Source organism: Ranitomeya imitator, chromosome 2, assembly GCF_032444005.1.
Source record: "Ranitomeya imitator isolate aRanImi1 chromosome 2, aRanImi1.pri, whole genome shotgun sequence".
Taxonomy (NCBI): domain Eukaryota; kingdom Metazoa; phylum Chordata; class Amphibia; order Anura; family Dendrobatidae; genus Ranitomeya; species Ranitomeya imitator.
In genome coordinates, this window is record NC_091283.1 from 534,123,706 (window position 1) to 534,267,884 (window position 144,179).

Sequence of the window (144,179 nt, forward strand, 5' to 3'; positions counted from 1 at the left end):
GCCTCACTTGAAGGAGCTGAAGCAGAGCTGCCTTGAGGAATAGCCAAAAATACCAGTGACCAAATGTGGAAAGCTCATAGATACTTATCCAAAGCAACTTGCATCTGTAATTGCCACAAAAGGAAGCTCTACAGAGTACTTTAGGGAGGTGAATAGTTATGCATAGGGTTGAGCGAAACGGGTCGAACATTTTCAAAAGTCGCCGACTTTTGACAAAGTCGGGTTTCATGAAACCCGATCCGACCCCCGACCCGCTTCAATGACGCGAAAAGCGCCATTTCTCAGCCAATGAAGGTAAACGCAGAGTGTGGGCAGCGTGATGACATAGGTCCTGGTCCCCACCATCTTAGAGAAGGGCATTGCAGTGATTGGCTTGCTGTCCGCGGCGTCACAGGGGCTATAAAGGGGCGTTCCCGCCGACCGCCATGTTACTGCTGCTGATCTGAGCCTAGGGAGAGGTTGCTGCCGCTTCGTCAGAAGCAGGGATAGCGTTAGGCAGGGTCCATTAACCACCAAACCGCTTGTGCTGTAGCGATTTCCACTGCCCAACACCACCTTCGGTGTGCAGGGACAGTGGAAGCTACATTTTTTTTTTTTTCCCCTCAGCGCTGTAGCTCATTGGGCTGCCCTAGAAGGCTCCCTGATAGCTGCATTGCTGTGTGTACGCCGCTGTGCAAACCAACTGCTTTTTTCAAAGCACAAATCCTCTTGTTCCTTCCTTTCTGCACAGCTATCTTGTTTGTTTGTCCACACTTTTTATTTAATTTGTGCATCAGTCCACTCCTTATTGCTGCCTGCCATACCTGGCTGAGATTACTGCAGGGAGATAGTAATTGAAGGACAGTTCCTTTTTTTTTTTTTTTTGTGGGAGATTAAGATTGGCATTTCTGCTAGAGTGCCATCCGTGTCTGTGTCATCTCTCACTCAGTGGGCCATAGAAAGCTTATTTATTATTTTGCTTGATTTGGGTTCTAAAATCTACCTGAAAAAATCACTACATCAATCAGTGGGAGAAAAATATTGGCCTCAGGGCTTGTGTGCCACTCCTTACTCCTGTGTGTGCCATCTCTCAGTGGGCCATAGAAAGCCTATTTATTTTTTTGCTTGATTTGGGTTCCAAAATCTACCTGAAAAAATCAATAAATCAATCAGTGGGAGATTAATATTGGCCTTTGGGCTTGTGTGCCAGTCCTAAGCGTGCCATCTCTCTCACAAATAGTGGGCCATAGAAAGCCTATTTATTATTTTTTTTATTGGGTTTATAAATTTTCCCTGGAAAAAAAAAAAAAAGTGGGAGATTAATATTGGCCTCTGGGCTTGTGTGCCAGTCCTGAGCGTGCCATCTCTCTCACAAATAGTGGGCCATAGAAAGCCTATTTATTTTTTTGGTTGATTTGGGTTCTAAATTCTACCTGAAAAAATCAATAAATCAATCAGTGGGAGATAAATATTGGCCTCTGGGCTTGTGTGCCACTCCTGACTCCTGTGTGCGTCCTCTCTCACTCAGTGGGCCCTAGAAAGCCTATTTTTTGTTTTATTTGTTTTCTAAATTCTCCCTGAAAAAATCATTTTATTTTCTTTGGTTTCTAAATTATTCCTGAAAAACATCATTTTTTTTGTATTTTTTTTTTCTAAAGTCTCCCTGAAAAAAAAAAACAAAAAACAAATCAGTGGGAGATTAATATTGCCCTTTCTGCTTGTGTGCCAGTCTTGACTCCTGGGTGTGCCATCTCTCTCTCTCTCCAATTGTGGGCCATAGAAAGCCTATTAATTTTTTTGCTTGCTTTGGGTTCCAAAATCTACCTGAAAAAATCACTAAATCAATCAGTGGGAGATAAATATTGGCCTCTGGGCTTGTGTGCCACTCCTGACTCCTGTGTGCGTCCTCTCTCACTCAGTGGGCCCTAGAAAGCCTATTTTTTGTTTTATTTGTATTCTAAATTCTCCCTGAAAAAATCATTTAATTTTATTTGGTTTCTAAATTATTCCTGAAAAACATCATTTTTTTTGTATTTTTTTTTCTAAAGTCTCCCTGAAAAAAAAAAAAAAAAACAAATCAGTGGGAGATTAATATTGCCCTTTCTGCTTGTGTGCCAGTCTTGACTCCTGGGTGTGCCATCTCTCTCTCTCCAATTGTGGGCCATAGAAAGCCTATTAATTTTTTTGCTTGATTTGGGTTCCAAAATCTACCTGAAAAAATCACTAAATCAATCAGTGGGAGATAAATATTGGCCTCTGGGCTTGTGTGCCACTCCTGACTCCTGTGTGCGTCCTCTCTCACTCAGTGGGCCCTACAAAGCCTATTTTTTTTTTTTTTTGTTTTCTAAATTCTCCCTGAAACAATCATTTTATTTTATTTTGTTTCTAAATTCTTCCTGAAAAATTCATTTTTTTGTATTTTTTTTTCTAAAGTCTCCCTGAAAAAAAAAAAAAAAAATCAAATCAGTGGGAGATTAATATTGCCCTTTCTGCTTGTGTGCCAGTCTTGACTCCTGGGTGTGCCATCTCTCTCTCTCCAATTGTGGGCCATAGAAAGCCTATTAATTTTTTTGCTTGATTTGGGTTCCAAAATCTACCGGAAAAAATCACTAAATCAATCAGTGGGAGATAAATATTGGCCTCTGGGCTTGTGTGCCACTCCTGACTCCTGTGTGCGTCCTCTCTCACTCACTGGGCCCTAGAAAGGCTATTTTATGTTTTATTTGTTTTCTAAATTCTCCCTGAAAAAATAATTTCATTTTATTTGGTTTATAAATTCTTCTGTAAAAAATAATTTTTTTATTTTTTTTTCTAAAGTCTCCTTTTTTAAAAAAAAAAACACAAATCAGTGGGAGATTAATATTTACATTTGCGCTTCAGTGACAGTCCTGCGTGTGTGGCATCTCTCTCATTTGTTGCCACCAACAACAGAGTGTGTAACATTGTGCCTGATTTTCGTTGTGGTCTCACCCACCTGTAAAGGGGTAGCTAAATCATACTGAAGTTATAGCTCACCGTGTAAGTTGTGTGACTGCAACAAATACCGTTAGTTTGGTAACGTTTTTAAAACAATGAGGAAGTCTGGTGGAAGAGGTCGTGGCCGGGGGCGTTCATTGTCAGCTGGTAATGAGGATAGTGGTAGTGGTGGAGCATCAGGTGGTCGTGGGAAAAAAAATATTGCACCTAAGTCTGGAGCTGTGGAGCCAGGTTCGTCGTCTGGCTACACAAGGCCTCGAACGCTCCCTTTTCTGGGAGTAGGAAAACCGCTTTTAAAGCCGGAGCAGCAAGAGCAAGTTTTGGCTTATCTTGCTGACTCAGCCTCTAGCTCTTTTGCCTCCTCTCGTGAAACTGGTAAAAGTAAAAGCAGCGCGTCGTTAGTGAATGTTCACGGTCAGGGACAAGTCGCTTCCTTGTCCTCTTCAGCAAAAACAACAACAGAGAAGAATGCAGCAGGCGACACAACGGGTTACTCCATGGAGCTCTTTACACATACCGTCCCTGGCTTAGAAAGTGAAGCAGTTAACAGTAGTGTTGAGCATTCCGATACCGCAAGTATCGGGTATCGGCCGATACTTGCGGTATCGGAATTCCGATACCGAGATCCGATACTTTTGTGGTATCGGGTATCGGTATCGGATACATAGAGATGTGTAAAATAAAGAATTAAAATAAAAAATATTGATATATTTACCTCTCCGGCGGCCCCTGGACTCAGCGCGGGTAACCGGCAGGCTTCGTTGTTCAAAATCAGCGCTTTTAGGACCTGAGAATCACGTCCCGGCTTCTGATTGGTCGCGGGCCGCCCATGTGACCGCCACGCGACCAATCACAAGCCGCGACGTCACCGCAAGCTATTAACGCGCTCATTTTTAAAAATGAGCGCGTTAATGACTTTCAAAGATGTAGCGGCTTGTGATTGGTCGCGTGGCCGCGACCAATCACAAGCCGCGACGTCACCGCAAGCTATTAACGCGCTCATTTTTAAAAATGAGCGCGTTAATGACTTTCAAAGATGTAGCGGCTTGTGATTGGTCGCGTGGCCGCGACCAATCACAAGCCGCGACGTCACCGCAAGCTATTAACGCGCTCATTTTTAAAAATGAGCGCGTTAATGACTTTCAAAGACGTAGCGGCTTGTGATTGGTCGCGTGGCCGCGACCAATCACAAGCCGCGACGTCACCGCAAGCTATTAACGCGCTCATTTTTAAAAATGAGCGCGTTAATGACTTTCAAAGACGTAGCGGCTTGTGATTGGTCGCGTGGCCGCGACCAATCACAAGCCGCGACGTCACCGCAAGCTATTAACGCGCTCATTTTTAAAAATGAGCGCGTTAATGACTTTCAAAGACGTAGCGGCTTGTGATTGGTCGCGTGGCCGCGACCAATCACAAGCCGCGACGTCACCGCAAGCTATTAACGCGCTCATTTTTAAAAATGAGCGCGTTAATGGCTTTCAAAGACGTCGCGGCTTGTGATTGGTCGCGTGGCGGTCACATGGGCGGCCCGCGACCAATCAGAAGCCGGGACGTGATTCTCAGGTCCTAAAAGCGCTGATTTTGAACAAAGAAGCCTGCCGGTTACCCGCGCTGAGTTCAGGGGCAGCCGGAGAGGTAAATATATCAATATTTTTTATTTTAATTCTTTATTTTACACATCCCTATGGATCCCAGGGCCTGAAGGAGAGCTTCCTCTCCTTCAGACCCTGGGAACCATGAGAATACCTTCCGATACTTGATGTCCCATTGACTTATATTGGTATCGGATATCGGTATCGGCGATATCCGATATTTTTCGGGTATCGGCCGATACTATCCGATACCGATACTTTCAAGTATCGGACGGTATCGCTCAACACTAGTTAACAGTCCATGCCCATTACAAGTTGAATCTGACCTGGAGTGCACTGATGCACAGCCACAGCCAGACTACTATGCTGGTCCTTTGACTCAGACCACAACATTGCCCTCGCAGGGTGCTGATCAAGAATCAGACCCTGATGAGACTATGTTGCCCCATCACGAACGCTATACCACCGACCGACAAGGTGACACAGACGAAGTTGCACATGAGCTACAAGAAGAGGTAATAGATGACTCAGTTCTTGACCCCGATTGGCAGCCATTGGGGGAACAGGGTGCAGGCGGCAGCAGTTCTGAAGCGGAGGAGGAGGGGCCGCAGCAGGCATCAACATCGCAACAGGTTCCATCTGCCGGGCCCGTATCTTGCCCAAAACGCGTGGCAAAGTCAAAACCTGTTGGAGGACAGCGTGGCCATCCGGTTAAAGCTCAGTCTGCAATGCCTGAAAAGGTATCCGATGCTAGAAAGAGTGCAGTCTGGCATTTTTTTAAACAACATCCAATTGATCAGCGCAACGTCATCTGTCAAAAATGTTCAACTACCTTAAGCAGAGGGCAGAATCTGAAAAGTCTCAATACAAGTTGCATGCATAGACATTTAACCACCATGCATTTGCAAGCTTGGACTAACTACCAAACGTCCCTTAAGGTTGTAGCACCCTCGGCCAATGAAGCTAGTCATCAACGCAACATCCCTTCCGGCAGTGTAGGGCCACCATTTTCTGCACCACCTGCAGTATCTGTGCAGGTTTCTTTGCCAGGCCAAAGAAGTCAGGGTCAGGGAATCACCAGTTTCGTAGTAGGAAACACTGCATCTAGGGCACCGGCGGCAACAATACCATCTCCCACCGTCTCTCAGTCTGCCATGTCCACCGGCACCCCCGCTAGTTCCACGATCTCCAGCTCTCCAGTCCAGCTCACCCTACATGAGACTATGGTTAGAAAAAGGAAGTACTTAGCCTCGCATCCGCGTACACAGGGTTTGAACGCCCACATAGCTAGACTAATCTCGTTAGAGATGATGCCCTACCGGTTAGTTGAAAGCGAAGCTTTCAAAGCCCTGATGGACTACGCTGTACCACGCTACGAGCTACCCAGTCGACACTTTTTTTCCAGAAAAGCCATCCCAGCCCTCCACCAGCATGTTAAAGAGCGCATCGTCCATGCACTCAGGCAATCTGTGAGCACAAAGGTGCACCTGACAACAGATGCATGGACCAGTAGGCATGGCCAGGGACGTTACGTGTCCATCACGGCACACTGGGTAAATGTGGTGGATGCAGGGTCCACAGGGGACAGCAAGTTTGGGACAGTTCTGCCTAGCCCACGGTCTAGGAAACAGTTGGCTGTAGCCATTCGCACCCCCTCCTCCTCGTCCTCCTGCAGAAGCGAGACCTCGTCCACAGACCGCAGTCGCACAACCACTCCATCCGCAGCTGCCACTGTTGCACACCAGGTCTCCCATTATGGGACAGCTACTGGCAAACGTCAGCAGGCTGTATTGGCTATGAAGTGTTTGGGCGACAACAGACACACCGCTGAAGTTCTGTCCGAGTTCTTGCAGAAAGAAACGCAGTCGTGGCTGGGCACTGTAGATCTTGAGGCAGGCAAGGTAGTGAGTGATAACGGAAGGAATTTCATGGCTGCCATCTCCATTTCCCAACTGAAACACATTCCTTGCCTGGCTCACACCTTAAACCTGGTGGTGCAGTGCTTCCTGAAAAGTTATCCGGGGTTATCCGACCTGCTCCTCAAAGTGCGTGGACTTTGCTCACATATCCGCCGTTCGCCCGTACACTCCAGCCGTATGCAGACCTATCAGCATTCTTTGAACCTTCCCCAGCATCGCCTAATCATAGACGTTGCAACAAGGTGGAACTCAACACTGCACATGCTTCAGAGACTGTGTGAACAGAGGCGGGCTGTTATGTTTTTGTGGGAGGATACACATACACGGGCAGGCAGTAGGATGGCAGACATGGAGTTGTCAGGTGTGCAGTGGTCGAAGATTTAAGACATGTGTCAAGTCCTTCAGTGTTTTGAGGAATGCACACGGCTGGTTAGTGCAGACAACGCCATAATAAGCATGAGCATCCCCCTAATGCGTCTGCTGATGCAAAGTTTGACGCACATAAAGGATCAGGCGTCTGCAGCTGAGGAAGAGGAAAGCCTTGATGACAGTCAGCCATTGTCTGGCCAGGGCAGTGTACAGGACGAGGTAGCGGGCGAAGAGGAGGAGGAGGACGAGGAGGATGATGGGGATGAGTATATTTTTAATGAGGAAGCTTTTCCGGGGCCAGTGGAAATTGTTGGCGCGGCAAGGCCGGGTTCTGGTTTTTGGAGGGACACAAGTGACGTGGATTTGCCTGAAACTGCCCCTCAACCAAGCACAACCACAGATTTGAGAACTGGAACTTTGGCCCACATGGCGGATTATGCCTTACGTATCCTCAAAAGGGACACACGCATAACAAAAATGATGAACGATGACGATTACTGGTTGGCCTGCCTCCTTGATCCTCGCTATAAAGGCAAATTGCAAAATATAATGCCACATGAGAACTTGGAACTAATATTAGCAACCAAACAATCAACTCTTGTTGACCGTTTGCTTCTGGCATTCCCTGCACACAGCGCCCGTGATCGTTCTAACACGAGCTGCAGGGGCCAGCAGACCAGAGGTGTTAGAGGGGCAGAAATCAGAAGTGTCGTTGGCCAGAGGGGTTTTCTGACCAGGTTGTGGAGTGATTTTGCTATGACCGCAGACAGGACAGGTACTGCAGCATCAATTCAAAGTGACAGGAGACAACATTTGTCCAGTATGGTTACTAACTATTTTTCATCCCTTATCGACGTTCTCCCTCAACCGTCATTCCCATTTGATTACTGGGCATCAAAATTAGACACCTGGCCAGAATTGGCAGAATATGCATTGCAGGAGCTTGCTTGCCCGGCAGCTAGTGTCCTATCAGAAAGAGTATTCAGTGCTGCAGGTTCAATACTAACAGAAAAAAGGACTCGTCTGGCTACCCAAAATGTAGATGATCTAACCTTCATTAAAATGAACCACAACTGGATTTCGAAATCTTTTGCCCCACCTTGCCCGGCCGACACCTAGCTTTCCTATGTAAAGGTCTTGCCTGTGGACTATTCTGAACGACTTTTCCAATCTCGTAATTTGCAGCACCTGATTGTCCAGCATCCGACATGTTAACACCTCTCTAAATGGCCAAAGTCCCCACACGGGGCCGTGGTATCGCCACTTGGCGCCAGCACCCGTGAGAGTACTGTTTGTCTGAAGAGGTGGGTGTGCCTGCTTTTGGTCGACGGCACTGCCACTAGGTCCCTCATAGTACAATAAAGTGTCTGGCGGTGGTGGTGCGCACCCAACGTCAGACACACCGTTGTAATATGAGGGGCCCTGGGCCTGTACCGCCGGCCACAAGACAGTCCCCCCCCCAGGTCAAACAGTGCTCTACCACTTGCAAAATTTTCTCTCACAGCTCCACCAATGTTTAGTCAATGCGCTGACATCCTTCAATGCCTGGCACTGTCAATACCATTGTATTGACATTTTTCTTATGTTAGGCCTTCGAAGCCTGTCTGCGGTCACTCCTTCCACTAGGCCTCCACTGACCTGTCTACTGCTGCCCGGGTTCCCCTGGAACCAATTTTAAATTGCCTACAGCCAGCCCAATTTATTATGTTAGGGCTTCGAAGCCTGTCTGCGGTCCCTCCTTCCACTAGGCCTCCACTGACCTGTCTACTGCTGCCCGGGTTCCCCTGGAACCAATTTTAAATTGCCTACAGCCCGCCCAATTTATTATGTTAGGGCTTCGAAGCCTGTCTGCGGTCCCTCCTTCCACTAGGCCTCCACTGACCTGTCTACTGCTGCCCGGGTTCCCCTGGAACCAATTTTAAATTGCCTACAGCCAGCCCAATTTATTATGTTAGGGCTTCGAAGCCTGTCTGCGGTCCCTCCTTCCACTAGGCCTCCACTGACCTGTCTACTGCTGCCCGGGTTCCCCTGGAACCAATTTTAAATTGCCTACAGCCAGCCCAATTTATTATGTTAGGGCTTCGAAGCCTGTCTGCGGTCCCTCCTTCCACTAGGCCTCCACTGACCTGTCTACTGCCGCCCGTGTTCCCCTGGAACCAATTGTAAATTGCCTACAGCCAGGCCAATTTATTATGTTAGGGCTTCGAAGCCTGTCTGCGGTCCCTCCTTCCACTAGGCCTCCACTGACCTGTCTACTGCTGCCCGTGTTCCCCTGGAACCAATTGTAAATTGCCTACATCCCAATTTTTGTTATGTTAGGCCTTCGAAGCCTGTCTGCGGCCCGTTTTTCCACTACTACTACACTGACCAGGCCACTGCTGCCCGTGTTCCCCTGGAACCAATTGTAAATTGCCTACAGCCAGGCCAATTTATTATGTTAGGGCTTCGAAGCCTGTCTGCGGTCCCTCCTTCCACTAGGCCTCCACTGACCTGTCTACTGCTGCCCGGGTTCCCCTGGAACCAATTTTAAATTGCCTACAGCCAGCCCAATTTATTATGTTAGGGCTTCGAAGCCTGTCTGCGGTCCCTCCTTCCACTAGGCCTCCACTGACCTGTCTACTGCTGCTCGGGTTCCCCTGGAACCAATTTTAAATTGCCTACAGCCAGCCCAATTTATTATGTTAGGGCTTCGAAGCCTGTCTGCGGTCCCTCCTTCCACTAGGCCTCCACTGACCTGTCTACTGCTGCCCGGGTTCCCCTGGAACCAATTTTAAATTGCCTACAGCCAGCCCAATTTATTATGTTAGGGCTTCGAAGCCTGTCTGCGGTCCCTCCTTCCACTAGGCCTCCACTGACCTGTCTACTGCTGCCCGTGTACCCCTTGAACCAACATCAGAAAATATATAAATAAGTATTTTACTTATAAAAAAGAAAATACTGGAGAGATATCAAATGCAGACATTTTAACATTAAAAACAAACACATACAACAAAAATGTGGTACAGTACTAAAAATGGCCACCAGCTACAATAACTTTCTCCTGCAAGTAGTTAACTGAAAGTTTTTTTCAATTTAAAACACAGATATGGCATCCACCGAGTGTTGTCCTGTCGCGTCTTCCTTATATTATTGCCAAGAAGATGCAAAACAATGAAAATAATAAAATCATTATTTACCAAAAAAATAGAGTAAGTCAAAACCACATTGCAAATAAACATTCATTACAAATAAAGAAGCAGGGCGCGTCCGAGGGTGAGTATATACCTAATAAGAATATAATCACCCTCGGACGCGCCCTGCTTCTTTCCGACAGCCTTCCTTCCTAAGAATCAGCCCTTCCGTGGTGTAGAGAGAGGGTGTGTTACACTCCAAGGTGTTCCCCAGGTTGCCTTTCCTGAGCTTCGATCTTCATGCTCTCGTTTAGTAGTTGTCGGAAAGTAGGCTGCATTAGGCCTACAAAATGGGTATGGGGTGGAGAGAGATGGTGTGTTACACTCCAAGGTGTTCTCCAGGTTTCCTCGCCATTGCTTCGATCTTCCGACTCTCGTTTAGTAGTTGTAGAAAACTACACTGCATTAGGCCTACAAAATGGGTATCGGGTGGAGAGAGATGGTGTGTTACACTCCAAGGTGTTCCCCAGGTTGCCTTGCCATTGCTTCGGTCTTCCGACTCTCGTTTAGTAGTTGTAAAAAACTACACTGCATTAGGCCTACAAAATGGGTATGGGGTGTAGAGAGATGGTGTGTTCCACTGTAGAGAGATGGTGTGTTACACTCCAAGGTGTTCTCCAGGTTTCCTCGCCAATGCTTCGATCTTCCGACTCTCGTTTAGTAGTTGTAGAAAACTACACTGCATTAGGCCTACAAAATGGGTATCAGGTGGAGAGAGATGGTGTGTTACACTCCAAGGTGTTCCCCAGGTTGCCTTGCCTGAGCTTCGATCTTCATGCTCTCGTTTAGTAGTTGTCGGAAAGTAGGCTGCATTAGGCCTACAAAATGGGTATGGGGTGGAGAGAGATGGTGTGTTACACTCCAAGGTGTTCTCCAGGTTTCCTCGCCATTGCTTCGATCTTCCGACTCTCGTTTAGTAGTTGTAGAAAACTACACTGCATTAGGCCTACAAAATGGGTATCGGGTGGAGAGAGATGGTGTGTTACACTCCAAGGTGTTCCCCAGGTTGCCTGGCCATTGCTTCGGTCTTCCGACTCTCGTTTAGTAGTTGTAGAAAACTACACTGCATTAGGCCTACAAAATGGGTATGGGGTGTAGAGAGATGGTGTGTTCCACTGTAGAGAGATGGTGTGTTACACTCCAAGGTGTTCTCCAGGTTTCCTCGCCAATGCTTCGATCTTCCGACTCTCGTTTAGTAGTTGTAGAAAACTACACTGCATTAGGCCTACAAAATGGGTATCAGGTGGAGAGAGATGGTGTGTTACACTCCAAGGTGTTCCCCAGGTTGCCTTGCCATTGCTTCGGTCTTCCAACTCTCGTTTAGTAGTTGTAGAAAACTACACAGCATTAGGCCTACAAAATGGGTATGGGGTGGAGAGAGATGGTGTGTTCCACTCCAAGGTGTTCTCCAGGTTGCCTTTCCTGAGCTTCTATCTTCAGGCTCTCGTTAAATTGTGGTTAAATGGAACAACTGCATTTGGCGTACTAGTTGGTTTGGGGCCTACTAACAGTGTCTGCCGCTCCTTGCTGTTCTCCTGGTTTCCTGTCCTGAAATTCCGTTTTCAGGCGCTCGTTAAGTAGTTGTTAATGTTAGACTGCATTTGGCCTACTAGTTGGGTTGGGGCCTACTATCGGTGTCTGCCACTCCTTGCTGTTCTCCTCCACTGAACAAAGCTGTGCCGCCTGTTTACTACGGTTGCCAATTTTGAACTGCATTTCGACTACTTACTGATTTGGGCCTACTCTCTGTGTCAGCCTCTCATTCCAGTTGTCCTCCACTGCAATGCCCCCTGGTTATTCCTATGTTACCAATTTTGAACTGCATTTAGCCCACTTTATTATTTGGGCCTATATCTGTGTTTCCTCCTCATCCTGCCCATTGCCCAGCCAGTGATAGATGAGTCTGCTGGTACATTGACCCATAACGCAACATTCCCCGTGCACGCTACACAACAACATTGTGACCCTGCTGAAAGTCAGGTTGCTCTTCCCGCATACCATACCACCTTACACGGGGACAAAGAGGAAGGTGCAGATGAAAGTGCAGGTTCCTTCATCAGGTGGGGGGAGGAATACTAGTTGGCGACGTCACTGGCACAGGGCCTCTCATAGTACGCAAAAGTGTTGCTGCCGGTGGGAGGCGCCCCCGCCGTGCAAACACACCGCTGTACTTTGAGGGGCCCTGTGCCAGTGCCAATGCCAACGAGTGGGCCCCCCCTGCTTGCTCAGGTTCACAGCACTTGCAAAGTTGAAATACTTACCTCTCCCTGCTCCACTGCCGTGACGTGGTCCAGATTTCCTGGGCCCACTAATTACTTGAACCAGCCCTACCCACCACAACTTTAGCCAAATGACCCCCAATTTCAAATGCCTTCCAATTATTATAAGGTAAATTACGCTTGACAAGCTTCATTAAGAAGAATGGATGGTTTTGACATTAAAATGGGCACTCTAGGTGTTTTCCTGGCCCCCACTCACTGCCGACTATGCTGGCCCATTGACTTGCATTGGGTTTCGTGTTTCGGTCGATCCCGACTTTACATCATAATCGGCCGATTTCACTCGACCCGACTTTTGAGATAGTCGGGTTTCGCGAAACCCGGCTCGACTCTAAAAAGGTCAAGGTCGCTCAACTCTAGTTATGCACATTGACATTTTCTATTATTTTGGCCTATTTGTTGTTTGCTGCACAATAAAAAGAAAACTAAAATGTTCACAGTTGTAGGTATGTTCTCTACATGAACTGATGCAAACCTTCAAAAAAAATAGTGAAATTCCGGTTTGTGAGGTAGCAAAAGAAGAAAAATCCCAAGGGGGTGAATACTTTCTCATGCCGCTGTATACGCTACAAATTGGTATGAATTAAAATGTCACCTCTGTGTATAGAAAATAAGCTCATATGCAGTCTTAGAAAATAGCTGCGCAAACCAATTTTGTTTTACAGTGTTTTGAATTTTGTTTTTATGTTTTTAGTATAAAGGAAAGATATTAGATATTTGGCTAGGAAAACTACTAATAGAGGCTTTTTTCTCTTAGTTTTTACAGTAGTTTTACAGTTGGTTTTTACAGTTAGTTTTTACAGTTGGTGCAGAATCCAACCAGAGGAGCAGCACTTTTAGACCTAATACTATCTAATAGACCTGACAGAATAACAAATCTGCAGGTGGTCGGGCATCTAGGAAATAGCAACCACAATATTGTACAGTTTCACCTGTCTTTCACTAGGGGGACTTGTCAGGGAGTCACAAAAACACTGAACTTTAGGAAGGCAAAGTTTGACCAGCTTAGAGATGCCCTTAATCTGGTAGACTGGGACAATACCCTCAGAAATAAGAATACAGATAATAAATGGAAAATGTTTAAGAACATCCTAAATAGGCACTGTAAGTGGTTTATACCTTGTGGGAATAAAAGGACTAGTAATAGGAAAAACCCAATGTGGCTAAACAAAGAAGTAAGACAGGCAATTAACAGTAAAAAGAAAGCATTTGCACTACTAAAGCAGGATGGCACCATTGAAGCTCTAAAAAACTATAGGGAGAAAAATACTTTATCTAAAAAACTAATTAAAGCTGCCAAAAAGGAAACAGAGAAGCACATTGCTAAGGAGAGTAAAACTAATCCCAAACTGTTCTTCAACTATATCAATAGTAAAAGAATAAAAACTGAAAATGTAGGCCCCTTAAAAAATAGTGAGGAAAGAATGGTTGTAGATGACGAGGAAAAAGCTAACATATTAAACACCTTCTTCTCCACGTTATTCACAGTGGAAAATGAAATGCTAGGTGAAATCCCAAGAAACAATGAAAACCCTATATTAAGGGTCACCAATCTAACCCAAGAAGAGGTGCGAAACCGGCTAAATAAGATTAAAATAGATAAATCTCCGGGTCCGGATGGCATACACCCACGAGTACTAAGAGAACTAAGTAATGTAATAGATAAACCATTATTTCTTATTTTTAGGGACTCTATAGCGACAGGGTCTGTTCCGCAGGATTGGCGCATAGCAAATGTGGTGCCAATATTCAAAAAGGGCTCTAAAAGTGAACCTGGAAATTATAGGCCAGTAAGTCTAACCTCTATTGTTGGTAAAATATTTGAAGGGTTTCTGAGGAATGTTATTCTGGATTATCTCAATGAGAATAACTGTTTAACTCCATATCAGCATGGGTTTATGAGAAATCGCTCCTGTCAAACCAATCTAATCAGTTTTTATGAAGAGGTAAGCTATAGGCTGGACCACGGTGAGTCATTGGACGTGGTATATCTCGATTTTTCCAAAGCGTTTGATACCATGCCGCACAAGAGGTTGGTACACAAAATGAGAATGCTTGGTCTGGGGGAAAATGTGTGTAAATGGGTTAGTAACTGGCTTAGTGATAGAAAGCAGAGGGTGGTTATAAATGGTATAGTCTCTAACTGGGTCGCTGTGACCAGTGGGGTACCGCAGGGGTCAGTATTGGGACCTGTTCTCTTCAACATATTCATTAATGATCTGGTAGAAGGTTTACACAGTAAAATATCGATATTTGCAGATGATACAAAACTATGTAAAGCAGTTAATACAAGAGAAGATAGTATTCTGCTACAGATGGATCTGGATAAGTTGGAAACTTGGGCTGAAAGGTGGCAGATGAGGTTTAACAATGATAAATGTAAGGTTATACACATGGGAAGAAGGAATCAATGTCACCATTACACACTGAATGGGAAACCACTGGGTAAATCTGACAGGGAGAAGGACTTGGGGATCCTAGTTAATGATAAACTTACCTGGAGCAGCCAGTGCCAGGCAGCAGCTGCCAAGGCAAACAGGATCATGGGGTGCATTAAAAGAGGTCTGGATACACATGATGAGAGCATTATACTGCCTCTGTACAAATCCCTAGTTAGACCGCACATGGAGTACTGTGTCCAGTTTTGGGCACCGGTGCTCAGGAAGGATATAATGGAACTAGAGAGAGTACAAAGGAGGGCAACAAAATTAATAAAGGGGATGGGAGAACTACAATACCCAGATAGATTAGCGAAATTAGGATTATTTAGTCTAGAAAAAAGACGACTGAGGGGCGATCTAATAACCATGTATAAGTATATAAGGGGACAATACAAATATCTCGCTGAGGATCTGTTTATACCAAGGAAGGTGACGGGCACAAGGGGGCATTCTTTGCGTCTGGAGGAGAGAAGGTTTTTCCACCAACATAGAAGAGGATTCTTTACTGTTAGGGCAGTGAGAATCTGGAATTGCTTGCCTGAGGAGGTGGTGATGGCGAACTCAGTCGAGGGGTTCAAGAGAGGCCTGGATGTCTTCCTGGAGCAGAACAATATTGTATCATACAATTAGGTTCTGTAGAAGGACGTAGATCTGGGGATTTATTATGATGGAATATAGGCTGAACTGGATGGACAAATGTCTTTTTTCGGCCTTACTAACTATGTTACTATGTTACTATGTTACAGTAGTAATATTGGACACATTAACAATTAGCTTAGTATTATGTAATCTTTGCAAATCTACGTTAAAAACGGAGATGTTTTTCAATTAATACCAATAGAATATATAACATTAATGCTTTTATTAACTGTAATACCACGAATGGACAGCATAGTGGATCAGGGGTTAACACTGCAGCCTTGCAGCGCTGGGGTCCTGGGTTCAAATCCCGTCAAGGACAACATCTGCAAGGAGTTTGTATGTTCTCCTCGTGTTTGCGTGGGTTTTCTCTGGGTACCTTGGTTTTATCCCATGCTCCAAAGACATACTGATAGGGAATTTAGATTGTGAGCCCCATCGGGGACAGTGATGATGTCTGTAAAGGGCTGTAGAATTAAGGGCACTGTAGAAGGGAGTAAAATAAACAAATGTGTGTTAAGCTGCCTTTATTACATGCCAAAAATATTAAAAACAGTGCACAACACGTGTGCTCAAACAAAGAATAGCAGAACATGTTGCTGCATCTGCTCCTGACTCCACAGAGTTTAACCCCTTCACCCCAGGCCATTTTTCATTTTTCTGCTCCTGTTTTCTACTCCCCTTCTTCCCAGAGCCATAACTTTCTATTTTGCGGGACGATTTGTACTTTTGAACGACACCATTGATTTTTCCATATAGTGTACTGAAAAACGGGAAAAAAATTCCAAGTACAGTGAAATTGCAAAAAAAAATGCAATTCCACAATTGTTTATTGGGATTTTTTTTAACGTGTTCACCAAATGCTATATCTGACCTGCCATTATGATTCTGCAGGTCATTACAAGTTCGTAGATACCAAACATGTATAGGTTTTTTTTTTATTCAATTAGTGAACAAAAAACAGTGTGTTAAAAGAAAAATAAATTGAGTCATTTTCCCAGACCCCTAGCGCCTCCATTTTTGGATCTGGGGCTGGCTAGAGGCTTATTTTTTGTGCAACGAGCTGATGTTTATATTGATACCATTTTGGTGTAGATAAAATGTTTTGGTTGCCCTTTAATGCATTTTAATGCAATGTTGCATCTACCAAAAAACCCCTAATTCTGGAGTTTTTACTTTTTTTTGTTACAACGTTTACCGATCGAATTAATTCTTTTTATATATTGATAGATTCGGCGATTCTGAACACGACAATACCAAATATGTGTATTTTTTAATTACTTAAAATTGTTTTATTTTGAATGGGGGATGACTTAGTTTTAAATTTTTTAAATATTTTTAAAATCATTTTTTGTTACTTTACACTTGCTTCAATAGTCTCCATGGGAAACTAGAAGCTGCGATCTGATCGCTTGTGCCACACAAAGCTGGGCTTTAGCCCTGTTCTGTGTAGCAGAAATGCTCATAGCAATTTGGCAATGACAACTACAGAGGTCTGCTGCAGACCCCGGGTTGTCATGCCAACCCATCAAGGGATTGTTAAGAAAAGACCATTCAAAAATTTGTGGGAGATTCACAAGGAGTGGACTGCTGCTGGAGTCATTGCTTCAAGAGCCACCATACACAGATGTATCCAGGATATGGGCTACAAGTGTCGCATTCCATGTGTCAAGCCACTTATGACCAATAGACAACAGCGTCTTACCTGGGCCAAGGAGAAAAAGAACTGGACTGTTGCTCAGTGGTCCAAGGTGTTGTTTTCAGATTAAAGAAAATTTGGCATTTTATTTGGAAATTAAGCTCCCAGAGTCTGGAGGAAGAGTGGAGAGGCACACAATCCAAGCTGCTTGAGGTCTAGTGTTTTGGGGAGCCATGTCATCTGCTGATGTAGGTCCACTGTGGTTTTTCAAGACCAAAGTCAGCGCAGCCATCTACCAAGAAATTTTACGGCACTTCATGCTTACCTCTGCCGACAAGCGTTTTAGAGATGGAAATTTCATTCTCCAGCAGGACTTGGCACCTGTCCACACTGCCATAAGTACCAATACCTGGTTTGAAAACAACAGTATCACTGTACTTCATTGGCCAGAAAACTCGCCTGACCTTAACCCCATAGAGAATCTATGGGGTATTGTCAAGAGGAAGATGAGAGACACCAGACCCAACAATGCAGACGAGCTGAAGGCAGCTATCAAAGCAACCTGGGCTTCCATAACACCTCAGCAGTGCCACAGGCTGATCACCACCATGCCATGCCGCATTGATGCAGCAATTGATGCAAAAGAAGCCCCGACCAAGTATTGAGTGCATTTACTGAACATACATTTCAGTAGGCCAACATTTCGGATTTTAAAATCATTTTTTCCAGCTGATGTTATAAAGTATTCTAATTTACTGAGATAATGACTTTTGGGTTTTCATTGGCTGTAAGCCATAATCATCAACATTAACAGAAATAAACACTTGAAATAGATTACTCTGTTTGTAACGACTGTATATAATATATGAGCTTCACTTTTTGTATTGAAGAACTGAAATAAATTAACTTTCTGATGTTAATCTAATTTTGTGAGAGGCACCTGTATGTGAAGAAATATTAAAAAAAAAAAAAAGAAAAAAGAAAAGTTCTCTAGTAACATAAAACACCTTGGATTTGTCCTGCACACAATACAAAATTGTAACACACAATAAAAACAACAACAACAACAGTGCATATAAATGAATCATATACATTTGGGGCATACCACAAGGAAATGTTGGGAAATCTTATATGAAAATAATCCTTATGTTCCCATGTATTTGATTGCATTGAGGGCATCACATAATCAATTATAATTGACATGTGGTGTCCCTATATACTTGAAAAAAATAAAAATGCACTGATATCATTAAACACCTTGAATTATCATACAAAAATACACTAAATACAAATTTTGTATTTAATGTTGTATTTTACAACTTGTCACTTTATTTTTTCTCGTCTTATATGCTAGGTGCGCATGTGCTGGGTCTCAGGTTCCCGCTCGCCACGTCCCTTCTGTCGTCCCGGTAAAGAAGCTGCGGAGACACCATCACATGTTTCTCGACGCAAGCAGTGAATAGCCAAGCCTTTCCCCGGGAAGGAAAGCATCCTATGAAGGAAAGCCACCTATGCCAAGCATGGTATCCATCCACAGACAGCTGTTTCGGGGTGTTTGCCCCTCATCAGTGTGGAGTAGGAATCTGGCTATTAGGAGCAGTGCCTAGTAAAAAGGCTATAAAGGCACAGATGATTGGCCTCGGGGAGACCAAAACATCCAACACTGCGGAGACACCATCACGTGTTTCTCAACGCAGTGATTCCAGAACACTGCCCCCATCCCTTATGGGAAATATGCAGATGCAGGTAAAGAAGCTGCGGAGACACCATCACGTGTTTCTCGATGCAAGCAGTGAATAGCCAGGCCTTTCCCCGGGAAGGAACAACCACGGGAAGGGCAGCATCCTATGAAGGAAAGCCACCTATGCCAAGCATGGTATCCATCCACAGACAGCTGTTTCTGGGTGTTTGCCCCTCATCAGTGTGGAGTAGGAATCTGGCTATTAGGAGCAGTGCCTAGTAAAAAGGCTATAAAGGCACAGATGATTGGCCTCGGGGAGACCAAAACATCCAACACTGCGGAGACACCATCACGTGTTTCTCAACGCAGTGATTCCAGAACACTGCCCCCATCCCTTATGGGAAATATGCAGATGCAGGTAAAGAAGCTGCGGAGACACCATAACGTGTTTCTCGACGCAAGCAGTGAATAGCCAGGCCTTTCCCCGGGAAGGAACAACCACGGGAAGGGCAGCATCCTATGAAGGAAAGCCACCTATGCCAAGCATGCCAACTTGTCAACTGCGTTGAAAAACACGTGATGGTGTCTCCGCAGTGTTGGATGTTTTGGTCTCCCCGAGCAGACCTGCACTGTTGTTTAACATTGATTAGAAAACCAGGGTCAAGATAGTACAGAGGGCAGAATTCAGGCCACTGAATAAAGCTGCAAAATACTGTAACTGTCCATTGATTGCTCAGTTTAGCTGACATCTATTCATTGCTTTTATTCCTAATCCACATACACACAAACCTCAGCTGAGTATGTATGTTTCATTAAATCAGACGTGTTTGTCATATCTGTAAGTGGTTAATACGAAACAAATTCAAGAATGGGGGCACAGTTTGAAATATTTTAGGAGGGAGATAAGAAGAAATGTGACAAAAATTATTTCACTGATTATCAGATGCTTGGAAAAAACATTAAGTTTATAAGGTTGTTAAGTCCGTAGTAAATGACATATGTTCAGGATAAACGTACTGAGTACAGAGTGCATGAACCAAATGCCTTTTTGGACAAAATAGTTTCCAAGAATGCTTTCAATTAAAAGTATCCATGTTATCCTCATGAAACTTGGAGCTAAGCCATCTGCATATGGTTTTCTGCTGTTTTCACAATTCTCCTCCCTCAGAGTCATAACTTATACCACAGTTTTGTATTTCAGAAACTCTACTCTATGTGTTTGAAGGACTTCTTGCCTGCTTCTTACTATATATTCTGACTATCATGAACGTGAAGGCTGTGCTCATACTCTTGGCTGTGGCATTGGTAACTATCTTGGCACTTGTCTCTGTTTTGCTATCGGGAGCTGGGAAGTCTACAGAAAGTTGTTCTTCTAAACCTCAACATGGAAATTATAAATCCAATGTGGCCCATCAGAAAAGTGACAAAGGCTCAGTGTTTTCGGACCTGACGCCAGAAGAGTACTCTGCGACTGTTGACTACCTGAAAAAAAATCTTGGCAAGAAATTTGTGAATGCTGCTGATGCAAAACCTACTGAAAATTGTATTTACTATATTGATATTAAATACCCCCCAAAACAACAGGTTTTAGATTATTTAGATCGAGGGGGAGAAAAACCTACACGTGAGGCTCTTGCTGTTGTTTTCTTTGGAGATCAAGAAGAACCTACCATTACAGAATATGTGGTAGGTCCTCTTCCCAAACCATCATACCACAATGATATCACACTGGAAAAATACAAAGAAAAAATCCCTTACTACAGCAGACCTGTGATTGGTAAAGAGTACTCTGATGCTTACGCTTTAGTATATGAAAAGGAATTTTCTACTGCACCTCAGTTTTTAAAAGCACTTGGATATGATGGATCCAATTTTGCGGCTCTTACCACAGCTCCAAGAGGTGTCAAATCTGGAGATAGAAGCTCCTGGTTTGTTTTATTTGTCAAAGTTAAAGAAAGTTGTTTCACTGTCCATCCAGTTGGACTGGAAATACTTTTGGACCACAAAAGTCTAGATTTTACGAAATGGAAAGTAACAAAAGTCTTCTACAATGGAGCTTACTTCTTGAATATGGCTGATTTGGAGAAACAGTTCAATGCAGGGAAAGTTGAAGTGATAAAAATTCAAAAAGTTAAACCAGAAAATGATATTGGCTCTATGGAACCAAAGGTCAGTCCACAGCCTGGAGCACCATTGCAGTTCAACCCAGCTGGTAATAGGTACACAGTTAATAAGAACCAGGTTTCTTTCCAGTCATGGAGCTTCACATATGGACTAAATGTCAACTCTGGCCCACGTCTGTTTGATATCCGATTTAAGAATGAACGTATTGCCTACGAAATCAGTACTCAAGAAGCACTTGCAATTTATGGATCTAATGCACCTGGAGGGATGATCACCAGATACATGGATGCCAACTTTGGCATTGGAAGATTCTCATTTGAATTAGTGAGAGGTGTTGATTGCCCTCATCTTGCCACTTATATTGATGCTCATTATCTAATGGAATCTGAAAGCCCCGAGAAGACTAAGAATGCCATGTGCATTTTTGAGCAAAACTTGGGTGTACCTCTTCGTCGACACTATTCCAATATGCACTCCATGTATTACGGAGGGCTTGCCAGTACTGTTTTGATTGTCCGTGCTGTTTCTACTCTTATTAATTATGATTATGTTTGGGATTTTGTCTTCTATCAAAATGGAGTCATCGAAGCCAAGATGCATGCTACTGGATATATCAGTTCATCATTCTACTTTGCTGATGGAAAAGAGTATGGGTCAAGAGTGGGTGAACACACGCTGGGAACTCTTCACACACATTTTATTAATTACAAAGTGGATCTGGATGTTGGAGGTAAGACACATATATCTACAGCTAAAATTATATTCAGCGCATTATCAATAAAAAAGTGGAAATGATCTTCAAAGCTATTGTAAGTAGTGCGTATTCATGTAATTTTGGTGTGCATATAGCAATTAAAGTTATATGCTTGATTAAAAATGTTCTCCTCAATGAACAATTCATCTTTGTTGGAATTGTTCGTTGATGAGGAACAGCTAACAAAGTATCTCTCTGCGGGACCCCCAGTAATCGAATTTTATGCCTGGGGGGGATGTCTGGCAGTAAGTGTACAATTTCACCTGAAACACCACAAAAGGGTAAACTAAACAATACAATGCCTTTCAAATCAGTGGGATCTCTTTATAATGCTGGACAGGACAGGACCAAGCAAACTCAAATTTATGTCACCACTCTCGGCTCTGGATATGGGATGAGTATTCTGAAACCCCTTTTTCCACACCACACATACACTCCATTACCTCAGGATAGGGTGTATAAAAATGGGCTTACTGAACTGGAAGCCTCTTTAATAAATGACTGGATAAATGCACTATGTAGTGATAATGTAAATTAAAGGATATCTAACACCAGCAATTTGTATATTAATCTGACCCTGTGATCCTTCAGACAATTGAATGTTAATAATAATGTTTTTTTCAGCTAGACTGTACAATAGATGTCATGGCACAGTTATAAAATAAAAATGTGCCTAGTTGTGTGATAAAACATTGCCACAACAACTAATCATACAACTGCAACACCCCGACCTACTATCTCCTTCCCCATCATTATGTAGAATGTAAGCTCGCAAGGGAAGGGTCCTCTGTACCAGTCTATCATTGTTAGTTTGTCTACTGTAAGTGATATCTGTATTTTGTATGTAACCCCTTCTCATGTAATCAATGGTGCTCTATAAATAATAATAAGTACAGGTTAGCTAGAAACAACATTATTATTATCATTTACCCGTATATACTCGAGTATAAGCCGACCCGAGTATAAGCCGACCCCCTAATTTTGCCACAAAAAACTGGGAAAACTTATTGACTCGAGTATAAGCCTAGGGTAGGAAATGCAGCAGCTACCGGTGAATTTCAAAAATAAAAATAGATGCTCCATACCGTTCATTATTGCCCCATAAGATGCTCCATATAAAGCTGTGCCATATATAATGCTCTGCACCATTCATTATGGCCCCATAGATGCTCCATAGAAAGCTGTGCCATATATAATGCTCTGCACCATTCATTATGGTCCCATAGATGCTCCTTAGAAAGCTGTGCCATATATAATGCTCTGCACCATTCATTATGGTCCCATAGATGCTCCATAGAAAGCTGTGCCCTATATAGAATGCTCTGCACCGTTCATTATGGCCCCATAGATGCTCCTTATAAAGCTGTGCCATATATAATGTTCTGCACCGTTCATTATGGCCCCATAGATGCTCCCTATAAAGCTGTGCCATATATAATGTTCTGCACTGTTCATTATTGCCCAATGGATGCTCCTTATAATGCTGTGCCATATATAATGTTCTGCACCATTCATTATTGCCCCATGGATGCTCCATATAAAGCTGTGCCATATAGAATGCTGCTGCTGCTGCAATAAAAAAAAAATCACATACTCACCTCTCTTCGCTCAGGACGCCGGCACTGGCAATATTTACCTGCTCCTCGTGCGGCTCCGTCTCCAGCACTGACACTCAGCAGAGGGCGCGCACTGACTACGTCACCGCGCTCTCTGAACTGAGCGTCACTGCCAGAGGACGCTAGAGATAGAGCAGCACTGGAGCGAGGAGCAGGTAAATATCGCGCAGCGCTGCGCTCCCCGTATACTTACCTGCTCCCGGCGCGGTCCCTGGCTTCCCCAGCGCTGCATCTTCTTCCTGTATTGAGCGGTCACAGTTACCGCTCATTTACAGCAATGAATATGCGGCTCCACCCCTATGGGAGGTGGAGCCGCATATTCATTTCTGTAATGAGCGGTACCATGTGACCACTCAGTACAGGAAGAATCTGCAGCGCTGGGGAAGCCAGGGACTGCAGGGACCGCGCCGGGAGCAGGTAAGTATGATTACACAGCCCCCGCTCCCCCTCCCCTGCTAACCTCCCGGTATATGACTCGAGTATAAGCCGAGAGGGGGACTTTCAGCCCCAAAAAATGGGCTGAAAATCTCAGCTTATACTCGAGTATATACGGTAATGGCCAGTAAAATAATGGGGTCAGTAATATGTAACATGCAATTTTGTAATGTCAGGTTCCCTTTAAGTAATTAAATTTAGACAATTTCAGAGACTTGCTACTTAAAAAGTTTGTGCACATTTAATAATTCCTTTTGGTTAGAGGTGTAACTCAAAAGTAAGCTGGTCAAAAAAGTCTTCTGCTGGGACCCTCAGCCATCAGCTGTACTCTGAGGGGAACCTTTACATCTGCAAACGTATTTACATCTGCAATCCTGCTCCACTTCTAACCTCCCTCACTCTTTTACTCCCTGTCCACTTCTTCTCCCTGTGTAACCATCTAGTTGTTGTTGTTATCATCATGGGTATCTTCAAGTTCCCCATTGAGGCATACCATTGAACTTAAGCCAGAGTCACACTACCGTAGAATACGGGCGAGTGCTATATGAGAAAACATCGCATAGCACTCGGACCAGTGTAAATCTATGGGGCAGCTCATATCACCGTATTTTTTCTCAGGTGTAATCGACGTGCGACTGAAATCGCAGCATGCTGTGATTGTACGTGTACATCGTCCGAGACTCGCCAATGCTATGAGTGCGAGAAAAACTCGGACGCCACATGCACCTTCCATCTAGCTTCTGACAAAAAAGCACACATTTTCCTCATTTCAGCCCATTGAGCCATTAAATGCAATGGGGAAAATCAGAGAGAAATGTAAAGCCATACGCATGTCATACGGATGCCATACGGATACATAGTTGCGAGAAAATCGCATCATCGCATTGCAAACGCATTACACACGGATAACCATACAGGACCGATTTTCCAGAAATTTAGTGTGACGCCAGACTCTCAAACTCACCTCTCCTCTAATCAACCTACAGTCTACTAACATTGTCTTATTTTTTCTCTTTGACTACTTCCAGTTCAGAGAGTGAACACATCTTTGTTGGAACCTTACCAGTCTTGACATTGCCATGTTCTCTAACTATCTTCCAATATCGCAATTTCAACCATACCATGTCACCTCATAACACTGAACCAACCAGCGCATTCTATAACACAAATTGCATCTCATTCTCATTGCTTCATTTACATACAGTACATTAGAACTCAACAAAGTTCTGTCATATTAACCTGATGAGAAAACTGAAATAATATTCCAGGTTCACAGAACAGCATAGAAAGGTTGTAAGTAAGTCTACTTCAAAGAAGACCTTACTACAAGAGATGAGCAATCCTGAACAATAAAGGTTGGGGTTCATACTGAACACCTTGTGTCTGGTACCGAACTCCAAACACGGGCTATTTACTGGAAGTCCGGTTTACTGTTCGGGTTCGAGACAAATAAAGTTTGTTGAATGGCTGTAGCCCAGCCAATCAACAAGCTTTTAGGCTGTGGGCACTTTCGGAGCCATCACAACCATGCAAAGTATTGGCAAAGCTGTGACTGGCCGGCGCATCACGTGACCCTGCCTGCTTAAATGCCAGATCACTGGTGTCACCACCATTCTGATCTGATTAGCGTTGGGACAGGATGCTGTTCGAGTGATGAACAGTGTTTGGTTCTGTGTGTGTACTGTGTGAAAAAGCCTCTGTGTGTACTCTGCACCCGTGTCTGTGGGAATACTGTGCCAAAAAGCCTGTGTGTGTACTCTGCATGTGTCTCTGCGTGAATACTGTGCCTAAAATCACCTTTTTTTCCTCTGTGTATTTATCTGTGGGAATATTGTACCTAAACATTTTTTTTTACTCTGCAACTGTGTCTGTGGGGGAACTGTTAATAAAAACACTTTTTTACTCTGCATGTCTGTCTGTGGGAAAAATATACTTACAAAACACTTCTTTTTACTTTGCATCTGTGTCTGTGGAAGTGCTGTGCCTAAAAACCACTTTTTAAACTTTAAACCTGTGTCTGTGGGCTTACTGTCCCTAAAAGCCTGTGTGTGTATTCTACACAAATCTTTATGGGAGTATTCTGAAAAAAACAGTGTTTCTGGGTACTCTGCAAAAAATCCTGTGTGGGTGTACTCTGCAAAAGTGCCTTGTTGGGGGTACTCTGAAAACAGCCTCTGAACAAACTGTGTTGGAGTGTAACAATGGCTGGGTGTGGCTGGTATACTTCCCTATTCAGACAATGGTACGAACAAGCCCTGTGGCATCCACGCCTGATTCATTTTAATTATTGTGTGCCTGCCCACGTTGGCTCTGGACAGGCAAATGTGTCTGTCTGTGATCACACCCCCTGATGTTCTAAATACACATTCTGACAGTATACTTGATGAATGGCAGGCCAGCACCTCCAAGGCGTAAAGGGCAAGTTCAGGCTATATGTCCAATTTGAAGGCTCAGAATCAAATTAGGCAGACCCATCACTCAGTGCATGGAGACCTGTGGACACATACTCTTCTACCATGTTGTTGAAACTGTCATGCTCCTTGATTTCATCCCTTCAGCTTGTGTTCTCTGACAAACTTCTCTTTCTGCTGAGCCACAGGAGAAACAACCTTTCTCTGGATGTTTGGGCTCTGTTTTCTGGTTGCTGTCTGTCAGCAGGTGTTTTCTTTTGTCTGCCTATCACCTTTTGAGTGCAGATTTTACATTCTGTCCCCCAGCGGGCGTTGCCTGCTGGTGATAGTCATTTAGATGTTGTGACATTCCTTAGATGTTTGGAGCCACTCTGTGAGTTTTCAGCTAAGGATTTTCGCCTGTTTCTTTGCTATACTTTACACCTATCTTCTGTTTATCTTTAGTAAGTAGGTTGTTGATTTGTTGAGTAATACAGTAATTGCTTTATTCTTTGTTTGTATTCTGACTCCAAGTAAGCTGAAAGTGAAGGGCGCTGTGAGACTCCATTTCTAGGCTGCCTTTTTTACCGTGCTCACACATAGTGATGTCCTAAGCTTGAACTCAACTGTAGGAGGCACATCTGAAGATTTCAGAAGAAGGTTTTTTTCCCAGCTGTTTTCTGTGCTCTGCCTCTTCCTCCTCAACCTCCTCATTGTTAGGCTAGGTTCATATTGCGTTAGTGCAATCCGTTTAGCGCCTAGCGCTAGCAGATTGCGCTAACGCAATGTTGTTTTATGGGGTCGCGTTAAACGTCCCCGCTCTCGCAGATCTCCGATCTGCGAGAGCGGGGAACGGACCTCGGGCGCGCCGCGGACGCTGCAAGCTGCTCACAAAGGCTTGCCAGTAGGTGCAGAATGGAGTTCCAGTGCGTGGTCACGTCGCAAACCAGTTGGTGATCTGCTACTTGCATGCACTGCTGCAGCATTGTGAGAGCAGTGGCAGCTGTAGCTGACTTGTGGAAATTGGTGCTGAAGCGGCGCATCTTGACCTGAAGCTCTTTCAAATCTGCTGTCCGAGTATCCCTGAACACATTCACTCATCACTATTGAAAATCCATCTCTTCAGAACAGCTAACAGCCTGCAATAACTCTGCTGCCATCACTATAGAGCTGTCAGCTGACCAATGCCAGAGCTTCTGCAATCCCTGAACCTACTGTCTCCTTCCTCATTATCCTATAGAATATAAGGCTGCAAGGTTAGGGTTCCTATTAGTTTGTTAATTGTAATTTCTATTTGTGTATTGTATGAAACCCCTCCTCATGTGCAACACCATAGAATCAATGTTGCTCTAAACATAAAAAATAATCATAATCCCCTGTATGATGTTCCACCCAGTGGTCACCCCTGCTCTCCTTGCCACTCTACACACAGCAGAAAGCCACAGCAGTTGGCACCTGTGTTTCTGGATCGCCCCCACGTAAGGGCAATGGGGTACTCGGTACCGGGTCCTTCAGTTCCCTCAGCGAGGATGTCACGGTGGCCCGACCCGGACCGTGGCCCTATGAGGGGCGCCCACTTAAAAGGCAGAGTTCGTGACGCCACCTGTGGTATTCGGTCAGGGTGACCGACGCTGCTTAGGGGTCCACTGGGGTGATGTGATGGCAGCTAGATGGAAAAACCTTCCCACAGGTGAAGTGTTTCCCCAGGGCTTCCCAGAGGTGTGGATGGTGATGGTGGGTGATGTAAGGTGCGGTGAATAACGAGGACACAATGGGTGCAGTCTCTTTAACTTTACTGAAGGCTTCAACATCCTCAGTCCAGAGCACCGGATAACAGGGTATGCAGAGTCCAACCGGTCTGATGACAATTCCAGAGTCCCCCTATCCAGGTGGAAATCAGTAGCCTTCCTACTAGCGCTCGTGCGTTGTAGTACCCCCCTGCTGAGCAACTCGGTAAGGTCCTCACAATTTTTGTAGATGTTATGTCTTTCTCTCTCTGTCCTCCAGATGGTATGGATAGGGCAAACCCATATGACGAGTGTCCTGAGGCTTTTTACAGGAACTCTAGAGACGCCCCGGCCCCCACAATTTGCCACCCATGTCTTCTTAGGTTTTAAGGTCGGGCAGCCAAATTGGAATTGATTGTCCTGCCGGTCTCTGAAGTAAAGCGTAGAGACTATTACTCCCTCAGTGTTCCAGCCACCGGTCCGCGCTCCAGAAGGAGGTAGCCTCTCTCAGGACAGGACTCCTTCTGGTTTTTGTTCTCCTTTTGCTGTGACTTCGTGTCTCACTCCCTACAACGCAAGTCTCTTCGTGTACTTTCTTAGGATGCTGCCACACGTGGGGCAGGCACAGCTCCATGTCTTTCTGTCTTGCTAGGCCTCTGCCAGGATCCCACCCCTGACAGGGACCTCTGTCTGCAGCTCTGATGTTCCTCCTTTTCCCTCTGTCTGCCTGACAGGAACTGACTAACTTCCTATCCAACCCACTAGTTTTACCCTAATGTGAGGAGTGCCCTAGTAGATAGGAGCAAGGCTCCCCCTGGTGGACTGGAGTTTGAAGTGTGTTGTGTGTTTTGTGATACCTGGTAGGGTGAACTCCTTTGGTGCCATCAGACGTAACATCACTCCCCCTGGTGGAAGAATGACATTACTGCAACAACCAGGACTCTGGGGCGCTGCATTTCCTCTTCATCAGCAGAGATGTGCTACGATGGTTCGCTGACCGTTTGCACTACCCCTCTCACGTACTCATCCTAAAACAGAACAAATGGTTGGGCATCAGTTCACTCAATCTCCTCCACTTGTGGGGCAGGGCCAGGTGGATGGCCCAAAGAACCACAGTCAGCAGAGACATAAAAAAGCAAAAGTGACTGCTGCATGTCTTGGGGCTCAGACTGCTTGCCTGATTTGCAAGGGGGTGATGCAGAAGACAAAGCAAAGGAACTGAAGTCACTCTCAGACATCCAATCCAAAGCTACCCCTACTTGTTCTGGTCTCACCATTCGTTCAGCAGTACTCTTGCCTATGAAGCTATGCAGAACGTACAATTGCTTGCGTCCACCAGAGGAAGATGTTTCATTTATGCACATAGCAGGCACAGAACGGCCACGTCCTCTCTCTTCTAGCAGCAGCTACACCACCGCCAGCAGCAACATGGCCACATCCTCTATTTGATGCTCTCCTCATTCTTTGCACCACAAAAAAAGTGCAGAGTATTACACAGCCTGCATGAAGAGTGCCCCCACAGAAGCTGTTTTTAGAGTACCCCCAAAAATAAATAAAAAAAAACAGTGTTAACTACCTCCTCCACCTCTTCTGCCTCTTCAACCTCCTCCACTTGGCCTCCTGGTTCAAAATTATTATTTTTTTTATTATTTTATGTTATTTTAAGTTATTTCCTAATCCACCTGTTTGCAGGGCATTTGTCCTGCTCTTACCCCCATTTAGCTTCCATTTCACTCACCTAGCCCTTACTATGAACAATTTACAGCCATTTTAAAGCACCATTGACTTCTTTTGAGTTCGGGTTCAGGGTCAATTTCACGATCAAGTTCAGATGCCGAACTGAACTTTGAACTACAGTTTGACCGAACCTGAACATCCACGGGTCCGCTCATACCTACTTATTACATACAACTTCAAGTTTGCACTCACGTATGCTAAAAAAGACTACTTGTTACTCTCATATCTACATCCAAAGACCACAATTATTTCAATGTTAAACTTCCATCTGCTCCTGTCTCCCACATCTCTGATTTCAGTTGAGGATCATTTTTAAATTCAGAGAAAAGCTTCGCCCTAGAAAGCCCTCGGTCCCTCAGCACAGTTGTTCAGTCTTCCTCTCCTCCCATAACATGCTTTTTCACAATTCATTATGAAAACCTATGCATTCTATTCTCCAAATCATACCTAAATAATATCTGCTGCAGTGTTGCGCAGTTTAAGAATGTCCAAGATCAGGGCCGCCATCAGGGCATTACAGCCATGACTGGCGTATGGGGCCCGGTGAGCAGAGGGGGCCCGCATTGGGCCCCCTCTTACCTGCTCACCGGGCCCCTACCGGCAGCCGCAGGCTGAACCGGGCCCTTAGCGGCGGCCGGCGCTACAGCTGTTTAACGCTATTGACGTGCGGGCCCGCGCCCACACGTCAATAATTAACAGCCGCCAGCCGCAGCGTGCAGGTCACCGGCGTCTGACGTCATTGTCAGTCGCCGGCGAGTGCACGGTGCAGCTGCGTGGAGAGATCAGGAGCGCGGCAGGTAAGCAGAACTTTTTTTTTTTCTTTTTAATTGAGAGCGGTGATCCGGGGGGGGGGGGGGGGTCAGGGCAGTAAAGCTGGACACAGAGGGGGCAGTAAAGCTGGACACAGAGGGGGCAGTAAAGCTGGACACAGAGGGGGCAGAAAGCTGGACACAGAGGGGGCAGTAAAGCTGGACACAGAGGGGGCAGTAAAGCTGGACACAGAGGGGGCAGTAAAGCTGGACACAGAGGGGGCAGTAAAGCTGGACACAGAGGGGGCAGTAAAGCTGGACACAGGGGGGGCAGAAAGCTGGACACAGAGGGGGCAGTAAAGCTGGACACAGAGGGGGCAGTAAAGCTGGACACAGAGGGGGCAGTAAAGCTGGACACAGAGGGGGCAGTAAAGCTGGACACAGGGGGGGCAGAAAGCTGGACACAGGGGGGCAGAAAGCTGGACACAGAGGGGGCAGTAAAGCTGGACACAGAGGGGGCAGTAAAGCTGGACACAGAGGGGGCAGTAAAGCTGGACACAGAGGGGGCAGTAAAGCTGGACACAGAGGGGGCAGTAAAGCTGGACACAGGGGGGGGCAGAAAGCTGGACACAGGGGGGTGCAGAAAGCTGGACACGGGGGGGGCAGAAAGCTGGACACATGGGGGCAGAAAGCTGGACACATGGGGGGCAGAGTGCTGGACAGAGATGGGGCAGAGTGCTGGACAAAGATGGGGCAGAGTGCTGGACAAAGATGGGGCAGGATTGGACACAGATGGTGCAGAGTGCTGGACACAGATGGGGCAGAGTGCTGGACACAGATGGGGCAGAGTACTGGACACTGATGGGGCAGAGTGCTGGACACTGATGGGGCAGAGTGCTGGACACTGATGGGGCAGAGTGCTGGACAGAGATGGGCAGAGTGCTGGACAGAGATGGGGCAGAGTGCTGGACAGAGATGGGGCAGAGTGCTGGACAGAGATGGGGCAGAGTGCTGGACAGAGATGGGGCAGAGTGCTGGACAGAGATGGGGCAGGATTGGACACAGATGGGGCAGAGTGCTGGACAGAGATGGGGCAGAGTGTTGGACAGAGATGGGGCAGAGTGCTGGACAGAGATGGGGCAGAGTGTTGGACAGAGATGGGGCAGAGTGCTGGACAGAGATGGGGCAGAGTGCTGGACAGAGATGGGGCAGAGTGCTGGACAGAGATGGGGCAGGATTGGACACAGATGGGGCAGAGTGCTGGACACAGATGGGGCAGAGTGCTGAACACAGATGGGGCAGAGTGCTGGACACAGATGGGGCAGAGTACTGGACACAGATGGGGCAGAGTGCTGGGCACAGATGGGGCAGAGTGCTGGACACAGATGGGGCAGAGTGCTGGACACAGATGGGGCAGAGTGCTGGACACAAATGGGGCAGGATTGGAAACAGATGGGGCAGAATGGAGACAGATGGGGCAAGATTGGAGACAGATGGGGCAGGATGGATATGATGGAGACAGATGGGGCAGGATGGGGAGATCATATGGGGCAGAATGGATACTCATGAGGGCAGGATGGGAGAACATATGGCTGGAGCCTGGAATGAGACACACGGGGGCTAGGATGGCAAATATTACCATAGGGGCTAATTAAGGGATATTATTATTGCAGTGATGTATTTATTTTATTTTTTGAGTATACTGTTTTAAATGGAGGGGCGGTCCTGTTACTTTGTAGAGTGATACTATGTTGCCTTCTTCATGTGGTGTAATGTAGAAGCTGGAAAAAATTAAGTAATGTGTTCTACAAGCGGAACTCGAGATAACTGTTTTATTTCCTGCAGAGACGAGTCCTGGCTGGATGAAGTGATGGCTGTCTGTGCTGGATGAAAGATGAAGGACTTCACCTAGAGACGTCACTGGTGAGTCAATGTTACCTATACACTGACACTATACACTGTATACTAAGGTCCTGTGTACAATGTCACCAGTGATCACTGTATTACCTATACATTATATACAGAGCTCCTGTGTGTAATGTCACCGGTGATCACTGTATTACCTGTAGACACTGCTTACTAATTACAGATCTCCTGTGCATAATGGCACTGATGGTGATAGTATTGTGTTTTTTTTTTTTATTACTGATCAGTATTTTAGTATTCAGTCATTGGTGGTAATATGCGGTCTGGTCATGGTGTAGCGGTATTTGTTCCTTGTATTTTATATTATTCGATCACTGTGGTGGTAATATGTCATCTGGTCATAGTGCTGTGGTATTTGTTCCTTGTATGTAGTATTATAGGTCATATTAAAAATTGAAAAATAAATAAAAATATACCTAAATTGTATTGCATATTTTAACAAATATTTAGTAGGTTACAGTAGAGTAGGGCCCGGCCAAAAGTGTCTACCGTGTTATGGTGGCGGCTTAAAAAATCTTTTGGCCAAAACAAAAGTTGCCGGCTATATGTGTGATCTGGTGATGGGAACTGTTAATGTGTGATAGGTGAGAAGTGGAGATTTTCCAAGAGAGAGCGGTGGGACTGTGGACAGTTCGTGGGGTGGAGCCTGGAGGCGGGGCTGGGGTGGAGCCTGGGGAGAGTTTCAAGGGGGCCCCGAAAATTTTGCCAGTATGGGGCCCCGAAATTTCTAGTGGCAGCCCTGTCCAAGATTAACTTTTGCACTAGTATTCATAAACTTTTACATAAACCCCTGCTACAAACTATTAGGTAAATTCCTGTTATTCCTGTTATTTATTTTTTACATGCTGTACTACCTAGATATTCCAAGAAATATGTAATATGAAATATTCATAAAAACTGCAGACATACAGATGAATTTTTGTTTATTATTTTGCAACTTTGGAGCCTTAATGGAAAATATCATTTGTTTTTCTAGGAACTCACAATTCAATTATGACTCAGGATATGAAATTTAATCCTGTACCTTTACCATGGGAACCCGAGGTTACAATACAGCGACCAAAGGTGGTACGAAGCGTATTGGAAAACGAGAACCAAGCAGCTTTTGAGCTTCATGCCAAGGCACCTCGTTATATCCACTTCTCAAGCAACTTAACTAACAAATGGGGCCATCCTCGTTCCTACAGGGTTCAGGTGGTCAGCTTTGCAGGAGACTTTTTACCAGAAGAAAGTCCAGTTGAGAAAGCAATGGGGTGGGCCAGGTGAGAAAAATCAAGGTTTATTTTCTTGTTATAATAATTTTATAATAATAATTTTATTTATAAAGCATCAACAAATTAATCAGCACTTTACCATTAAGCAGGGACATGTACAAACAACAAAAAACAATACACAGTAACACATAGTTCAACAGTTACAGGAGGAGAGAGGGTCCTGCTCCTACAGCTCACAATCTATAAGGAAATAGAGGGGGCATAATAGGCAAATAGTGCTTGTCAGGTATGGTCCAGCCATCATTACAATAAATAGGGCATTTCAATAATGAGCCAGTATCTGTCTAAGCACAGTTACCAAGTGCTATTGTGTACATGAAGGATTTGGAAACAGAACAGATTCTATGAAAAAAAATAGACAATGGAACAGGAAAGAGTTAGATTAGTGAAATAAGAGATGTGTTTTTAAAGAACACTTAAAAATGGTGGGCTTACTATTAATCGTATCGTCTGAGTAGTGCATTCCAGAAAACTGGCACAGCACAAGAGAAGTCTTGGAGATGGAGGTTCAAGTTTGGATCATTGAGAATGTTAGACAGTTGCAGAATGGAGAGCATGGGTAGGGTAATAGACAGAGATAAGGGAGAGACGGGTGATGCAGAACTTTGTGGTGAGCAAGATCATGTTGAATTTTATTCTGTAGAGAATGGGCAACCAGTGGCACAAGGTGGAGGTATCGGTGAAGTGGCTGGACAGAAATATGACCCTCGCTGGCGCATTCAGGATGGATTGGAAAGGAGAGACTTTGGTAAGAGGGAGACTAATCAGTAGGTAGTTTCAGTAGTCCAGACAAGAATGAATAAGAGGAACAGTCAGAGTTTTTGCAGTTTCAATGTTGTGGAATATCATAGTACATAGTAATTTATACAATGTGTTAGTAGTTTTAACTCCAGCGTACAGCTATTTTGTTGTTGACTAAATTCCCTAATAATAGGTCGTTATCAAAATCTCTTCTTTAAATTAGAAACTCTATAAACATGTGTAATGTGAGTTTTTCCAGCCGACCTATACGTTAGATCCCAAATATTTGTTACTCTGCTTTGTGAAGAAGTATTGTCCAGAATGTTTAGAGAACAGCATAATAGCATGAATTTATATACGATAATAAACATTCTGCATATATTCAGTCTATCTTTCAAAAACCATATGTTAGGGGTCAAGTTCCCGCCTCTGCACAGGGGGAATCTCGGGCCATCTCCGCTGCGGTCTCCCATTCTTCTCCTGCCGCAGTGGAGCCTGCTCAGCGGAGACGTCGGTCCCAGCGTCTTGCTCAGTCCCACTCTGTACAAAGAGTTACTGCTGCTTTTCCGGCTTCTGCCATTGAAGTCAGTGCTGGGCAGCGGCGAGCAGACGCTTCTGGGACTAAGTCCTGCTTTTCTCGTTCTGAGCAAGCCCAGAGTAAGATCTCTCACTGGAGATCGAGGGTCACATGGTCAGATACTGCAGCTAAGTCCATTGGTCCTTTCAGGAAGGTCTTTTAAGTGCTAGGACTAAGTCCTGCTTTGCACACACTGAGCATGCCTCAGGCACGATCTCTCAGTGGAGATTTAGGGTCACACGCTCAGGTATGGCAATCTCTCATTGGTCCTTCTAGGAAGGTCTTTTACTTGCTGCAGCTATATAAGGCTCGCATGGCTGCACGGCCATGCGCTAGTGTCAATTCATATATGTGCTTTGTGCCAGTGTGGTTATGCATGAGTGTGTTCAGGGACCCGGCTGAAATAAGCCCCTAGAATACCGGCTTCTCCGGTGAGGAGATTGCATGTTGCATAACCACTGACTGCTATCAGCTTGGCAGTAAGCTTGTGCTCCTGTGAGGCTAACAGGGTGCAGTGCTTCCCTTTCACGGCTACTCTATGGAGTAACAGAGCTAGTCTATACCACCAAACAGTGCCGCCATTCGCTAGTAGCAGGTACCTCCTGCACGGTGGACCCCGGGCTGCGAACGCACCATTTATAATAAACATCTCTATCTTCTCGGTGCGTTTCGCTAGCCCTAACACCATGGTCAATGTCTTTATCTGCATTCACAGATATGCTTCCCCGCGCATACACCAGGAGTGGGGAACCTCTGGCCCCAGGGCCATTTACGGCTCTCGATGACATTTTATCCGGCCCACAAGCACATTCTCAGGGACCGCATTCTTGGGCAGGGAAGTGTATTTTGATTACAACCAGCTCATTAATTTACTCTTGCTCTGTTAGCACACACATGCAGTGTTCAATACTGAACATTGAAGGGCATGCAATGAATGATTACTGTTATGACCTGGTGGTTAGGAGCACCCGGCACGACCTGATAGTTAAACTCACACAGGACAAGCTCTGGGATGTGGGAGCTCTGCTGACCGCAACCCCTAATCTTATCACACACACTAGAAATAGCCGTGGAGCGTTCCTGACTCTCCCTAGACGCCTCTTCACAGCCTAAGAGCTAGCTAGCCCTAGAGATAGAAAATAAAGCCTACCGTGCCTCAGAGAAATTCCCCAAAGGAAAAGGCAGCCCCCCACATATATTGACTGTGAGTAAAGATGAAAGTCACAAACGCAGAAATGAAACAGGTTTCAGCAAAGGGAGGCCAGGCTTACTAAACAGACAGAGGATAGGAAAGGTATCTTTGCGGTCAGCACAAAAAACTACAAAAGACCACACAGAGTGTGCAAAAAGACCTCCGCACCGACTAACGGTGCGGAGATGCCACTCTGCATCCCAGAGCTTCCAGCTAGCAAGACAAAATCATGATAACCAGCTGGACAAGGAAACAATGAACAAATAATAACTATCAGGAACTTAGCTTCTGCTGGAGAAGACAGGTCACCAGAAAGATCCAAGAGCGAACTGAACCAGTGCAGGAACATTGACAGCTGGCATGGAGTAACGATCTGAGTGGAGTTAAATAGAGCAGCCAACCAAAGGATAAACCACGTCACCTGTGTAAGGAACCTCAGAAGCAGCAGCTTCACTCACAGCCACCAGAGGGAATCCATGGACCGAACTCGCCGAAGTACCATTCACGACCACAGTAGGGAGTTCGACAACAGAGTTCACAACAGATTACATCCTGAAACCAGTGCCAGAGATAGGAGGTAGTTTGTGGGTCGAGTTTGTACGGACCCCGAAGGATGGTATTAATATCCAAATGGCCCTTGGCAGAAAAAAGATTCCATACCCCTGACATACACCATAGTAAACAGAAGTCTGCAAGTGACTGATTGACTTCAAGAATGGAATAGAGAGTCCATTAAGACAACCACTACAATAGCTGCAATGATTGCTTCAAGACTGTTTCTTGGGTACTCAGGAGAGGTTGCAGTGATGAGCAGCTCAGGCAATGGCACTCAGTAAGCAGTGCACACCATGGCGGGATGTCCAATGAAAGGAGGCATACTAGCAGCATAATACAGTGACTTGCAAAAGTATTAACCCCACCCCCAATGCCCTTTGATTTCTATTTTGTGTTTTGCTACCTCACAACCTGGAAATTCACTGTTTTTTTTTGAGGGTTTGCATCAGTTCATGTAAAAAACATGCCTACAACTGTGAACATTTGGTTTTCTTTTTACTGTGAAGCAACAAATATAAAAAAAATAACTGAAAACTTCAGTGTGCATAATTATTCACCCCCCTAAATTCAGTACTTTATAGAGCCTCTTTTTGTGCAAATTACAACTGCAAGTCACTTTGGATAAGTCTCTATGAGCATTCCACATCTTGCCACTGAGACTTTTGCCCATTCCTCAAGGCACAACTGCTCCAGTTAGATGATTTCCTTGGATTAAGGTCTGGGCTTTGACTGGTCCACTCTTAAACATTTACATGTTTCTCCTTAAACTACTCGAGTGTTGCTTTAGGGATATGCTTTCGGTCATCTGGTTGGCAGGTGAACTTCCATTTCAGCCTCAAACCACTGACAGACTGAAACAGATTTTGGTAAAGAATATCACTGTATTTTGCACCATTCATCTTTCTCTTGATTCGGACTTCCCTGTCCCTGCAGCCGAAAAACATTCTCACAGCCAGACGCTGCCACCACCATGTTTCACTGTGGGGATGGTGTTCTTGGGCTGATGAGCTGTGTTGGTTTGGTGCATGACCAGCTTATCACCGTTTATCTTGGTGGCCAAAAATATAAATTTTGGTCTCATCTGACCACAGTGCCTTCCTTCATATATTTGAGGAGTCTCCCACATGTCTTTTGGCAAATTCAAAACGAGCCTTACAATCATTGTGTGTAAGTAAAGGCTTTTTTTCTGCCCAATCTTCCATAAAATGCACCTCTATGGAGTGTATGACTTATTGTGATCGTATGAGCATATACTCCTGTCTCAGTTTGGTAACTCTGCAGCTACTTCAGGGTTACCTTTGGTCTCTGTGCTGCCTCCTTGATTAATGCTCTCCTTGCCCAGGCTGAGAGTTTTGATGGGTGGCTCTCTCTTGGCAGGTTTGTTGTGGTATCTTGTTCTTTCCATTTGATGATAATGGATTTGATGGTGCTCCGGAGGACCATTAGAGATTGGGGTATTTTTTATAACCCAACCCTGACTTGAACTTTTCATCAACTTTGTCCCTGACTTCTTTGGAGATCTCCTTGGTTTTCATGGTGTTGTTTGGTTAGTGGTGCATCTTGCTTAATGGTGTTGCAGCCTCTGTGGTCTTTCAAAAAAGTTGTGTATATCTCAACAGACCATGTGACACTTAGACTGCACACAGGTGGACTTCCTTTCACTAAGCATGTGACTTATGAAAGTAATTGTTTGCACCAAAAATGTTTAGGGGCTTCATGGAAAAAGGGGTGAATGCATATGCACATGCCAATTTTTAGTTATTTGATCCTGACACAGTTTTATTCAGACAACCCCTGTCCACACGGGCCCAGGAAGGCACAGGGAGTGAGAGGATGTGGCTCATGCAGTCAGTGACGTGGGCCACACTCACCTACAACCGTAAGTCCCTTTTCACTAGCCTAGTGAAACAGAATCTTACCAGCCACCAGTTCTTCATCCGATAAGACTGGTCCGTTAACAGGGTTATATCGGGCCAGAAACCAACCCAGTAGCATGGAACAATAAACTGAGAAACGGATGTGTGGATTCGTGGATCAAGATAAAAGGGCAGCCCAAGATTAAATGATATATTTAATCACCTTAAAGGGACTTTGTCACCCCAAAAATTGTATCTGAGCTAAGCCCACCGGCATCAGGGGCTTATCTACAGCATTTTGTAATGCTGTAGATAAGCTCCCAATGTAACCTGAAAGATGAGAAATTAAGGTTATATTATACTCACCCACGGGTGGTCCCGCTGCGGTTCGGTCGCATGGGCGTTGCGATCCGGGTACAGCGCCTCCTATCTTCATTCGATGACGTCCTCTTTTTGTCTTCTTGCCGTGGCTCCGGTGCAGGCGTACTTTGTCTGCCCTGATGAGGGCAGAGCAAAGTACTGCAGGGCTCAGGCACCGGGGCTCTCTGACCTTTCCCGGCACCTGCGGACCCGGATCACGACGCCCATGGGACCGGACCGCCCCTGGGTGAGCATAATTTAACCTTTGTTTCTCATCTTTCAGGTTACATCGGGGGCTTAACTACAGCATTACAGAATGCTGTAGATAAGCCCCTGATGTCAGAAGGGATGTAGGGTTGCCCACATCTGGGACCGTAGGTCCGACATGAGCTGGTTGCAAACCTCCACATTCTCAATGGTCCCACCTTGCCTGGGCAAGCATATCTGGGAGGGTCTCCCTCCTCTGGCAGGTTGCATATGGGGAGGGCGCAGGCCTCTTGTTCATGATGTGCCTTCATCATGTTAACGTGGAAGACCTTCCATCTTTCCTGGACCTGGTCCATGGTAGCCAGGTACGTTACAGTGTTGAACTACTGGTGCATGAGATACGGGCCCTCCCAGGTCACCTGAAGCTTGTACTAGGGTACGGGGGCCAGTACCCACACCTTTTGACCCATCTGGCAGGTCCTCTCATAAGCAATCTGGTTGTACCATCAATTCTTATCGGCCTGGGCTCATATTATCGTGCACTGACTGCGCCAAGACCTGCATTTTGTCACGGAAGTGCGCGACTGTTGTGAATTCTGTTGTCGGGCTTCCTCCTGTGGTCATGAATGGTACTTCGGCTGGTTCTGTCCATGGACTTCCTCTGGTGGGTGTTTCTGAGTTTCCTTCCACAGGTGACAAGGTTAATTCGTTAGCTGGCTGCTCTATTTAACTCCACTTAGATCTTTGCTCCATGCCACCTGTCAATGTTCCAGTATTGGTCTAGTTCACTCCTGGATCGTTCTTGTGACCTGTCTTCCCAGCAGAAGCTAAGTTCCAGCTTGTATTTCTTTGGTTTGCTATTTTTCTGTCCAGCTTGCTATTTTTATTGTTGTCTTGCTTGCTGGAAGCTCTGGGACGCAGAGGGAGCGCCTCCGCACTGTGAGTCGGTGCGGAGGGTCTTTTTGCGCCCTCTGCGTGGTCTTTTTGTAGGTTTTTGTGCTGACCGCAAAGTAATCTTTCCTATCCTCGGTCTGTTCAGTAAGTCGGGCCTCACTTTGCTAAATCTATTTCATCTCTGTGTTTCTATTTTCATCTTTACTCACAGTCATTATATGTGGGGGGCTGCCTTTTCCTTTGGGGAATTTCTCTGAGGCAAGGTAGGCTTTATTTTTCTATCTTCAGGGCTAGCTAGTTCCTTAGGCTGTGCCGAGTTGCATAGGGAGCGTTAGGCGCAATCCACGGCTATTTCTAGTAACATAGTAACATAGTAACATAGTTAGTAAGGCCGAAAAAAGACATTTGTCCATCCAGTTCAGCCTATATTCCATCATAATAAATACCCAGATCTACGTCCTTCTACAGAACCTAATAATTGTATGATACAATATTGTTCTGCTCCAGGAAGACATCCAGGCCTCTCTTGAACCCCTCGACTGAGTTCGCCATCACCACCTCCTCAGGCAAGCAATTCCAGATTCTCACTGCCCTAACAGTAAAGAATCCTCTTCTATGTTGGTGGAAAAACCTTCTCTCCTCCAGACGCAAAGAATGCCCCCTTGTGCCCGTCACCTTCCTTGGTATAAACAGATCCTCAGCGAGATATTTGTATTGTCCCCTTATATACTTATACATGGTTATTAGATCGCCCCTCAGTCGTCTTTTTTCTAGACTAAATAATCCTAATTTCGCTAATCTATCTGGGTATTGTAGTTCTCCCATCCCCTTTATTAATTTTGTTGCCCTCCTTTGTACTCTCTCTAGTTCCATTATATCCTTCCTGAGCACCGGTGCCCAAAACTGGACACAGTACTCCATGTGCGGTCTAACTAGGGATTTGTACAGAGGCAGTATAATGCTCTCATCATGTGTATCCAGACCTCTTTTAATGCACCCCATGATCCTGTTTGCCTTGGCAGCTGCTGCCTGGCACTGGCTGCTCCAGGTAAGTTTATCATTAACTAGGATCCCCAAGTCCTTCTCCCTGTCAGATTTACCCAGTGGTTTCCCGTTCAGTGTGTAATGGTGATATTGATTCCCTCTTCCCATGTGTATAACCTTACATTTATCATTGTTAAACCTCATCTGCCACCTTTCAGCCCAAGTTTCCAACTTATCCAGATCCATCTGTAGCAGAATACTATCTTCTCTTGTATTAACTGCTTTACATAGTTTTGTATCATCTGCAAATATCGATATTTTACTGTGTAAACCTTCTACCAGATCATTAATGAATATGTTGAAGAGAACAGGTCCCAATACTGACCCCTGCGGTACCCCACTGGTCACAGCGACCCAGTTAGAGACTATACCATTTATAACCACCCTCTGCTTTCTATCACTAAGCCAGTTACTAACCCATTTACACACATTTTCCCCCAGACCAAGCATTCTCATTTTGTGTACCAACCTCTTGTGCGGCACGGTATCAAACGCTTTGGAAAAATCGAGATATACCACGTCCAATGACTCACCGTGGTCCAGTCTATAGCTTACCTCTTCATAAAAACTGATTAGATTGGTTTGACAGGAGCGATTTCTCATAAACCCATGCTGATATGGAGTTAAACAGTTATTCTCATTGAGATAATCCAGAATAACATCCCTCAGAAACCCTTCAAATATTTTACCAACAATAGAGGTTAGACTTACTGGCCTATAATTTCCAGGTTCACTTTTAGAGCCCTTTTTGAATATTGGCACCACATTTGCTATGCGCCAGTCCTGCGGAACAGACCCTGTCGCTATAGAGTCACTAAAAATAAGAAATAATGGTTTATCTATTACATTACTTAGTTCTCTTAGTACTCGTGGGTGTATGCCATCCGGACCCGGAGATTTATCTATTTTAATCTTATTTAGCCGGTTTCGCACCTCTTCTTGGGTTAGATTGGTGACCCTTAATATAGGGTTTTCATTGTTTCTTGGGATTTCACCTAGCATTTCATTTTCCACCGTGAATACCGTGGAGAAGAAGGTGTTTAATATGTTAGCTTTTTCCTCGTCATCTACAACCATTCTTTCCTCACTATTTTTTAAGGGGCCTACATTTTCAGTTTTTATTCTTTTACTATTGATATAGTTGAAGAACAGTTTGGGATTAGTTTTACTCTCCTTAGCAATGTGCTTCTCTGTTTCCTTTTTGGCAGCTTTAATTAGTTTTTTAGATAAAGTATTTTTCTCTCTATAGTTTTTTAGCGCTTCAATGGTGCCATCCTGCTTTAGTAGTGCAAATGCTTTCTTTTTACTGTTAATTGCCTGTCTTACTTCTTAGTTTAGCCACATTGGGTTTTTCCTATTTCTAGTCCTTTTATTCCCACAAGGTATAAACCGCTTACACTGCCTATTTAGGATGTTCTTAAACATTTCCCATTTATTATCTGTATTCTCATTTCTGAGGATATTGTCCCAGTCTACCAGATTAAGGGCATCTCTAAGCTGTTCAAACTTTGCCTTCCTAAAGTTCAATGTTTTTGTGACTCCCTGACAAGTCCCCCTAGTGAAAGACAGGTGAAACTGCACAATATTGTGGTCGCTATTTCCTAAATGCCCAACCACCTGCAGATTTGTTATTCTGTCAGGTCTATTAGATAGTATTAGGTCTAAAAGTGCTGCTCCTCTGGTTGGATTCTGCACCAATTGTGAAAGATAATTTTTCTTGGTTATTAGCAGAAACCTGTTGCCTTTATGGGTTTCACAGGTTTCTGTTTCCCAGTTAATATCCGGGTAGTTAAAGTCCCCCATAACGAGGACCTCATTATGGGTTGCAGCTTCATCTATCTGCTTTAGAAGTAGACTTTCCATGCTTTCTGTTATATTTGGGGGTTTGTAACAGACCCCAATGAGAATTTTGTTACCATTTTTCCCTCCATGAATTTCAACCCATATGGACTCGACATCCTCATTCCCTTCGCTAATATCCTCCCTTAAAGTGGACTTTAGACAAGACTTTACATAGAGACAAACCCCTCCTCCTCTCCGATTTTTACGATCCTTTCTAAACAGACTGTAACCCTGTAAGTTAACTGCCCAGTCATAGCTTTCATCTAACCATGTCTCGGTTATTCCCACTATGTCAAAGTTACCTGTAGATATTTCTGCTTCTAGTTCTTCCATCTTGTTTGTCAGGCTTCTGGCGTTTGCGAGCATGCAGTTTAGAGGATTTTGTTTTGTTCCAATCTCCTCACTGTGGATTGTTTTAGAAATGTTCTTACCTCCCTTCTGAGTATGTTTTCCTGGGTCGTCTTTGTTCGAGTCTAATGTTTTTCTTCCCGTCCCCTCTTCTTCTAGTTTAACGCCCTCCTGATGAGTGTAGCGAGTCTTCTGGCGAATGTGTGTTTCCCAGGTTTGTTGAGGTGTAGTCCGTCTCTGGCGAGGAGTCCATCATACCAGTAATTCACACCGTGGTCCAGGAATCCAAATCCTTGTTGTCTGCACCATCGTCTTAGCCAGTTGTTTGCATCAAGGATCCTGTTCCATCTCCTGGTGCCATGCCCGTCTACTGGAAGGATAGAAGAAAAAACTACCTGTGCATCCAGTTCCTTTACTTTCTTCCCCAACTCTTCAAAGTCTTTGCAGATTGTCGGTAGGTCCTTCCTTGCCGTGTCATTGGGGCCAACATGTATCAGAAGAAATGGGTGGACGTCCTTGGAGCTGAAGAGCTTTGGTATCCTATCGGTCACATCCTTGATCATCGCACCTGGAAGGCAGCATACTTCTCTTGCAGTTATGTCCGGTCTGCAGATGGCTGCTTCGGTGCCTCTCAGTAGTGAGTCTCCCACCACCACCACTCTTCGTTGCTTCTTGGCTGTACTTTTTGCTGTCACTTGTTGCTGTGTGCCCTTTTCTTTTTTGCTTGCTGGTATTGCTTCATTCTTAGGTGTGCCATCTTCATCCTCTACAAAGATTTGATATCGGTTCTTCAGTTGTGTGGTTGGTGATTTCTCCATGGTCTTCTTGCTTCTTTTGGTCACATGCTTCCACTCATCTGCTTTTGGAGGTTCTCTGACACTTTTTGCACCTTCTGTGACCAGTAGAGATGCTTCTGTTCTGTCTAGAAAGTCTTCATTCTCTTTGATGAGTTTCAAAGTTGCTATTCTTTCTTCCAGACCCCGCACCTTTTCTTCTAAAAGGGCCACTAGTCTACACTTCTGACAGGTGAAATTGGATTCTTCTTCTGGTCGATCTGTGAACATGTAGCACATGCTGCAGCTCACCATGTAGGTTGTCACATCTGCCATGTTGCTCCTAGATCCTGCTGACTTGCTGTGTGTTTGACTTCTTGTGTAATCTACTCAGCCAAGCTCTCTTGCAATAATGTCCTACAGGCAAAAATTACGGCGCGCGGTTTGGTGATGCTTTCGAAGCAGCTGGTCCCGGCTGTACCCAACGATCTTCTAGCTTAGGGAGACTTCGCTTCTCCCAGAAGGCACCTGGAATATGCAAATTAGCCTCCTGAAGCTTGAATCCCTGGTTTGGTGATGCTTTCGAAGCAGCTGGTCCCGGCTGTACCCAACGATCTTCTAGCTTAGGGAGACTTCGCTTCTCCCAGAAGGCACCTGGAATATGCAAATTAGCCTCCTGAAGCTTGAATCCCTGGTTTGGTGATGCTTTCGAAGCAGCTGGTCCCGGCTGTACCCAACGATCTTCTAGCTTAGGGAGACTTCGCTTCTCCCAGAAGGCACCTGGAATATGCAAATTAGCCTCCTGAAGCTTGAATCCCTGGTTTGGTGATGCTTTCGAAGCAGCTGGTCCCGGCTGTACCCAACGATCTTCTAGCTTAGGGAGACTTCGCTTCTCCCAGAAGGCACCTGGAATATGCAAATTAGCCTCCTGAAGCTTGAATCCCTGGTTTGGTGATGCTTTCGAAGCAGCTGGTCCCGGCTGTACCCAACGATCTTCTAGCTTAGGGAGACTTCGCTTCTCCCAGAAGGCACCTGGAATATGCAAATTAGCCTCCTGAAGCTTGAATCCCTGGTTTGGTGATGCTTTCGAAGCAGCTGGTCCCGGCTGTACCCAACGATCTTCTAGCTTAGGGAGACTTCGCTTCTCCCAGAAGGCACCTGGAATATGCAAATTAGCCTCCTGAAGCTTGAATCCCTGGTTTGGTGATGCTTTCGAAGCAGCTGGTCCCGGCTGTACCCAACGATCTTCTAGCTTAGGGAGACTTCGCTTCTCCCAGAAGGCACCTGGAATATGCAAATTAGCCTCCTGAAGCTTGAATCCCTGGTTTGGTGATGCTTTCGAAGCAGCTGGTCCCGGCTGTACCCAACGATCTTCTAGCTTAGGGAGACTTCGCTTCTCCCAGAAGGCACCTGGAATATGCAAATTAGCCTCCTGAAGCTTGAATCCCTGGTTTGGTGATGCTTTCGAAGCAGCTGGTCCCGGCTGTACCCAACGATCTTCTAGCTTAGGGAGACTTCGCTTCTCCCAGAAGGCACCTGGAATATGCAAATTAGCCTCCTGAAGCTTGAATCCCTGGTTTGGTGATGCTTTCGAAGCAGCTGGTCCCGGCTGTACCCAACGATCTTCTAGCTTAGGGAGACTTCGCTTCTCCCAGAAGGCACCTGGAATATGCAAATTAGCCTCCTGAAGCTTGAATCCCTGGTTTGGTGATGCTTTCGAAGCAGCTGGTCCCGGCTGTACCCAACGATCTTCTAGCTTAGGGAGACTTCGCTTCTCCCAGAAGGCACCTGGAATATGCAAATTAGCCTCCTGAAGCTTGAATCCCTGGTTTGGTGATGCTTTCGAAGCAGCTGGTCCCGGCTGTACCCAACGATCTTCTAGCTTAGGGAGACTTCGCTTCTCCCAGAAGGCACCTGGAATATGCAAATTAGCCTCCTGAAGCTTGAATCCCTGGTTTGGTGATGCTTTCGAAGCAGCTGGTCCCGGCTGTACCCAACGATCTTCTAGCTTAGGGAGACTTCGCTTCTCCCAGAAGGCACCTGGAATATGCAAATTAGCCTCCTGAAGCTTGAATCCCTGGTTTGGTGATGCTTTCGAAGCAGCTGGTCCCGGCTGTACCCAACGATCTTCTAGCTTAGGGAGACTTCGCTTCTCCCAGAAGGCACCTGGAATATGCAAATTAGCCTCCTGAAGCTTGAATCCCTGGTTTGGTGATGCTTTCGAAGCAGCTGGTCCCGGCTGTACCCAACGATCTTCTAGCTTAGGGAGACTTCGCTTCTCCCAGAAGGCACCTGGAATATGCAAATTAGCCTCCTGAAGCTTGAATCCCTGGTTTGGTGATGCTTTCGAAGCAGCTGGTCCCGGCTGTACCCAACGATCTTCTAGCTTAGGGAGACTTCGCTTCTCCCAGAAGGCACCTGGAATATGCAAATTAGCCTCCTGAAGCTTGAATCCCTGGTTTGGTGATGCTTTCGAAGCAGCTGGTCCCGGCTGTACCCAACGATCTAGCTTAGGGAGACTTCGCTTCTCCCAGAAGGCACCTGGAATATGCAAATTAGCCTCCTGAAGCTTGAATCCCTGGTTTGGTGATGCTTTCGAAGCAGCTGGTCCCGGCTGTACCCAACGATCTTCTAGCTTAGGGAGACTTCGCTTCTCCCAGAAGGCACCTGGAATATGCAAATTAGCCTCCTGAAGCTTGAATCCCTGGTTTGGTGATGCTTTCGAAGCAGCTGGTCCCGGCTGTACCCAACGATCTTCTAGCTTAGGGAGACTTCGCTTCTCCCAGAAGGCGCCTGGAATATGCAAATTAGCCTCCTGAAGCTTGAATCCCTGGTTTGGTGATGCTTTCGAAGCAGCTGGTCCCGGCTGTACCCAACGATCTTCTAGCTTAGGGAGACTTCGCTTCTCCCAGAAGGCGCCTGGAATATGCAAATTAGCCTCCTGAAGCTTGAATCCCTGGTTTGGTGATGCTTTCGAAGCAGCTGGTCCCGGCTGTACCCAACGATCTTCTAGCTTAGGGAGACTTCGCTTCTCCCAGAAGGCGCCTGGAATATGCAAATTAGCCTCCTGAAGCTTGAATCCCTGGTTTGGTGATGCTTTCGAAGCAGCTGGTCCCGGCTGTACCCAACGATCTTCTAGCTTAGGGAGACTTCGCTTCTCCCAGAAGGCGCCTGGAATATGCAAATTAGCCTCCTGAAGCTTGAATCCCTGGTTTGGTGATGCTTTCGAAGCAGCTGGTCCCGGCTGTACCCAACGATCTTCTAGCTTAGGGAGACTTCGCTTCTCCCAGAAGGCGCCTGGAATATGCAAATTAGCCTCCTGAAGCTTGAATCCCTGGTTTGGTGATGCTTTCGAAGCAGCTGGTCCCGGCTGTACCCAACGATCTTCTAGCTTAGGGAGACTTCGCTTCTCCCAGAAGGCGCCTGGAATATGCAAATTAGCCTCCTGAAGCTTGAATCCCTGGTTTGGTGATGCTTTCGAAGCAGCTGGTCCCGGCTGTACCCAACGATCTTCTAGCTTAGGGAGACTTCGCTTCTCCCAGAAGGCGCCTGGAATATGCAAATTAGCCTCCTGAAGCTTGAATCCCTGGTTTGGTGATGCTTTCGAAGCAGCTGGTCCCGGCTGTACCCAACGATCTTCTAGCTTAGGGAGACTTCGCTTCTCCCAGAAGGCACCTGGAATATGCAAATTAGCCTCCTGAAGCTTGAATCCCTGGTTTGGTGATGCTTTCGAAGCAGCTGGTCCCGGCTGTACCCAACGATCTTCTAGCTTAGGGAGACTTCGCTTCTCCCAGAAGGCACCTGGAATATGCAAATTAGCCTCCTGAAGCTTGAATCCCTGGTTTGGTGATGCTTTCGAAGCAGCTGGTCCCGGCTGTACCCAACGATCTTCTAGCTTAGGGAGACTTCGCTTCTCCCAGAAGGCACCTGGAATATGCAAATTAGCCTCCTGAAGCTTGAATCCCTGGTTTGGTGATGCTTTCGAAGCAGCTGGTCCCGGCTGTACCCAACGATCTTCTAGCTTAGGGAGACTTCGCTTCTCCCAGAAGGCACCTGGAATATGCAAATTAGCCTCCTGAAGCTTGAATCCCTGGTTTGGTGATGCTTTCGAAGCAGCTGGTCCCGGCTGTACCCAACGATCTTCTAGCTTAGGGAGACTTCGCTTCTCCCAGAAGGCACCTGGAATATGCAAATTAGCCTCCTGAAGCTTGAATCCCTGGTTTGGTGATGCTTTCGAAGCAGCTGGTCCCGGCTGTACCCAACGATCTTCTAGCTTAGGGAGACTTCGCTTCTCCCAGAAGGCGCCTGGAATATGCAAATTAGCCTCCTGAAGCTTGAATCCCTGGTTTGGTGATGCTTTCGAAGCAGCTGGTCCCGGCTGTACCCAACGATCTTCTAGCTTAGGGAGACTTCGCTTCTCCCAGAAGGCGCCTGGAATATGCAAATTAGCCTCCTGAAGCTTGAATCCCTGGTTTGGTGATGCTTTCGAAGCAGCTGGTCCCGGCTGTACCCAACGATCTTCTAGCTTAGGGAGACTTCGCTTCTCCCAGAAGGCGCCTGGAATATGCAAATTAGCCTCCTGAAGCTTGAATCCCTGGTTTGGTGATGCTTTCGAAGCAGCTGGTCCCGGCTGTACCCAACGATCTTCTAGCTTAGGGAGACTTCGCTTCTCCCAGAAGGCACCTGGAATATGCAAATTAGCCTCCTGAAGCTTGAATCCCTGGTTTGGTGATGCTTTCGAAGCAGCTGGTCCCGGCTGTACCCAACGATCTTCTAGCTTAGGGAGACTTCGCTTCTCCCAGAAGGCGCCTGGAATATGCAAATTAGCCTCCTGAAGCTTGAATCCCTGGTTTGGTGATGCTTTCGAAGCAGCTGGTCCCGGCTGTACCCAACGATCTTCTAGCTTAGGGAGACTTCGCTTCTCCCAGAAGGCGCCTGGAATATGCAAATTAGCCTCCTGAAGCTTGAATCCCTGGTTTGGTGATGCTTTCGAAGCAGCTGGTCCCGGCTGTACCCAACGATCTTCTAGCTTAGGGAGACTTCGCTTCTCCCAGAAGGCGCCTGGAATATGCAAATTAGCCTCCTGAAGCTTGAATCCCTGGTTTGGTGATGCTTTCGAAGCAGCTGGTCCCGGCTGTACCCAACGATCTTCTAGCTTAGGGAGACTTCGCTTCTCCCAGAAGGCGCCTGGAATATGCAAATTAGCCTCCTGAAGCTTGAATCCCTGGTTTGGTGATGCTTTCGAAGCAGCTGGTCCCGGCTGTACCCAACGATCTTCTAGCTTAGGGAGACTTCGCTTCTCCCAGAAGGCGCCTGGAATATGCAAATTAGCCTCCTGAAGCTTGAATCCCTGGTTTGGTGATGCTTTCGAAGCAGCTGGTCCCGGCTGTACCCAACGATCTTCTAGCTTAGGGAGACTTCGCTTCTCCCAGAAGGCACCTGGAATATGCAAATTAGCCTCCTGAAGCTTGAATCCCTGGTTTGGTGATGCTTTCGAAGCAGCTGGTCCCGGCTGTACCCAACGATCTTCTAGCTTAGGGAGACTTCGCTTCTCCCAGAAGGCACCTGGAATATGCAAATTAGCCTCCTGAAGCTTGAATCCCTGGTTTGGTGATGCTTTCGAAGCAGCTGGTCCCGGCTGTACCCAACGATCTTCTAGCTTAGGGAGACTTCGCTTCTCCCAGAAGGCACCTGGAATATGCAAATTAGCCTCCTGAAGCTTGAATCCCTGGTTTGGTGATGCTTTCGAAGCAGCTGGTCCCGGCTGTACCCAACGATCTTCTAGCTTAGGGAGACTTCGCTTCTCCCAGAAGGCACCTGGAATATGCAAATTAGCCTCCTGAAGCTTGAATCCCTGGTTTGGTGATGCTTTCGAAGCAGCTGGTCCCGGCTGTACCCAACGATCTTCTAGCTTAGGGAGACTTCGCTTCTCCCAGAAGGCGCCTGGAATATGCAAATTAGCCTCCTGAAGCTTGAATCCCTGGTTTGGTGATGCTTTCGAAGCAGCTGGTCCCGGCTGTACCCAACGATCTTCTAGCTTAGGGAGACTTCGCTTCTCCCAGAAGGCGCCTGGAATATGCAAATTAGCCTCCTGAAGCTTGAATCCCTGGTTTGGTGATGCTTTCGAAGCAGCTGGTCCCGGCTGTACCCAACGATCTTCTAGCTTAGGGAGACTTCGCTTCTCCCAGAAGGCGCCTGGAATATGCAAATTAGCCTCCTGAAGCTTGAATCCCTGGTTTGGTGATGCTTTCGAAGCAGCTGGTCCCGGCTGTACCCAACGATCTTCTAGCTTAGGGAGACTTCGCTTCTCCCAGAAGGCGCCTGGAATATGCAAATTAGCCTCCTGAAGCTTGAATCCCTGGTTTGGTGATGCTTTCGAAGCAGCTGGTCCCGGCTGTACCCAACGATCTTCTAGCTTAGGGAGACTTCGCTTCTCCCAGAAGGCGCCTGGAATATGCAAATTAGCCTCCTGAAGCTTGAATCCCTGGTTTGGTGATGCTTTCGAAGCAGCTGGTCCCGGCTGTACCCAACGATCTTCTAGCTTAGGGAGACTTCGCTTCTCCCAGAAGGCGCCTGGAATATGCAAATTAGCCTCCTGAAGCTTGAATCCCTGGTTTGGTGATGCTTTCGAAGCAGCTGGTCCCGGCTGTACCCAACGATCTTCTAGCTTAGGGAGACTTCGCTTCTCCCAGAAGGCGCCTGGAATATGCAAATTAGCCTCCTGAAGCTTGAATCCCTGGTTTGGTGATGCTTTCGAAGCAGCTGGTCCCGGCTGTACCCAACGATCTTCTAGCTTAGGGAGACTTCGCTTCTCCCAGAAGGCACCTGGAATATGCAAATTAGCCTCCTGAAGCTTGAATCCCTGGTTTGGTGATGCTTTCGAAGCAGCTGGTCCCGGCTGTACCCAACGATCTTCTAGCTTAGGGAGACTTCGCTTCTCCCAGAAGGCACCTGGAATATGCAAATTAGCCTCCTGAAGCTTGAATCCCTGGTTTGGTGATGCTTTCGAAGCAGCTGGTCCCGGCTGTACCCAACGATCTTCTAGCTTAGGGAGACTTCGCTTCTCCCAGAAGGCACCTGGAATATGCAAATTAGCCTCCTGAAGCTTGAATCCCTGGTTTGGTGATGCTTTCGAAGCAGCTGGTCCCGGCTGTACCCAACGATCTTCTAGCTTAGGGAGACTTCGCTTCTCCCAGAAGGCACCTGGAATATGCAAATTAGCCTCCTGAAGCTTGAATCCCTGGTTTGGTGATGCTTTCGAAGCAGCTGGTCCCGGCTGTACCCAACGATCTTCTAGCTTAGGGAGACTTCGCTTCTCCCAGAAGGCACCTGGAATATGCAAATTAGCCTCCTGAAGCTTGAATCCCTGGTTTGGTGATGCTTTCGAAGCAGCTGGTCCCGGCTGTACCCAACGATCTTCTAGCTTAGGGAGACTTCGCTTCTCCCAGAAGGCACCTGGAATATGCAAATTAGCCTCCTGAAGCTTGAATCCCTGGTTTGGTGATGCTTTCGAAGCAGCTGGTCCCGGCTGTACCCAACGATCTTCTAGCTTAGGGAGACTTCGCTTCTCCCAGAAGGCACCTGGAATATGCAAATTAGCCTCCTGAAGCTTGAATCCCTGGTTTGGTGATGCTTTCGAAGCAGCTGGTCCCGGCTGTACCCAACGATCTTCTAGCTTAGGGAGACTTCGCCTCTCCCAGAAGGCACCTGGAATATGCAAATTAGCCTCCTGAAGCTTGAATCCCTGGTTTGGTGATGCTTTCGAAGCAGCTGGTCCCGGCTGTACCCAACGATCTTCTAGCTTAGGGAGACTTCGCCTTCTCCCAGAAGGCACCTGGAATATGCAAATTAGCCTCCTGAAGCTTGAATCCCTGGTTTGGTGATGCTTTCGAAGCAGCTGGTCCCGGCTGTACCCAACGATCTTCTAGCTTAGGGAGACTTCGCTTCTCCCAGAAGGCACCTGGAATATGCAAATTAGCCTCCTGAAGCTTGAATCCCTGGTTTGGTGATGCTTTCGAAGCAGCTGGTCCCGGCTGTACCCAACGATCTTCTAGCTTAGGGAGACTTCGCTTCTCCCAGAAGGCACCTGGAATATGCAAATTAGCCTCCTGAAGCTTGAATCCCTGGTTTGGTGATGCTTTCGAAGCAGCTGGTCCCGGCTGTACCCAACGATCTTCTAGCTTAGGGAGACTTCGCTTCTCCCAGAAGGCACCTGGAATATGCAAATTAGCCTCCTGAAGCTTGAATCCCTGGTTTGGTGATGCTTTCGAAGCAGCTGGTCCCGGCTGTACCCAACGATCTTCTAGCTTAGGGAGACTTCGCTTCTCCCAGAAGGCACCTGGAATATGCAAATTAGCCTCCTGAAGCTTGAATCCCTGGTTTGGTGATGCTTTCGAAGCAGCTGGTCCCGGCTGTACCCAACGATCTTCTAGCTTAGGGAGACTTCGCTTCTCCCAGAAGGCACCTGGAATATGCAAATTAGCCTCCTGAAGCTTGAATCCCTGGTTTGGTGATGCTTTCGAAGCAGCTGGTCCCGGCTGTACCCAACGATCTTCTAGCTTAGGGAGACTTCGCTTCTCCCAGAAGGCACCTGGAATATGCAAATTAGCCTCCTGAAGCTTGAATCCCTGGTTTGGTGATGCTTTCGAAGCAGCTGGTCCCGGCTGTACCCAACGATCTTCTAGCTTAGGGAGACTTCGCTTCTCCCAGAAGGCACCTGGAATATGCAAATTAGCCTCCTGAAGCTTGAATCCCTGGTTTGGTGATGCTTTCGAAGCAGCTGGTCCCGGCTGTACCCAACGATCTTCTAGCTTAGGGAGACTTCGCTTCTCCCAGAAGGCACCTGGAATATGCAAATTAGCCTCCTGAAGCTTGAATCCCTGGTTTGGTGATGCTTTCGAAGCAGCTGGTCCCGGCTGTACCCAACGATCTTCTAGCTTAGGGAGACTTCGCTTCTCCCAGAAGGCACCTGGAATATGCAAATTAGCCTCCTGAAGCTTGAATCCCTGGTTTGGTGATGCTTTCGAAGCAGCTGGTCCCGGCTGTACCCAACGATCTTCTAGCTTAGGGAGACTTCGCTTCTCCCAGAAGGCACCTGGAATATGCAAATTAGCCTCCTGAAGCTTGAATCCCTGGTTTGGTGATGCTTTCGAAGCAGCTGGTCCCGGCTGTACCCAACGATCTTCTAGCTTAGGGAGACTTCGCTTCTCCCAGAAGGCACCTGGAATATGCAAATTAGCCTCCTGAAGCTTGAATCCCTGGTTTGGTGATGCTTTCGAAGCAGCTGGTCCCGGCTGTACCCAACGATCTTCTAGCTTAGGGAGACTTCGCTTCTCCCAGAAGGCACCTGGAATATGCAAATTAGCCTCCTGAAGCTTGAATCCCTGGTTTGGTGATGCTTTCGAAGCAGCTGGTCCCGGCTGTACCCAACGATCTTCTAGCTTAGGGAGACTTCGCTTCTCCCAGAAGGCACCTGGAATATGCAAATTAGCCTCCTGAAGCTTGAATCCCTGGTTTGGTGATGCTTTCGAAGCAGCTGGTCCCGGCTGTACCCAACGATCTTCTAGCTTAGGGAGACTTCGCTTCTCCCAGAAGGCACCTGGAATATGCAAATTAGCCTCCTGAAGCTTGAATCCCTGGTTTGGTGATGTTTTCGAAGCAGCTGGTCCCGGCTGTACCCAACGATCTTCTAGCTTAGGGAGACTTCGCTTCTCCCAGAAGGCACCTGGAATATGCAAATTAGCCTCCTGAAGCTTGAATCCCTGGTTTGGTGATGCTTTCGAAGCAGCTGGTCCCGGCTGTACCCAACGATCTTCTAGCTTAGGGAGACTTCGCTTCTCCCAGAAGGCACCTGGAATATGCAAATTAGCCTCCTGAAGCTTGAATCCCTGGTTTGGTGATGCTTTCGAAGCAGCTGGTCCCGGCTGTACCCAACGATCTTCTAGCTTAGGGAGACTTCGCTTCTCCCAGAAGGCACCTGGAATATGCAAATTAGCCTCCTGAAGCTTGAATCCCTGGTTTGGTGATGCTTTCGAAGCAGCTGGTCCCGGCTGTACCCAACGATCTTCTAGCTTAGGGAGACTTCGCTTCTCCCAGAAGGCACCTGGAATATGCAAATTAGCCTCCTGAAGCTTGAATCCCTGGTTTGGTGATGCTTTCGAAGCAGCTGGTCCCGGCTGTACCCAACGATCTTCTAGCTTAGGGAGACTTCGCTTCTCCCAGAAGGCACCTGGAATATGCAAATTAGCCTCCTGAAGCTTGAATCCCTTCAGGATGGCTCCTGCACATCAGGAGGATATCTGCTTTCTGGTGTTGCATAATCTGCATGATGTGGTCGTTTTGGGGTTGCCATGGCTACAGGTTCATAATCCAGTATTGGACTGGAAATCTATGTCTGTGTCCAGCTGGGGTTGCCAGGGGGTACATGGTGATGTTCCATTTTTGTCTATTTCGTCTTCCACTCCTTCTGAAGTACCAGAGTTTTTGTCGGATTATCGGGATGTATTTGATGAGCCCAAAGCCAGTGCCCTACCTCCTCATAGGGATTGCGATTGTGCAATTAATTTGATTCCTGGTAGTAAGTTTCCTAAGGGCCGATTGTTCAATTTATCTGTGCCAGAACACGCCGCTATGCGGAGTTATATAAAGGAATCCTTGGAGAAAGGCCATATTCGCCCGTCGTCATCACCGTTAGGAGCAGGGTTCTTTTTTGTGGCCAAGAAGGATGGTTCTTTGAGACCTTGTATTGATTACCGCCTTCTTAATAAAATTACAGTCAAATTTCAGTATCCTTTGCCGTTGCTGTCTGATTTGTTTGCTCGTATTAAAGGGGCTAGTTGGTTCACCAAGATAGATCTTCGAGGGGCGTATAATCTTGTGCGTATTAAACAATGCGATGAATGGAAAACAGCATTTAATACGCCCGAGGGCCATTTTGAGTACCTGGTTATGCCATTCGGGCTTTCCAATGCTCCATCAGTATTTCAGTCCTTTATGCATGACATCTTCCGAGAGTACCTGGATAAATTCCTGATTGTGTATTTGGATGATATTTTGGTCTTTTCGGATGATTGGGAGTCTCATGTGAAGCAGGTCAGAATGGTGTTCCAGGTCCTTCGTGCGAATTCCTTGTTTGTGAAGGGGTCAAAGTGTCTCTTTGGAGTTCAGAAGGTTTCATTTTTGGGGTTCATTTTTTCCCCTTCTACTATCGAGATGGACCCTGTTAATGTCCAGGCCATTTACGATTGGACTCAGCCGACATCTGTGAAGAGCCTGCAAAAGTTCCTGGGCTTTACTAATTTTTATCGGCGCTTCATCGCTAATTTTTCTACTGTTGCTAAACCGTTGACTGATTTGACCAAGAAGGGTGCTGATGTGGTCAATTGGTCTCCTGCAGCTGTGGAGGCTTTTCAGGAGTTGAAGCGTCGTTTTTCTTCTGCCCCTGTGTTGTGCCAGCCAGATGTTTCGCTCCCGTTTCAGGTTGAGGTTGATGCTTCTGAGATTGGAGCAGGGGCTGTTTTGTCGCAAAGAAGTTCTGATGGCTCGGTGATGAAGCCATGTGCTTTCTTTTCTAGAAAGTTTTCGCCTGCTGAGCGTAATTATGATGTTGGTAATCGTGAGTTGTTGGCCATGAAGTGGGCATTCGAGGAGTGGCATCATTGGCTGGAAGGAGCCAAGCATCGCGTGGTGGTCTTGACAGATCATAAGAACTTGACTTATCTTGAGTCTGCTAAGCGGTTGAATCCTAGACAGGCTCGTTGGTCGTTATTTTTCTCCCGTTTTGATTTTGTGGTTTCGTACCTTCCGGGCTCTAAGAATGTGAAGGCTGATGCCCTGTCAAGGAGTTTTGTGCCTGACTCTCCGGGTGTTCCTGAGCCGGCGGGTATTCTCAAAGAGGGGGTAATTTTGTCTGCCATCTCCCCTGAGTTGCGGCGGGTGCTGCAAAAATTTCAGGCTGATAGACCTGATCGTTGCCCAGCGGAGAAACTGTTTGTCCCTGATAGATGGACTAGTAGAGTTATCTCTGAAATTCATTGTTCAGTGTTGGCTGGGCATCCTGGAATCTTTGGTACCAGAGATTTAGTGGCTAGATCCTTTTGGTAGCCGTCTTTGTCACGGGATGTGCGTTCTTTTGTGCAGTCCTGTGGGACTTGTGCTCGGGCTAAGCCCTGCTGTTCTCGTGCCAGTGGGTTGCTTTTGCCCTTGCCGGTCCCGAAGAGGCCCTGGACGCATATTTCTATGGATTTCATTTCGGATCTCCCAGTCTCTCAAAAGATGTCGGTCATTTGGGTGGTTTGTGATCGCTTTTCTAAGATGGTCCATTTGGTACCTTTGTCTAAATTGCCTTCCTCCTCTGATTTGGTGCCCTTATTTTTCCAGCATGTGGTTCGTTTACATGGTATCCCGGAGAACATCGTTTTTGACAGAGGTTCCCAGTTTGTTTCGAGGTTTTGGCGATCCTTTTGTGCAAGGATGGGCATTGATTTGTCTTTTTCCTCGGCTTTCCATCCTCAGACAAATGGCCAAACCGAACGAACTAATCAAACTTTGGAAACATATCTGAGATGCTTTGTTTCTGCTGATCAGGATGATTGGGTGTCCTTTTTGCCGTTGGCTGAGTTCGCCCTTAATAATCGGGCCAGCTCGGCTACTTTGGTTTCGCCGTTTTTCTGCAATTCTGGTTTCCATCCTCGTATCTCTTCAGGGCAGGTTGAGTCTTCGGACTGTCCTGGTGTAGATACTGTGGTGGATAGGTTGCAGCAGATTTGGACTCATGTGGTGGACAATTTGACATTGTCCCAGGAGAAGGCTCAACGTTTCGCTAAACGTCGGCGCTGTGTGGGTCCCCAACTTCGTGTTGGGGATTTGGTTTGGTTGTCGTCTCGTTATGTTCCTATGAAGGTTTCCTCTCCTAAGTTTAAGCCTCGTTTCATTGGTCCGTATAAGATTTCTGAGGTTATCAATCCTGTGTCATTTCATTTGGCCCTTCCTGCTTCTTTTGCCATCCATAATGTGTTCCATAGGTCGTTATTGCGGAGATACGTGGGGCCTGTGGTTCCATCCGTTGATCCTCCTGCCCCGGTGTTGGTTGAGGGGGAGTTGGAGTATGTGGTGGAGAAGATTTTGGATTCTCGTGTTTCGAGACGGAAACTCCAGTACCTGGTCAAGTGGAAGGGTTATGGTCAGGAAGATAATTCCTGGGTTTTTGCCTCTGATGTTCATGCTGCCGATCTGGTTCGTGCCTTTCATTTGGCTCATCCTGGTTGGCCTGGGGGCTCTGGTGAGGGTTCGGTGACCCCTCCTCAAGGTGGGGGTACTGTTGTGAATTCTGTTGTCGGGCTCCCTCCTGTGGTCATGAATGGTACTTCGGCTGGTTCTGTCCATGGACTTCCTCTGGTGGGTGTTTCTGAGTTTCCTTCCACAGGTGACGAGGTTGATTCGTTAGCTGGCTGCTCTATTTAACTCCACTTAGATCTTTGCTCCATGCCACCTGTCAATGTTCCAGTATTGGTCTAGTTCACTCCTGGATCGTTCTTGTGACCTGTCTTCCCAGCAGAAGCTAAGTTCCAGCTTGTATTTCTTTGGTCTGCTATTTTTCTGTCCAGCTTGCTATTTTTATTGTTGTCTTGCTTGCTGGAAGCTCTGCGACGCAGAGGGAGCGCCTCCGCACCGTGAGTCGGTGCGGAGGGTCTTTTTTTCGCCCTCTGCGTGGTCTTTTTGTAGGTTTTTGTGCTGACCGCAAAGTAACCTTTCCTATCCTCGGTCTGTTCAGTAAGTCGGGCCTCACTTTGCTAAATCTATTTCATCTCTGTGTTTCTATTTTCATCTTTACTCACAGTCATTATATGTGGGGGGCTGCCTTTTCCTTTGGGGAATTTCTCTGAGGCAAGGTAGGCTTTATTTTTCTATCTTCAGGGCTAGCTAGTTCCTTAGGCTGTGCCGAGTTGCATAGGGAGCGTTAGGCGCAATCCACGGCTATTTCTAGTGTGTTTGATAGGATTAGGGATTGCGGTCAGCAGAGTTCCCACGTCCCAGAGCTCGTCCTTTATTATCAGTAACTATCAGGTCATTCCGTGTGCTCTTAACCACCAGGTCATAACACGCGACATACTGAATGACCGACACTCCAGGATTGGCTAAGTTTTCTTCCCAGACCTCTTTCACCAGAGCCAGTGGCCCCCGAACAAATCGACTGTACAGGAGCTCGAAGGGGAGAACCTCTCTGTAGGCAAATAGCAGGTGTGTGATGTACCGCTCCCAGTCACACCCGTGGGAGTTTACCACACCTTGAGCATCTGCTTCAGGGTGCCATTGAACCGTTCGCATAGGCCATTGATCTGTCGGTGCTATGGGCTGGTCATAGGATGTTGCACCTGTGTCTGCTTACAGAACGACTCCAGCAGCTGCAAAATGAACTTGGTACCCTGGTGGGTGAGCATTTCCTGGGAAAAACCAACTTGGGAGAAAATAAGGTGGTGGCCATCTTGTTGGCCCAAATGGACTACAAGTTTACCGTTTACGAGTACTGGGTGGTAGAGTCTACTACCGTCTGTAAAAAGTGTCTCCCAGAGCTGATGGGAGTGGCTATCAGGCCAACCAAATCCACAGTCACCCTTCTGAAAGGCTTTTCAATGATGGGCAGAGTTACCAGTGGGGCTTTGGGGCACCGCCCCATCTTCCCCATCCTCTATCAGGTATATCACGAACCACAGTAGGCAGCCACATCGAATCCCATCTTTGGGCAATAGAAATGTTAGGCTAGTCTGGTCTTGGTCTTAGTGATCCCTAGATGTCTGGCCATCGGAATCTCATGAGCAAACCACAATAACTCAAACCTGAATGGATAGGGTACCACTAACTGTCAGTCCCTAGAATATGCCTCACAGGGTTCACTTGCCACATACTGGGACACTAACCGCCCCAACTCTGTCCCAAGCAAAACACTCAATAAAATATTCGAGGTTGCCCCCACCTCTGGCACTCCCCTCCCTGCACCCCAATCCAAATAGTACCTTAGCGCCAGCTTGATGCCTCCAATCCCAGAGATGGCAAGGGTCTTCCCGGGTACCAAATCCTGTGGGGAACACCAGCTCAGGCTGCACAAGAGTCATCTCAGCGCCGGTGTCCCATGGTCCCATGGCCATGGCCTGGCCTATGATGATGGCCTGAAGATTGTCAAAGGACTTCCCACCACCCAAACCCACAAACAAAACAGTGGAAGGTTTCTTGGATGGGGGTGGGCCCTTCTGGCACTGGGGATACATGGCTTTGAAGTGTTCTGGCTGTGTACAAAGATGACAGTCGGAGTTCCCCTACTGACGTGAAGAGGGACAGCAAGGACAGCAGGCACCGCGTTCGTCTTACTCCCTCTCCAGGCAGCAATTTTCTTGGCCTCAGGAGTTCTGTTGTTGGAGTATTTGTCGACAAGTGATGTTGCAGAGGCCCCTGTTGACTTTTGTTCATGGCGATACTACTTAAGGTCCTCCGGGCATTACACAAAAATTGCTCCTTTGCGATGAGCTTCTTCAACTTTTGGATGGTGGTGAACTCCAGTCCCACAGTCCATTGATCAACTGCTCTTAGTAGGGCCCACATGTGATTGGCCGAGCTGTCTGCAGGACCCTGCTGCATATTCTGGAAATTCTTCCAGTACATCTCAGGGGTCAAGTTGTACTGCCAGAAAAGAGCCTGCTTGATGTACTCATAGCTCAGGGTGGTTTCCCTAGGCAAGTACCCAAGATTTCCATGGCCTTACCTCTGAGGTAAGGGGTTAAAAACCAGACCCACTGGTAACATAGTAACATAGTTAGTTAGGCCGAAAAAAGACATTTGTCCATCCAGTTCAGCCTATATTCCATCATAATAAATCCCCAGATCTACGTCCTTCTACAGAACCTAATTGTATGATACAATATTGTTCTGCTCCAGGAAGACATCCAGGCCTCTCTTGAACCCCTCGACTGAGTTCACCATCACCATCTCCTCAGTCAAGCAATTCCAGATTCTCACTGCCCTAACAGTTGGTGGAAAAACCTTTTGGTGGAAAAACCTTCTCTCCTCCAGACGCAAAGAATGCCCCCTTGTGCCCGTCACCTTCCTTGGTATAAACAGATCCTCAACGAGATATTTGTATTGTCCCCTTATATACTTATACATGGTTATTAGATCGCCCCTCAGTCGTCTTTTTTCCAGACTAAATAATCCTAATTTCGCTAATCTATCTGGGTATTGTAGTTCTCCCATCCCCTTTATTAATTTTGTTGCCCTCCTTTGTACTCTCTCTAGTTCCATTATATCCTTCCTGAGCACCGGTGCCCAAAACTGGATACAGTACTCCACGTGCGGTCTAACTAGGGATTTGTACAGAGGCAGTATAATGCTCTCATCATGTGTATCCAGACCTCTTTTAATGCACCCCATGATCCTGTTTGCCTTGGCAGCTGCTGCCTGGCACTGGCTGCTCCAAGTAAGTTTATCATTAACTAGGATCCCCAAGTCCTTCTCCCTGTCAGATATACCCAGTGGTTTCCCATTCAGTGTGTAATGGTGATATTGATTCCTTCTTCCCATGTGTATAACCTTACATTTATCATTGTTAAACCTCATCTGCCACCTTTCAGCCCAAGTTTCCAACTTATCCAGATCCATCTGTAGCAGTATACTATCTTCTCTTGTATTAACTGCTTTACATAGTTTTGTATCATCTGCAAATATCGATATTTTACTGTGTAAACCTTCTACCAGATCATTAATGAATATGTTGAAGAGAACAGGTCCCAGTACTGACCCCTGCGGTACCCCACTGGTCACAGCGACCCAGTTAGAGACTATACCATTTATAACCACCCTCTGCTTTCTATCACTAAGCCAGTTACTAACCCATTTACACACATTTTCCCCCAGACCAAGCATTCTCATTTTGTGTACCAACCTCTTGTGCGGCACGGTATCAAACGCTTTGGAAAAATCGAGATATACCACGTCCAATGACTCACCGTGGTCCAGCCTATAGCTTACCTCTTCATAAAAACTGATTAGATTGGTTTGACAGGAGCGATTTCTCATAAACCCATGCTGATATGGAGTTAAACAGTTATTCTCATTGAGATAATCCAGAATAACATCCCTCAGAAACCCTTCAAATATTTTACCAACAATAGAGGTTAGACTTACTGGCCTATAATTTCCAGGTTCACTTTTAGAGCCCTTTTTGAATATTGGCACCACATTTGCTATGCGCCAGTCCTGCGGAACAGACCCTGTTGCTATAGAGTCCCTAAAAATAAGAAATAATGGTTTATCTATTACATTACTTAGTTCTCTTAGTACTCGTGGGTGTATGCCATCCGGACCCGGAGATTTATCTATTTTAATCTTATTTAGCCGGTTTCGCACCTCTTCTTGGGTTAGATTGGTGACCCTTAATATAGGGTTTTCATTGTTTCTTGGGATTTCACCTAGCATTTCATTTTCCACCGTGAATACAGTGGAGAAGAAGGTGTTTAATATGTTAGCTTTTTCCTCGTCATCTACAACCATTTTTTCCTCACTATTTTTTAAGGGGCCTACATTTTCAGTTTTTATTCTTTTACTATTGATATAGTTGAAGAACAGTTTGGGATTAGTTTTACTCTCCTTAGCAATGTGCTTCTCTGTCTCCTTTTTGGCAGCTTTAATTAGTTTTTTAGATAAAGTATTTTTCTCCCTATAGTTTTTTAGAGCTTCAATGGTGCCATCCTGCTTTAGTAGTGCAAATGCTTTCTTTTTACTGTTAATTGCCTGTCTTACTTCTTTGTTTAGCCACATTGGGTTTTTCCTATTTCTAGTCCTTTTATTCCCACAAGGTATAAACCGCTTACACTGCCTATTTAGGATGTTCTTAAACATTTCCCATTTATTATCTGTATTCTTATTTCTGAGGATATTGTCCCAGTCTACCAGATTAAGAACATCTCTAAGCTGGTCAAACTTTGCCTTTCTAAAGTTCAGTGTTTTTGTGACTCCCTGACAAGTCCCCCTAGTGAAAGACAGGTGAAACTGTACAATATTGTGGTCGCTATTTCCTAGATGCCCAACCACCTGCAGATTTGTTATTCTGTCAGGTCTATTAGATAGTATTAGGTCTAAAAGTGCTGCTCCTCTGGTTGGATTCTGCACCAATTGTGAAAGATAATTTTTCTTGGTTATTAGCAGAAACCTGTTGCCTTTATGGGTTTCACAGGTTTCTGTTTCCCAGTTAATATCCGGGTAGTTAAAGTCCCCCATAACGAGGACCTCATTATGGGTTGCAGCTTCATCTATCTGCTTTAGAAGTAGACTTTCCATGCTTTCTGTTATATTTGGGGGTTTGTAACAGACCCCAATGAGAATTTTGTTACCATTTTTCCCTCCATGAATTTCGACCCATATGGACTCGACATCCTCATTTCCTTCGCTAATATCCTCCCTTAAAGTGGACTTTAGACAAGACTTTACATAGAGACAAACCCCTCCTCCTCTCCGATTTTTACGATCCTTTCTAAACAAACTGTAACCCTGTAAGTTAATTGCCCAGTCATAGCTTTCATCTAACCATGTCTCGGTTATTCCCACTATGTCAAAGTTACCTGTAGATATTTCTGCTTCTAGTTCTTCCATCTTGTTTGTCAGGCTTCTGGCGTTTGCGAGCATGCAGTTTAGAGGATTTTGTTTTGTTCCAATCTCCTCGCTGTGGATTGTTTTAGAAATGTTCTTACCTCCCTTCTAAGTATGTTTTCCTAGGTCTTCTTTGTTCAAGTCTAATGTTTTTCTTCCCATCCCCTCTTCTTCTAGTTTAACGCCCTCCTGATGAGTGTAGCGAGTCTTCTGGCGAATGTGTGTTTCCCAGGTTTGTTGAGGTGTAGTCCGTCTCTGGCGAGGAGTCCATCGTACAAGTAATTCACACCGTGGTCCAGGAATCCGAATCCTTGTTGTCTGCACCATCGTCTTAGCCAGTTGTTTGCATCAAGGATCCTGTTCCATCTCCTGGTGCCATGCCCGTCTACTGGAAGGATAGAAGAAAAAACTACCTGTGCATCCAGTTCCTTTACTTTCTTCCCCAACTCTTCAAAGTCTTTGCAGATTGTCGGTAGGTCCTTCCTTGCCGTGTCATTGGGGCCAACATGTATCAGAAGAAATGGGTGGACGTCCTTGGAGCTGAAGAGCTTTGGTATCCTATCGGTCACATCCTTGATCATCGCACCTGGAAGGCAGCATACTTCTCTTGCAGTTATGTCCGGTCTGCAGATGGCTGCTTCTGTGCCTCTCAGTAGTGAGTCTCCCACCACCACCACTCTTCGTTGCTTCTTGGCTGTACTTTTTGTTGTCACTTGTTGCTGTGTGCCCTTTTCTTTTTTGCTTGCTGGTATTGCTTCATCCTTAGGTGTGCCATCTTCATCCTCTACAAAGATTTGATATCGGTTCTTCAGTTGTGTGGTTGGTGATTTCTCCATGGTCTTCTTGCTTCTTTTGGTCACATGCTTCCACTCATCTGCTTTTGGAGGTTCTCTGACACTTTTTTCACCTTCTGTGACCAGTAGAGATGCTTCTGTTCTGTCTAGAAAGTCTTCATTCTCTTTGATGAGTTTCAAAGTTGCTATTCTTTCTTCCAGACCCCGCACCTTTTCTTCTAAAAGGGCCACTAGTCTACACTTCTGACAGGTGAAATTTGATTCTTCTTCTGGTCGATCTGTGAACATGTAGTCCATGCTGCAGCTCACCATGTAGGTTGTCACATCTGCCATGTTGCTCCTAGATCCTGCTGACTTGCTGTGTGTTTTCCTTCTTGTGTAATCTACTCAGCCAAACTCTCTTGCAATAATGTCCTACAGGCAAAAATTTGGTGATGCTTTCCAAGCAGCTGGTCCCGGCTGTACCCAACGATCTTCTAGCTTAGGGAGACTCTTCGCTCTTCCCAGAAGGCACTTGGAATATGCAAATTAGCCTCCTCAAGCTTGAATCCCTGGTTTGGTGATGCTTTCCAAGCAGCTGGTCCCGGCTGTACCCAACGATCTTCTAGCTTAGGGAGACTCTTCGCTTTTCCCAGAAGGCACCTGGAATATGCAATTTAGCCTCCTTAAGCTTGAATCCCTGGTCCTCAGGCTAATGGTACTGATGGCAAGTTTTTTCAAATGCCAGCAAGAAAGTGTTCAAGTCCCCTCCTTTGTGTAGTAGGGGGAAGTCCTCCATCAGTAGCTTTGGGAACTGGATCTCAGGGGACTCGTGACTGACTAGGGTCTGCAGCTAGAGCTGGAGTTGGAGCTGAAGCATTTGTTGCTAGTGCTTGCGCTCCCACTGGCTTTCTGCAGCTTCCACATGACATTCTGCTGCTCCCACTGCCTCATTATTTTCTGGAGCTTCCTCGTGATATTCTGCTTTGGCTGGACTCGATCTCTGTTTGAGCAACATCAACTTCCACCTCCTCCCCACCATCCATAGCATTGGCCATCTCCCTGACTCTGCCTCTGGTGTTACTGGCCATCCTTGCAATCTTTGGTCACTGACACAGAGCTGCAACATGATGCACCCACCCACCTTACAGTATTTGCACATGGACTGTCTAGTACTGAGCTAATCTTAAGACCCCAGCAGCAACAGCTAATGCTGATAGTCTTTATTGTCTGATAGCATTGGCCACACACTCACACACACACTATTATCTCGGACTCACCACGCTGCCACCACTTGTTTAGGATGGCATCATAGAGACCATGCAGAATCCTTCTACTGCCACCACATGTGAAGAATGTGAAGGATCCACACCTTGCCTACCTGCCTCATGTCAGTATTACATCAGCAGGAACACGTGGTAAGGTTTCCCCACAACGTGACGTTCCACACCCTCTTGGTACACATATGGTCAGATTGGTACAGTTTTACACAGACACTCCCTGTCCATGGGCTCATGAAGGTATAGGGAAAGAGAGGATGTGGCCGATGCAGTCGCCCACAACCCTGACAGCCTGAGAGGCCCATTTCACTAGCACAGTGAAGCAGAACCTTATGAGCTTGGTAGAACTGCCATCAACTCTTTGTTCGATATACTGTATACCTGGTCCATTAACAGGGTTATATCACGCCAGAATCCAAACCTGCTAGCATGGAACATTAAACCAAGAAATGGATGTGTTGATTCGTGGACCAAGATAAAACAGCAGCTCACGGATAAATTATATGTTTAATCGCCTTAAGGGCACACTAGACAATACACTATAAACACAATGGTTATATAGTTGAAACTAGAAGTCTACATACCCTATATAAAAAGACACATATGCATGTTTTTCTCAATATCTGACATGAAATCAGAATAAACCTTTCCCATTTTAGGTCAATTAGGATTACCGTATTTATTAATATTTGCCAAATTCAAGAATAATGAGAGAGAGAGCGAGGCATTGTTTTAAGGCATTTTTATTACTTACTGCAAAGTCAAAAGTTTACATACATTTCATTAGTATTTGGTACCATTGCCTTTAAACTGAATGACTAGGGTCAATCGCTTGGGATATCCTTTCACAAGCTTCTCACAATAATTGGTCAGAATTTGGGCCCATTCCTCCTCATAAAATTGGTGTAACTGATCCAGGTTTGTAGGTCGCCGTGCTCGCACCTGCCTTTTCAGCTTTGCTCATAATTTTTCAATAGGATTAAGATCAGGGCTTTGTAATGGCCACTCCAAAACATTGACTTTGTTATCCTTAAGCCACTTTGTTACCATTTTGGCAGTATGCTTCTGGTCATTGTCCATTTGGAAGACCCATTCCCGCCCAAACTTGTAACTTCCTGGCTGATGTCTTGAGATGTTGTTTCAGTATTGCCACATAATCTTTTTTCATGATGCCATCTATTTTGTGAAGTGCACCAGTCCCTCCTGCAGCAAAGCAACCTCAGAACATGATGCTGCCACCCCCGTGTTTCACAGTTGGGGAGGTGTTTTTAGGCTTCCAAGCTTCTCCCTTTTTCCTTCAAACTTAATGATGATCATTATGCGCAAAAAAGTTCAATTTTAGTTTCATCAGACCACAAGACAAATCTCTAAAAATTAAGGTCTTTGTTCTTGTGTGCATTTGCAAACATTAATCTGGCTTTTTATTTTCTTTTGGAGCAATGGCTTCTTCCTGGCAGAGTGGACTTTCAGCACATGTTGATACAGTGCACAGTTGACACAATCTTACCAACTTCTGCCATCATCTTCACAAGGTCTTTTGCTTTTCTCCTTGGGTTGATATACAAATAACGGACCGAAGCATGTTCATCTCTAGGGCACAGAACCCGTCTCCTTCCTGAGCAGTATGATGGTTGGGCATTCCCCATCTTGTTTATACTTGGGCATAATTGTTTGTACAAATGAACAAGGCATCTTCAGGTATTTTGAAATTGTACCCAAGGATGAGCCAGACTTGTGCAAGTCAACAATCTCTTCCTGATCTCTTGGCTGATTTCTTGAGACTTCCATGATGCTACACAAAGAAGAAGTATGCTTCAGGTGTGCATTAAACTACATCGGCAGATTTGTCTCTAACTCAGATGTTCCTAAAAAAAAGCCTATCAGAAGCTTCCAAATGCATGACATCATCATATGGGCAGTCCAGAATTGTTTAAATGCATAGTAATTAGTGATGAGCGAGTATACTTGTTGCTCGGGTTTCTCCGAGCATGCTCGGGTGGTCTCCGAGTATTTGTGAGTGCTCGGAGATTTAGTTTTTGTTGACACAGCTGCATGATTTATGGCTGCTAGACAGCTTGAATACATGTGGGGATTCCCTAGAAACTAGGCAACCCCCACATGTATTCAGGCTGTCCAGCAGCGGCAAATCATGCAGCTGCGTCAACAAAAACTAAATCTCCGAGCACTCACAAATACTCGGAGACCACTCGAGCATGCTCGGGAAAACCAGAGCAACAAGTATACTTGCTCATCACTAGTAGTAATCTTAGTGCATGTAAACTTTTGACTTTGCAGTAAGTAATAAAAATGCCTTAAAACATTTTCACTCTCTAATTACTCTGTCATTTGGCAATTATTACAATCCTAATTGACATAAAACGGGAAAGGTTTATTCTGATTTCATGCCAGATATTAAGAAAAACATGCATTTGTGTCTTTTTATATAGTCTATGTAACTTCTGGCTTCAACTATACATACAGTGGGTACAGAAAGTATTCAGACCCCTTTAAATTTTTCACACTTTGTTTAATTGCAGCCATTTGGTAAATTCAAAAAAGTTCATTTTTTTCTCAATGATGTACACTCTGAACCCCATCTTGACAAAAAAAAACCAGAAATGTAGAAATTTTGCAAATTTATTAAAACAGAAAAACTGAAATATTACATGGTCATAAGTATTCAGACCCTTTGCTCAGTATTGAGAAGAAGCACCCTTTTGAGCTAGTACAGCCATGAGTCTTCTTGGGAGTGATGCAGCAAGTTTTTTCACCTGGATTTGGGGATCCTCTGCCATTCTTCCTTGCAGTTCCTCTCCAGTTCCGTCAGGTTGGATGGTGAAGGTTGGTGGACAGCCAGTTTTAGGTCTCTCCAGAGATACTCAATTGGGTTTAGGTCAGGGCATTGGCTAGGCCAATCAAGAATGGTCACAGAGTTATTCTGAAGCCACTCCTTTGTTATTTTAGCTGTGTGCTTAGGGTCATTGTCTTGTTGGAAGGTGAACCTTCGGCCAAGTCCGAGGTCCAGAGCACTCTGGAAGAGGTTTTCATCCAGGATATCTCTGTACTTGGCCGCATTCATGTTTCTGTCAATGGCAACCAGTCATCCTGTCCCTGCAGCTGAAAAACACCCCCATAGCATGATGTTGCCACCACCATGTTTCACTGTTGGGATTGTATTGGGCTGGTGATGAGCAGTGCCTGGTTTTCTCCACACATGCCACATATATATTTATATTATTATTTATTTTTAAAGCACCATTGATTTCATTTTGCTGTACATGAGGAGGGGTTACTTACAAACCACAAATAGAAATTACAATGAACAAACGAATAATGACAGACAAGTACAGAGGGGAGAGAACTCTACAGGATAATGGAGAAAGAGAATAGTAGGTTCAGAGGTTTCCACAGCTTGGGTGTTGGGTGAGACGGGAGCTCTTGTGTTGGTAAGGTGGCAGCGGGGTCATTGCAGGCTGTAAGCTGTTCTGAAGAGATGGATTTTCAAGTTCTTCTTGAAAGTTCTGATTGTAGGGGATAATCAGACGTGTTGGGTCACAGAATTCCAGATGATGGGGTATACATGGGAAACGTCTTGCAGGCGATTGGATGAGGAACCTACGAGTCTGGAGAGAAGAAGGTCTTGGGAGGACCAGAGATTAAATGTGGAAGATATTGGGAGATTAGTTCAGAGATGTATGGGGGAGACGGATTAGGGACTTCTTTGTAGGTCAGTGTTAGCAGTTTGAATTGAAATTGTTGTGGAATTGGGAGCCAAAGAAGGGATTTGCAGAGGGGAGAAGCAGAGGAGTAGCAAGGAGAGAGGTGGATTAGTCATGCAGCAGGGTTAAGGATGGACTGGAGAGGTGCGAGAGTGTTTGCCAACCACACACTATATAGGTTGTCAGTCAAGCAGGAGTAGGTAGTGCTCTCTGGGGAATAGAGCTGGAATGATGGAGGTTTCAGATCTACCATAGCTCTTAAGCTTTTTTTGCATATCAATTCAAGCTCTGATATCTCTTAGTAAAAGAGGAGCGAACAGGCCATGTAAAAGTATTGCTGGACTTGTTTCTAAAAGAGCCTCATGTGCATATACTAAACACTTTGGAGGGGTCAATTGTTGCTGACAGATTCCTTTTAATAAAGATAAGTTCACAGGTTTCTTTTTATTAATATGTTAATTATGAATAGTCGCTTTAAACCAAAAGGCACTTTCTGACAATACAGCCATACCTATGGATTTGTGAGAGATAAATAGAGTCTTATCTGGATAGCAATATAGAAGGATACGCACGATTGTGCTCACCTGGATGGGTTGTATGCTGCAGACCCACGAGGAGACAAATTCTGCACATTTGTGGTTTGCCCTGAAGAAGAACCTATATACTTCGAAACGCGTTGATGAATTAAACCACCTGACATTGTATTGACATGCTTCATTTTTTCTCCACAGCAGCGCAGTATAACCCATTTAGTTGGCTAGTTCTATGTATTAGGGATTTTTGACATATTGGTTAACTACTGATATAACGAAGTTCTGTTGAAAAAGAATAAGAATGACTTAAACAGAGTAAGTCAATTTATATTATGGCTAACTATACTAAAATGTGGTCTTATTTCTATTTTAGGTCATTTTTATTATTAAGTCTCTAATACCTGCAATACTAATGCGCCATTATAGCCCTCCTCCAAATCTGTTCATCATGTGATGACATGTACAATCTCATTAATTTTAAGGTACAAGTTAGCAGTGACCAAACGTAAGGAGGCAGAGCCTGAAAGTAGTTCCATCTTCAATCAAAATAATCCTTGGAGTCCCATTGTGACATTCTCTAAGTTTATAAATAATGAGAATATAGAACATCAGGTAAGAAAATGTGGGTCCAAGAACATAAGTATTTTACGTTATGAATCCGTCTAATGCTGAACATCAACATTTAGACACCTTACGTAAAATGGATCATTTAACTGCTGAAAAGTTATAAAACCAAAAATTAACACTACTCAACTATTCTCTTTACAGCTGGTCCAGTGCTGATGCTACATTGTCCTCCAGGTCTTTTTTTAAGCAGCCAGCATGTCACCACTGCAACCAATCAGTTGCCCTGCTGTCAGTTATTATTACTGGCAACATGGCTCTGAGCTGAGTGGGTGATGCCAGTTAACTGTGGCATAACTAGATTCTTTTGGGCCCTAGGCAAACTTTGGACAGGGTCTTCTTCTCTGTGCACTTTATCCATAAATACTATCTCCTTATCACACTACAACTTTTAGATGACTACCTGAGAGGAGACATTTAAAGTGCTAAATGTATTAAAATACAATAAATATACCCAAAGGGTCTTTTTTTTATTATATTACCTTTTAAAATATTAACAGTGAGTTGAGTTTACATAGTGGGTTTAATTTTGGTGTCCTGTGTGTTATTTGACAAAGTCATTAGTAAAGTACTGTAGGGGAGATATCTATCTCTGAGGATGTTAGCTTCAGTGAGATGAACCTGGGGAAATGCTCAAGCACACTAAGTGCTGAGAGGTGTTTTTCGGCCATGTTATAGGCTGGATTTTTTGTGAACAGCTGAAGATTGGGTGGGAGACTGTTCACCATATCTCCACTCCAGCATGTAGTCTAGAACGTAAATAGTCAGCATTCTGAATCATTCAGTGTTCAGTGTGCCTGGAGATGAGAGCTCAAGAGCTGTGTTTAGGATAAAGAGAGCTGTTCCCTTTTGTTTTCCCTGTGCGGGAGGATCCCCACAGCCACATAGACTGTGCTATATGTTATTAATTTATTTTCCCGTTATGCCAGAAAGTCTGTGTTGATTTTCTGAACTTTGCATTGGTTTATGCCATACCGTACCTTTTTAACAATCCAGTAGAATATTAAAACGAGAAATGTTCTACCTCTGTGAGCAGCCGAGTGAGCCAATCAACTACAGTTACCTTATAGTTACTGATTTAAATTTCTATCAGTACTATTGATATTGTATTCATGTTATCAACAAGCCATCATCCAGATAGATGTAAATGTATTAATTTCTGGTGTAGACACTGCCACTCCTCAGTCTGTAGTATAGCAAGAATGCTGTCACGGGGTCCTTCTCCGATATCACACAATCAACAGAGCAAGAGAATAGTGAACTATTCCAAGACCTCTATTTAGGCAAAAATATGAAAGGTCCATATACGATCCACCACACAAAGGATAAGATAGTCCAGAACCCAAATGCAGTTCAGTAACAGAATAAAAGTCCAACAATCCAGCAGACAGAGGATAACATCTACTATATGATCGTCTAATTCTGTCTGTTTGTCTGTAATGGAAATCCTGCGTCGCTGATTGGCTGCACCAGCCGCCAGCGACCAATCAGCGACAGGCTCAGTCCGGCCGTAGTTCAGTCACGTTTACTGAACAAGTTCTATCAGTCACAGTGCCACGTAATTCAGTCACGTTCACTGAACATGTTCTGTCAGTCAGAATATTCTAGAATACCCGATGTGTTAGAATCGGCCAGCCATCTAGTAGTCCATATATTCTTCTTTCTCTCTGAGGTGCTGTGATCACATCATCATTCCACACAGGATCTCCTCTCCTGTCTCACCTCCCTGATATTTTAAAAGCCCCCCTCCTCATTCACAGGTCAGGGGGGGGGGTTATAGGGGCTCATTGTTTCAACAAGCTAGTTCAATATGCCATTAAGATATTAGAAAACAGGATTATTCACTGACCCTGTGAGAAGACAACAGTACAGTACTGTGGGGGCTGATATCAGATGGCAACCACAGCCATTCATCAATTAGCAAATAACTCATCCTACAAGAGAACACCATGATCATCAGTAAAATATTAATACAAATAAAATGATCCCCGCATACCATATCCCACCATCACAGTCATCCAGATAGATGTAAATGTATTAATGTCTGGTATAAACACTGCCACCGCTCAGTCTGTAGTATAGCAAAAATGATGCAGTTGGTCATTTCACAATCAAAATAATTCTTAATAATGGAGTCCTATGGGTGAAAGGACACATTGACACCCATCAAGACTGTTGGACCCTACTCTTAAACTTATAGAGTAATTGTCATTTTAATTTATATGTTATAAATTGATAGCATGCAGAATGTAAGCCCGCAAGGACAGGGACCTTCCCTCTGTACCAGTCTATCATTGTTAGTTTGTTTACTGTAAGTGATATTTGTAGTTTGCATGTAACTCCTTTTCATGTACAGCAGGAATCAATGGTGCTGCATAAATAATAATAATAATAATAATAATAATAATAATAATAGCACACATGAAAATAAGCAATTAGTAATATAGTTTATCATAAAAATCTGTTTCTTTTTTCTGCAGGACTGATCTTTCACTTTCTGAATTCTGGGTAAAATCTGTTTTTAGTGAAGACAGATTTTTACATTACTGTTACAGGAGATGGTGGCTGTTACTGAAAAGATTTTATACAGAGAGAAGAAAGGTAGAGAGAGGAGCTAGAAGCAGAGCTCCTTCCACCTCCTCCCCCTTCCTTTCTACATAGAATATTATACAACCACCATCTCCTATCTCAGTAATGGGACAGTCTGTCTTCACTGAATAGGAATTTTACCCCGAAATTGAGAATTTTTAAAATGTTTGATTTGTCATTGCGAAAAAAAAAGCTAATTTTCCTGATTAGATATATCGCAAAGGACAATAATAGGGTCCACACCAAAAAGTGAACAAATACCAAACAGAAAAGTGCTCAAAAAAGTCCAATACCTGTTGCAGACCAAAGGAAACATTTACAGTTCCAAAAGGATTTGAAAGACTTCAGTGAAAATCAGGTTTTCAATTTTCAATTAGAAAGACAATCAGAGGCTTCATCTTCAGACATAGACACTTCAGATACAGAAAAGACATATTACATCTGGTGGGCTACAATTTAGGGGAACCCAATTCAGAGATGGCAAGGTGGAAGGGGGAATTTTGGAAAGAGGGGGAGAGGGACACACAGAAATGGGATGGGCACACTAACCCCCTTTTTGGCACCAAATACAGCATCGGGATCGGTGCAGCCCCCTTTGTCTCCTCCTCCTCCTCTTCCTCCTCTTCTTCTTTTTTGGAGCGGGGTGCGAGAACAGGGTACCACTTGAGAACCCAGTTCAACTAAATAGGGGACAGATATTGAACCTGTCCTCGCACACGCTCACAGGGACAAATATAATGTACTGTCAAGGGGTCTAAATTTTGTACCAACAAATCAGTTTAATAGTTTTGAGTGGGTTAAGGACCTTTATCTATTCTGCAGGAAACTCAAATGGAAAAAATTCTTTAAACACAACAACCGTGAGGAATGTTATCAACAGGGTCTTATGGATTTTGAATTTGAGTTCCTTTTACCCAAGTTTCCCTTTGTAGCAACATTTTATGTACTGCCAAAGGTACATAAGGGCCTTGACCCCTTAAAGGGACGACCAATCTTCTCAGGGGTAGACTCTCTGATGCAGAACTGTGGTCTATATATAGACCAAATTCTTCGTCCCTTTGTCATCTCTATTCCATCTTATCTTAGTGACACAGTGGATTTGCTACTTAAACTTAAAGGGACACTGTCACCTGAATTTGGAGGGAACAATCTTCAGCCATGGAGGCAGGGTTTTGGGGTTTTTGATTCACCCTTTCCTTACCCGCTGGCTGCAATATAGGATTGCATGCAGCCAGCGGGTAAGGAAAGGGTGAATCAAAAACCCCAAAACCCCGCCTCCATGGCTGAAAATTGTTCCCTCCAAATTCAGGTGACAGTGTCCCTTTAAAGGTATACATTTGGGTCAGGATGCTTGGTTTGCTTCCATTGATATAGAGGCTCTATATAGCAACAACCCACACCAAGCCGGGATCGGGGTGTGGAACATTTTCTACAACAAAGGTTGGTAGCATGTAGAGAACATAATGATTTTGTGATATCCCTTCTTCAGTTCACACTTACCCACAATGCATTCACTTTTGATGGCACACATTACCACCAGCTCAGGGGCACTGCGATGGGGAGTCCCTGTGCCCTATCGTATGCAAACTTGTTCCTGGGCTGGTGGGAGGAGACCATCATTTTTGGAAGTGATATCAAATGGTAACAAGACTATATATCTATATGGTACAGGTTTATAGATGATGTCTTTGTGGTATGGACAGGGATGAAGGATCAATTTGATGAATTTATTAACGACTTAAATCGGAATGATGTAGGCCTCAGATTTACATTGGAGATTCATGGGGAGGAACTGGCATTTCTTGATGTCAAAATTAGAAATAGACATTTGGAAGTACAGTACAGAGCAAACGTTTGGACACACCTTCTCATTTAAAGATTTTTCTGTATTTTCATGACTATGAAAATTGTACGTTCACACTGAAGGCATCAAAACTATGAATTAACACATATGGAATTATATACTTAATAAAAAAGTGTGAAACAACTGAAATTATGTCTTATATTCTAGTTGCCACCTTTTGCTTTGATGACTGTTTTGCACACTCTTGGCATTCTCTTGATGAACTTCAAGAGGTAGTCACCGGGAATGGTTTTCACTTCACAGGTGTGCCCTGTCAGGTTTAATAAGTGGGATTTCTTGCCTTGTAAATGGGGTTGGGACCATCAGTTGTGTTGTGCAGAAGTATGGTGGATACACAGCTGATAGTCCTACTAAATAGACTGTTAGAATTTGTATTATGGCAAGAAAAAAGCAGCTAAGTAAAGAAAAACGAGTGGCCATCATTAGTTTAAGAAATGAAGGTCAGTCAGTCCGAAAAATTGGGAAAACTTTGAAAGTGTCCCCAAGTGCAGTTGCAAAAACCATCAAGCGCTACAAAGAAACTGGCTCACATGAGGACCGCCCCAGGAAAGGAAGACCAAGAGTCACCTCTGCTTCTGAGGATAAGTTTATCCGAGTCACCAGTCTCAGAAATCGCAGGTTAACAGCAGCTCAGATTAGATACCAGGTCAATGCCACACAGAGTTCCAGCAGCAGACACATCTCTACAACAACTGTTAAGAGGAGACTTTGTGCAGCAGGCCTTGATGGTAAAATAGCTGCTAGGAAACCACTGCTAAGGACAGGCAACAAGCAGAAGAGACTTGTTTGGGCTTAATAATACAAGGAATGAACATTAGACCAGTGGAAATCTGTGCTTTGGCCTGATGAGTCAAAATTTAAGATCTTTGGTTCCAACCACCATGTCTTTATGTGATGCAGAAAAGGTGAACGGATGGACTCTACATGCCTGGTTCCCACCGTGAAGCATAGAGGAGGAGGTGTGATGGTGTGGGGGTGCTTTGCTGGTGACACTGTTGGGGATTTATTCAAAATTGAAGGCATACTGAACCAGTATAGCTACCACAGCATCTTGCAGCAGCATGCTATTCCATCCGGTTTGCGTTTAGTTGGACCTTCATTTATTTTTCAACAGGACAATGACCCCAAACATTCAGGCTGTGTAATGGCTATTTGACCAAGAAGGAGAGTGATGGGGTTCTACGCCAGATGACCTGGCCTCCACAGTCACCAGACCTGAACCCAATCGAGATGGTTTGGGGTAAGCTGGGCAGCAGGGTGAAGGCAAATGGGCCAACAAGTGCTAAGCATCTCTGGGAACTCCTTCAAGATTGTTTAAAGACCAGTTCCAGTGACTACCTCTTGAAGCTCATCAAGAGAATGCCAAGAGTGTGCAAAGCAGTCATCAAAGCAAAAGGTGGCTACTTTGAAGAACCTAGAATATAAGACATATTTTCAGTTGTTTCACACTTTTTTGTTAAGTATATAATTCCACATTTGTTAATTCATTTTAATGCCTTCAGTGTGAATTTACAATTTTCATAGTCATGAAAATACAGAAAAATCTTTAAATGAGAAGGTGTGTCCAAACTGTTGCTTTGTACTGTATATCTACAAGTATTTATCGTAAACCGACAAGCAGCAATAGCCTTCTACACTGGCATAGCTGTTATGATCTGGTGGTTTAGGAGCAACATGGAACGAGCTCTGAAGGAAGTGGTATCTGTACTGACCGCAGTCTCTAAGCTCAACACAACACTAGAAGTAGCCGTGGGATGCTCCTAACACTCCCTAGGCACCTCGTCACAGCTTGAGAACTAACTACCCCTAAAGATAGAAACAGGAAAACTATCTTGCCTCAGAGAAAATCCCCAAAGGATAGATAGCCCCCCACAAGTAATGACTGTGAGTGGAGAAGGAAAAGACATACACAGAATGAAACTAGGAAGAGCATAGGAGGCCAGTCTAGCTAGATAGATAGGACAGGATGGAATACTGTGCGGTCAGTATAAAACACTACAAAAAATCCACACAGAGTTTACAAAAATCTCCACACCTGACTAAAGGTGTGGAGGGTAAATCTGCTTCCCAGAGCTTCCAGTATCACAGAATTAATTCATACTGACAAGCTGGACAAACATAGAAAGCACAGAACGGATAAGTCCACAACCTGTGGACAGAAAAGAGCAAGCAAGGACTTAGCTTTGCTGAACTGGTCAGGATAACAGGGAAATCCAAAGAGATGTGAATCCAACCAGGAACCATAGATTAGTGGCACAAGCTGAAGGAAAAAGCCAGGCTAAATAGCCGAGCAGAAAAGACAATCAGTGGAAGCAGCTGCTGAAAGCTAAATCCAAGGAGCAGCCATTCCACTTAAAACCACCGGAGGGAGCCCAAGAGCAGAACTCACAAAAGTTCCACTTACAACCACCGGAGGGAGCCCAAGAGCGGAATTCACAACACATAACCATCATCCGTTCCCCCTCAAAAGAGGGATTCCTAAGGGCCAATTTCTCACATTGAGGAGGAAAAGTTCTAGAAATTACATTTTTAAGAGACAATCAGGGGACATGTACTGTACAATAGATTCAAAGAAAATCCAGTCCTGGATACAGCATACAATATCGCGAAAAAAACAGACAGACAACGTCTACTGCAGAAACGGGTTGTAAACAGTTCCCCTGAGGTCATGAGAATTATTGTTACCTTTGATTTGAGACATCAGGAAGTCAGACGTATTTTTGCAAGACATTGGGACATTCTCAGATTTGATCCAGATCTCACAGATGTAGTGGGTGCACGTCCCAATATTACATTCAGGAAAAGTAGATCGATAAGGGACATGCTGGTGCATAGCCAATATAAGAGACCAGTGACCAGTGGAACATGACTGGATAGGAGACAGTGTGGCTTCTATCGATCCAGAAACACATGGGCTACTTGCACATTGAACAAGTCTGCAGGAACATGTTCACACCATCAAGAAACTTGAAGACATAAAAGAGCACAGTGAGGTCAAAAATACTCTGTTGTAAAAAAAAAATCACAGTAATAAGCAAGTGCTAATCAAAAGATGGAAAAAAAACAGGGCATTTAGTTGATACTTTTTTTGCAAAAAAATTTATACTTAGCTGCTCCACCAATCGTCAAGGTATACCCATATAGAGCACTCCTAACTAATTTATATAATCCCTATCTGATGTATTTAAAAACCTGATCATCTGTATAGTACCTGTATAAGCAGGGTTCAGAAAGGGAATATCCGTGTGGACCTGCTAGATGGAACAGCTTTAGTGCAAATGACCCACAAAGGAGTGGTGGACTCCCCAGTCTTGTAGAAACAAGAGTATTTTTGACCTTACTGTGCTCTTTTGTGGCTTCTATAGATGTGGGGATTGCAGTATGTGTAAATGGATGAAACCCTGTAAGTCTTTCTGGAGATCCACTACGGGTAAAACCTTTTACCAATGAGACTTCTCCAATTGTAAGACCACAGGGGTGGTCTATTTGGCTACCTGCTCCTGTCCTAGGGATTATATAGGGAAAACAAAAAGGGAATTTAGGAGGAGAGTTGGGGAGCATATGGGAGATGTTAGAAACAACAGGGATACTCCACTGGCAAAACACATGCAGACTTACCACAATGGAAATCCCACAGAAATTAAATTCATGGTCATTGAGGTGGTCTATGTAAACCCTAGAGGGGTAACATTGACAAGGCTATCCTAAAACGGGAATGTGAGTGGATATTTAGGATGGAGACTATGGAGCCGGAAGGGATTAATGAACAAATTTCTTTTGCCTGTTTTCTATAGCCGTTTTGGGAATGAATTTCTAGTGACCTTTTTTTGGGGGGGCTGGTTTCTCTCATGGTTTGGGTAATCTCCCTATGAGATGGGAGTAGCATAGATCACTATGAGGGATCCATTGTATTTTATTCCTCCTGTTACCTACAATGCTACGCTCAATGGGGAACTGACCTGATTCCCCGGTTTGTGAAATTGATAATTCAATACATGCCATGTCAAAATGATTTAATCAGTGTATACTGACATAATTATAAGTATCTGATAAGTATCTATGAAGTTATATTAAACAGTGATCGTGATTGGGATTGGTCATTAGTTTATTACCTAAGGTGTGCTTCAATTGACATGGTGTTGTGTTTCATCCAGTCTCCGCTTTCTATATTGTATGCAGCGGATAGGGGGGAAGCTTGCTTTCCACGCAATCCACCCGGATATAATACTAGTTTGGGGTATGCGCAGTGATGAGGCACAGATGCCGGGGTAAATTTACCCAGAAGCGGAACTGCAACCCGTGGCATCTGATTGGGTATGGCATCTTTGCGTTCCATCATCTGCTAGGCAATTGGTATAACAACCTGTGCGTTCCAGCTGGGGCATGCGCTCTAGATGCAAGGGGCAGTAAAATTGTGGCATCCGATCGGCTGACTATTGGACAGCATGAGCATTGCGGAGAATGTGGTAGGTATAAATGGAGGATTGCATCGACCGGCATTTAACTATTACACCTTATCGGGACACATTGTATCCAGTCATCAGGCCTCCTGATGAGGTGAAACGTGTTGAGGCGCTAGGTATTGCATGGCAGGTAGTGGGTGAAATAAGAACAAGAGTAAGATGAGTATTGATAATTGATGCATTTGATATGCTTTTGAGCATTATTCTTATTTATCATTTTTGACTCCTCTGCATATTTGTGTCTCAGTACTCCGTGCTGGAGAGACGGTTGGTCTGGAAATATTTTTTAAATCAAGGAGGGAAGTGGATTGAATGCTCTCCCCCTGTGTACATATGAGGCTATCGGAATACTATGCCAGACTATGAACCGTTAAATATTAAAGAGACATGAATAAATCATTGCGAGGGATAATGTATCATATGGTATATTGGTGTGGTGGATTTGACCAACACCAATAGGTTGGTCTGGAAAAGGCTTGCTCATCAGACTATATACGGATTATTCACCCTGATACCACTGTTTGCCCAATGTGTTCAGTTTTGTTTTTACGGGTTGGGAGTCTAGAGTCTCCTTAGCATAGTTCTGTCTATGTCTATTGTTAGGGGTCCCTCCAGAATCTGAGCAGAGAGATTCCCTAGTGGCTGCAAGGTAAAATAGGGCCCCCAGGGTCAGTCATCGTGGAGCGGGGGCGCCAATACACTTTCCCCTAGGGGGCCAACCTCCGCAGCCAGGTAGGTGTCAGCTTCGGCGGCACACTTAGGGACTCATAGTTCACCCCAACAGGTATTGGACTTTTTGAGCACTTTTTTGAGCACTTTTCTGTTTGGTATTTGTTCACTTTTTGGTGTGGACCCTATTATGGTCCTTTTAATCAATAAAGTATTTTTGTATAGGGATTTCATATAATATTGGTTTTCTAACCCTTGATATATCTTTTGTTATTATTAGATATATCGCAAAGTTTATAAATTTTATGCATATTATTGATTTATGTGTAAGGGGTTACAAAAACTGGTATATGCCCCTAGCGCTTTAAGCATGTCCCAGTTCTTGATGTAGTAGGAGTGTGACCGCTCTATGTAAATGTGATTTCAATCTGCTATAGTGTTTCCAACCGTTTGCTGCTATATGAATGTTTTATATACTGTGTATAGTTGTTCCATAGTTGTCTAGGGACAGTGCAGTACTAAGTTAGCCCACTAGAGGGGCAACATTAGGACTAAATAGTAGGATAGGATTAGATAATAAATAGTTAACATAGGAAAAGTTAACTGGGGATAAGGCAGGAACAGTTTCCTGGGGAGAGGCAGAGGGACTAGGGAGCCCGGACAGCTCGGGTGGGCTTTAGAGCCTGAGCTACCCAGTAGCTCCATAAGGATCAAAGCTAGTAACCCAGCCATCCAGGTCCCAGTGGGCCAGAAGTACAGCCTTAGCAGCAGTTTGACAGCAGTGGTGGAACGGAGACTACAGTGGAGGTCACAACAGTACGGGGATGCAGGTGGCTCTATAATGTGGCAGCTCACTGCATGGGCAGATGCCCTCAAGTCCGGGGCAAAATGGACGAGGAAAAACCTGAGCATAGTGAGTCTGAACAGTGAGGACGCTGTGGTACCGCAAGAGACGGTACAACCCGGGCACGTACTGAAGGCCGTAGGAAGAAGTGCAGGGAAAGTGGAGAAACTGGACTGCTTGGAATCCTATGCTGATGTTGTTTCTAATAATGATGTGCTGTGAAGAACAAAAAGTAATGTTCTAGGTTTTAAGTTACAGTTGGACTGTATCTCTGTTTGTGCGCAAATGTATGGAGAAGGCCTTCAGCGACCTAGAGGAGATCTTGAAGGTGCAGAGAGAAGAGAGGCAAGAACACTGACTAAAAAACATTGTTTGTATGTGACGGCAGACCAGGATGCGCAAGAGCCATCAGTCTCAGCCATGACTACGGCCCTGGCGCTCCCTCACACTTGGCGTAGTCAGCAGGATCCCACAGCCTTGCAAAGCGGGGATGCTGTGAAGAAAGAAGAAACTGAAATGCTGGATGTGACTGTTTTGGATATGATTGAAACTTTGGACTTGAGTGAAACTTTGGATGTGACTGGCCCTTTTTTTGTGACCAAGATGGCATCTGTAAAAGTGGCGGAGAATGGCGCCAAAGAAGAGAATGACGACTGTGACCTGAGCCTTCGTGGGTGTGATGACCCAGGGATGTGAGAACATCCCCTGGTCCGACCATGGTGGGCACGTATGAGAAGAAGAAGGCCTCGCCCCTTACAACAGATTGCAGGGAAATGGGTGGAGCAGTCGGAAGTGACCCCACCATGGAATGGGTGGGACCAAGAAGAAAACCCCAAGTGCAGCTGCACGGTGTAATTGCGAGACACGGCTCCAGGAGCGATGGACCATTCCTGTACCCATCATTGCAGGGGCATAGGCCACGTCGAGTGGAAATGGGGGCAAGAAGAGAAGAAGGCCTGACCCAGAGAATTATGAGAGGTTGATGGTGAATTCCGCCCAGACCGATCCATGGTACCTTCGGAGGAGCGCTGCCGGCGGCTGCTGGAGCCGGAACACCATCTACAGGAGCCGAAACCATCAACTTCGACACCATCGGGGACCGGAAATAGCGACAGCCCCGGAGGAGCCCATGCCAGAAACGAAGGCCTAGTCGGTACTTTAGCATCGGGAGCTGGAGTAAGCACCTGTGTTCGTGGAGGAGTCAGGCAGTTGCGCGATGGCCGCGGTCAGGCTGTTGAAATCGGAGATGGTGAGTGCACCTCGGCCCTTGATCCCGGAGGACTGGCCCATGCCCCGACCCCTTGCCTCAGAAAGCCGGTTTGTCGCATGGTTTACCGTTCCAGAGAGCGAGCCTCTGCATAGTGGTCCCACGCTTCACGGTCTGTTGCCCGCCTACCAAACACTGGAGGCCTGACCCCTGTCCAGTGGTGACCTGTCTCTTGGCTCGTTGCGATTTCATCAGGCAGTGGGGGGCCTGTTCCCGTCTCCCGGGCAGGCCACCTGGATTGCGGGAGTTATCGAATGCAAGAAATGACGTGAGAAGGAAGTCTGGGCAGAGCGAGGGTGTGCTATGGCCGGGTGATATACTCATGGGCAATTAGTCTCTGCAGACATTGACCATGGATATGGGTTCAAAGTCTACATCAATGCTGCATCCATATAATATTGCAGATCCCTGGATGAAGGAGATTGGGTCTCCTTTATCAAAGAAGACAGCCTGCATGGATACTTCGCGGTGGCTGTGACCCTGTACTCAGGGGAAGATCCAGAGCAGTGTGCAGCCCTGGGGCAGACCCAGTCAGCTCCCTGTGTCTGGGCCACTGCTCAATCCAGCTCTGCCTCTGTGCTACCCTGGAAGACCACCGCTCTTGTGGCTGCAGAGACGATGTCAGTCCGAACCCGGGCCCAGAGTCCAAGGGCGGAAAACACGACACAAGACGCGTGTTGTTGAACTGTGGAAGACTTGTTAAAAAAAAGTCGTGCTTGTTGCACCATATAACGTTGGATAAAATAAAGGGATATATGGGAATGTTTTGCGTCCCTGTGGGCAGAGGAGCCCTGGAACACTCCCAGAGTTGGGGGTAATGCGGCTGGTAGGAAGAAGTGCAAGGAAAGTGGAGAAACTGGACTGTTTGGAACCCTATGCTTATGTTGTATCTAATAATGATGTGCCTCGAAGAGGAAAAAGTAACGTTCTATGTTTTAAGTTACAATTGTACTGTGTCTCTGTTTGTGTGCAAATGTATAGAGAAGGCCTTCAGCCACCCAGAGTAGATCCTGAAGGTGCAGAGGGCAGAGAGGCAAGTGCACTGACTAAAGGACATTGTTTGTATGTGACACGAGACCAGGGTGCGCAAGAACCATAATTCTCAGCCATAACTACAGCCCTGGCGCTCCCTCACATATGGATAAAATGAAAGTAACAGTTACGTGTTAATATGTAATAGTTCTGATTTTTATATTGGTGACCAATAGTGATGAGGGAGTGTGCTCGTTACTCTGGTTTTCCGAGCATGCTTGGGTGGTCTCCGTGTATTTTGGAAGTGCTCAGAGATTATGTTTAATTCGCTGCAGCTGCATGATTTGTGGCTGCTAGACAGCCTGAATACACATGGAAATTCCCTAACAAACAGGCAACCCCCACATGTATTCAGGCTGTCTAAAATCATGCAGCTGCGGCGACTCAAACATAATCTCCAAGCACGCCCAAAATACTCGGAGACCACCCGAGCATGCTCGGAAAACCTGAGTAACGAGCACACTCGCTCATCACTAGTGACCAAGTTCAGAGTGTTGCCCTACTAGGGAATAGGGCCAGGTCACCATAGTTTTCAGGAATGAATAGTTTTCTTTTACATGCATTTTTAATGTCAATGAAGTCTGTTGTAGGAAAACTGCCTTTTTATTTAGTGAAACATTATCTGTACTTTTCCGCCATCGTATGTTCTCTGATCAGTATCTGTTCACAGCACACTGTGATATGCAGCAGAGGTACTAGCCTTACATTGCATCCATTACAGGTGAAAAGTGAAACTCATACAGCTCTTCAGTATCACAATCAGTGATGGTTTGGGGTGGTATGTCATCTGCTGGTATAGCTACACTGTGTTTTAGCAAGACCAAAGTCAGCACAGCCATCTACCAGGAAATTTTAGAGCACTTCTTGATTTCCTCTGCCAACAAGCTTTTTGGAGATGGAAATTTAATTCTCCAGCAGGACTTGGCACCTGTCCACGTTGCCAAAAATACCAATACCTGGTTTAAAAACAACAGTATCACTGTGCTTGATTGCCCAGCAAACTCGTCTGACCATAACCCCATAGAGAATCTATAGGGTATAGATGAAGATGAAAGACACCAGACCCAACAATGCAGATGAGCTGAAGGCGGCTATCAAAGCAACCTGGGCTTCTATAACACCTCAGCAGTGCTACAGGCTGATCGCCACCATGCCAAGCCACATTGATGCAGTAAGTGATGCAGAAGGAGCCCCGACCAAGTATTGAGTACATTTACTGAACATACATTTCTTTAGACAAACATTTCGGATGTTAAAATCATTTTTTTCAAGCTGGTGTTATAAAGTATTCCAATTTTCTGAGATAATGACTTTTGGGTTTTCATAGGTTGTAAGCCATAATCATCAACATTAACAGAAATAAACACTTGAAGTACATCACTCTATTTGTAATGACTCTATCTTATATATGAGTTTAACGTTTTGTATTGAAGAACTGAAATAAACTATCTTTTTGATGATATTCTAACTTTGTGAGATGCATCTGTATCAACGAAGAATAACATATTAAACTAGTTCATACTTCACATCATACTTCACAGCCATTTACATCATACATTATAAGGGGAGCATCTGTAATCATTGTTCCCATTATTCCCAAACAAAGTGGAGTGATAAATCATAAAGGAATTCAGATCATATCTATTTCTGGACATTACTGCATATAACATGTTTGTGCATGCATTTGCAATCAATGTTATTGCTAACTGATTATTGTAAACAGTCATGATTAGTAAAATCTTACCAAATTGTGTATAAACCTTTTTCCTGCCTATCTGTCCCTTCTACTGTCTCTAGTTTGGAAAAAAAGATATGGCAAAAGCAAGGGAGGAACTCATCACTGCAGGATAGCAGGTTGTTCAAGGTTTGTTTTTAGTCTGTAACTGTAGAGAAACAGGTCTGCATAGGAGCTATAGAAGCAAACCATCTCCATTACTAATATATTGTTCCTCCTTTCTTTGATCAAATTTACATATATCCCTCATACCCTTCCTGTTTATTTGGAGCCCAACCTGTTCTTTCTTTCCCCTTAGGACTTGGTTGCTTGGGTCACCGTTGGGTTCCTTCACATTCCACACTCTGAGGACCTTCCAAACACGGCCACTCCAGGCAATGCTGTGGGATTCTTTCTAAGGCCCTTTAATTATTTCGACGTAGACCCTTCTGTGCATTCACCAGATGGAGTTTATTTCCAAAGTGAAGAGGACTATGGGTCTTGTGAAGTGAACCATTTAGCCTGTGCATCCAAAAATGCACCATGTGTACCCGACATTCCTCCTTTCACATATGAAGGCTTCAAAAGTCTGGTGAATTTATAATGAAAGATAATTCTGTGTATTATTCCTTAGCACTGACATTTGTCTAAACTCCTGTATAAGTGGAGTTTCATAATCTTCTGTATATAAAGTTTTATCATAATGACCATCATAATCGTCAACAGAATCATTCGTCAAAACTAAATCATGCATCATGAAATGGGTGTTTAAGGGTAAAATTTTAAATTCTGCGATATGACAGGATTATAATGGCATACTTCACAATTTTGAGAGTTCAACATAGGTAGAGACTCAATAGAAGAGACAAATATTTTAGAATGAGGTTAGGTCATGGATTTAGGGGATTATAGTCAAAAGGATTGACAAAGGCACCTTAACCAGGCTACATATGTATTTTCAAAAGTTACTCTTATCTTTTACACTTATTGTATTTCAAAAGGGCATGCAATAAATGTATTCTAGATGGTAGACCCACCACTGAGACACACAATTGCCTTGAGAATGGTGTTACATGCCATTTTAGAAGGAGAAGTACCTGTGCATACATCGCTCTATATATTTGTAGGTAAGAATGGAAAAATTAATCAAGACATAAAGCTGGCCATTTGCTCCTCTGACAGTGGCATGCGAAGAGGTATCATGCTCATGATAGATGCAGGTTCCAGCAATAGGTCTCCCAACTATCATACATTTAGGGCATTTCAAGAAGATATGCCATAGATATAAAAAATGGGAATAAGTGTTCAAGGAACTGTTCCCAAAGCTTATATAATGGCACCTGGAGTTCATTTGGCTCTGTAGTACAATACCATAACTACTCTTGTGCCACCATGTGTTGCCGCTGTACAACATCATATTACAAAACTATTCTACCCTAGAAGCAATCGGCCTCAGTATGTCTCTGTATGAAGTAAGTATCATAGAGTACAGTATGTCCTCGTATACTGCTATGGTCGCCATATCATGTCATAGATCTGCGAGATGTATAAAATCATAGGGTGAAGGCGCATGTAGAATGCACAATGGCTTCTTCATACTCACCAAGCAATCTCCATTGTACAGTAGGACATTAGTTTGATATATGATTTTCCAAAAAATACATAGGCCCCAATTAAGTATTTTAGTTTTTTAAGCGATTTATTTTTTTAATGTGGTATTTGCTGCCATTTTTTATGCCAAATATTTCCAAATAGCGAAAGTGCCCATGAGTTGATGATGAGTTTTGTGCAAAGTCAAAGATGCTCTTTTTGTCTTTTAATTTTTTTATGGCACATTTTTAGAGCAAAAAGTAGCACAATACTTTAAAATGTACACATCTGTCTTCAACTATGCAAAAATAAAATTAGACAGACTTTGTACCCCAGTAGAGGTACAATTGCACAAAAATTTACGGCATTTCAAAAAGTCACAAATTAGGCTAAAACATCCGGCTAATGAAAACAATGCCCATATTGTCGAGCAAAGAAAAAAAAGAGATGAAATTAAGTAAAGTTATATTAAAAGAGGCAAATCTATATGCATAATTGTCTAAGCGGTACTTCCGTCTGTCTGTCTGTCCTTCTGTCACGGATATTCATTGGTCCTGGCCTCTGTCTATCATGGGAATCCAAGTCGCTGATTGGTCGCCGCAAAACAGCCACGACCAATCAGCGACGGGCACAGTCTGGAAGAAAATGGCCGCTCCATACTCCCCACAGTCAGTGGCCGGCGCCCGCTCCCCGCAGTCACTGTCCGCGGTGCTCCGCTCCCCGTAGTCTGTGTCCCCGGTGCTCCGCTCCCCGCACTGTGTCCCCGGCGCTCTGCTCCCCGCACTGTGTCCCCGGCACTCCGCTCCCCGCACGCTCCATACTCCCCTCCAGTCACCGCTAACACAGGGTTAATGCTGGTGGTAACGCATTCCGTTACCGCTACTATTAACCCTGTGTCCCCAACCTTTTACTATTGATGCTGCCTATGCGGCATCAATAGTAAAAATGTCATGTTAAAAATAATTAAAAAAAACAAAAAACCTGCTATATTCACCCTCCGCCGCCTTTCTCGCTCCTCTCCACGCTCCCGGGACCGACCGCTTCATTGCAAGCGGCAGGTTCTGCTCCCGTCCCAGGGCTGGTGTGGGACAAGGACCTGCCGTGACGTCACAGTCGGTCATGTGACCGCGACGTCATCATAGGTCCTGCTCACACCAGCCCTTGGACGGGACCGCAAGCTGCCACTTGCAATGGAGCGATCCCGGGAGCGTGGAGAGGCGCGAGAAAGGCGGCGGAGGGTAAGTATAGCAGGACTTCCCCGGGCTATAGGTGAGTATATGTTTTTTTGTTTTTTTTTCAGTCTCTATACTACGTGCCTCTGTGCTGGGCAATATACTACGTGGCTCTGCTATATACTATGTGGCTGGGCAATACATAGTAACATAGTTAGTAAGGCCGAAAAAAGACATTTGTCCATCCAGTTCAGCCTATATTCCGTCATAATAAATCCCCAGATCTACGTCCTTCTACAGAACCTAATTGTATGATACAATATTGTTCTGCTCCAGGAAGACATCCAGGCCTCTCTTGAACCCCTCGACTGAGTTCGCCATCACCACCTCCTCAGGCAAGCAATTCCAGATTCTCACTGCCCTAACAGTAAAGAATCCTCTTCTATGTTGGTGGAAAAACCTTCTCTCCTCCAGACGCAAAGAATGCCCCCTTGTGCCCGTCACCTTCCTTGGTATAAACAGATCCTCAGCGAGATATTTGTATTGTCCTCTTATATACTTATACATGGTTATTAGATCGCCCCTCAGTCGTCTTTTTTCCAGACTAAATAATCCTAATTTCGCTAATCTATCTGGGTATTGTAGTTCTCCCATCCCCTTTATTAATTTTGTTGCCCTCCTTTGTACTCTCTCTAGTTCCATTATATCCTTCCTGAGCACCGGTGCCCAAAACTGGACACAGTACTCCATGTGCGGTCTAACTAGGGATTTGTACAGAGGCAGTATAATGCTCTCATCATGTGTATCCAGACCTCTTTTAATGCACCCCATGATCCTGTTTGCCTTGGCAGCTGCTGCCTGGCACTGGCTGCTCCAGGTAAGTTTATCATTAACTAGGATTCCCAAGTCCTTCTCCCTGTCAGATTTACCCAGCGTTTTCCCATTCAGTGTGTAATGGTGACATTGATTCCTTCTTCCCATGTGTATAACCTTACATTTATCATTGTTAAACCTTATCTGCCACCTTTCAGCCCAAGTTTCCAACTTATCCAGATCCATCTGTAGCAGAATACTATCTTCTCTTGTATTAACTGCTTTACATAGTTTTGTATCATCTGCAAATATCGATATTTTACTGTGTAAACCTTCTACCAGATCATTAATGAATATGTTGAAGAGAACAGGTCCCAATACTGACCCCTGCGGTACCCCACTGGTCACAGCGACCCAGTTAGAGACTATACCATTTATAACCACCCTCTGCTTTCTATCACTAAGCCAGTTACTAACCCATTTACACACAATTTCCCCCAGACCAAGCATTCTCATTTTGTGTACCAACCTCTTGTGCGGCACGGTATCAAACGCTTTGGAAAAATCGAGATATACCACGTCCAATGACTCACCGTGGTCCAGCCTATAGCTTACCTCTTCATAAAAACTGATTAGATTGGTTTGACAGGAGCGATTTCTCATAAACCCATGCTGATATGGAGTTAAACAGTTATTCTCATTGAGATAATCCAGAATAACATCCCTCAGAAACCCTTCAAATATTTTACCAACAATAGAGGTTAGACTTACTGGCCTATAATTTCCAGGTTCACTTTTAGAGCCCTTTTTGAATATTGGCACCACATTTGCTATGCGCCAGTCCTGCGGAACAGACCCTGTCGCTATAGAGTCCCTAAAAATAAGAAATAATGGTTTATCTATTACATTACTTAGTTCTCTTAGTACTCGTGGGTGTATGCCATCCGGACCCGGAGATTTATCTATTTTAATCTTATTTAGCCGGTTTCGCACCTCTTCTTGGGTTAGATTGGTGACCCTTAATATAGGGTTTTCATTGTTTCTTGGGATTTCACCTAGCATTTCATTTTCCACCGTGAATACCGTGGAGAAGAAGGTGTTTAATATGTTAGCTTTTTCCTCGTCATCTACAACCATTCTTTCCTCACTATTTTTTAAGGGGCCTACATTTTCAGTTTTTATTCTTTTACTATTGATATAGTTGAAGAACAGTTTGGGATTAGTTTTACTCTCCTTAGCAATGTGCTTCTCTGTTTCCTTTTTGGCAGCTTTAATTAGTTTTTTAGATAAAGTATTTTTCTCCCTATAGTTTTTTAGAGCTTCAATGGTGCCATCCTGCTTTAGTAGTGCAAATGCTTTCTTTTTACTGTTAATTGCCTGTCTTACTTCTTTGTTTAGCCACATTGGGTTTTTCCTATTTCTAGTCCTTTTATTCCCACAAGGTATAAACCGCTTACACTGCCTATTTAGGATGTTCTTAAACATTTCCCATTTATTATCTGTATTCTTATTTCTGAGGATATTGTCCCAGTCTACCAGATTAAGGGCATCTCTAAGCTGGTCAAACTTTGCCTTCCTAAAGTTCAGTGTTTTTGTGACTCCCTGACAAGTCCCCCTAGTGAAAGACAGGTGAAACTGTACAATATTGTGGTCGCTATTTCCTAGATGCCCAACCACCTGCAGATTTGTTATTCTGTCAGGTCTATTAGATAGTATTAGGTCTAAAAGTGCTGCTCCTCTGGTTGGATTCTGCACCAATTGTGAAAGATAATTTTTCTTGGTTATTAGCAGAAACCTGTTGCCTTTATGGGTTTCACAGGTTTCTGTTTCCCAGTTAATATCCGGGTAGTTAAAGTCCCCCATAACGAGGACCTCATTATGGGTTGCAGCTTCATCTATCTGCTTTAGAAGTAGACTTTCCATGGTTTCTGTTATATTTGGGGGTTTGTAACAGACCCCAATGAGAATTTTGTTACCATTTTTCCCTCCATGAATTTCGACCCATATGGACTCGACATCCTCATTTCCTTCGCTAATATCCTCCCTTAAAGTGGACTTTAGACAAGACTTTACATAGAGACAAACCCCTCCTCCTCTCCGATTTTTATGATCCTTTCTAAACAGACTGTAACCCTGTAAGTTAACTGCCCAGTCATAGCTTTCATCTAACCATGTCTCGGTTATTCCCACTATGTCAAAGTTACCTGTAGATATTTCTGCTTCTAGTTCTTCCATCTTGTTTGTCAGGCTTCTGGCGTTTGCGAGCATGCAGTTTAGAGGATTTTGTTTTGTTCCAATCTCCTCGCTGTGGATTGTTTTAGAAATGTTCTTACCTCCCTTCTGAGTATGTTTTCCTGGATCTTCTTTGTTCAAGTCTAATGTTTTTCTACGTGACTGGGCAATATACTACGTGACTGGGCAATATACTACGTGGCTGGCCAATATACTACGTCGCTGGGCAATATACTACGTGGCTGGGCAATATACTACGTGGCTCTGTGCTGGGCAATATACTACGTGGCTGGGCAATATACTACGTGGCTGGGCAATATACTACGTGGCTGGGCAATATACTATGTGGCTGGGCAATATACTACGTGGCTCTGTGCTGGGCAATATACTACGTGGCTGGGCAATATACTACGTGGGTGGGCAATATACTAAGTGGACATGCATATTCTAGAGTACCCGATGCGTTAGAATCGGGCCACCATCTAGTATTACATAATGAATAAAGCGCAATTATAAAAGTCACTATTAGGCCAGGTTTGCATAAGCATATTAAAAATCATTAGAGTTTCATGCAGAAAACTGATAACTTTTTTCTCACTTGTCATCTGTGTGTAGTCCATATTAAATTCTTTTTTTTACAGCAGCTATTAATCATTTACAACACCATTTACAGTTTAATGTGTTCCAGAATTGCAATGTATCTGTAAAAAAAAATGGAAAAAGGCTCTTATGGCACCGAATGTTTTTTTACACACTGTAGGGATTTCACTCACTCAGGTGCGACCTCTGATACTCAGGAGGCACGTTCCTTTAAAAGTTCACAGGGTTTATTGCTTCATAAACCACATGGCAAAAATAACAGAAAACAAATAGCCTTTGGCTCAGGAAAGAAAAGCAAGTGTCCAGTCCTTTAGGCTCAGTCCTGGAGCCTTAACACACTCACGAGGGTTTCACCTCCGCACATATTTGCTGTGTAAAGCATTAGCCTGTTTTACATAGAGCTAACCACACCCAGTATCCCATCACATGACTAGACATGTGGTCTGACATCACCACAGGTCCTGAAACACATATATACATGGTTATGTGAAATAAAGAAAACACTCCGGGCTACATCACAGCGACACACCACCTATGTGACACATACCTCCCGTCGACTACACACCCTTTAGCCATGCTACAACACCCATAGACTTGAATGGACAAGACTGAGCCGATACCCAGGAGAGGCTAGTGCAAGCACTAATGTTATTGAATAACATTAGTCTAAAGGTACCGTCACATTAAGCGACGCTGCAGCGATATAGACAACGATGCTGATCGCTGCAGCGTCGCTGTTTAGTCGTTGTGTGGTCGCTGGAGAGCTGTCACACAGACAGTTCTCCAGCGACCAACGATGCCGAAGTCCCCGGGTAACCTGTGTAAACATCGGGTTAATAAGCGCAGGGCCGCGCTTAGTAACCCGATATTTACCCTGGTTACCATTGTAAATGTAAAAAAAAAAAACACTACATACTTACATTCAGGTGTCTGTCGCGTCCCCCTGCGTCAGTTTCCCTGGACTTTGTAAGCGCCAGCCGTAAAGCAGAGCGGTGACGTCACCGCTGTGCTCTGCTTTACGGCCGGCCGGCGCTGACACAGTGCAGGGAAGCTGACGCCGGGGGACGCGACAGACACCGGAATGTAATTATGTAGTGTTTTTTTGTTTTACATTTACAATGGTAACCAGGGTAAATATCGGGTTACTAAGCGCAGCCCTGCGCTTAGTAACCCGATGTTTACCCTGGTTACAAGTGAACACATCGCTGGATCGGCATCACACACGCCGATTCAGCGATGTCAGCGGGTGATCCAGCGTCGAAATAAAGTTCTGGCCTTCTAGCTCCGACCAGCGATGTCACAGCAGGATCCTGATCGCTGCTGCGTGTCAAACACAACGATATCGCTAGCCAGGACGCTGCAACGTCACGGATCGCTATCGTTATCGTTCTAAAGTTGCTCAGTGTGAAGGTACCCTAAGTGCTGTCCATTATTTCACAGACAGCACCCGGACTGAAAATACACTTGTGTGAACCTACCCTTAGAACCCTTTTTACTTTAGAAAAAAGAAGCAAAGACAATTATGAACTGTAGCCATAGCTAATGTTCATTTTCATTTAATTCATTGGACAGAAAAAGATGGACGCAATCATTGTTAAGAATTATGTATTTTTTATATCACTGATGTACAACTATTTCATCGTACTCCATATTTACAATAAACAGAAGGTACTGTTAAAAAAAATGTATATACATTTTTTTTTTTGTTGGTTTCGCTTTCCTTTTATTTTTATTCCTGTCTCCAGTAATCTTTACATGGTATAAATCAAAGAGAATAAATACTCAGCCATTACAAATATTCATAGAAAATATGTAGCAAAGACTGCAAAACACAAGCAGATTACTTATTTCTTCCAAAGGACCAGGGGGCACTCATTACGGGTGGAAGAAAGGCGATTCTGGCAGCTAAACATTAAAGGGTTCTTAACAGTTAGAGCAGTCAGACTGTGGAATGCCCGACCACAAGAGGTAAAGGCCTGTTATGCGTTTTGACACTTTTAGACTTTATTCTTCATGTCATTCCTAGATGATTTTGTATAGAAGGAGCATAGTTCTGAAAATTAGTTAAGAGGATATACAATTTTATTTTATTTTTTAAAAACAAGCAAATGTCCTAAAAACTCAGAAAAATAACAAAAGAAAACTCCAATCCCCTGCAGATACAAATACACCGGTGGCTATCTGCAGGTTTTTATTTACAGGTTGCAATCATTGTTCTCAGAGAACATCGTCTAGGACAGTTGGCGTTATTTTTTCTTAAAAAACCTTGGACAGCAGTTTAAATATTGTGCTTTTTTCTGAGACAACTATATTGATCTGAAGAACTGATTGTTGGTGGCCTGGATTGTGAAATGTATGGGGACATTTATTTTAATATTTTACTCACTTATAAAAAACACCTCCATGAGTTTTAGGAGCTCTATGTAAGGGGACAAAATGCATCAATAAACTCAAGAATACCTATATAGAAATGTGCAAGGCTCAAAATCACAAAAAAATATATTTTTATTGGATAAAATAATTGAAAGCATAAAAATAGACCTACAAAAATCAGACATATAAAATAGTAAAGGTAGTAAGTGATAACAAAACTCCTTTGTGTGACTACTACAAATAAATAGTTATATTATGTGCAATCATAGTATTGAGCACGGATACTCAAAAGATGCAAGCCAAAGTAGACAGTGCTGCATGTTATACAAAGGTACAAATAGATAAACAGGGAGAGAGCGATGTCACATAAATGGTCACATAATAATAGTGATGTATGTGGAGTGGAGTATACTTTACTTATCAAAGAAAATGCACCCGACGCAAGTCCCATGGTGTGTTTCCTTTGATAGGTAAAGTATACTCTGTCAAAAAAAGAAGGAATGTCCAGCTTCACCGAATCCGTAAAAAAGAATTTTCTTTATTCACAAACTTTAAACATGGAGGATACAGACTTCAGCACGAACCATATGGGTAAGAATCTCAACGCGTTTCTGGAGACTAAGCTCCCTTAATCATGACAAAGTATACAGAGTATACAAAGTATACTCTGTGCCACTGTGCATTACTATCATTATGTGAACTTTTCTCAGATGTGGAGAGAAAAATAAAAATTTTCCACCTTTGTTGGATGTGATATGTGAAACTAACCTAATATTTAGGACCTATTCTTAGGATAGGTTGTAAATATCAAATCGGTGGAGGTCCAAACACCCAACGCTCTGTGAGCAGTTCACAGTGAACCGTGTACAAACCAGAACACCACCACACTATCATGTTGATTAGTGGCTGCTGTTGGGAACTGCAGATCAGTTACTATTAATTGTGAACAGTTGCAAAGCTTCAGTAAGGCTACAACATCTCAGGTGTCATTTCTGCATGGGAAAGGGTATAGTCAACTCCTTCGTTACATCCCCCTTAACCTCCCGCATACCCCATGAAATAAACAAAAAAAAATGTAAACCACAATTATTATTATTTTAATCACATCGGAAAAATTAGAGGGGTGGTCCTCGAAGCCCGTACCAAACCTGTTGTCACGGATTTACCACGACAGAGAAGAGCCAGAAATCCGTGGCATTTGTTATGACCCTTTGCCAAACCTTACGCAATATGGTCCTTCATGGCCTGCCTCTCTGGGTCAGAGACATTATATAGTCTGCTTGTTGGCAGCTTGGCCCCAGAGACAAGATTAACGGAGCAGTTGTAAGGACAGTGAGGAGGAAATTCTTGGTACCCCTGCTCCGAAAACACATCCCCAAAATCAGACAGGTATTTAGGTGCAGACACGATATCCAACCTTGCAAGCCGGGTGCCCAAACAGTGTCCGTGACAATACTCACTCCACTTCACCACCTCCAGTCTGCGAATCTATCACAGGGTTGTACAGAGTGAACCAAGGAAGTCCAAGAACCACAGGAGAGGGCAGACGCTCTAGCACATAACAGTCAATAGCTTCTGAGTGCACGGCCCCTACCTGTAGATGTAACCCCCCGACGGCTTGAGTAAAATACCCCTGTCTTAAGGGTGTGGAGTCAATGGCGATTATAGATATAGGTTTGGAGAGTGTACGGTGGGTACGGAAAGTATTTAGACCCCTTTAAATTTTTCATTGCTTCATTGGAGCCATTTGGTAAATTTAAAAAGTTCATTTTCTCACATTAATGTACACTCTGCACCCCATTTTGACTGAAAAAAAAAACGAAATGTAGAAATGTTTGCAAATTTAATAAAAAAGAAAAACTGAAATCTCACATGGTCATAAGTATTCAGACCCTTTGCTCAGACGCTTATATTTACTTCACATGCTGTCCATTTCCTTTTGATCCTCCTTGAGATGGTTCTACTCCTTCATTGGAGTCCAGCTGTGTTTAATTAAACTGATAAGACTTGATTTGGAAAGGCACACAACTGCCTATATAAGACCTTACTGCTCACAGTGCATGTCACACCAAATGAGAATCATGAGGTCAATGGAACTGGCCAAGGAGCTCAGACACAGAATTGTGGCCTCCATAATCCTTAAATGGAAGACGTATGGGACCACCAGAAGCTACTTGCCCTGTAGTGGTGGCAAGTGGGGTGATAGTTGGGGGGGTTTGTATTGTCCGGTGACATCAAGCCCCAAGGTTAGTAATGGAGAGGCATCTATGAGATGCCCCCATTACGAACCTCATAATTCAATTGTATGAAAACACAGACACAAAGAATAAAGTCCTTTAATTGAAAAAATGGCACCTACTCCTTTAATATACCATACTTGTCCATCGTTCTGTCCCATGTCGTAATCCATGTCTGGGGGAAAAACAGTTTTCAACCTGGACAGTGCCAAGATGTGACCATCCAGGCTGAGAACCACTGGGAATGAACTGCTGCAAGCGCAGCATCACTGGACAATACCAAAGTGACATCAACCTCCCAACTATCACCCCACTTGCCACCACTACAAGGCAAGTGGGAAGAGCCGGGCAAAGCGCCAAAATTGGCGCATCTAATAGATGTACCTTTTCTGAGCAGGCTGCTAGTTTTAGGCGGGGGGACAATATCCATGACCCCTTACCAGCCTGAGAATACCAGCCCACAGCTGTCTGCTTTAGCAAGGCTGGTTGTAAAAAATGGCAGAAACCCCATGCCATTTTTTAAAGTATTTATTTAAATAATTAAAAAAAACCAGCATTGGGACCCCTCTAGTCTTGATAACCAGCCTTGCTGAAAATGACAGCTGAGGGTTGCGGCACCCAACTGTGAGTTTTGGCTGGCTTTTTTTATCAAAAATAGGGGGAAACCCAAGCAGGGTTTTTTTTTCAAATGATTTATTTACCGCACAGGAGCAGCTGATGAATACTCCCATCCGCCACTCCTGCTCTCGCTGTTATTAGCGCCAGCAGGTTTCGGATGATGGGAGCTGTTATCCCATCAGCTGATATGAGTGACCAGAGGTAAACTTTATACCTTTCACCTGTCAACAGAAGAGAATGCTGACAGCCTCACTCTGATAAAAATGATCAAAGCCTGGATAAGCCCCGGCTTTACAATACCACCAGATAACAGCACAACAAAGTGTTTTTAGCCTTCAATATTTAAATTAGGCCTCCCAGTTGTTGCCTTCAAAGGTTTATGGATAACCCTACTTATAATTTTTTCCTTGCTTTGGACTTTGTGCAAAGCCTTTATGAGTATAGGAGTACATCAACTAAACTTTCAAAATATTTTAATGAGACCCGCAAGTCGTTGCCTTCAAGGTCTATGCATAACTGTATTACCACAGGATAATCATTGAAAATCCTGCTTCTTTTTCCTTTCAAGAGCAAAAAGCTATCACAGTTTTATCTTCCTTGCAAGATTCCAGACATAATCCAGATGCCATTCGGGCAGTGATGTTCATGTCATTCTCCAAAATTCATTGTATTATCCTCTGCAATCTAGAGCACCGTATTAGATTTATTTCAACCATTAATTGAAAAGGACCTTAGAATATCTTGCAACATTCAGACACACACCTTGTGCATATCTAATTAATGATTTGTCATTTTTGAGTGGTTCTTTGTTTATATGACAGAAAAACGACTGGCACATCCAAACTAGTGTGAATAGATGCATACCAGGAGCAGCTACCTCCATATACAATATACAAAAAAATGGTTGCACTCTATCGTGCCAAAGCATGTCAAATATAAAATACATGAGATATGAATAGCAAAATGGCTTTTTGAACAATAGGAAAAATATTTATGAGACGCTTTGCACTGAATTTGGCCAAATAGTGTGAGCCCATCAACCATCGTCAAGGTGGACTCATTAATCTGATGGGTCCCTGACCACCCTGTCCAAATGTGAACACTTACTGAAGGCTAATGTCTGTATGCTTGGGTGAATGTGGACACCTCTCTCAGAAAAGCCTACATATGGGTTGGCCGGAACCAAGTGTGATTAGATGTAATTAAAAACCACATGGTGAAGGGAGGAGTGATCAGTCAGTAAGCTAACATATAAATGACAGAAAAATGACTGGCACATCCAAACTAGTGTGAATAGGTGCATACCAGGAGCAGCTACCTCCATATACAATATACAAAAAAAGGTTGCACTCTATCGTGCCAAAGCATGTTGAATATGAAATACATGAAATATGAATAGCAAAATGGCTTTTTGAACTTTTGGAAAAATATTTGTGAGACGCTTTGCACAGAATTTGGCCAAATAGTGTGAGCAAGGCTTTTATGAGTGTAGAAGTGCCACAACTACACTTTCTTAATTTTTTTTTAGGCACCCCAGTTGGTGCATTGAAGGGTATATGGATGACCCTGCTTTTAATCTTTTGCAGACTTTGCATTCTGTGCAGAGCTTTTATGAGTGTAGAATGACCACAACTATACCTTGTTCACAATATTTGAATGAGGTATAACAGTTGGTGTCTTAAAGGGTGTATGGATGACCTTGCTTGTAATTATGTCTAATACAGAGTGTATTTGAGTCCCTAATTTTTGGCACTTCTTGCTTCCTTCATAAACGACACTGAAACTTCCATTTTTTAAAATAAAAAATAAATTTTAGTTTTAATAAATAAATAATAATTTTATTTATATAGCGCCAACATATTCCGCAGCGCTTTACAAATTATAGAGGGGATTTGTTCAGACAATAGACATTACAGCATAACAAAAATCACAGTTCAAAATAGATACCAATAGGAGTGAGGGCCCTGTTCACAAGCTTACAATCTATAGGAAAAAGGGAGACCCGAGAGGTGGATGGTAACAATTGCTTTCATTGTTCGGACCAGCCATAGTGTAACGATCGGGTGTTCATGTAAAGCTGTATGAACCAGTTAACAGCCTAAGTATGTAACAGTGCAGACACAGAGGACTATTAATTGCATGAAATATATGAGAACATGATGTGAGGAACCTGATTAAGGTTTAAGTTTTTTTGTTTGTTTTTTAACCTGGGTAATGCATTCCAAAGAATTGGCGAAGCACGTGAAAAGTCTTGAAGATGGGAGTGGGAGTTTCTGATTATTGATGATGTTAACCTCAAGTCATTAGCAGAACGGAGAGCATGGGTAGGGTGGTAGACTGAGACCAGGGAGGAGATGTAGGGTGGTGCTGAGCCATGAAGTGCTTTGTGGATGAGGGTAATAGTTTCGTACTGGATTCTTGAGTGGATGGGTAACCAGTGTAATGACTGGCACAGGGTAGAGGCATCGGTTTAACGGTTGGTGAGGAAAATAATCCTAGCAGCAGCATTCAGGACAGATTGGAGCGGGGAGAGTTTGGTAAGAGGGAGGCCAATTAAGAGAGAGTTACAATACTCCAGACGAAAATGAATGAGTGAAGCAGTAAGAGTTTTTGCCGTGTCGAAAGTAAGAAAAGGGCGAATTCTAGAAATGTTTTTGAGATGCAGATAAGAAGAACGAGCCAATAATCGGATGTGGGGGGTGAAGTAAAGCTCAGAATCAAGGATGACCCCAAGGCGGCGGGCATGTTGCTTGGGAGTAATGGTGGAACCACACACAGAGATGGCAATGTCAGGCAAAGGTAGGTAAGTAGAGGGAAAGAACACGAGGAGTTCAGTTTTTGACAGGTTCAGTTTCAGATAGAGGGAGGACATGATGTTAGAGACAGCGGTAAGATAATCACTGGTGTTTTTTAAAAAAAGGCAGGCCTGATATCAGGAGAAGAAGTGTATAATTGGGTGTCATCAGCATAGAGATGGTACTGGAAAACAAATCTACTGATTGTTTGTCCAATAGCGGCAGTATACAAAGAGAAGAGGAGGGGGCCTAGGACTGATCCTTTAGGAACCCCAACAGTAAGGAGAAGGTGAGTGGAGGAGGAACCAGCAAAAGATACAGTGAAGGAGCAGTCAGAGATAGGAGGAGAACCAGGAGAGAACGGTGTCCTTGAGGCCGATGAAGCAGAGCATAGTGAGGAGGAGCTGATCATCCACAGTATCGAATGCTGTGGGGAAATCAAAGAGAATTAGCATGGAGTAGTGACCATTAGATATAGCTGTTAGTAGATCATTAGAGACTTTAGTGAGGACAGTTTCAGTAGAGTGTAAAGAGCGGAAACCAGATTAAAGAGGGTCGATAAGAGAGTTATCTGAGAGATAGCAGATAAGACGGGAAAGGACCAGGCATTAGAGGAGTTTAGAGATGAAGGGAAGATTAGAGACAGGTATATAATTAGCGGCACAGTTTTGATTGAGGGATAGTTTTTAAGTAATGGGTGCATGATGGCGTGCTTAAATGAGGAGGAAAAAATACCGGAAGAGAGAGAAATGTTTAATATTTTTGTTAATTGAGAGGTGACAGCCGGGGAAGGGAACTGGAAGAAATGTGACAGAATGGGGTCACTGGTGCAAGTGGTCAGGTGAGAAGATGCAAGGAGCCTGATTACTTCTTCTTCTGTAACTGGTTCAAAGTCAGAGAGTGAACTGGATGCAGTGGGAGAGGGAGGACATTGCATGGTATGAAGGGATTGGGAGATAATTTCCTGTCGAATGTGGTCAATTTTTTCTTTGAAGTAATTGGCCAGATCGTCAGCGCGGAGATCCGTGGTTGGGGCCTGCACTCTTGGGTTGAGTAGGGAATGGAAAGTGTCAAAGAGACATTTAGGGTTATTGGACAGCGAAGTGATGAGGGTGTTAAAATAGGTTTGGAGAGGTGAAAGGCAGAGTTGTATGTTTTAAGCATAAACTTATAATGGATGAAATCTTCGGGTAGATTAGATTTTCTTCACAGATGTTCAGCGCACCTAGAGCAGTGCTGTAGGAAACGTGTTTGCAGCATGTGCCACGGTTGTCGCCGTCTGTGCCGAGTTGTTCTATGTATAGGAGGTGCAATTTCAACCAGGTCACTTTGGAGGGTTTCATTGTAATGCTTCAGCAGTGCAGAATCAGGACATGAGATGGAGGAGATAGGGGCCAATGAGGACTGCAAGCTCTGCATAAGTTTCTGGGTGTTAATGGCCTGTATGTTTCTATAAGTGTGGAAAGTGGGGGTGACCTGAGCAGGATGGCAGTTCTTGATAGAGAATGAAAGAAGGTGGTGGTCAGAGAGCGGGAGAGGGGAGTTTGTGAAATTGTCCACTGAGCAAAGCTGGGAGAAGACCAAGTCGAGGGAGTTTCCATCTTCATGCGTTGGAGAGTTAGTATGCTGCGAGAGGCCGAAAGAAGAGGTTAGAGATAAAAGGTGAGAAGCAGATGGGGAGAGGGGAAAAGCAATGGGGATGTTGAAGTCACCCATGATGAGGGTGGGGATGTCACAGGAGAGAAAGTGTGGAAGCCAGGTGGCAAAGTGATCCAGGAACTGATGAGAGGGGCTGGGAGGACGATACACCACCGCCACTCGCATGGAGAAGGGAATGCAGAATCTGACAGCATGGACTTCAAAGGAAGGGAAGACAAGTGAGGGTATTTGGGGGATAACTTGGAATTTACATTTGGGTGATAGGAGCAGACCAACTCCTCCACCTGCTCTGTTGTCTGATCTTGGGGTATGAGAAAAGTGTAGTCCACCATATGAGAGAGCAGCAGCAGCAGTGATGTCTGACTGCTGGATCCAGGTTTCAGTATAGGAGGTTAAGAGAATCAGAAAGAAAGAAGTCATGGATGAATGAGAGTTTATTACACACAGAGCGAGAGTTCCAAAGGGCACAATTGAAAGTGGCAGAAGGCATGCATGGAATATTAACCCCTTTACCCCCAAGGGTGGTTTGCACGTTATGGACCGGGTCAATTTTTACAATTCTGACCACTGTCCCTTTATGAGGTTATAACTCTGGAACGCTTCAACGGATCCCGGTGATTCTGACATTGTTTTCTCGAGACATATTGTACTTCATGATAGTGGTAAAATTTCTTTGATATTACCTGCGTTTATTTGTGAAAAAAACGGAAATTTGGCGAAAATTTTGAAAATTTCGCAATTTTCCAACTTTGAATTTTTATGCAATTAAATCACAGAGATATGTCACACAAAATACTTAATAAGTAACATTTCCCACATGTCTACTTTACATCAGCACAATTTTGGAACCAAAAATTTTTTTTTGTTAGGGAGTTATAAGGGTTAAAAGTTGACCAGCAATTTCTCATTTTTACAACACCATTTTATTTTAGGGATCACATCTCATTTGAAGTCATTTTGAGGGGTCTATATGATAGAAAATACCCAAGTGTGACACCATTCTAAAAACTGCACCCCTCAAGGTTCTCAAAACCACATTCAAGAAGTTTATTAACCCTTCAGGTGCTTCACAGGAATTTTTGGAATGTTTAAATAAAAATTAACATTTAACTTTTTTTCACAAAAAATTTACTTCAGCTCCAATTTGTTTTATTTTGCCAAGGGTAACAGGAGAAAATGGACCCCAAAAGTTGTTGTACAATTTGTCCTGAGTACGCTGATACCCCATATGTGGGGGTTAACCACAGTTTGTGCGCATGGCAGAGCTCGGAAGGGAAGGAGCGCCATTTGACTTTTCAAAGCAAAGTTGACTGGAATTGAGATGGGACGCCATGTTGCGTTTGGAGAGCCACTGATGTGCCTAAACATTGAAACCCCCCACAAGTGACACCATTTTGGAAAGTAGACCCCCTAAGGAACTTATCTAGAGGTGTGGTGAGCACTTTGACCCACCAAGTGCTTCACAGAAGTTAATAATGCAGAACCGTAAAAATAAAAAATCATTTTTTTTCACAAACATTATCTTTTCGCCCCAAATTTTTTATTTTCCCAATGGTAAGAGAAGAAATTGGACCACAAAAGTTGTGGCACAATTTGTCCTGAGTACGCTGATACCCCATATGTGGGGGTAAACCATTGTTTGGGCGCATGGGAGAGCTCGGAAGGGAAGGAGCGCCGTTTGACCTTTCAATGCAAAATTGACAGGAATTGAGATGAGACGCCATGTTGCGTTTGGAGAGCCACTGATGTGCCTAAACATTGAAACCCCCCACAAGTGACACCATTTTGGAAAGTAGACCCCCTAAGGAACTTATCTAGAGGTGTGGTGAGCACTTTGACCCACCAAGTGCTTCACAGAAGTTTATAATGCAGAACCGTAAAAATAAAAAATCATTTTTTTTTCACAAAAATTATCTTTTCGCCCCCAATTTTTTATTTTCCCAATGGTAAGAGAAGAAATTGGACCACAAAAGTTGTGGCACAATTTGTCCTGAGTACTCTGATACCCCATATGTGGGGGTAAACCATTGTTTGGGCGCATGGGAGAGCTCGGAAGGGAAGGAGCGCCGTTTGACCTTTCAATGCAAAATTGACAGGAATTGAGATTGGACGCCATGTTGCGTTTGGAGAGCCACTGATGTACCTAAACATTGAAACCCCCCACAAGTGACACCATTTTGAAAAGTAGACCCCCTAAGGAACTTATCTAGATGTGTGGTGAGCACTTTGACCCAATAAGAGCTTCACAGAAGTTTATAATGCAGAGCCGTAAAAATAAAACAAAATTTTTTTCCCACAAAAATAATTTTTTAGCCCCCAGTTTTGTATTTTCCTGAGGGTAACAGGAGAAATTGGACCCCAAAAGTTGTTGTGCAATTTGTCCTGAGTGCGCTGATACCCTATATGTGGGGGAGAACCAGCGTTTGGGCGCATGGGAGGGCTCGGAAGGGAAGGAGAGCCATTTGGAATACAGACTTAGATGGAATGGTCTGCAGGCGTCACATTGTGTTTGCAGAGCCCCTAATGTACCTAAACAGTAGAAACCCCCCACAAGTGACCCCATATTGGAAACTAGACCCCCCAAGGAACTTATTTAGATGTGTTGTGAGAACTTTGAGCCCCCAAGTATTTCACTACAGTTTATAACGCAGAGCCGTGAAAATAAAATAAAAAATTTCCCCTCAAAATTATTTTTTAGCCCCCAGTTTTGTATTTTCTCGAGGGTAAAAGGAGAAATTGGACCCCAAAAGTTGTTGTCCAATTTGTCCTGAGTGCGTTGATACCCCATATGTGGGGTGAACCAGCGTTTGGGCGCATGGGAGGGCTCGGAAGGGAAGGAGCGCCATTTGGAATGCAGACTTAAATGGAATGGTCTGCAGGCGTCACATTGCGTTTGCAGAGCCCCTAATATACCTAAACAGTAGAAACCCCCACAAGTGACCCCATGTTGGAAACTAGACCCCCCCACGAACTTATCTAGATGTGTTGTGAGAACTTTGAGCCCCCAAGTGTTTCACTACAGTTTATAACGCAGAGCCGTGAAAATAAAAAATCTCTTTTTTTCCCACAAAAATTATTTTTTAGCCCCCAGTTTTGTATTTTCCCAAGGGTAACAGGAGAAATTGGACCCCAAAAGTTGTTGTCCAATTTGTCCTGAGTACGCTGATACCCCATATGTTGGGGTAAACTCCTGTTTGGGCACACGGGAGAGCTCGGAAGGGAAGGAGCACTGTTTTACTTTTTCAATGCAGAATTGGATGGAATTGAGATCGGTCGCCATGTCGCGTTTGGAGATCCCCCTGATGTGCCTAAATAGTGGAAACCCCCCAATTATAACTGAAACCCTAATCCAAACACACCCCTAACCCTAATCCCAACGGTAACCCTAACCACACCTCTAACCCAGACACACCCCTAATCCTAATCCCAATCGCAAATGTAATCCAAACCCTAACCCTAACTTTAGCCCCAACCCTAACTGTAGCCTTAACCCTAACCCTAGCCCTTACCCTAGCCCTAACCCTAGCCCCAACCCTAACCCTAGCCCTAACCCTAACCCTAACCCTAACCCTAGTCCCAACCCTAACCCTAGCCCTAACCCTAGCCCTAACCCTAGCCCTAACCCTAGCCCTAGCCCTAGCCCTAACCCTAACCCTAGCCCTAACCCTAGCCCTAACCCTAGCCCTAATCCTAGCCCTAACCCTAGCCCTAGCCCTAACCCTAGCCCTAGCCCTAACCCTAACCCTAGCCCTAACCCTAGCCCTAACCCTAGCCCTAACCCTAGCCCTAGCCCTAACCCTAACCCTAACCCTAGCCCTAGCCCTAACCCTAACCCTAGCCCTAACCCTAATGGTAAAATGGAAATAAATACATTTTTTTCATTTACTTTTATAGCGGGTTTTTTAGCGGATTTTTATGATTGGCAGCCGTCACACACTGAAAGACGCTTTTTATTGCAAAAAATATTTTTTGCGTTACCACATTTTGAGAGCTATAATTTTTCCATATTTGAGTCCACAGAGTCATGTGAGGTCTTGTTTTTTGCGGGACGAGTTGACGTTTTTATTGGTAACATTTTCGGGCACGTGACATTTTTTGATCGCTTTTTATTCCGATTTTTGTGAGGCAGAATGACCAAAAACCAGCTATTCATGAATTTCTTTTGGGGGAGGCGTTTATACCGTTCCGCGTTTGGTAAAATTGATAAAGCAGTTTTAATCTTCGGTTCAGTACGATTACAGCGACACCTCATTTGTATCATTTTTTTATGTTTTGGCGCTTTTATACGATAAAAACTATTTTATAGAAAAAAATAATTATTTTTGCATCGCTTTATTCTGAGGACTATAACTTTTTTATTTTTTTGCTGTTGTCGCTGTATGGTGGCTCGTTTTTTGCGGGACAAGATGACGCTTTCAGCGGTACCATGGTTATTTATATCCGTCTTTTTGATCGCGTGTTATTCCACTTTATGTTTGGCGGTATGATAATAAAGCGTTGTTTTTTGCCTCGTTTTTTTTTTTTTTTTCTTACGGTGTTTACTGAAGGGGTTAACTAGTGGGCCAGTTTTATAGGTCGGGTCGTTACGGACGCGGAGATACTAAATATGTGTACTTTTATTGTTTTGTTTTTTTTATTTAGATAAAGAAATGTATTTATGGGAATAATATTTTTTTTTTTTTTTCATTATTTAGGATTTTTTTTTTTTTTTTTTTTTTTTACACACTTGGAAATTTTTTTTTTTACTTTTTTACTTTGCCCCAGGGGGGGACAATACAGATCGGTGATCTGCCAGTTTGCACAGCACTCTGACAGATCACCGATCTGTCTGAGAGCAGTGCAGCGTTACCAAGTGCCTGCTCTGAGCAGGCACTTGGTAAGCCACCTCCCTCCCTGCAGGACCCGGATCCGCGGCCATTTTGGATCCGGGACTTACTGCAGGGAGGGAGGTAGGAGACCCCCGGAGCAACGCGATCACATCGCGTTGCTGCGGGGGTCTCAGGGAAGCCCGCAGGGAGCCCCCTCCCTGCGCGATGCTTCCCTGCACCGCCGGCACATCGCGATCATCTTTGATCGCGGTGTGCCGGGGGTTAATGTGCCGGGGGCGGTCCGTGACCGCTCCTGGCACATAGTGCCGGATGTCAGCTGCGATAAGCAGCTGACACCCGGCCGCGATCGGCGGCGCTCCCCCCGTGAGCGCGGCCGATCGCGCTGGACGTAATATTCCGTCCTTGGGAATTAAGGCCCACCCCACATGGACGGAATATTACGTCCAATGGCAGAAAGGGGTTAATAAGGTTAGAGGGGTTTCTGAGTGTAACAGTTGGGAGGTTTGACTGGCTATAACATGGGGGGCCGGGGTTGGGAGAGATGTCTCCAGCGACTAGTAGAAGGAGGATAGAAAGAGTGAGCAGATGGTTAAGTGATTTGTGAGAGCGTTTCTTGTGTTGGATGGTGGGACTGAATGGATCTGTGCTGTTGAGCAATGTGAACAGAGCGTGAGCACTATTCATAGGAGAGGAAAGGACAGAGGGGCCGATATGGATGGAGTGTAAAGAGTTAATGCAAGGGCGGTGAATGTGAGTGAATGCAGCAGCCAGGATATAGATTATGCAAATGCATATGGTGAATATTTGTTCTGTTCCAAATGAACATGGAGTTGAAAGATTAAAGTGACTTACCTGTCTCCTGTCCTGTCTATCTGCCATGGTTCAACTGTCAGTACTTAAAAAACTGTACTTCGAATAATAGTGCACGAATGCACCCCTGCACAAATGCCGAGACTATGTCTAAATTTATAGAAGTCTAGCTGTTAGATCTCACTTTTTTTTTTCCTCTCGTTAGCAATTAATCTAACTCAGTTGAGACAACAGGACACAATAAATGTAGTGAACAGATAAACAAATGTTCAGCTCTACATGGATCATAAACCACTTTGAAAACAGTTATGTGATCTCTCTGCATAAGGACAAGCAGAAGTGAGGTCAATATCTATGTACAAAAAACAAATGCTTACTAAGATGGCTAACAAATCTACATACATGCAGGATTCAATGCCTGAGATAGAATTATATGATTTACCATTCAAGCTGCTTGCTGACAATGAATGGAGGAAAAAGACATGCAAGATTCAGTTCAAAGCTGGAATGATATGATTTACCTGTATGAAAAGAATAGAGAATAGAGGTTTTCTTAAATTATAATATTTTTTTAAATCCTTTTTTTAAATTGTGCCTTATATACAAGTCAAAATGCAAGAAAAAAGGTTTCTTAACATTTTTTTTCCTGTAAACTGCAATTTCTCTTCGATTTTGAATGCTTAAGGCTATGTGCACACGATGCGGATTTGCTGTGGATCCACAGCGGATTTTTCCGCGAAGAAGCGCTGCAGATCTGCACTGTGATGTACAGTACAATGTTATTCAATGGGAAAAAAAAGCTGTGCAGATGGTGCAGAAAAATCAGTGCGGAATTGCTGCGGATTTCAAAGAAGTGCATGTCACTTCTTTTGTGCGGCTCTGCAGCGTTTCTGCACCCCTCCATGATAGAAATCCACAGTGGCAAAAAACACAGAAAATCCGCACAAAATCTCCAGCAATTCCGCATAAAACCCGCACAAAAACCGTGGCAAATCCGCAGCTGCGGTTTCTGCCAGGAGATGCGGATTTTGTGTAGAAAATTCTGCACCTCTTTTCCTACGTGTGCACATAGTCTAATTGTCAGTCCTTAACCCCTTCACGCCGCAGCCCTTTTTCGTTTTTGCATTTCTGTTTTCCCTCTCCTTGTTCCCAGAGCCATAACTTTTTTATTTTTCCGTCAATATAGCCATATGAGGGCTTGTTTTTTGTGGGACGAGTTATATGTTTGAATGACACCATTGGTTTTATCATATTGTGTACTTGAAAACAGGAACACAATTCCAAGTGCAGTGAAATTGCAAAAAAGTTCAATTTCACAACTATTTTTTACATTTTTATTCCACCATGTTCACCAAATGCTAAAACTGACCTACCATTGAGATTCTCCAGGTCATTACGGGTTCGAAGATATCAAGCATGTATAGGTTACCTTTAATATAAATGGGAAATAAAAATCCAAAGTTTGTTAAAGAAAAAAAAAATTGCGTCATTTTTCATGATCTGGGGATGGGTGAGGAATTAATTTTTGCTTGCCGAGCTGACGTTTATTAATGACACCATTTTGGTGTGGATACGATCTTTTGATCGCCCGTTATTGCATTTAAAAGCAATGTTGCAGCAACCAAGAAACCATAATTCTGGCTTTTTTACTTTTTTTTCGCTATGTATTTTACCAATTGGATTCTTTTTATTTATTAATAGATCAGGCAATTCTGAATGCGGTGATACCAAATATGTGTATTTTTTATTTTTGTAAATTCTTTTATTTTGAATAGGGGGTCATTTGAACTTTTACATATATTTTTTAAATATTTTTAAAAACATTTTTTTTTAACTTTTCACTTGCTTCAATAGTCTCCATGGGAGACTAGAGGCTACGATAATCCAATCGCCTCTGCTACACACAAGTGATGATCAGAAATGCTCACTTGCTATGAGCGCTGACCGCTGAGTGGCAATCTGGCAATGACAACCAAAGGGGCCTCCTGCAGACCCCGGGTTGTCATGCCAACCCATTGGCGACCCCGGCACGATCACATTAAATGCTGATGTCAGAGATTGACAGTGGCATTTAACGGGTTAACAGTCACAGGTGGATTGTGATTCCACCCGCAGCTGTTAGGGGCATATGTCAGCTGTTTAAAAGGGAGGACCACGACATGTGCAGTACATGTACGGCGCATGTCGTAGAGGGGTTAAAGTGAAGCAAAAGTGCGATACCTCTCTTCTCAGCAGCTAGCTGGGAGTCATAGATGCTTCCAAGGGTCCTCCTCATGCTGTTTTCCTTCCATTTAGCACTTTTTCCATCCATTTCAACATTTTCACTTTCCCCCAGATCTCACTGTAGGGTTTGCTGGAAAAATGCTTGGATATCTCATTGTCTCCCATTATCCTCGTAACTCAAAATGAGCATCTGAGCACTAGGAATAGCTCAGTTTGAGCAACCAAGTATTTTAGACCATGTTCACACGTTGCGGTTTTTACAGCGGATCCACAGTGTTTTTGACGCTGCTGATGTTCAGCAGTTTTCCATGCGGTCTACAGTACCATGTAAACTTATGGAAAACCAAATCCGCTGTGCACATGCTGTGGAAAAAAACGCACGGAAACGCAGCGTTGTTTTTTTTCGCAGCATGTCAATTCTTTGTGCGGAACTGCAGCATTTCTGCACCCATTGACTTGCATTGAGTCGGGCACTTCCGCAGCAAAACCGCAGATGTAAAAAAGATCTGCGGTTTAGCTGAGGAGGAAACGCTGCAGTTCGGGAGCGGGAAGAGTGTGGGCGGAGTGTGGGCGGAGTGTGGGCGGTGACTATGTGCGCATGTGTGCGGGCGGGGTCTGCGAGCTCTCCGTGCCAGGTCTGCGGGCTGTCCGGGTGGTCAGCGGGCTATCCGGGGATCTGCGGGCTCTCTGTGCTGGGTCTGCAGGCTGTCCGGGTGGTCTGCGGCTGCCTGGGTGGTATGCGGGCTGTCCGGGGATCCGCGGGCTCTCCGTGCCGGGTCTGTGGGCTGTCCGGGTGGTCTGTAGGCTGTCCAGGTGGTTTGCAGCCTTTCCGGGTGGTCTGCGGGCTGTCCGGGTGGTCTGCGGGCTGTCTGGGGGTCTGCGGGCTCTCCGTGCCGGGTCTGCGGGCTGTCCGGGTGGTCTGCGGGCTGTCCGAGTGGTCTGCGGGCTGTCCGGGTGGTCTTCGGCCTGTCCAGGTGGTCTGCGGCCTGTCCGGGTGGTCTGTCTGTGTGTGTGTGCATTGTCCATCGGGCTATGCCTGCTACAGTGACAGTGATTGACACATTAGCCAATGATGGGACAGTAGTAGACCCATCATCTGGCTAATGTGTTGAATGTATAAAAAAGCACAAACATACAAGATACATATAACATATTACATACAACATACATACATACATACAACATGCATACTACATACGTACAACATACTACATACATATAACATGCAACATACTACATACATGCAACATGCATGCAACATATGGATCGCCCCCATGTCAGGGTAATGGGGTACTCAGAGCCGGGCCCTTCGGTTCTTGTCAGGGATGTGTCACGCCGTAAACGGCGATAAAGGGGCAGGACAGCGTACTGGAACCCGCACCTGTCCCTACCACTTAAATGGGGCCCTGGCTTTCCCTTATCTCGGGGGTACCTATGATGGTTAGGAGGCCCAAGCCGCCAGCGTATCCCTGTCTCCTGTGCAGGACCTATCAGGGGCCCCCTCTCACCCCCAAGGGAGGTGGACTGCACCAGTGTAACAATACAACAAATAACAGGGTATACAGACAAGGTAACTAAAAGTCTCAAACTCACCAAATGCTCACACAACCACAGAGGAAACACAGAGAAGGGAAGAGAAGGAATAAACTTAGGAAGGAAAACAGGTTTAACATGCAACCAAAACTGCAGACACCAATCTCTGTAAATAAACCTCCAACACGAACACTACACTCCTTCAACCTCCAAGCCAGGCAGTAGAACTGATCACTGACACTAGTTGAAGTCAGGACTGGGTCTATATAGAGGATCAGATTACAAAATCCACTTCAGCTGAGAGACCCAGCACTCAGCAACTTAGCAATAAGGTTAACTCCTGCACTGCTGGCACAAAGCAGCTAGGTCAGAATACAGGTGAAGAGCTTCTGTTCACTGTGTGTGAATGAGGCCCAGAGTGCTGCGGTTCTCTGGAACCTCTCTGTCGCGGTAGCCCCGTGACGTTGCCTGACCCGGTCCGTGGCCCTTTGAGGGGCATCCAATAAAAGGATTAAAGTTTATAGGATAATGTTTGTGACGCCACCTGTGGTATTCGGTCAAGGTGACCGACGCTGCTTAGGGGTCTGCTGGGGTGATGTGATGGCAGCTAGATGGTATACCTTCCCACAGGTGAAGTATGGCCCCAGGGCTTCCCAGAGTGTAGATGGTGAATGGTGAATGCTGTAAGACGCAGTGAATAACGAGGACACAAGGTTGCATTCTCTTTACCTTTACTGAAGGCTTCAGCGTCCACAGTCCAGAGCACCAGATCACAGGGCAGGCAGAGTCCGGACGGTCTGAAGGCAATTCCAGAGTCCCCTTATCCAGGTGGAAATCAGTAGCCTTACTCTAGCACCTGAGTGTTGTAGTACCTCCCTGCTGAGCTTCTCGGTGAGGTCCTCACAACTGATGTTCGTGTTCTTGGTGTTCTGACTCTTTCTCTCTGTCCCCCAGATGGTATGGATAGGACAAACCCGTATGACTGATGGCCTGAGGCTTTTTACAGGGACCCTACGATGCCCCAGCCCCCACAAGTTGCCACTGTGCCTCCTGGGTGTAAGGTCGGGCAGCTAACGTGGAATTACCTGTCCTGCCAGTCTCTGAAGTAAAGCATAGAGTTCCTTACTCCCTCGGTGTTCTGGCTACCGGCTTCTGCACCTCGGAGGGAGGCAGCCTACTGCAGAGCAGAGCTCCCTCTGGATTCCTCTCCTTGTGCTATGACTTCGTTTCTCACTCTTAACAATGCAATTCTCTAGGTGTCCTTTCTTAGGATGCTGCCGCACGTCGTGGCAGGCGCAGCTCCATATCCCTCTATCTAGGCCTCTGACAGGATCCCACCCCTGTCAGGGACCTCTCTGTCTGCAGCTGTTTGATGTTCCTCCTTCCCCCTGTCTGCCTGACAGGTGCTGCCTGGGTGAAGCCCAGTCAGATTCTGCCCAACTTTCTATCCAGCCCACCAGTTTTACCTAATTGTGAAGAGTGCCCTACTAGATAGGAGCATAGCTCCCCCTGGTGGACTGGAGTGTGAAGTGTGTTGTGTGGTTTGTGATACCTGGTAAGGTGATCTCCTTTATTGCCATCAGATGTAACATCACTTCCCCTGGTGGAAGAACGACATTACTGCAACGACCAGGACTCTGGGGCGCTGCACATACATACAACATGCAACATACTACATGCATGCAACATACTACATGCATGTAACATACTACATACATGCAACATGCATACAACATACTACATACATACAACAAACTACATACATACAACATACTACATACATACAACATACCACATACATGCAACATACATGCAACACACATACTACATACAACATGCAACATACTACATACATGCAACAAACATACATGCAACACACATACAGCATACTACATACATACAACATACTACATACATACAACATACTACATACATACAACATGCTACATACATACAACATACTTCATACATGCAACATACATACATACAACATACTACATACATACATACAACATGCAACATACTACATACATGCAACATACATGCAACTTACTGCATGCATATAACATATCACATACATGCAACATACTACATACATGCAACATACTACATACATGCAACATACACACAACATACCAAATACATACAACATACTACATACAGTGGGGCAAAAAAGTATTTAGTCAGTCAGCAATAGTGCAAGTTCCACCACTTAAAAAGATGAGAGGTGTCTGTAATTTACATCATAGGTAGACCTCAACTATGGGAGACAAACTGAGAAAAAAAAATCCAGAAAATCACATTGTCTGTTTTTTTATCATTTTTTTTGCATATTATGGTGGAAAATAAGTATTTGGTCAGAAACAAACAATCAAGATTTCTGGCTCTCACAGACCTGTAACTTCTTCTTTAAGAGTCTTCTCTTTCCTCCACTCATTACCTGTAGTAATGGCACCTGTTTAAACTTGTTATCAGTATAAAAAGACACCTGTGCACACCCTCAAACAGTCTGACTTCAAACTCCACTATGGTGAAGACCAAAGAGCTGTCAAAGGACACCAGAAACAAAATTGTAGCCCTGCACCAGGCTGGGAAGACTGAATCTGCAATAGCCAACCAGCTTGGAGTGAAGAAATCAACAGTGGGAGCAATAATTAGAAAATGGAAGACATACAAGACCACTGATAATCTCCCTCGATCTGGGGCTCCACGCAAAATCCCACCCCGTGGGGTCAGAATGATCACAAGAACGGTGAGCAAAAATCCCAGAACCACGCGGGGGGACCTAGTGAATGAACTGCAGAGAGCTGGGACCAATGTAACAAGGCCTACCATAAGTAACACACTACGCCACCATGGACTCAGATCCTGCAGTGCCAGACGTGTCCCACTGCTTAAGCCAGTACATGTCCGGGCCCGTCTGAAGTTTGCTAGAGAGCATTTGGATGATCCAGAAGAGTTTTGGGAGAATGTCCTATGGTCTGATGAAACCAAACTGGAACTGTTTGGTAGAAACACAACTTGTCGTGTTTGGAGGAAAAAGAATACTGAGTTGCATCCATCAAACACCATACCTACTGTAAAGCATGGTGGTGGAAACATCATGCTTTGGGGCTGTTTCTCTGCAAAGGGGCCAGGACGACTGATCCGGGTACATGAAAGAATGAATGGGGCCATGTATCGTGAGATTTTGAGTGCAAACCTCCTTCCATCAGCAAGGGCATTGAAGATGAAACGTGGCTGGGTCTTTCAACATGACAATGATCCAAAGCACACCGCCAGGGCAACGAAGGAGTGGCTTCGTAAGAAGCATTTCAAGGTCCTGGAGTGGCCTAGCCAGTCTCCAGATCTCAACCCTATAGAAAACCTTTGGAGGGAGTTGAAAGTCCGTGTTGCCAAGCAAAAAGCCAAAAACATCACTGCTCTAGAGGAGATCTGCATGGAGGAATGGGCCAACATACCAACAACAGTGTGTGGCAACCTTGTGAAGACTTACAGAAAACGTTTGACCTCTGTCATTGCCAACAAAGGATATATTACAAAGTATTGAGATGAAATTTTGTTTCTGACCAAATACTTATTTTCCACCATAATATGCAAATAAAATGTTAAAAAAACAGACAATGTGATTTTCTGGATTTTTTTTTCTCAGTTTGTCTCCCATAGTTGAGGTCTACCTATGATGTAAATTACAGACGCCTCTCATCTTTTTAAGTGGTGGAACTTGCACTATTGCTGACTGACTAAATACTTTTTTGCCCCACTGTACATGCAACATACATAGAACATACTATATACAACACACTACATACATGCAACATACATACGTGCAACATACGTACAGCATAATACAAACATACTACATACATACAACATACTACATACATACAACATACTACACACATACACCATGCTACATACATACAACATACTACATACATCCAACATACTACATACATGCAACATACATACAACATGCAACATACTACATATATACAACATACTATATACAACATAGTACATGCATACAACATACTACATACAGTTAGGGCCAGAAATATTTGGACAGTGACACAAGTTTTGTTATTTTAGCTGTTTACAAAAACATGTTCAGAAATACAATTATATATATAATATGGGCTGAAAGTGCACACTCCCAGCTGCAATATGATAGTTTCCACATCCAAATCGGAGAAAGGGTTTAGGAATCATAGCTCTGTAATGCATAGCGTCCTCTTTTTCAAGGGACCAAAAGTAATTGGACAATGGACTCTAAGGGCTGCAATTAACTCTGAAGGCGTCTCCCTCATTAACCTGTAATCAATGAAGTAGTTAAAAGGTCAGGGGTGGATTCCAGGTGTGTGGTTCTGCATTTGGAAGCTGTTGCTGTGAGCAGACAACATGCGGTCAAAGGAACTCTCAATTGAGGTGAAGCAGAACATCCTGAGGCTGAAAAAAAAGAAAAAATCCATCAGAGAGATAGCAGACATGCTTGGAGTAGCAAAATCAACAGTTGGGTACATTCTGAGAAAAAAGGAATTGACTGGTGAGCTTGGGAACTCAAAAAGGCCTGGGCGTCCACGGATGACAACAGTGGTGGATGATCGCCGCATACTTAATTTGGTGAAGAAGAACCCGTTCACAACATCAACTGAAGTCCAGAACACTCTCAGTGAAGTAGGTGTATCTGTCTCTAAGTCAACAGTAAAGAGAAGACTCCATGACAGTAAATACAAAGGGTTCACATCTAGATGCAAACCATTCATCAATACCAAAAATAGACAGGCCAGAGTTAAATTTGCAGAAAAACACCTCAAGAAGCCAGCTCAGTTCTGGAAAAGTATTCTATGGACAGATGAGACAAAGATCAACCTGTACCAGAATGATGGGAAGAAAAAAGTTTGGAGAAGAAAGGGAACGGCACATGATCCAAGGCACACCACATCCTCTGTAAAACATGGTGGAGGCAACGTGATGGCATGGGCATGCATGGCTTTCAATGGCACTGGGTCACTTGTGTTTATTGATGACATAAGAGCAGACAAGAGTAGCCGGATGAATTCTGAAGTGTATATGCAACATATTACATACAGCATACTACAAACATACAACATATTACATACATACAACATACAGACATACAGTACATACAACATAGAGTACATACTCACCATCACTTGTCACTTTGATCCCCGAAGCCAGTGTCACCTGTAAAAAATATTAAAACAATAAACAAACACTATACTCCTTGATCCGCAGAAATCCAATTAAAACGAGTGTCCCACGACGACCTCCCGTGGAGAGCAGCAGCAGCAGCTGATGCGACCGCTCTCCAGAGGCTCCAGGAATACAATGATGGAAGGTATCCTTCCGCACTGTATTCCTCCGCCACTGTAAAAAAAATTGTCCCTAGTCTCACTTGTGGCATTGCTGTGTGTGAAAGTTCCCATGCAGCAATGCCATAAAGTGAGACCCTGAACTAAGGTAACATCAGTGATGCACTGCAGGAGCCATTGTCTCCTGTCAGTGTGTCACTGAAGGTCTATAGAGCAGTGACATCACCCGATGTCACTGTTCTATAGGGGAGATCGTCGTGGGACACTCGTTATTAATTGGACTGCGTTGGACAGGGAGTATACAGATTTTTATTTAATTTTTTACAGGCGATCGAGTATGGTAAGTATGGTTAAATTAAGAATAATAAAATACTTTTTTCTGGCTGTGTCTTTATTGTTTTTTAACTCTTTCGCTACTCTAGGATTAATAATGGATAGGCATCTTATTGACGCCTCTCCATTATTAACCCGGCTTAATGTCACCTTACAATAGCAAGGTGACATTAACCCCTTATTACCCCATATCCCACCGCTACTCGGGAGTGGAAAGAGATGGGCTAAGTGCAGGAATTGGCGCATCTCACAGATGCGCCATTTCTGGGGCGGTTGGGGTCTGGTATTTGTAGCCGCGGGGGCCAATATCCATGGCCCCTCTCTAGGCTATGAATATCAGCTGTCTGCGTAGCCTTTCTGGCTATAAAATATAAGGCGACCACACGTCATTTTTTGGGGGGTCCCCCTATTTTAATAGCCAGTAAGGGTTACGCAGACAGCTGCGGGCTGATATTCATAGCCTGGGAGGGGCCATGGGTATTACCCCTTTCCTAGGCTACAAATATTGGCACTCGGCCATCAGCTTTCCCCCTCTAGCGCAGAAAATTGCGCGGGAGCCCACACCATTTTATTCCGTTCTGTTTTTTTTAAAATTAAACGTTCAGTAAGAAAAATAGGCCTCGCTATTATATATCTATGGATATATCCATAGAGAAATCTATATATCTATACACGGATAACTATGGATATATCTATAGATAACTATGGCTATATCGATCTATAGATAGATATATCTGTAGATACATAATTTTATCTATCCATATATCTATCTGGCTACTTTCACACATCAGGTTTTTGCCGTCAGGCACAATCCGGCGAGTTTTGAAAAGCGGATCCGTGGTTTTTTTCCGCCGGATCCGTTTTTTTCTCATAGAGTTGTATTAGCGTCGGATTACGCCTGATGGCCACACGTTTCATTCGTTTTTTGCCAGATCCATCAGAACAGCTGTTTACAGCGGATGGAGAAAATCTACAGAAAAACGTTATTTTTTCTGTCCGGCGAAAAAACGCCCAGCGACGGATCTGGCGAAAAATGTATGAAACTGAGATGTGACATGATGAATCCGGCCTCCGAATCCGGTTTTCCATTGAAATCATGTACATTTTCCGTTCTCTTTCTCTAAAAACAACAGATCAGTTGCATCAGTTTTTCACTATTTGCAATAGATCCGTTTTTTTCAAGCATTCGCCATATCCTGCCTGATGGATAGATGTAGATAGATATATGGATAGTTAGGCTACTTTCACACATCAGTTTGTTTCCATCAGGCAGGATCGAGCGAATTTTTGAAAAAACGGATCCGTTACAAATAGTGAAAAACTGATGCAACTGATCCATTTGTTTTTTTAGAGAGAGAGCAAGAGAGAGAACGGAAGATGTGCATGATTTCAATGGAAAAAATGCATGGAAAACCGGATTCGGAGGTCGGATTCATCATTTCACATCTCAGTTTCATACGTTTTTCGCTGGATCCGTCGCTGCACGTTTTTTCGCCTGACAGAATAAAACTTACCTCGGTACGTTTTCTCCATCTGCCGGAAACAGTTTCTTTTGACAGATCCGGCAAAAAACGGATGAAACGTGTGGCCATCTGGTGCAATCCGGTGCTAATACAACTCTATGAGAAAAAAACAGATCCGGCGAAAAAAAAACAGATCGTTTTTTTTCAAAACTCGACAGATTATGCCTGACGGCAAAAACCTGATGTGTGAAAGTAGCCTAACTATCAATATATCTATCTACATCTATCTATCTCATTCCATCTATCTATCTGTCTGTCTATCTATCTGTCTGTCTATCTATCTGTTTGTCTATCTAGGTGTGTAATGGGGTGTGGGTTGGACAAATGTAAAAGAGGAGGTTGGACAAGACATGACATCACAAATCTTTTTTTTTCGTTCAATAATACATCTTTATTTAGCTTTCAAAAAATCATACAAAACCGCATCAAAACCGCGCAAAAAACACATCAAAACCATGCAAAAAACACATCAAAAACGCATCTGCGTTTTCTGCCAAGAGCTGCGGATTTAGTGCAGAAAAATCAGCAGGCAAATCTGCAACGTGTGCACATAGCCTTAGTGCTCGCTCATCTCTAGTGTCAATCTTTCAATTATAGTTTTTCTCTGTAAATCCCACTCCTGGTATTGGTTTATAAATACATGCAAAATACTGACCAAATACTGATGTGTGACTAAGTTCTAAGGCGGTTTCTCTTGAGGAAGAAATGTTTTGTACTTCAAAATGCGTCGAATAAAACCATTCATTTAATCAAGTTCTGAATTTGACGTCTTCAATGATCTGCAGTTCAAGCAAGTCCACAAAATACCTTCAGATCTTTATTGCAAGTGGTCTGACGACCCATAGATCTGCAGCAGCTGAGTGACATTTTAAAATGCACAATCCTATGGATCAGGTGAGCAAAATCCGCTATTTTTAATTCAGAATTTTTATTGAATATTGGATCCTATTGTGCTATTTTTTTCTCCAGGCTATGTACTTCAATCATACTCTATTGTCACTTATGTGGGCTATGTTGAGGCTAGTCCAGTGGTCTGCTTTGGAAGTGATGACATCACCATTCTTCTGTCTCAGTCCCACTAAGGCCTGGGATTGGCTACAGCAGTCAGGTGGCTCAAACATTTCATCAGAGAATCATCCGCAAATGGTCCTTTCTTGTCACCTCACTGCTAGTGCCAATCACAGGCCTCAGAAGAACAGTGACATTATCGCTTCTGTTGTTGGCAGAGACCACTATTTCAGCCAGTGCAGAATCCATGGAGTAACAGGAGGTGAGTATAATAAATGTTTTTATTTTCATCCTATGATTACATCCGATGAAGTTTTAGTTTAGTCTGAACAATCATTTTGAGAGAACTGTGCTGGTATATTTCTATTCTGGTGAGTCTGGCATGTGAATAAATAAATGGTAGCCGGTATATTACATGCTACCCTCTTTACACTGGGTCCGGCTTTCACCATCACTCATCATACTCAGTGGGCTCCATTGTATCCATCGATTGTCCTCATTTGTTTTGTGTTCAGCTGTAATTGGTTATTATGGCATTTTTCAATCTGTGGCAGGGTGACCCAACTAATAAATAGTTTACAGATGTCACTACATATTTCTACTTCATGCAAGAAAGCTCTGATCCAAAACATATTTATTTCCACAGAAAAAAATCTGTAGCAACTTATGTCGATATCCTTAACTGCATAAGCAATTCTTGTATCCAACTTTAAGGAGTTTTGCATTTTTAAACTTTAGGATGAATTTCCATCTCATAAGTAGAGATGAGCGAATATTTCAGTGTTCGGTTCAGATTACGATCGCCAAATTTGCAATATTTGCCGATTAATTTGCTGAATATTCGCCGAACATAGCCGAACACAATTCAGCTCAATGGGAGACAAAAACAGACGCATGCACAACACCTTATAACAGCCTCAAATGCTAACAAAGCACATCAAATAAGGGGCAGACACCAGGAAAGTGACCTCAGTTCACCCACAGTACTAATTGTAGCATGGGACTGCAGCAATCAATCAGGCATGAGGTATCGTGGTCTGGAACAGCGTTTACAGCTTTCAATTGAATGTCACAGTAAGATGAGGTGGGTGAGGGATCGGTGTAGGCCTCCTGTGCTGGGAGCCCTGATACCACATGCAACAGCTTAACCTGCTTTCATACTCAACCACTCTCAGGTGGCACAAATATCATATAAATTTCGTAGACTATTATTGTCAGAAAAATCTAAGGATAGTAGCACGGGTAGTTGACTCCAAGGAAGTGGAGGCCTGATGGTCTTGGAGGCATACTGCTACAGGCAAGATGTATGAAGGAGACCCAACCAGAAGTCTACACATTTACAAAAATTAGTGGCAGACACCAACTGTTACAGAACCCCACCGCACCAAGGATATGTTGTGCAGTTATATATATATGTATAATAGGTTCCAGGTGAGATGCATGTCCCTAATGCATCAGCCCACAGGCTGCACCCCTGGGCAGAGAGGACACAATATTCCCCTTTTGTCCACCCCCCCATCTTTGTAATTCCCACAGTAAATATCGGCAGGCCCCGGCCACCTGCGGCTATTATAATGTATGTCTGGCCTGCCCTCTGTATCTGTGTTATATATTCTGTGTCCTGTGAGTAAAGTTTTGTCAGACTGGAGTAGCAGTGATCTTTTATATGCGCCCATGTAATCAAGGAATTCCAGCCAGCGTCCTTCATTCAGACTCCAGCCAAAGCAGAGTGGACCACCTGAAACACGGGGTGGTACTGAAAGAGGTACCCCAGATTGGTAGACCCCATTACACCAACAAAGTAGCATTAATTGCAATAAAGTAGAATAAGTATAGCGGGGACCAACACCTCTTGCACTACAGCCAACCCAGCAGATGGAGACTGTAACGGGCAAGGTGGTGGAATCGCTGTTCAGTATCCCTCTGAAAGCCTGAAAGGGGCGTAACTAGGTGGCCTACTAAATCCCTACTTAGACAAGTGGCAGCAGGCAAAAACTGCGACCCATGGAGGTACAAAGAGGTGGAACCAGGTGCTACTCCATGACTGACCTACAGAAGGTGGCAGCTGACCCCCCCAACAGTGGGTAAGCTGCTACAGCCCAAAGGAGGGATGAAAAATGCAGGCAAGCACTGTAGGGACTCTGGAACCACGGGTGCAGATGGGACCAGCTGAGAAACAGAAAAGTACTGGCAGGTGTGGGCTGGACTGGGAGTTAGACAGATGAGCACTGGCAGGTCTGATCTGGACCAGCTGATGGACAGAAGAGCACAGACAGGTACAAGCAGATGGGCACAAACAGGTAAGAGCAGATGGGTACAGGGTAGACAAGCAAACAGGTGGACCTGGGGAACCTGACAATTAGCAAGCATGCAAGGCAAACTAACAATGTAGCTCAGACACCTCCATATTGTAGGAGAAGCCTTAAATAGAAGGTGTCGCCAGCTATAGGTTGGGAATACCTTAAGTTGATGTGGGCGGTCCCATTAAGAGGTAGGGAGCGTACGCATGTGCCCTCTAAGCATATTTGCCGGTCCTACAACTGAATCTTGGTGGTCACCAACACATAGGGGGTGAGATGTGGAGGTGGTGTGTGAGTGGGAGATACTGAATGTTCTGTCTGTTAGGTACGAAGAGATCAAACAAAGGGCCAAGTCTGTAATGTCAACAGATCAGAAAGTCTGTAGTAAGAGGGAATGGTCCACTGTGTCAAAGACAGATGCCAGGAAGAGGAGGAGGGTGACTCAAGGTGAGGAATGGAAGAACAGAGAGGATGATGATGTGGTAGTAGATCACACTTGGCGTAAACCCAGAGGCATGCAGCTGAGTACTTCAGCAGCTGAAGAGTAGGAGGAGGAAGACAAAGAGGTTATATAGACACAGTTATGCAACCACGACAACCAATGCATCCTGAGGCCCAACTCTGGAAGTGGACAGCAGCATTCGCAGTTCTGCAGTTGGCTATCTTGGGTCTTTTTTCAGACCGGCAAAAATCTAGAAAATCATGTTATCAGTCAACTTTTTAAAAAAAACCTAGTAGAGCAAAAAAAAAAAAGAAATAATTTCTGTACTACATGCATGACCTGACACACGTGCGATCAGCAAGCGTTAATCTGGGAATATCACTGTGCTGAAATGCAGACTAGCGGGCCTCACCCACCACTGTCCACCCCATCGACTGCATCTTCTGATTCTTAATCCTCCCTCACCGTGGCAAATGTTGTCACACAGGTCTCCGGTCGAAGAGCCTCCACTTATTTACCGCCTACAGTTGGGGTGACTGAGAGCCTGTCAGCTGATACAGAATTGGACATGCCTGCTGTTTTGATTGATCATACATACGAAGCACACCCTATCTTTCTCAATCCACTGTAACATCTCCGCCTGCATCTCTCTCACAGTCCAGCAACTTGTCGTGTTCACCCTACTCCACCCTTTACTCCTACACATGGCAAAGTTAACAGCTTGAATTTCACCATCTTCAGTCTATTAATAATAATAACCTTTATTTATATATCGCAAACACATTCATCATAGCTTTATGGAGGTGACAAAAATTACAGGTGCTTATTTACAACAATGGTACATCCATCTTGAGGAAATGGGGGGTAGATAAAGACTGCATGAGCCTTTTGGGTACGGTTGGGTTTGATGGCGAATTATGTTCAGAGAAGTGGAGAATAAGCTATATATATATATATATATATATATATATATATATATATATATATATAAAAAGGACTTTGATTAGGGAACTTGATAGGCAGCCCTAAACAGATGTGTTTTTAGGGAGTTGTGGTTATACTCCTAATTTCATAGGGGCAAAGGGTAAGAGGTGAGTCATCTAGGTAGGAATTGACCCGGATAAAGTCCATATCAGGGGTATTATCTTCTTTGTGCGTCTAAGGGTACCGTCACAGTGAAACGACGCTGCAGTGATACGACAACGATGTCGATCGCTGCAGCGTCGCTGTTTGGTCGCTGGAGAGCTGTCACACAGACAGTTCTTCAACGACCAACGATCCCGAAGTCCCCTGGTAACCAGGGTAAACATCGGGTTACTAAGCGCAGGGCCGCTTTCCTCTGCACTGGCACAGGATGCAGGAGGAGTGCAGAGAAGCAGAGCGACGGGGACAGACAGCTGAATGTAAGTATGCAATGTTTGTTTTTTTACGCTTACGCTGGTAACCAGGGTAAACATCGGGTTACTAAGCGCGGCCCTGCGCTTAGTAACCCGATGTTTACCCTGGTTACCAGTGAAGACATCGCTGAATCGGCGTCACACACGCCGATTCAGCGATGTCAGCGGGAGATCCAGCGACAAAATAAAGTTTCAGACGATCTGCTACAACGTACGATTCTCAGCGGGGTCCCTGATCGCAGTAGCGTGTCAGACACAGCGAGATCGTAACGATATCGCTGGAACATCACGGATCGTGCCGTCCTAGCGATCAAAGTGCCACTGTGTGACGGTACCCTAAGAGTTTGAAAGTTGTGAGAGGCCACAAGAATTTGCTAGTGATAGAAGCTGGGATGCAGTTGGGGAGATGGAGCTGTTGAAGTCTCCCAGAATAAGAATTGTCAATTCTGAGGACATGAAGTGTGGCCGCAACACATAAAAGTGGTCAAGGAAGTGGGTGGGTGAGCCTGGGGCCGGTATATGACTGTTACTCTGAGGAAAAGGGGATGGGACACCCTGATGATGTGAACCTCAAAAGAAAAATGGCATCCAATCAGCCTGTATTTATTTATTGGGTTAAAAACAGGATTGTTGTTGGCAGCGAGGAGTGTAGGGTTATCGTGGAGTTAGCAGTGATCGTATAGCGGGATATACGCATATTCCATGTGTTGTAATCTGGACGTGAATAAGCCGTACTCTCACTGTTACTTTTCTGAGAACTAATTATTGTGAACAGCCTGCGGCCTCCTTGAATGATTCGTCGCCCAATCGTGTCATTGTCTGGACGATAGGGGCCAGCTGAGAGCTATTCGCTTCAAAGATCACAGTGTTTGTTTCTATATGACTCCTAACATGTGATCTCTGTGATTATTGCATGGCCACTCCAATATTGCAGAACTTAACAAATTAACACCAGAACATGGAGAACTAGACTAATAGACAACAGCGATTGGAGAACTAAACTACTAAACAACTTGGGTTTTAGAACTAAACTAGTACACACCAGGGGATGAAGAACTAAAGCAGTAGACACCAAGGTGTCACTAGACACCAAGTCTTGGAATCCCAGGGCATGCGGAACAAACCTCTGTATGTAACAGTTCCTGCAGTGCTTCTGCTTTCACCACCTCCCCTAGGGCCTCCACCTGCACCCTCAACCTCAGCTTTAATTAAACACACGTTCCAACACTGCAGAGAGAATCCCTCCCCCACCTCCATACTACACAGCCAGGGCTCTCCGTAATCAGGCAGTGTTTACCATAATATGCCTTGGAGATCGCAGTCATACAGATCAACAGTTGTGGACTGCTATCCATGCCGAGTTTGAGCAATGGCTGTCTAGACTCAACCTGGTCCCAGGGTAGGCAGTGTGCAATAACTGTACAAACCTGGTGGCAGCCCTACACCTGGACAACCTTACACACGTGCCTTGCATGGCTCGCATCCTGAACCTGATGGTACAGCAATTCCTCCGCCACTGTCCCAGCCTGGATGTGGTGCTGACTTCCACAATTCCACTTCAGTTGGTGTAGATATCTTTCGGACTACCGGTTAACCGGCTGATATGCGATATGACCACACCATGTAATTAAACTTTCCACATATTGCAGCGACTGTGGCAGCAGCGCTGAGACCTGGTTCAGGATGACATTTTTCATAGCCCGGCACAACGGACATGGTGCAATTTACACTTGCGTCCTGGATACAGATGAAGGACCTCTGTACCCTTCTGTACGTTTTCTTAATGGCTACTAAGATGGTTAGCCGTGAAGATGCCATCATCAGCATCCCTATTACTGCCATCTACATGCCGGAGCACACTTTAAATAGTGTGGGTGAGCAGGTGGTGGTCCTGGGGGAAGGGGAGGAAGCAGAAGGGGATACCTTTAGGGTTAACAATATCTATAAGTTCAGGACTGTCGTCTCGCAGACATTTGCCATGGGAGGAACAAATGGAGAAGGACCATGAAAAGGACGAGAAGGAAGAGGTGATGGATGCGCAACAGTTAGGAGATAGTGATGAGCGAGTGTACTCGTTGCTCGGGTTTTCCTGAGCACGCTCGGGTGGTTTCTGAGTATTTGTAACAGCTCGGAGATTTAGTTTTCGTTGCCTCAGCTGCATGGTTTACAGCTAATTGACAGCTTGAATACATGTGGGGATTCCCTAGAAACCAGGCAACCCCCACATGTAATCAGGCTGGCTAGCAGCCGTAAATCATGCAGCTGCATCAACAGAAACTAAATCTCCGAGCAGTTCCAAATACTCGGAGACCACCTGAGCGTGCTCTGGAAAACCCGAGCAACGAGTGAACTCGCTCATCACTATTAGGAGATGAAGACGATAATGATTCCCTCTATGTTGTTCGTGGTTGTCAGGATGGGATGAAGGAACACAACACACCGTGTAGTTGCACTATCTGCAACATGATTGTTACCCGTATAGTTCTGATTCCAAATAGTGCTGACGACTGGGTTGTCAGTGTGTTCTATCCACAATATGAAAGTAAATTTTCCCAGTCGCTTCCCCTCTGGGAAGGGAAGCGCCCATGCTGCAGTATAAAAACATGCTGGAAGGCAATCTTGACAGTGCTTTTACCCAACACAGCAGCGAAGCACACAGTTTGAATCGCAGTGATAGCCTTGCAACCACAGAAACGCTCAGTTGTCAATGCAAAAACATTAGTAGTCTTGCAGCGCTGTAGTCCTGTATTACAACTCCACCAAGGACAGCATCTGCAAAGAGTTTATATATTCTACCTGTGTTTGCAAAGGTTTACTCCCAGTAATTATTTTTCTACCCACAGTACAAAGACATACAGATAGTAAATTTAGATTGTGAGTCCCAATGATGACAGTGCCTGTAATGTCTGTAAAGTGAATGTTGATTTATTGGCGCTATATAAGTGATAAAGCCCAACAAAAAATTTAAAGTGATGCTCAGCCACACTCAGGTGACACACACATCAGTTTTGTAGATCACTATTGTCAGAAAAATGTTAAGATAGTAACACAGGTAGTTGACGTAAAGAGAGTGGAGGTCTGCCGGTATCGGAGGCCTACTGCTACAGGCAACACACATGAAGGTGACCCAAAGCGGAATTTACACATTTACAAAAAATTATTTGCACACACCAATAAAGTGACATCAATTTCACCACAGTAAAAATAGTCTAATAGGGACTGACAGGTCTTCCACTACACCCTACCCAGCAGATGGACACCCAAACAAGATTGTTCACATTTCCAAAGATTTGTGTCAGACACTAACAAAATGGCATCAATTATACTACAGTAAAAATAGTATAATAGGGACTGACAGGCCTTTCATTACACCCAACCCAGCAAATGGACACCCAACCAGGAATGTTCACAAAATTAGTGGCAGACACCAACAAAGTGGCATCAATTTTACCACAGTAGAATTTTTTTTTTTGTCTATAGTTAGTGGAGGTTTTTTCCTCTTATGGTTGTCCACAGTAGAAATAGTATAATAGGGACCGACAGGTCTTTCACTACACCCAACTCAGCAGATGGACACCCAAGCAGGACTATTCACATTACCACAAATTAGTGTTAACATCTCCAGCAGCAACAGCAACAGCAGGCACATAAGCCCCACTAAAGATATCAGAGACTGCAATTACGCAAGAACAATGCAGCACACTAAAATCATCCAGTAACAGAAGATGTCAGTTGTCTTTGGATAGGAAGTCACATTAGTGGTCATTAATGCTTTCAGAAACACTAACACCTACCCTGTATACATCTGGAACACCAAGCCTAATCCCACCTTCCTCCACGACCTCACTTTTTCACAGTCATGTTGCTCAGATAATGTGCTAGGAGCACACTATTAGCAATTAAAAATAGATCTTTTACTCTGCACAACCTCTGCACACAGCTGAATTTCAGCGGCACAAAATTAGAAGGCGAAATATAACGTGATTAATCACGTTACTCACAGCAGAAAGAATTATATCAGTGTCGATAAGGCTTGTATGACAAAGAAGATCTGCTCCAAATATTTGGCCCAGTCTGAGGTCCAGAGCACTATGGAATAGGTTTTCATCTTGGATATCTCTGTTCTTGGCCGCATTCATGTTTTCTTCAATGACAACCAATCGTCCTGTCCCTGCAGCTGAAAAACACCCCCATAGCATGATGCTGCCATCACCATGTTTGGATTGTATTGGGCAGGCCTGGTTTTCTCCACACATACCACTTAGAATTATCACCAAAAAGGTCTATCTTCATCTCATCAGACCATAGAATCTTATTTCTCATAGTCTGGGAGTCCTTCATGTGTTTTTTTTTAGCAAACTCTATACAGGCTTCTACATGTCTTGCACTGAGGAGAGGCTTCTGTCGGGCAACTCTGTCATGAAGGCCTGACTGGTGGAGGGCTGCAGTGTTAGTTGACTTTGTGGAACTTTCTCCCATCAACCTATTGCATCTCTGAAGCTCAGCCACAGTGATGTTGGGGTTCTTCTTTAACTCTCTCACCAAGGCTCTTCTCCCACGATTGCTCAGTTTGGCTGGACAGGAGGTCTAGGAAGACTTATCGTGGTCCCAAACTTCCTCCATGTAAGGATTATGGAGGGCACTGTGCAGCGGGGTCAGTGCAGGCTGTGGGCTTTCCTGAAGAGGTGGGTTTTCAGGTTCTGTCTGAAGGATCCAAAAATGGTTTATAGTCGGACGTGTTGGGGCAAAGAATTCCAGAGGATGGGGGATATTTGGGAGAAGTCTTGGAGGTGGTTGAAACAAATTGTTAAAAATGTAAAGGGGTCTAAATACTTTCCGCACCCACTCTATATCCTGGTTACATGTGAAATACACAACCACATATCTTGATGGAATCTACAGTACATAGTCATCAGATATGTCCACAAGTTATGTCGTGTAACCCATTATATACTGTATCTAAATATATAACCATATCAATCCAATAATTATACACTGCAGCATAAACCATGTATATAATTCACCTAATGAAGCACATATTGCTAGGATAAAGACCTAGCATATTGACACCGTCAATGGTAAGATGAGGATAACATACCAGTGTAAAATGAGAGATGCTGGAGGTTTGGCGCCAAACCACCAGTTGCTCTCATTTTACACGACATAACATGAGGATATACTGTATCTGATGCACTTTTATAAAGATCTGTATAAATTACATTATACCCTATACTGCTTGATTTATTTGTTTTGTATATGTGTAATATATATATATATATATATATATATATATGTATATATATATATATATATACTGTATATATTGTGTGAGCATCTTTTGTGCTACCACTTGACCAATTATGCTATAATAAAGGCTTTTTATTCAATTTAAAATTTGTATTCACATTTATTGACCGCACTTCTGCTTTCTCCTCTTTTGGTTTTCTATTATATCCTATGAGCAGGTCATCTATTATTTAGTCTGAGCACCCCCGTTATGGGGAAGTAATGGCTCCATGACTCTAAAGGCCCCTTCACATTAAGCGACGCTGCAGCGATCCAGACAACGATCCGCTGTTTGGTCGCTGGAGAGCTGTCACACAGACCGCTCTCCAGCGACCAACGATGCCGGTAACCAGGGTAAACATCGGGTAACTAAGCGCAGGGCCGCGCTTAGTAACCCGATGTTTACCCTGGTTACCATCCTAAAAGTAAAAAAAACAAACACTACATACTTACCTTCCGCTGTCTGCCCCCGGCGCTCTGCTTCTCTGTACTGGCTGTGAGCACAGCGGCCGGAAAGCAGAGCGGTGACATCACCGCTCTGCTTTCCAGCTGACCGACGCTCGCAGCCAGTACAGGAGGAGTGCAGAGCACAGCGCCGGGGACAGACAGCGGTAGGTAAGTATGTAGTGTTTGTTTTTTTTTACTTTTACGCTGGTAACCAGGGTAAACATCGGGTTACTAAGCGCGGCCCTGCGCTTAGTTACCCGATGTTTACCCTGGTTACCAGTGAAGACATCGCTGGATCGGTGTCACACACACCGATCCAGCGATGTCCACAGGAGATCCAGCGACGAAATAAAGTTCTGGACTTTGTTCAGCGACCAACGATTTCCCAGCAGGGGCCTGATCGTTGGTCGCTGTCACACATAACGATGTCCTTAATGATATCGTTGCTACGTCACAAAAAGCAACAATATCGTTAACGATATCGTTATGTGTTAAGGTACCTTAACCAAAGGGTATATTTTTGAGGTTGCATGAAGCCTGTATGTCAGTGGACGAACTTTCTACAGATCCATATTATGGACCCAACAGGCTTTAATTCAGTCGTATTTAACCCATATATTCAATTATATTAGTCATTCTTTACATGTCATGTAGTTCATGTAATTAACCAATGTCTTGAGTCCTATGGCTTCATCCAGGTTCAGAGACCTCGGGATCAGAGAGGCTTGAACGGTGTACAGCACTGTCTACAATTAACTTATGAGACTGTTTTGCTTTCTAGGAAAAGACTTCGAAGGAATAGTAAGTCTATATAATTTCTGTCAATGAATAACTGCAGGGAAACCGTGATCACACCGTTCTTGAGATCTCTCAGAAAATAAGTGCTGGATGATGTTCCAGCCACATTATTACACGCAATATGTGTATTCTTGAGTATTTCTGCACAAGGTGGTTATCTAAGAATATAATATGACTAGATGGTGCCCCGATTCTAACGCATCGGGTATTCTAGAATATGCATGTACACGTAGTATATAGCACAGCTACGTAGTATATTGCCCAGCCATGTAGTATATTGCCCAGCCACGTAGTATATTGCCCAGCCACGTAGTATATTGCCCAGCCACGTAGTATATAGCACAGCCACGTAGTATATAGCACAGCCACGTAGTATATTGCCCAGTTACGTAGTATATTGCCCAGTCACATAGTATATTGCCCAGCCATGTAGTATATAGCACAGCCACGTAGTATATTGCCCAGCCACGTAGTATATAGCACAGCCACGTAGTATATTTCCCAGCCACGTAGTATATTGCCCAGCCACGTAGTATATTGCGCAGCCACAAAGTATATTGCCCAGCCACGTAATATATTGCCCAGCAAAAAAAAACAACACAACACGAAGGTATGGTGTGAGTCTATAATTCCCATCATCCTTCTGGACAGACTGCTGGGACTTGTAGTTCCCAAATTTAGAACTATGGGCTGGAATATAGGACAGTAAGGTGCAAGACACAGTAGTAAGGAAGAAGCAGCCTCCAGCCCCGATGCCTCCTCCTCCGGCTGGTGCTTCCCTCTTCCCTGCTCATTCTCAGCAAAGCAACAGCAATGTCAGCCAATCACAGGGTGCCTCTCATGCTCCGGGTCTCCGCCACAGCCACCGATGCAGGAGAGCCCGAGACACCGGCTCCGGTACTGTGAGGAGGTCACCATGTCCCCGCACCGCCAGGCTTCTTGCATTATACTACTATGGATGACCTTGAGGTGTGCAATATATTATATAAAGGACTCTGATATGTATTATACTATAAGGATGACTATGGGGGGTGCATTATACTTCTTTTATGGAGCCCCATGACGTCTATGTACACCCCCGGTGAGTATAATGGTTTATTTCGTTCTATACATTAAAAAGCAGCAGCAGAGCGAGGGGACATATACCAGGATGGAGGATATATATACCAGGATGTGGCCCCCGGATAAGGGACATAAAGCAGAATGAGGGATGAATATAACAGGACTGGGTCAGGATGAGGGACATATATACCAGGATGGAGGACGCATGTATATATAATTTGATGTATATACGCCACTGCGGATTGCAATAGAACAATATAGGACTAAATGTTGAAACTATAAAGGATACAGTGCGTATATAAAGTGGAAAAGTGGAAACACTACTAAAAGTATGGCACCTATAGAAGTCAGTATGTAGCAGCGCAATCTCACTTGCAGTATGTTATTCGTCCAGGTGCGTGATCACTTTCTGTCTCTCATCGTCCTGATGTACTCCATGCAGTTGTCATGGCTGACACACCACAACTATGGTGTTAGCTGGCTTTTGCCCTTCCCTCGTGGTTCAGTCATTCTGCCACCGAGACAACAGGGTTGACCTTTGCCCTTCCCTGCTTCTATTGCACTAGGGGGATGCCTATTTGCTAATGTGGCTACTCCTCTCCATACCGGTAGCTAACTTAGAGTCATAGAATCATAGAATGTTGACGTTGGAAGGGACGTCAAGGGTCATTGTGTCCAAGTTCTTCTCTGAATTTGCCCCAGTTTTTCAATTTCTAAAATGTGGTGACCAAAACTGGGCATAGTATTCCAGATGAGGAGTGACAAAAGAGGAGTAGAGGGGGATAAATACTTCACGTGATCTAGACTCTGTGCTTCTCTTAATACATCCTAGAACTGTGTTTGCCTTTTTGGCCGCTGTATCACACTGTTGACTACTCACTTGCAGTCTGTGATCTATTAATCCCTTACCGACATCGGGCGTAATAGTACACCGATGTCGCTATCACTCCCTTTGATGTGGGCTCTGGAGGTGAGCCCACTTCTTTTCCGGAACATGTCAGCTGTTTTGAACAGCTGACATGTGCCCGCAATAGCCGCTGGTGGAATTGCGATCCACCCACGGCTATTAACTAATTAAATGCCGCTGTCAAACTCTGACAGCGGCATTTAAATGGTGCTTCCAGCAATCGTGCCAGAAATACGCACACCGGTGACCCCCGTCACGTGATCGGGGGTCATTGGTTCGTCGGCATGACAACCTGATGTCTACTGGAGACCTCTATGGTTGTCAGTGCCGGATTGCTATGAGCACCACCCAGTGGTCAGCGCTCATAGCAGGTCAGTAAATTCAGCTACATAGAGGCGATCTGACCATCGCCTCTATGTAGCAAAGCCGATCGGGCTATGGCAGCTCTAGTCTCGTATGGAGACTATTGAAGCATGCCAAAAGGTAAAGAAAAATGTTTTTACAAATATAAAAAAATAGAAAAATAGAAAAGTTCAAATCACCCCCCTTTTGCCCCATTCAAAATAAAACAATAATAAAAAAAATCAAACATACACATATTTGGTATCGCCGTGTTCAGAATCGCCCGTTCTATCAATAAAAAAAAGGATTAACCTGATCGCTAAATGGCATAGCGAGAAAAAAAGTCAAAATGCCAAAATAACGTTTGTTTTTTTGGTTGCTGCGACATTGCATTATAATTAGTGACGAGCGAGTGTACTCGTTGCTCGGGTTTTCCCGAGTACGCTTGGGTGGTCTCCCGAGTATTTGTAACTGCTCGGAGATTTAGTTTTTGTTGACACAGCTGCATGATTTACAGCTGCTAGCCAGCCTGAGTACATGTGAGGGTTGCCTGGTTGCTAGTAAATCATGCGGCTGAGGCAAGGAAAACTAAATCTCCGAGCACTTACAAATACTCGGAGATCACCCGAGCGTGCTCGGGTAAACCCGAGCAACGAGTATAGTTGCTCATCACTAATTATAATGCAGTAACGAGCGATCAAAAGAACGTATCTGCACCAAAATGGTATCATTAAAAAGTCAGCTTGGCATGCAAAACTAAGCCCTCAACCAACCCGAGATCACGAAAAATGGAGATGTTACGGGTATCGGAAAATGGCGCAATTTTTTTTTTTTAAGCAAGGTTTGGATTTTTTTTTCACCACTTAGATAAAAGAGAACCTAGACATATTTGGTGTCTATGAACTCGTAATGACCTGGATAATAATAATAGTGGTCAGTTTTAGCATTTAGTGAACCTAGCAAAAAAAACAAACAAAAAACAAGTGTGGGATTGCACTTTTTTGCAATTTGACCGCACTTGGAATTTTTTTCACGCTTCCTAGTACATGACATAGTAAAACCAATGGTGTCGTTCAAAAGTATAACTCATCCTGCAAAAAAATGACCCCTCCCATGGCCATATTGACTGAAAAATAAAAAAGTTATGGCTCTGGTAAGAAGGGTAGTGAAAAACGAAAACACAAAACTGTAAAAAGCTCCAGTCATGAAGGGGTTAATATACCCAAGTCTTTTCACACGTGCTGTTGCTTAGTTCTATTCCTCCCATTCTATAGGTGGAATTTTTGTTTTTGTTGCCCAGATGTAGAATCTTGAATTTTTCCCTGTTATATGCCATTCTATTAGTCGCTGCCCATTGTTCAAGCTTATCTAGATTCTTCTGAATTCTTTCTCTGTCTTCTCTAGTGTTAGCTATCCCTCCTAACTTTGCATCATCTGCAAATTTGATTAGTTTACCTTCAGTTCCACTTCTAGATAATTTATAAAAGTGATGAACAACACTGTTTCCAGGACATAGTCTTGAGGAGCCCCACTTGAAACACTTTTCCAATTGAATGTGCAGCCATTTATTACCGCTCTTTGAGTACGATCAGTGAGCCAGTTATGGATTCACCTAACCGTAGCCTTGTCAATTCCATATTTGGTCATTTTTTCAATAAGGATAGTATGAGATACTTTATCAAATGATTTGCTGAAGTCGATATATACTATATCTACTACATTTCCCTGATCCACCCAGTCAGTGATTTCAATATAGAAGTAAATTAGATTAGTCTGGCATGACTTATTTGCTACATACCCATGCTGGCTCTGGTTAATTACTGTATTCTTATCCAAGTACTTACATACATGCTGTTTAATAATTTGTTCAAATATCTTTCCTGGTATAGAAGTATGGCTCACTGGCTTGCAATTTCCTGGTTCCATCTTATTTCCTTCTTTGAAGATAGGGACAACATTTGCCCTTCTCCAATCTTCTGAGACTTCTCCTGTTTTCCAGGATTTTTCAAAGATTCTGGCTAGTGGTTCTGCAATTTCCTCTGCTAACTCTTTCAGTACCCTAGAATCCAAGGGGTAATGTTTCTCCTTGCGGAGAGTGACATAATAAGCATGCCGAGATGAGGAGACTTTAAGCTGCAATGCAAATGGAAAATATGCAAATTGCCTCTTCAGAGAGGAAGAGGACTAGAACTCTAGTGCCTCATATAGGAAGTAGCATTCCTAAAAGTCAAAGTCGACCCTTTAATGAGCCTTGTCAAATGACTTAAAAGCTTTTTGGATTTGGCTTTTATCCTAAGTCATGCGACAAGGCTAGTTAAAGGGTCTATATTGACTTTTAGGAATGCTACTTCCAATAGGTGGCACTAGAGTTCTAGTCCTCTTCCTCTCTGAAGAGACAATTTGCACAGTATGCTAGGAAGTAATTCATCTGGACCAGGAAATTTAAATTCATTTAAATTAGCTAAGTGTTCCATTACCATCTCTCTGTTTATGGATAGATTGGATTATTTTATTCCTTCGATGGTACCGTGAAGATCAATTGGTGTTACATTTGCTTTCTTAGAGAACACAGATGCAAATTAGGAATTTAAAAGTTCGGCCTTCTGAACATCATTTTTGACCACTTCACCCTTCTCATCCTGTAAAAATCCTATAGCTTCTTTGACTTTTCTTTTCCTGTTGACATACCCCCAAAATCCTTTTTTGCTGCTTTTGATCTCCCTTGCAAGCCTTACTTCATTACTGGCTTCTGCTCTTCAAATGATTGTCCTGCATTCCCTGCAAACAGCATTATATTCTTCTTTAGATATGCCCCCCTCTTTTTATTTGATATACATTTCTTTTTTTCCTTTGTAACAAATGATTAAGTTTTGTGTTCATCCACCCTGGTCTCTTTAAATGTTTCTAATGCTTCCTTTTTTTAAAAAGATTGTTACTGATTATGCAGTGAGAATTTCATTTAGTGAAATCTCCCATCCTTCTTGGACATTTCTGTCCTTTAGAACATCCAGCCATTAGACCTTTCCTACCCTCTGTCTGAATCCCTTAAAATCTGCCTTTCTGAAGTCCTCGCTTGTCTTCCTCCTCTGGTAATTCAAAATTCGAGGATAGCATGATTGCTGCCTCCAAAATTCCCAGCCACCTTTACTTCCTCAACCATTTCCTCCCTGTTGGTAAGAATTAGGTCCAAGATTACAGATCCACTTGTTTTCGCTTCCACCTTTTGAAAGATAAAGTTGTCAGGAACAGAATATAAGAATTTTCTGGACCCAGTACTTTTGCCTGAGAGAGATTCCCAACACATATTTGGATAGTTAAAATCTCACTATGTCGTACTTTTTGAGAACAGTCCACCTGGGACAATTACAGAAGAAATTTCCCTTTTCTGGTGTAGTCTGAGGCAGAACACAATCTAGTATGATGCGCCAATTCCTCTACTACAAGTCGCAAGGTTTGTTGAGCATAGACCTGCTGCTCGTACCCTCTTCAAGTAGTGGGAAGTGTCTCTTACGTCACCTATAGTGTAGTGCATGCCTGCATTATCCCTCAAGCTCAATTTCCACCTAATCACTCTCAAGTAAACCACTAAATACCCTACCACTTAACTCGGCTAGGACATGGCACCCCCTGGCTACTATTATGGTGCTCGCACCCACCTATTGCCACTCATACTCAGCAGAGTTCAAACAATACCATGTTATCAGAACACAATCTCATGGTTATTACACAACATATAGAGGGTCTTTTAATGGGGACTGATAAATAGCAGTGCCAGATTCTATGTGTACTGAGTCAGAATCCAATAAGTGGTAGTAGCATGGCTTTCCTAGTAAGTAACTAATTCATATGTTTTTACCTCATTTTGTTTTTAGTGGCATATGCACAAGATCCAGATAGAGCCTGCACACATGGGTGTCTGGTTTTCATCCCTACTAGTACTCTCCACTAGGGTCATCCAGTGACTGGCAGTGCAGTGATCTATGGGACTAACTGTCAAATTATTCAGCTGAAGTTAAAAGTTAAGGTCTCCGCACATGTAAGATTTAATGTGTGGGTTAACCATTTGTGCTGTAGACCAACGTTCTTGAAACAATGGCCCTGCGGGTGATGAAAAATTACAATTCCAAGATAGCCAGGATTTCTAGCAGCTGTCAGAACCTGCTAGGAGTTGTAGTTTCGCAACAGCCTAGTTGGCAAGGATAAATAAAAGTTGTAGATAGTGGATGCTTTCCTGAAACGGAAAGTACTTGCAAGCAGCATAATACAAAGAATAGTCCAGCCCTGTGCTGATGAGGGCCTAAAGCCCGAAACACGTGTCCACAGGTAGGAATTGGTTGGCTGTGTAAATTTAGAAACTAATCCGCAGCATTGCACGCTTGGCGGTTCCAAGCGCTGTGGATTAGACAGGGGTGGAAAGAGATGATTTGCATAGCTCCGCCTACTGCAAAGGATTCTGGGTAAACCTGCTATTCTTTGTATTATGCTGCTTGCAAGTACTTTCCGTTTCAGGAAAGCATCCACTATGTATTTCCTTTAAGTAGAGGGCTTTTCGGTCTCTTTCGTCCCGCTACATTTAGCCCAACTTGGGTCTCTCCCTAAGGTGGCTAGCATATATGTAAAAGTTGTAGGTCATCTTAGTTTAGCCAACTATCCTACAATGTTGATCCAGAGGAAGGAATAATAAATTCGAGGTGCCAGATGTAGTATTATAGTAGTTGCCAGTCATTTAAATTTACTAAAGGCTCATGTCCTTACACATCCTTACACATTGGATTAAAGTCAGCCAAAATCACCAATTTCGTCTGGATCAGTCAACCATCTGATGTGTATGAGGACCTCCCGATGTTAAGTGGAGAGAAGAAACCCACTTATTTTATCTTCAGGGGTGAAAAGTCTTTTCCAGAGCTGTCAGGCAGTGACTATTACTCTCATCATTGAAAACATATGAACTTCATTGAAAAAATATGAGCTGAGCCAAGGGAAGTCAGCTGAGATATATATGATCACTAAAGCACTCCATAAAAATATGAGCTGAGCCAAGGGAAGTCAGCTGAGATAGCTGTCTCATCTCATCTATATGATCACTAAAGCACTCCATACATTTTAGATACCTATTGGTCGAATGATGGTTTGGTTGATCTCTCCCATAAACAGGATCACTAATCTGTTGAGCATTCCTATGTTTTCTGAGTCTCTGCCAGACATCTCTAACTGCAGCTCAGAACATAAGGATCAGCTGCAATGACACCATACAGGACATCCTTGGCGAAAATACAGAGAACGCTGCCTACTACTGATAAGATTAGATGAGATATGAAACAGATGAATGCATTCCATACAAATCAGTGATGTGGAGGAGTGGGGTTATTTATGCACCATTTGCAAAATGAATTTAAAGTATACATTGAAGGAGGGGAGAGCCTTGATGATAAGCAGAAAATGAGACTCTGAAGTGTAGCTATAGTTCTGTCACCTTTTTGTATTGCTACCATGGATTACTATTCAGACTAATTAATTTTTTGTATACAACCCCTATGTAGAATTATATACTGTACATCTATGGTTAAAACATGTGCTCTGATGTGTTACTTCAATCCATTTGGCCACTTCTAATCTTCTCATCTAGACTATGGTTAAATGTTAAGTGTTGATCATGTAGAAGCAGTTGCAACATCTGAGCTACCGTGTAGATACGTATAGTCTTCAACATAAATCAGTATATACAGTACAGACCAAAACTTTGGACACACCTTCTCATTTAAAGATTTTTCTGTATTTTCATGACTATGAAAATTGTACATTCACACTGAAGGCATCAAAACGATGAATTAACACATGTGGAATTATATAGTTAACAAAAAAAGTGTGAAACAACTGAAATTATGTCTTATATTTTAGGTTCTTCAAAGTAGCCACCTTCTGCTTTGATGACTGCTTTGCACACTCTTGATGAGCTTCAAGAGGTAGTCACCGGAAATGGTCTTCCAACAATCTTGAAGGAGTTCCCAGAGATGCTTAACACGTGTTAGCCCTTTTACCTTCACTCTGCGGTCCAGCTCACCCCAAACCATCTCGATTGAGTTCAGGTCTGGTGACTGTGGAGGCCAGGTCATCTGGTGTAGCACCACATCACTCTCCTTCTTGGTCAAATAGCCCTTACACAGCCTGGAGGTGTGTTTGGGATCATTGTCCTGTTGAAAAATAAATAATGGTCCAACTAAACGCAAACCGGATGGAATAGCATGCCGCTGCAAGATGCTGTGGCGGCCATGCTGGTTCAGTATGCCTTCAATTTTGAATAAATCCCCAACAGTGTCACCAGCAAAGCACCCCCACACCATCACACCTCCTCCTCCATGCTTCACGGTGGGAACAAGGCATGTAGAGTCCATCCGTTCACCTTTTCTGAAGCACAAAGACACGGTGGTTGGAACCCAACATCTCAAACTTGGACTCATCAGACCAAAGCACAGATTTACACTGGTCTAATGTCCATTCCTTGTGTTCTTTAGCTCAAGTAAGTCTCTTCTGCTTGTTGCCTGTCGTTAGCAGTGGTTTCCTAGCAGCTATTTTACCATGAAGGCCTGTTGCAAAAAGTCTCCTCTTAACAGTTGTTGTAGAGATGTGTCTGCTGCTAGAACTCTGTGTGGCATTAACCTGGTCTCTAATCTGAGCTGCTGTTAACCTGCGATTTCTGAGGCTGGTGACTCGGATAAACTTATCCTAAGAAGCAGAGATGACTCTTGGTCTTCCTTTCCTGGTGCAGTGCTCATGTGAGCCAGTTTCTTTGCAGTGCTTGATGGTTTTTGCAACTGCACTTAGGGACACTTTCAAAGTTTTCCCAATTTTTAGGACTGACTGACCTTCATTTCTTCTTTTTCTTTACTTAGCTGCTTTTTTCTTGTCATAATACAAATTCTAACAGTCTTTTCAGTAGGACTATCAGCTGTGTATCCACCAAACTTCTGCACAACACAACTGATGGTCCCAACCCCATTTATAAGGCAAGAAATCCCACTTATTAAACCTGACAGGGCACACCCGTGAAGTGAAAACCATTTCCAGTGACTACCTCTTGAAGTTCATCAAGAGAATGCCAAGAGTGTGCAAAGCAGTCATCAAAGCAAAAATTGGCTACTTTGAAGAACCTAGAATATAAGACATATTTTCAGTTGTTTCACACTTTTTTGTTAAGTATATAATTCCACATGTGTTAATTCACAGTTTTGATGCCTTCAGTGTGAATGTTCAATTTTCATAGTCATGAAAATACAGAAAAATATTTAAATGAGAAGGTGTGTCCAAACTTTTGGTCTGTACTGTACATAGATCTTTAGGTATGTGTCATGTTCATGGTAATGCAACAGCCTGCAGCTCTGGCAAAAATTAAGAGACCACCATATCAAAACTCTGTCATGGGCAGCCCAATCTCCAGACCTGAACCCCATTGAAAACCTTTGGAATGTAATCAAGAGGATGATGGACAGTCACAAGCCATCAAACAGAGAAGAACTGCTTACATTTTTGCGCCAGAAGCAGTGTGAAAGACAGGTGGAAAGCATGCCAAGACGCATGAAAGCCGTGATTAAAAATCAAAGTTATTCCACAAAATATTGATTTCTGAACTCTTCCTGAGTTAAAACATTAGTATTCTTGTTTCTAAATGATTATGAGCTTGTTTTCTCTGCATTATTTGAGGTCTGAAAGCACTGGTTATTTTTTTTAATTTTGACCATTTCAAAATTAAATTATTCGAAATTCGGAGACATGTTGTCATAAGTTTATAGAATAAATACACAATATTGTTCAGTTTCACCTGTCTTTCACTAGGGGGACTTGTCACGGAGTCACAAAAACACTGAACTTTAGGAAGGCAAAGTTTGACCAGCTTAGAGATGCCCTTAATCTGGTAGACTGGGACAATATCCTCAGAAATAAGAATACAGATAATAAATGGGAAATGTTTAAGAACATCCTAAATAGGCAGTGTAAGCGGTTTATACCTTGTGGGAATAAAAGGACTAGAAATAGGAAAAACCCAATGTGGCTAAACAAAGAAGTAAGACAGGCAATTAACAGTAAAAAGAAAGCATTTGCACTACTAAAACAGGATGGCACCATTGAAGCTCTAAAAAACTATAGGGAGAAAAATACTTTATCTAAAAAACTAATTAAAGCTGCCAAAAAGGAAACAGAGAAGCACATTGCTAAGGAGAGTAAAACTAATCCCAAACTGTTCTTCAACTATATCAATAGTAAAAGAATAAAAACTGAAAATGTAGGCCCCTTAAAAAACAGTGAGGAAAGAATGGTTGTAGATGACGAGGAAAAAGCTAACATATTAAACACCTTCTTCTCCACGGTATTCACGGTGGAAAATGAAATGCTAGGTGAAATCCCAAGAAACAATGAAAACCCTATATTAAGGGTCACCAATCTAACCCAAGAAGAGGTGCGAAACCGGCTAAATAAGATTAAAATAGATAAATCTCCGGGTCCGGATGGCATACACCCACGAGTACTAAGAGAACTAAGTAATGTAATAGATAAACCATTATTTCTTATTTTTAGGGACTCTATAGTGACAGGGTCTGTTCCGCAGGATTGGCGCATAGCAAATGTGGTGCCAATATTCAAAAAGGGCTCTAAAAGTGAACCTGGAAATTATAGGCCAGTAAGTCTAACCTCTATTGTTGGTAAAATATTTGAAGGGTTTCTGAGGGATGTTATTCTGGATTATCTCAATGAGAATAACTGTTTAACTCCATATCAGCATGGGTTTATGAGAAATCGCTCCTGTCAAACCAATCTAATCAGTTTTTATGAAGAGGTAAGCTATAGGCTGGACCACGGTGAGTCATTGGACGTGGTATATCTCGATTTTTCCAAAGCGTTTGATACCGTGCCGCACAAGAGGTTGGTACACAAAATGAGAATGCTTGGTCTGGGGGAAATTGTGTGTAAATGGGTTAGTAACTGGCTTAGTGATAGAAAGCAGAGGGTGGTTATAAATGGTATAGTCTCTAACTGGGTCGCTGTGACCAGTGGGGTACCGCAGGGGTCAGTATTGGGACCTGTTCTCTTCAACATATTCATTAATGATCTGGTAGAAGGTTTACACAGTAAAATATCGATATTTGCAGATGATACAAAACTATGTAAAGCAGTTAATACAAGAGAAGATAGTATTCTGCTACAGATGGATCTGGATAAGTTGGAAACTTGGGCTGAAAGGTGGCAGATGAGGTTTAACAATGATAAATGTAAGGTTATACACATGGGAAGAAGGAATCAATGTCACCATTACACACTGAATGGGAAACCACTGGGTAAATCTGACAGGGAGAAGGACTTGGGGATCCTAGTTAATGATAAACTTACCTGGAGCAGCCAGTGCCAGGCAGCAGCTGCCAAGGCAAACAGGATCATGGGGTGCATTAAAAGAGGTCTGGATACACATGATGAGAGCATTATACTGCCTCTGTACAAATCCCTAGTTAGACCGCACATGGAGTACTGTGTCCAGTTTTGGGCACCGGTGCTCAGGAAGGATATAATGGAACTAGAGAGAGTACAAAGGAGGGCAACAAAATTAATAAAGGGGATGGGAGAACTACAATACCCAGATAGATTAGCGAAATTAGGATTATTTAGTCTAGAAAAAAGACGACTGAGGGGCGATCTAATAACCATGTATAAGTATATAAGGGGACAATACAAATATCTCGCTGAGGATCTGTTTATACCAAGGAAGGTGACGGGCACAAGGGGGCATTCTTTGCGTCTGGAGGAGAGAAGGTTTTTCCACCAACATAGAAGAGGATTCTTTACTGTTAGGGCAGTGAGAATCTGGAATTGCTTGCCTGAGGAGGTGGTGATGGCGAACTCAGTCGAGGGGTTCAAGAGAGGCCTGGATGTCTTCCTGGAGCAGAACAATATTGTATCATACAATTATTAGGTTCTGTAGAAGGACGTAGATCTGGGGATTTATTATGATGGAATATAGGCTGAACTGGATGGACAAATGTCTTTTTTCGGCCTTACTAACTATGTTACTATGTTACTATGTTATTTACATTTTACTCAAAAATATACCTATAAAGAGAAAAATCAGACAAACTGAGCATTTTGCAGTGGTCTCTTAATTTTTGCCAGAGCTGTATATGTGTGTACAAGTATATACAGTCATGGTCAAAAGTGTTGGCACACTTGAAATTATTCCAGAGAATTAAAGGGACACTGTCACCTGAATTTGGAGGGAACAATCTTCAGCCATGGAGGCGGGGTTTTGGGGTTTTTGATTCACCCTTTCATTACCCGCTGGCTGCATGCTGGCTGCAATATTGGATTGAAGTTCATTCTCTGTCCTCCGTAGTACATGCCTGCACAAGGTGCAATCTTGCCTTGCGCAGGCGTGTACTATGGAGGACAGAGAATGAACTTCAATCCAATATTGCAGCCAGCATGCAGCCAGCGGGTAAGGAAAGGGTGAATCAAACACACAAAAACCCCGCCTCCATGGCTGAGGATTGTTCCCTCCAAATTCAGGTGACAGTGTCCCTTTAAGTATTTCTCCCATAAAATTATTGCAATTACACGTTTTGTTATACACATGTTTATTTCCTTTGTGTGTATTGGAACAACACGAAAAAAGCTGGGAAAAAAAGGCAAATTGGTCATAATTTCACACATACTCACAAAAATGGGGGGGGGGGGCAAAATTGTTGGCACTCTCAACTTAATATTTGTTAGCTCACCCTTTAGAATAAATATCTGCAATCAATCACTTCCTATAACCATTAACAAGCTTCTTACGCCTTTCAACTAGAGTGTTGGACCACTCTTGTTTTGCAAATTGCCCTAGTTCTCTCATATTTGAAGGGTGCCTTCTCCCAAAAGCAATTTGAAGCTCTCTTCACAAGTGTTCAATAGGAGTTAGATCCGGACTCATTGCTGCCCACTTCAGAACTCTCCAACATCTTGTTTCCATCCATTTCTGGGTGCTTCTTGAAGTATGTTTGGGGTCATTGTCCTGCTAGAAGACCCATGACCTAGGTCGCAGACCCAACTTTTTGACACTGTACACTACATTGCGACCCAAAAATCGCTGGTTGTTAGGGTTGGCGGAACGCACCCAATATATTCAGGGCCGTATTTGCCACTAGGCACTTGAGGGCACGTGCCTAGGGCGGGGACAGGCAAGGGGGCGGCACCTCAGCAAGGTTTTTTTTTTTTCCTTTTTTTTTTTTTATATACTAGTCCTGTGCGTCCCTTCCTGAAGACAGGGGCGGCAGAGCGGCAGCCAGAACACGTGGTGCTGGTGCCGACTCTCCCTACTTCCCCTGCTGAGACACAGTGACCCCCTGCTCACAGCCTCACTGGTGCCCGGCGGAATGTGACTGCTGAGGTGGAGCAGCGGCGCCCTGTGTCCCGACCCTGGGTCCTGTCCTGGGCTCACATTGCCTGCCTGGAGGACTCGCAGTAGAGCAGTACATACACAGTAAGTAGTGTACTGTCTCTAATGATCTCCCTCCTGGCTCCTGCCCGCGCAATGCACGGCTCTGTCTGTGACTCACCTCACGGTCCTCACCCCTTCCCTCACATTCCTCAGCCTCCTCTCTGACAGTAGTGCCTGAGGCTGGAGGAGCCGTGCAAACACACAGCAGCCCTTGAATGTTTGATCTTTGCTCCCGGCAGACGGAGCCAGAGAGTGAGTGGTGGGGGTGGGGTATAATAATACACCCCCACTCACTCTATCTGGGTCCTAGGAGCAAACATTGCCAGTGCTGGTGTGCGTGTGCCTGCATGTATGTGTGTGTCTGTGCGGTGCTGTGTGTGTGTGTGTGTGTGCGGGCAGCAGAGCTGTGTGTGTGTGCGGGCAGCAGAGCTGTGTGTGTGTGCGGGCAGCAGAGCTGTGTGTGTGTGCGGGCAGCAGAGCTGTGTGTGTGTGCGGGCAGCAGAGCTGTATGTGTGTGTGTGCAGCAGAGCTGTATGTGTGTGTGTGCAGGCAGCAGAGCTGTATGTGTCTGCGTGCACGGACAGCGGAGCTGTATGTGTGTGTCTGTGCGGTGCTGTATGTGTGTGTGTGCGGGCAGCAGAGCTGTATGTGTCTGTGTGCACGGGCAGCGAAGCTGTAAGTGTGTGTGCGTGGGCAGCGGAACTGTATGTATGCTTGTGGAGCTGTGTGTGTATGTGGAGCTGTATGTATGTGTGTGTGTGTGGAGCTCTATGTGTGTGCGGAGCTGTCAGTGCCAGTGTGTCGCCCCATCCCGGACCATCTTTTTACTATTGATGCTGCCTATGCAGCATCAATAGTAAAAAGATAAAATGTTAAAAATAATTACAAAAAATAGTGCTATTCTCACCTTCCTCCGTCCACCGATGCGCGATGCTGCCCCAGCTCCCATTCCCAGTGATGCATTGCGAAAGTACCCAGATGACTTAGCGGTCTAGACCGCTAAGTCATATGGGTAATTTCGCAATACATCACTGGGAACGGAAGCTGGCGGCAGACCGCTAAGTCATCTGGGTAATTTCGCAATGCATCACTGGGAACGGAATCTGGCGGCAGCATCGCGTGCATCGGTACAGCTTCGGTGGACGCCGGAGGGTGAGTATATAACTATTTTTTATTTTAATTCTTTTTTTAACAGGGATATGGTGCCCACACTGCTATATACTACGTGGGCTGTGTTGTATTCAACGTGGGCTGTGTTATATACTGCCTGGCTGCTATATACTACGTGGGCAGTGCTATATACTACGTGGGCAGTGCTATCTACTGCGTGGGCTGTGTTATATACTGCGTGGGCTGTGTTATATACTGCGTGGGCTGTGTTATATACTGCGTGGGCTGTGTTATATTCTGCATGGGCTTTGTTATATACTGCGTGGGCTGAGTTATATACTGCGTGGGCTGTGCTATATACTACGTGGCTGCTATATACTACGTGGCTGCTGTATACTATGTGGCTGTGCTATGTACTATGTGGCTGTGTTATATACTATATAATATGGTACTGAGGGGGTATAGAGCTGGAGTAACAGATCTACTCCCTCATTTGTATGCAAACCGATTTCAGATGAATTGACTGAACAAGTAAAAATATTGCTGGAATTGTCTTTGAAAGAGCTACATGGGCATATACATAGATTTGGACCCCTTACTGATTCCCTATGGGACTTGCAAACATGTGCAGCACTTGCGGTTTTACTGCTAGCAGCGTTTTTTTCCGTTGCTGCAAGTACCGCATTTACCGGATCGCGGCAAAACCGCAAGTGCGGCACATGTCTGCAAGTCCCACAGGGAATGAATGAGGCCGAACGCAGTGTTGCCGTAAGTGATGCGTTACATGGCAGATGCAGAAAAACTGCCCGATCTGCCGCGAATGGTAAAAATCGCTGATGTGAAAGTAGCCCAAGCCACTTTTGACAGTGTCTGCTTTAGGGTACCGTCACACTCAGCGACGCTGCAGCGATACCGACAACGATGTCGATCGCTGCAGCGTCGCTGTTTGGTCGCTGGAGAGCTGTCACACAGACAGCTCTCCAGCGACCAATGATCCCGAGGTCCCCGGGTAACCAGGGTAAACATCGGGTTACTAAGCGCAGGGCCGCGCTTAGTAACCCGATGTTTACCCTGGTTACCAGCGTAAAAGTAAAAAAAACAAACACTACATACTTACCTACCGCTGTCTGTCCCCGG

At 44.3% G+C, this 144,179-nt stretch overlaps 1 protein-coding gene across 1 annotated transcript; it reads left to right on the forward strand.

Annotated features, from left to right (window-relative positions):
- The first annotated feature begins 19,869 nt into the window (after window positions 1–19,869).
- AOC3 (amine oxidase copper containing 3) lies at window positions 19,870–84,519 on the forward strand. The gene is made up of 4 exons (XM_069751871.1): window positions 19,870–21,538; window positions 33,119–33,404; window positions 69,226–69,355; window positions 84,129–84,519. Exons 1-4 carry the CDS (start codon window positions 19,948–19,950, stop codon window positions 84,411–84,413), a joined length of 2,292 nt encoding a protein of 763 aa, XP_069607972.1. The 5' UTR covers window positions 19,870–19,947; the 3' UTR covers window positions 84,414–84,519.
- The last annotated feature ends 59,660 nt before the right edge of the window (window positions 84,520–144,179 follow it).

Bases quoted from the DNA above. Each gene is read 5' to 3' on its own strand.
- AOC3 (XM_069751871.1), top strand. From the start codon at position 19,948: ATGAACGTGAAGGCTGTGCTCATACTCTTGGCTGTGGCATTGGTAACT. The intron at 21,539-33,118 runs GTAAGACACATA...TTGTTTTTCTAG, and splicing joins AGTGGATCTGGATGTTGGAG to GAACTCACAATTCAATTATG. The intron at 33,405-69,225 runs GTGAGAAAAATC...ATTAATTTTAAG, and splicing joins AAAGCAATGGGGTGGGCCAG to GTACAAGTTAGCAGTGACCA.